The 144,179-nt window shown below is 45.1% G+C and overlaps 21 non-coding genes across 21 annotated transcripts; 11 read left to right on the top strand and 10 right to left on the bottom strand.

The window, feature by feature from the left end:
* Nucleotides 1-446: 446 nt before the first annotated feature.
* Nucleotides 447-529, top strand: TRNAL-CAG (transfer RNA leucine (anticodon CAG)). The gene has a single exon. It is a non-coding gene; the product is annotated as a tRNA-Leu (tRNA).
* A 5,262-nt stretch (nucleotides 530-5,791) lies between these two features.
* Nucleotides 5,792-5,864, bottom strand: TRNAT-UGU (transfer RNA threonine (anticodon UGU)). Its single transcript has one exon. It is a non-coding gene; the product is annotated as a tRNA-Thr (tRNA).
* Nucleotides 5,865-11,524: 5,660 nt separating this feature from the next.
* On the top strand, nucleotides 11,525-11,607 carry TRNAL-CAG (transfer RNA leucine (anticodon CAG)). The gene has a single exon. It is a non-coding gene; the product is annotated as a tRNA-Leu (tRNA).
* A 20,733-nt stretch (nucleotides 11,608-32,340) lies between these two features.
* TRNAT-UGU (transfer RNA threonine (anticodon UGU)) lies at nucleotides 32,341-32,413 on the bottom strand. The gene has a single exon. It is a non-coding gene; the product is annotated as a tRNA-Thr (tRNA).
* A 5,664-nt stretch (nucleotides 32,414-38,077) lies between these two features.
* On the top strand, nucleotides 38,078-38,160 carry TRNAL-CAG (transfer RNA leucine (anticodon CAG)). The gene has a single exon. It is a non-coding gene; the product is annotated as a tRNA-Leu (tRNA).
* A 5,261-nt stretch (nucleotides 38,161-43,421) lies between these two features.
* TRNAT-UGU (transfer RNA threonine (anticodon UGU)) lies at nucleotides 43,422-43,494 on the bottom strand. The gene has a single exon. It is a non-coding gene; the product is annotated as a tRNA-Thr (tRNA).
* A 5,663-nt stretch (nucleotides 43,495-49,157) lies between these two features.
* TRNAL-CAG (transfer RNA leucine (anticodon CAG)) lies at nucleotides 49,158-49,240 on the top strand. The gene has a single exon. It is a non-coding gene; the product is annotated as a tRNA-Leu (tRNA).
* A 5,262-nt stretch (nucleotides 49,241-54,502) lies between these two features.
* Nucleotides 54,503-54,575, bottom strand: TRNAT-UGU (transfer RNA threonine (anticodon UGU)). The gene has a single exon. It is a non-coding gene; the product is annotated as a tRNA-Thr (tRNA).
* Nucleotides 54,576-57,903: 3,328 nt separating this feature from the next.
* On the top strand, nucleotides 57,904-57,986 carry TRNAL-CAG (transfer RNA leucine (anticodon CAG)). The gene has a single exon. It is a non-coding gene; the product is annotated as a tRNA-Leu (tRNA).
* Nucleotides 57,987-63,248: 5,262 nt separating this feature from the next.
* Nucleotides 63,249-63,321, bottom strand: TRNAT-UGU (transfer RNA threonine (anticodon UGU)). The gene has a single exon. It is a non-coding gene; the product is annotated as a tRNA-Thr (tRNA).
* Nucleotides 63,322-68,974: 5,653 nt separating this feature from the next.
* TRNAL-CAG (transfer RNA leucine (anticodon CAG)) lies at nucleotides 68,975-69,057 on the top strand. Its single transcript has one exon. It is a non-coding gene; the product is annotated as a tRNA-Leu (tRNA).
* A 5,263-nt stretch (nucleotides 69,058-74,320) lies between these two features.
* Nucleotides 74,321-74,393, bottom strand: TRNAT-UGU (transfer RNA threonine (anticodon UGU)). The gene has a single exon. It is a non-coding gene; the product is annotated as a tRNA-Thr (tRNA).
* Nucleotides 74,394-80,053: 5,660 nt separating this feature from the next.
* On the top strand, nucleotides 80,054-80,136 carry TRNAL-CAG (transfer RNA leucine (anticodon CAG)). The gene has a single exon. It is a non-coding gene; the product is annotated as a tRNA-Leu (tRNA).
* A 5,261-nt stretch (nucleotides 80,137-85,397) lies between these two features.
* Nucleotides 85,398-85,470, bottom strand: TRNAT-UGU (transfer RNA threonine (anticodon UGU)). The gene has a single exon. It is a non-coding gene; the product is annotated as a tRNA-Thr (tRNA).
* A 5,663-nt stretch (nucleotides 85,471-91,133) lies between these two features.
* On the top strand, nucleotides 91,134-91,216 carry TRNAL-CAG (transfer RNA leucine (anticodon CAG)). Its single transcript has one exon. It is a non-coding gene; the product is annotated as a tRNA-Leu (tRNA).
* A 5,263-nt stretch (nucleotides 91,217-96,479) lies between these two features.
* On the bottom strand, nucleotides 96,480-96,552 carry TRNAT-UGU (transfer RNA threonine (anticodon UGU)). The gene has a single exon. It is a non-coding gene; the product is annotated as a tRNA-Thr (tRNA).
* A 3,061-nt stretch (nucleotides 96,553-99,613) lies between these two features.
* On the top strand, nucleotides 99,614-99,696 carry TRNAL-CAG (transfer RNA leucine (anticodon CAG)). Its single transcript has one exon. It is a non-coding gene; the product is annotated as a tRNA-Leu (tRNA).
* Nucleotides 99,697-105,006: 5,310 nt separating this feature from the next.
* Nucleotides 105,007-105,079, bottom strand: TRNAT-UGU (transfer RNA threonine (anticodon UGU)). The gene has a single exon. It is a non-coding gene; the product is annotated as a tRNA-Thr (tRNA).
* A 5,657-nt stretch (nucleotides 105,080-110,736) lies between these two features.
* Nucleotides 110,737-110,819, top strand: TRNAL-CAG (transfer RNA leucine (anticodon CAG)). Its single transcript has one exon. It is a non-coding gene; the product is annotated as a tRNA-Leu (tRNA).
* A 5,281-nt stretch (nucleotides 110,820-116,100) lies between these two features.
* TRNAT-UGU (transfer RNA threonine (anticodon UGU)) lies at nucleotides 116,101-116,173 on the bottom strand. Its single transcript has one exon. It is a non-coding gene; the product is annotated as a tRNA-Thr (tRNA).
* A 5,659-nt stretch (nucleotides 116,174-121,832) lies between these two features.
* Nucleotides 121,833-121,915, top strand: TRNAL-CAG (transfer RNA leucine (anticodon CAG)). The gene has a single exon. It is a non-coding gene; the product is annotated as a tRNA-Leu (tRNA).
* The last annotated feature ends 22,264 nt before the right edge of the window (nucleotides 121,916-144,179 follow it).

Genomic DNA, 144,179 nt, shown 5'->3' with positions numbered 1-144,179 from the left:
TACGATTCCTTGAGTAATACGAATACAGACAATCCTCAAAAAATATATTAGGGCAACTATTAAGATCACTCTGCGTTCAACAGGCTCCTACTGATTGGTTGTCGCTACCTTTTCTTGTTATGCAATAGAAAGTTACTCATTAGAGAAACTGGATCCTATTCTTTGCTTCTGTACATTACACCTATGTGTATGTGCAATGAAGTGGTGAGAGATGCAAAGAATGGAAAATAACATAAAAAGACGTGTGCAAACTCATCTGCGTGGATCACCATTATAACCATTCGAGGCAAATGATACTGTGCAAATATGTGTTAATTTGTCAGTTATTATGATTCCAAATCCCAAGATTATCAGTAATTTCACCAGTAATTAAAAGAATTGCAAAGGAGTGGCTTGACATTAGTACATGGTGATAACTGCAGACCTTGTCATGTGCTCGTCAGTTTGTCAGGATGGCCGAGCGGTCTAAGGCGCTGCGTTCAGGTCGCAGTCTCCTCTGGAGGCGTGGGTTCGAATCCCACTTCTGACATGAATTATTTTAGTAAATAACTATATAGTCTTAATAGTGTCTGCATCCAGAAACACAATTATGTGCAACATTGTTGTCGGCTCTTCCTAGAATAGTTGTTTTCTAATGCCTCGTGAAATAGATTGTAAATGAACTTCTTTAGGAGAGTGAATAATATTTACTTTCTGTCATTTTGAATCAGGTTGGGAATAGTTGCAGCTTCACTCTAAATGTCTCATGCCACAAGTCATGTGAATTTTGAAACATTATTGTCTTTCTATCCCTGTGGCATATTTTCTGTGTTAGTCTCAACATAAGCAGGCCCTCCATTTACAATTGCACACTTTCATATTCACTCTCCCTTTAGATATCCACACTAACACGTTCAAATGCTATCTTTAAAAACACAATAAGCATACAAACTAAGCAGTGGTTAAAGTGAGGAGAAAAGGTCGGGAGCGGCTACCACTACTTTCATTTTGTACTGTTAACAGTTCTACTACTTTTGTAATCATTTTAATCATTCCGGAACTGTTCTTTGTGAAGTTAAATCACATTTCTCTATTTTACAATCCAATAGCAGTAAAGGCTAAACTGAAGTATGTTTCAACTTGATTGGCTGTCAACCAGTAATGAAAAATGTGTTGTATGTTACTCCTTTCCTGCCTACTCTTTTCCCCGCCAGGGTCACTGTTCCACTACTTTTTTGGATGCACTTCTACCACTGAAACTAAGCCACCTACACATGGCTTTTGTACGCCCCTCACACCTTCTTCTTACACTGATTGCTTAAGGTCTACGATATTCCTGGATGCTGCCCACCCCCACACAAGTTAACCCTTTTTCACAATCAAGGGTGGAACATTGTGCTTTTGAGGGTGCTGATCTGTGCACCCGGGCCATTGATCACTGACAATCCTCCAAGTATTTGGAGGAGGTGAAGGCACTGGTGAGGTCTTAGAAGTAGAAGAGGACAGAGGCAGGGGAGGGAGGTCCTCAAATGGACAACCCCAGAGATACATTGGAGGGGCAGGTAGACATGTCCATCATGTGGTAGGAGGGGACTGCTGCAGCTAGAACCCTGGAGGAGGTGTTTGGAATGGAGGAAGTTCACAAAGCAGGGTGAGGATACTGCTGCAAATGAGGGGGGATGACTGCCTGGAGAAGACTTAAGGGGGGTTGATCAGCCTGCGAAAGTACCACAGCAGAAGGTATACCTACTTGATTGAGAGGATGAGAGGCATACATAAGAAGAGGTGGCGGTAGTATATGTGCCTCTTCTAGCCATAGAGGAGAGGGAAAGCCTGGAGTTGCCTGCGGAGTGGTGACCTGAAACACACCATAACACATTACACAGAATGCTTAATAGTGGTACTATTTTATCCTGCCATGAGGGAAGACCACCCACATGAGAGGATCTTGAGGTCTTCTGCATGGTGTAGGGCTGTGAGAAGAGGCTCAAGTGGGACAACAAGCCAAGCAGCTATCGGGGGCATAGCCTAGGGATTATGCCCATGAGGACTCATGTGCACAGGTGGCACAGAAGGGTGCGCCAAGCACACGTGTCCTCAAAGCCTTGTAACAATGCAGCAACCACTATGTGGCAAACCAACTTCTGGTGCACCAGTAGTCCTGGTATGAATATCACTTTCTAAACCATCAATCAGCCCCACACCTCTAGTACACGAGAAGGGATCCGAACAGATTGGAAGAATAAGCAAATTATAAACCTCCTTGTCCAGTTTTGGTAACGTGGACAGAATGGCAGGCTTATCTCCGAAAGCATTTGGGTCATTGATTAGTTGCAACACAGCAAAAATACAATTATTACCCAATGATAAAAGGGACTGTCCAGTCAAGGTGTATAAAAATATCTACTTTATTATTATTAACAAAAGACAGTTCTAGCAACATTATGAAATACAACTCACCCTGTAAAGGAATGCAGAGGACAGAGAGTTTCAAAGAAGGAAAGGGATTCACTCTGGATATTGACAGGAGGGTGGTCGGTATAGTAAATAATCGCAACAGTTCAAGGACACTTGGCTTGAGCACAAAGGAAGCAATGGGTCTTAAAATGTCTCTAGAGGCCTTTGGAGAAGGACCAGGGGGACAGAACCACAATGTCCCTTGTGCTTGTAGATGTTCTTGGTGCTCGACTGGGTCGAGGCAGTTTTAGGGTGCTTTGCAGCTTCTGTGACAGAGTTGGAGACGGGAGACAGCTGTGGTTATCAGGGGGCAGGCAGTTCAATGAGCGCATCTGGACGGATGGCTGCAGGCTGGCCTACACGGCAGCTCGGGATCAGGAATCATTATCTGGATGGTGCTTCTGAAGCACTGGTCGAGGCATCTCAGAAGGGTTTAAGGGACTGCAGCATTGCAGTCGGTTGCCGCTCGAGGGACTCGACAGGCTCGAAATTTTCCTTTAAGGCAGACTTCAGTAGATGCTTGTCAATGCACTTCTCCTAGCTTCTTCACTGGGCATGTGTCGTCCTTTAAGGCAGACAGCCCAAAGCTGAGGATTGTATTTCAGGCATATGCCTTGTCCTTGGTTTAGAGTTCAGAGAATCTCTGTCATTTCCCACCTAGGAAGGTTGCTGCAGAACCTAGCAGGGCACGCTGTGTGCTGGCTGGGTACTAGTTCTGTAGCTGCTGGAGGGTCCTCTGGATTCAGTATCTCCCACTGTTCCCTGGGAGATGTTTAGGGGAGGGATCTTGCTTCCCTCTTGGAAGTCCGGGCCATCCTTCACTTGCGGAAGATGTAAGGCAGACTGTACCTTCAGCAGATCTATCTGATTACTGTGCCCAAATTACTGGGACCCCCAAATATGTTGACTTTTATTTTTATGTTGACCCACTTTTCACCCAATATATTTGCAGGGGGAAGCCCCTGCAGCACCCCCTACATGTATTAAATACTATACCCATCTCCCCACACACATATATATAGGGTTTAAAGGGGGGTCGACATTTTAAAAAAAGGTCAATATTTTGGGGGACGCAGTAATTGTATAATCCCCCTTCAACTAGGCTCCAATGGTGAGTTCTTCTTTCTTCTTCTGGTGAAGCTGTCAGATGATCTGCCAAAAGAGGGGCTCAGCCCTCTTTTAAAGCCAAATGGACCACATGGATTGGTATAGGGTACGTCTGCCTTAATGATCTAATCCTGGGTCCTCACATGTATGCGTGAGGTCATAACCAGAGTGCTTTGCAACAGAAAAGGTAAAGGGGTAGAAACATGTACTACAAAGTCCCACCCATCATCTCTGTCTGTTTTGGATCAAAGCGTCCATCTGGTTAATGGAGCTCTCCCTTGAAGATGCGGCGAGACCAGACTTTCTGGCTCCAGCAAACCACATTCTTGTATCTTCTTAATGGGGTCACCCTGTGGGGATGAGTACTGTAAACACGCAATCCCAGCCATGACATTTCACTGTCAGTCGATACTGAGGGCTGGAGCTAGCTTTCGGTTGACACAGTGCATATGAAAGGTTTGTAGGGTTTCCTGTCTCCTTTGTTAGCCTCTGCAGTCAGGCCCCATCTGGGCCTGGTTGATTTATTCTCTGATTAGTATGTTGTACCTGTGATATATATCTATCCCCCAGCCCAAAAACCGCACTCCAAATCAGAGTATTTCACCCGTTTTTATTACATACCGTTTGGGTGAATTTACACGGAATTTGAAAGAAAATGCAACTTTTACACGTGTCATTTTGCAGCAACATGTTTTAAACTTTCCACTCAGTTTTCAATTGTATGCTCTTAGTAATCCATTGCTGGGGATTGTTAGTAGCTATGCATTGTTGCTTTAGTGAGAAATTGTATTTACCGTAAAGTTTTAACCGCACATTAATTATTTATTTGTCCATTTCCTAGTGTCATTTCATAACATTACAAGGGGTTTAAAATCTGTTTTCCACTCTTACTTGGTGAAGGAAGGTAGGATTTTGATTCTGTTTTCTGCATCTTATTCCTGATTACCTGCTGTGTCTTGCTATCCATTCGTGAAAAACTGGATAAAAAGTCACACAGTTTGCAATTAGTTTTGTATGGTATCACATGAATAAACCCAATAGATGCAAGTAATCAACAGTGCACAGGACCATTTTCCCACACATTTTCATAATGCCTTTGCCCCATAAAATATGCCGGTATATAATGTTCATGATGGCTGTGCATGTCCACGTAGCCTGCACCAATATATGCCAATATTACCATATAAGGTCTGCCTACAAGTAAACAATTATATGTCACGGAAGGAAAGTCTATCCAGACTGGCTATATCAAGACAGGCCAGTGTACCACCTAACCACACTCATGTTTGCTTTTACCTTTGTTGCAATGTATACATATGCCATGACACACACAGAATATATTGGTCAAACTGGAGCCACCTATGTAAGCCAGTTTAGCCATGTAATGACACTCATTTTTGCTTTACCCCTGATACCAAGTAGAAAGTAACAAATGCCATGCCACAAAAAGAAAGTAAATGCTCACTGACACCATAGGCCAGACTAGCCACATGATAACACGTATCATGCTTGCTTTACCCTTGATGCCAAGTAAAACATGACATGCCACATTATGAAAGTAAATGCTGTGCAAACAAAGCACGTGGGTGGACTGTGCTGCCTGCCACTCAGGCGAGGTATCCGCACCCCTCCACCCATAGTAATGGGGCTCCACTGTCCCTTTTTTCAAAATGTTGTATAGTCTATTAAAGTTCGTCTTGCTGTGACAATAAATGTGGTTTAAACATTATAAAATGTTGCCTGTATATAAAAAATATTGGCAAGTTTGGTAGAGTGCGAAATCTTCCATTCTGGTCATTCACCAAGGTTGTGTTCTTGAACTTCACTGGTATTTTTCCGTTTGTGTTTGATAATGAACTTTGCTGCAAGTTACATAATTATTTCATTTTCAAGTTGTTTTGTTCGTTATAATAAAACGTGTCTGAAATGTGTTTCACGCTTTATTTATTTATGGACTTCATGAATTATCGGCAATATGATATTCTCTTCTGCTGTTCAATTTTTCATACAATAGTAGTATTTATTGCATTGCAGTAACGTAATGGACTATCAGTGGCTCACCATTTCTGGGTGTTCCATCGCTATTGCATACATGGAAGAGTTCAATGCGCTTCGAAAAGCACACCCCAATTATCATGCTGTTTTTGTATTACTGGAATGTTTCCATGTGTGCAATTAGGATACTCTTTGAGTGTTCTATACTGTTTAAAATATCAACCGCCACCTGAAAAAAAGACAAAATTACAACAGGCCCCAGCGAGATTTGAACTCGCGACCCCTGGTTTACAAGACCAGTGCTCTAACCCCTGAGCTATGGAACCAGACATTGGAGTCCTCCATACGAAAAAAACCTGACAACATGAATGTTTTACCTCACAGTACATGTCTTACTGTTTCTTTAAGAATGCGAGAGTTGCTTCAAAAGAGCAACATACTATGTGTGTCAGCCAAACCAAAGACAAGAAAGAGAAGGGAGGAAACGGCCTTTGGCACTCAGTCACACCCTTTGCTGACTTTATGGTGTTCTGTAAATCATTCAGTAGTTATAGCATTCAGATCTGTACTGGCCAGGAGAAATGTACACTCATTTATGTATTACAACTTTCTACTTGCAACCATTTCTGACTGAACAGCCTTTATACTAAAACTTGGAAAAAAGGGAAAGGGAAGTGGTATTTAAAAATGTGAGGAAGGGAGTGAAAATGTGCAACGCCGGGCTGTTAAAGGGTTTTGGATTAAAAGCAGAGTCTGCAAAATAGGACAGTAATGACACATAGACAGCCTGACACTGAAATGATGCAATGGCAGTATTGCTAATAACGAAGTACCATTCACCAGACCGCATAGTGTATCTGTTCAGTGGGCAGTTAGAATCTCTTCTTCTTTCTTACATGTGTGCACAATACTTTCCAGCTTCTCCTTCATCTCACTTCACCGTTCTTTTCTTTCCAGCAGAATAAGATTGGCTTTCCCAGGAAGGGTCATAATATGTCTCAGAAAAGTTTTTTGCACTTTAAAATTACCACAGTAGTGATTTGGCACAGCGCAAAGCATAGTTACAGAACATACCATGTAGCAATCTCTCTTCCCAGTTGTGATTTACAACCTCAAATCTCCATGACAAACACATCTGCTTTAAAGAGTGGCATGGGACCATTTGAAGAATCGCACCAGTTTCAATTTATAATCCTGAAAAAAGATTAACATGGACTACGTGGATGAGATAGATACGCCCTTACTACAGGCATCTGAGTATAGTGGACAGACTGATCTCTTCATCCTTCCAATGCCAGTAAATTCAGAGTTAGCAAAATGGGTAATAACCTGCTAAGAGATAGCGCTTTGAATTACTTGTGCATGTGCTACCATAATTATGATTGTCTCGCTAAAAAAGCAAATGGATCTCTTTGAACTCAGAGCAGTTGCCCTGTGGGGTGTAATCAAAGGCTCCAAACCAACCGAACTGAAGGGGCCACTGAAAAAATGACCTGGCCTTCTTTATAGAAAAACCTTCACACCGAAAATTGGCCTATCATGGCAGACTTTGGGGTTTCAGCAAGTAACACAAGGAAGGGCCATGTGAAAAAGTCCTACCAGTCATTACAAAAAGAAAAGCACCATTCTAATTCACAAGTGGCAGGAGAAATTCAAAGGTCCCGTTCACATGAAAAACAGGAGTTTCAAACATTGTCACCAAAATGGCTTCGCATGTGTCTTTGCAGCTTAAAGCAAGACATGATAAAAATATGCCCCGGCTAACATAGGGAAAAGACATAGTTTGTGTTGACAAGATGTAATGTATATTATGCTTCACATGCAAAATACCGGCAAACATTTCAAAAGAAAAGCCCACTTTGTTTCCATGAAAAGTTCCTGTAGGCGTTGTGGGGCAACTGTCACAAAGGACTCCCCCTCCGAAAGCCTGACTTCCATCCCAGCTGTTTACAACTGCAATAAAGTGGCCACTAAGGGTGTTGAAAACAAAACTTCCCCCGGACTGGGAGTCTCTGAAAGCTCATTTCTGTGCAGGCAGGTGACCTAGCCAGTGCATGACCTGAATTTAGGGGGGAGGTGTGAACACAGGGACTGCAATCAAGGCCGAACCTTGAACAAAATACAGGAAAATAGAAGCTTTCTTGATTGAAATGGTGGTCCCCTACAGATAAGAGGACAGCAGTGGGGATCTCTGTGTTGGCCGGTGCATCCCAGGTATTTACGATCTGCAGTCTATACTTCAAACAACAAAGGGATTAATACAAAAAAAACTCTGGTCACAGGCTGGCCCAGAGTGGCAAATGGCCTGGAGACCAGAGAGCTACAATTTGCATAACAGGAAGATTTGCTTTAATTTAAAAGTACTATTATCATTTAGCCATTTTTCTAAGCAACCATAAATTGTACTGCCTTCATGTTCATGTCATTGTTCAGATAATTTCCAGGCGAATTTGTTGAAATAAAATTCATCCACCTGCAACTTAGGGGATTGTAATGAACGGCTAAAATGTGTACTTGGCTGCTCTGAACATGTTCTGAATTTGAGAGTTGGCAAACTGGCAGAGGGTAAAATTAGGAATGTGCGGAGTAAATTGCATGTTCCTAAGGATTATGCTTTTTGTAAAAATGGCAGAAAATTGAAAAACGATCATGCAAAATGGTGCGGGAGACAAACAGATTGTGTGCGGCAGCAATGGCCTTTACTTTCATTCGGGGCGGGGAGGCACAGCACAAAACTGCCGCATCTCTGCCCACAGAACACTGACAGTTCACCACCACTAGGTCCGGGAACCTTGTTGGGGGTGTGCAGACCGCCGCACGACATCCTGTCTCCTTTTTTTGTATCCCATTCTTTTTCAAGCTCTGAACATGGAGCATTTTCTGTTTCACCGCTGGTTAGACTGGGTTAACTCAGAGGGCTTGAATGGCCAACCACAGGCTAAAACGGCCGATTGCAGGTCGGGAGCCGGACCAGGCACTCGCCTTCCATATTTTCTTATTTTTGATGCTCCGATCACAGAGCGAGCCTCCTTCTCCCCCAGGCAGGCTGCACAGATGCTGCAGTGAAGCAGCAGCCCTGTGCCACCTCAACTGTTTCCAACTTTTATCACAGCGTTTCCGTAGCTCACCGACTTGGCATCCTGGGCATGCATCATAGGGGCACTGACTCTCCATGACCTACCAACAAGGGGGTCTCCCACAGTCGGATTGAGTGCGGCGCCGATGACCGCCAGATGAAAGCTGCATCAGTGGTGGTAGGACGACGGGCAGCCAACACGGCAGGCTCGTGAAACCTTTGTCCCCATTGTTGCGGCTGGACCTGCGGTCATGCAGGCTAGTCGGACCATCGCTGGGGGCACCCATTATATGCATTCACAGAGACAGGTGTGGGCTGGCTCACAGGTACACAGGCCAACCCAAGGGCTGAAGGGGGCACCCAGCATACGCACACACAGTTCCCGCTGCAGGGATCACCCTGTTCTCCGTGGCCACACAGACTTACATGGCAGTCATGGTCACACGACTGCATCGTGGCCTGGGGGCACCCAGCGCATGCACAAGGACCTGGATCCATTCAGATTCAGTGGTGCTGCATGGGCTGTGCTCACACAGCATCATCCTGCAGGGGAGACAGAGTTGACATGCAGGGGCTCTGCCTGGAACACAGGGAGTGGGGACAGAGTTCCCTCACAGGGGCTCTGCCATCATGAAGGGCTTTGCACAGGCAGGCACTCTGCCGGGAAGGCCGCGCTGGCGCAGAGCAGAATAACACGCTGCAGGCAGGAGTCTGGAGGTCTTGACTGACGAACGAGAAACTGCGTGTCCCTTTTATTGGGTTACCAATGAAATGTATGCCTCAAGAAACCTATGGGGCATGTACCTGGTCACTCTACATGAGAAAAAATCTTTTCTTAATTATTCAATATTGATCAGGAAAGTATTACTTCATTTAAATCAAAATTTCAAGAAACAGAAAAAACACTTTGTAAATCTCTTTTACAGACAATTGTATTCTTAGTTCATACAATGTTTTTGACAACCTGAATTACAGCATTCATTAAACAAAATAGTTGTACACACTAAGATTTTCATCAAATAAAAAAGCAACAGTTCTTAGCAGAAAATAATGTCATTCAGAAAGAATTCTGCAAAATGTGCTGAATTTATAGTTTTAAGTGTCAATTCAACAGAAAGGTTTTTTTCCCCACACAATCACAATCACATGTTGTTAATTCACTACGCGTTTCGGGGTTATCTTGACCCCTTCTTCATGTGCTGATGTGATTTGTATTATTTTCACTATTTCGTAAAACAAATTTCAAAGAAAACAAAGATTTGTACTAGGTTTGTCTATGTAGCATAGTGAACACCAATATATCATGAACAAATTTTGAGACACCCTAAGAGTGAATTTCACTGACCTTGGAAGTATCCAGGGTCTATATAGCCATCACTGACTCTCGAGTCACTTCTGATTCTTGCCACTGGTTGATAATTGCTGGTAGTCTGGTATTGTAACCATCCTCAATGGTCCTGTCCCAATGGTCTAGCAAAATGTTGCACCCACTCTATGAAGAAGGAATAATCGCATGCCCAAATTATCAAAACCTGCACTCAATACTGCCTCCCTGCACCCAGCGCTCACTAAATCCAATGGCTAAAATAAATGCCTCAAGGAAAACTTACCCACAGCTCGAGACTTTCCAAAAAGCAACTCGGGAACAGCGAATCAGCTGCAAACACAGCCTCCCGTCCCGCGGTGCGTTTGTATTCGATATTTCAATGTGTCACATGATCGTAACTCGGATCACGTGATCAGGAAACGTACGTTTCTTGAAGGACTATCGCCCCAATTTCTCTGCCCCAACGTGGTATATCTACCTAAAAAACACCACGTTTGGTATATGTAATATTATTGCCACTATTACTCATACAAAAGGGCTCGATGTGTAATGAAGGACACAGTCCCTGTACCGTTGTGCCGCCTCAAGTGATCACAAAGTGATCACGTGATGACGTGTCTGTGATGAGACACGCCATCAAGGGATTTATGTGCCGTCTGTTATTGTTATAGCTGCGCCTCCTGTTAAAGATAAGTGTGAAAGTCTACTGCTGAGATATATTACTGCTGAGATTCAATACAGGTTCTCAGTTTGGGAAGATCACATAATGAACGCCAATTCTCTTATTACGTTCACGGGCAAGCTCTTCCTGCTTTGTATCATGGTAAGTAAAAATTCATATTCTACTGACATATATCCGAAATGATGCTCACTATGGAGCACCATGTCCTAATTAAGGGTAGATCATCTAGTGAATATGAACAGAATCAACTCTAATCTATGAACATATATTGGGTTAATCACATGCTGCACGGACACGTGATACCGCACAAGCATTAAGCAGGGACTTGTCATTTCTTAAAGGGGAGCACACCACAGTGCTGATCAGATTCCCACATACCTCACCAGTCTCCCCCATCCCTTATCAATGCCCTTCAGACAATGAAGGGGCTGTGTCCTGAGACACCTGGCAAGTAATACGATTCCTTGAGTAATACGAATACAGACAATCCTCAAAAAATATATTAGGGCAACTATTAAGATCACTCTGCGTTCAACAGGCTCCTACTGATTGGTTGTCGCTACCTTTTCTTGTTATGCAATAGAAAGTTACTCATTAGAGAAACTGGATCCTATTCTTTGCTTCTGTACATTACACCTATGTGTATGTGCAATGAAGTGGTGAGAGATGCAAAGAATGGAAAATAACATAAAAAGACGTGTGCAAACTCATCTGCGTGGATCACCATTATAACCATGCGAGGCAAATGATACTGTGCAAATATGTGTTAATTTGTCAGTTATTATGATTCCAAATCCCAAGATTATCAGTCATTTCACCAGTAATTAAAAGAATTGCAAAGGAGTGTCTTGACATTAGTACATGGTGATAACTGCAGACCTTGTCACGTGCTCGTCAGTTCGTCAGGATGGCCGAGCGGTCTAAGGCGCTGCGTTCAGGTCGCAGTCTCCTCTGGAGGCGTGGGTTCGAATCCCACTTCTGACATGAATTATTTTAGTAAATAACTATATAGTCTTAATAGTGTCTGCATCCAGAAACACAATTATGTGCAACATTGTTGTCGGCTCTTCCTAGAATAGTTGTTTTCTAATGCCTCGTGAAATAGATTGTAAATGAACTTCTTTAGGAGAGTGAATAATATTTACTTTCTGTCATTTTGAATCAGGTTGGGAATAGTTGCAGCTTCACTCTAAATGTCTCATGCCACAAGTCATGTGAATTTTGAAACATTATTGTCTTTCTATCCCTGTGGCATATTTTCTGTGTTAGTCTCAACATAAGCAGGCCCTCCATTTACAATTGCACACTTTCATATTCACTCTCCCTTTAGATATCCACACTAACACGTTCAAATGCTATCTTTAAAAACACAATAAGCATACAAACTAAGCAGTGGTTGAAGTGAGGAGAAAAGGTCGGGAGCGGCTACCACTACTTTCATTTTGTACTGTTAACAGTTCTACTACTTTTGTAATCATTTTAATCATTCCGGAACTGTTCTTTGTGAAGTTAAATCACATTTCTCTATTTTACAATCCAATAGCAGTAAAGGCTAAACTGAAGTATGTTTCAACTTGATTGGCTGTCAACCAGTAATGAAAAATGTGTTGTATGTTACTCCTTTCCTGCCTACTCTTTTCCCCGCCAGGGTCACTGTTCCACTACTTTTTTGGATGCACTTCTACCACTGAAACTAAGCCACCTACACATGGCTTTTGTACGCCCCTCACACCTTCTTCTTACACTGATTGCTTAAGGTCTACGATATTCCTGGATGCTGCCCACCCCCACACAAGTTAACCCTTTTTCACAATCAAGGGTGGAACATTGTGCTTTTGAGGGTGCTGATCTGTGCACCCGGGCCATTGATCACTGACAATCCTCCAAGTATTTGGAGGAGGTGAAGGCACTGGTGAGGTCTTAGAAGTAGAAGAGGACAGAGGCAGGGGAGGGAGGTCCTCAAATGGACAACCCCAGAGATACATTGGAGGGGCAGGTAGACATGTCCATCATGTGGTAGGAGGGGACTGCTGCAGCTAGAACCCTGGAGGAGGTGTTTGGAATGGAGGAAGTTCACAAAGCAGGGTGAGGATACTGCTGCAAATGAGGGGGGATTACTGCCTGGAGAAGACTTAAGGGGGGTTGATCAGCCTGCGAAAGTACCACAGCAGAAGGTATACCTACTTGATTGAGAGGATGAGAGGCATACATAAGAAGAGGTGGCGGTAGTATATGTGCCTCTTCTAGCCATAGAGGAGAGGGAAAGCCTGGAGTTGCCTGCGGAGTGGTGACCTGAAACACACCATAACACATTACACAGAATGCTTAATAGTGGTACTATTTTATCCTGCCATGAGGGAAGACCACCCACATGAGAGGATCTTGAGGTCTTCTGCATGGTGTAGGGCTGTGAGAAGAGGCTCAAGTGGGACAACAAGCCAAGCAGCTAGGGGGGGCATAGCCTAGGGATTATGCCCATGAGGACTCATGTGCACAGGTGGCACAGAAGGGTGCGCCAAGCACACGTGTCCTCAAAGCCTTGTAACAATGCAGCAACCACTATGTGGCAAACCAACTTCTGGTGCACCAGTAGTCCTGGTATGAATATCACTTTCTAAACCATCAATCAGCCCCACACCTCTAGTACACGATGTGGGATGTATTTACCCATGCATCCGAGCCATACCTCAAAACTGTGCAGTACTGACATGGAAAACATCATGATGGCCAGAGCTTCCCAGAAAATGCACAGGGAAATGCATGAAGAATAGGCTGCCATTCATTTTTGCCGATGTTATGGGCACAGAAGGAAACTGCCTAAAACCACCATTGGACTACCCACACAGTAGTCTGAAACCATTGGGAATGGCAATGCTGATTGCCAAATGCAACCTAGAATTGTTGGGAATTCATTTTCTTAAATCCCAAAAATGGGTGCAGTACCAGTACTCACCACTATCCAAAAGCCGGCAGTTTAAAACCACCCTGTGTTTCTCTGAAGGCAGGCTCAAACTGTCTATTTTAAACATTGCAACACATCTAAAAACTCACTGGACACCAGCAGACATTTGGTAGAATGGAGTGTTGTGTGCCTACAAAATCTGGGAAATGAAGAGCCCAAAACAATGCTTATAACAAAACTGCTATGGAGTCAGCAGTTTAAGTTGCACTGGATTTAAAGACACTAAAATCGAAAATGTTTAGATTAAATGAGTGAGCTATGTTTGGTGTCACATGCCTTTGTAACTGTTTAAATGTCATAGTTTTAAACTTAGAATCAGCCTTCTAGCTGCATATGTAAAAATGTTTAGTTTTATTTGAATGCAGGAACTGGGGAACAAAAAGTGACATTTTATCTGAAACTTGGCTTAAGGAACTGAATTCTGCCTGGCAACTACCCCCATCAGGAGTGAAACTTGAGTCACCACTGTGTTCCCAGGCCAACCTTCCTTTTGCTGCCCACACTAAGGATATGCCATCTATCTGATAATTGAATTACCTGTGCTCTGCAGGAGAGTGAACAAAGCCCTCTTCACTCAGGCAAAGGTTTTTATTACCGCAGTCGTAAAATGTAGCTTCCTCTTGGCAGGAGCTGGGAGGGGCACTGCCAGTGAGAGCAAGCTGGCTTGGCAGAACTGGAAAAAACCAGAAATTCAACCTTGTGCTGAGGGTAAACCACACCCCTTTGGAGCCAGAACATAACTTTAAAAAGATGAATAACTCATAGAGCGGACATGTGAAAATTTTATAAATGATACCATAATTCTTGTGATTTTTCTGCCCACATTTTAAGAGGTTTTTCGACCCGGTGGCATGTTCAGGGGGGTTTTAGCGGAAAAGTGGATATTACTCTAAATGTATGCATGTTAAAAATCTGAAACTTCATCAATTAATGTCCCTACTCCCTGCACACATGTATGTAAAGTTGGGTCAATGTCAGAAAGTGAAAAATCAGTTAAAAAGTCAATTATCTGCCATTTCTGAATGCAAGCTCTTAGAAACAGCAGATTTGGACAGAGACATGGCTAAATTCAGCCACACCATGTATATGTAATTTCAAGCAACTGTGTAACTGTGAAATATGTCTTTTATTATCAAATATAGAATATGGGCAATCTGACAGAGGAGTGTCCTATCTGCAAGCCATAAAATGACATCCCTCTGACTCACAGTTCATTCCCCAATCAAATGATAAATGGAAGTTTGACCAATTAGAAGCTGAGAGAGAGGTAGGGTCAGTGATGCTAGAACACACCCACATTCTAAACACATAAAAGCAGACAGACAGGACAGATAGGGACTTTTCAATTCCATCTGCAGCGGGACGCTCTGCCGGAAAAATCCATGCTTTACCTCCATCAAACCTCCAGAGAGCCAAACTAGAGACTTCAATCTATCCAGAACTAGAGACCCAGACCAGAGAACCAGAGAGAGCTGAACCAGATCACTGTGAAGTGCAGAGACCAGAGGCGAATTTAAAACCCTGACCAGATCCGTGATGAGGCCCATTTCACTCAAGAATATAGTGTGAGTACCTAGAAAACTGTGCAGAACCAATCTCCTAGTTAAAATAATATAATTCAATCCATTTTTAACCTAAGTAGAACTGCAGCTTAGCAATTGTGTTATCCTGCCATCATTTTTAAAGCTGAAAAAGTGTGCGTTTAAAATTTCAAATCTGAAAAACGACCTTTATTCAATCGCTCATATCTCCGCAACCGTTTGTGCTAGAGACTTGCAGTAACTTTTATTTGGAAGCTGAGATCCTAGGCTTTCCTAGGACCCCAAAACGATAGAGATAGTCCTTGTGGTTCCTCTGTAATAGCGCTCGGCGCATCCGCGAATTTTGCCGCGATTTGCAAATTTCTTCACGTGTAAAAAGCTGCTGCTGCTTGCCTTCCATTGCCAGAAATTCGTTTAACCTGCTAACTATCCCTGCATCATTGCTAGTGTGAGCCTGGACTAATATTAACTAGATACCACTCACCCTGAACCTCTGAAAGGGAATTAAAAGTATTTTAGCATACTTTTCAATTCATTGCCAGCACATATCAAAGCAATTTGGGCCTGTGTTTTCAAACTTATGTAGTCTAAGCTTGCTGGATTGAACTGAATCACATTTGATTGCATTTCTGAGAACTGTGTGTTTCCTTCCATTTCCTTGCCTTGCATCAAGGGGGGGAGGGGATTGCCAGAGAAAAGTGATTACATTGTTTTGTTGAAATCATATTGAGTATTTCTATACTGCATTTCATTCATTCAACCTTGCATCCATTTGAACTCTATAAAGCATTCTGTACCACCTTCTTCTTTTGTTCCTATTCACCTGTGTGCTATCTTATCCATTTCATCTCAACTCATTAGTGATTATAAAGAAGCGTGCTAGTGCCAGATTCTCCGTTGTTAATATTTATCATATCAGATTAAGTGTGCTATTCAATTATTAATTTATTATAAAGTGTGATATATATATATTTTAAATTATCAAATAAACCTTTTAAACTTGCAAAACAGAACTACTTCTTGGCTCAGTGGGGTCAGGGGGATTCCAAGAGAGGGGTGTTATATAGGGGTAGTCATCCAGAACGCATGAACTGGACATAAAGATATATCAATAAGGGTTTTCATTCAGTATTCTAGACTAGGCGTTAACTTAGCTGTAGTGCTGAATTGAATCCCCTTACAAATTGGGGGCTCGAGCCGGACGTTTGGGTTAGAATACCACTTGTGCAGCTTAATACAGTGTGCTAACTGACGGGATACATACATCCAGTCGGATCACCACGCTGCATTACGCTGTGAAGCATTCCTCAAAAGGGACACTCCAAGAAAAGTTCTGTTCTGCAAAAATAAAATACAAACTTCTGTAAGTCAGGACAGAGACCAATCTCTAGAATGACGACCTTAGTAGACATGAAAATAGCCAGAGAGCACCTCTTGCATAAGCTATTTGTGAGAGGTGAATGGACCGAACAGGGCCAGGATGTGTGGTTGCAGGCCATCACACAACAGGTCACTGAAACAGGGTCAGATATATATAGAGATCAGGGTCCCTTACATGTGGCCCTGAGTGAACTATATATGGCTCCTAAGGCCAAAGATGAACACGACAAGATTGTTAGGATAGCAGCATACCTGTACCTATATATGGGAGACATGCAGGATAGATGTGCTGAAAGCCAAAATCTGGCAAATAGGCAACAGATGGCGTTAGAGAAGGTCCAATCTGACCTGGTCTCTTCTGAGCAGAGGCTACAGAGGAGCCAGGAGTCAGAAGATGATAGTAGGCAGCACATCATTAAAATAAAGAAGGATATGGATGTGCTGCAACAGGAAAAGGTAGAACAGGATACCAGATTTCTGGCCTTGCAGAAGGAATACCAAGAAGGTTTGGACTCCCTACTGCAAAACCAGAAAAAGCTGGAGCAACAACTGGACTTCAACAGGGTATGTGCTGAGCAGGTAGTCACCCTGCAAGGCCACCTAGATAGAGTGAAGGCAGAGAGCAACAAACTAATTCTGAAAGACCTGGATACCCAGGCAGAGTTTGATCAGGAGCGCCAGAATGCTGGTGCCTTCCAAAGGCAAAGGGACGACCTGGCAGCACAGATGCAGGCTCTCAGTCAGGAAAGGGATACCTTAGGCCAGGAAGTCTGCCATTTAAAAAGAAAAATGGAAGAAAATCACCTGACCCACCAGGCACTGGGTGACCTCCAAAAAGAACACCAGAACTTGCTAGAGCACACCAGGAGGGTGGAGGATGCTCTAGCAAGAAAGGAGCAGGCCAATAGGGACACAGCTCAGGAGGTAACCCTCCTGCAGCAAAGACTGGCCCAGTTCTCCAGGACCAACCAGGAAGCACAGAGGGAAAATGAGGCCCTCTGTCAACACAATGATAGGCTCCAACAACAGGTAGCGATGCAGGAGAAACTGATAGAGTCAAGTAAGGCCTTAACAGAGGAACTGAAAGCACAAATGCAGGCTCTTGCATTGCAACAGGGAGCAGGGGCGGATAGAGATGAGGTCCGCTGGGAAAGAGAGACTCCTGACCATAACCGCAGGAGCCCTAACACCAGGGGCCTTCATCTCCCCCAGTCCCTGGACTCTACCACCCCCATGTCCCCTGGCGCACATGAGCACAGGGCCGCAGGGATGGCAGATTACTATCCAGCTAAGAGTATGGGGCTCATAGGCCAGTACCACTCAGGAATGGAGGGGTGGGCGTCCGGGTATGGGCACCCAAGTACAGTACAGTTCAATGGGGAACCCCAGGAGAGTAGGCCCATTAAGGGCATCCTGAAAACCTCTGCCCAGTTAGGTCAGTGGAGGGGGTACCCATCAAATCCTGGCAGCAAGGAGGAATCTGAAGACTCCTCTGAACTGCGCAGGACACAGGAGACCAGGTCCCCACATTCTGCCAGCCATTCCCAGGCTCGCAGAATCCGGGAAAACCTGGAAGAACAGACGGGAACCTCTGGGAGCAGTGCCTCTGAGTCCGAGGAAGAATGGACAAGGGTTACCCGAACCAAAAAGGCCAATAAGACAAAAAGGGCCTTGCTTAAGGACCCCTTAAAGCAGATTAAGGCGATCAGGAGCGTCATCACGCCTTACCATAAGAACGCTAAGTATTCTGTTTGGGAGCACTTAGAGTTGTTTGAACAAATGATGGAGACTTTCCATTTGAAGGACAGCCAAAGCTGTATTCAATATGTAAAGTGGACCTTCTCCCCGGAATACTCCAGTTTCTTTGCGGGGCTGGAGGACCAAAATCATTCAAGATGGTCCACCTATAAGGCGGCCATCTTGAAACATTTTTCTGTTCACAGAAATCCTCAAGAGGCTCGCAAGGCAGCCTACAATTTGCAATGTGGGGAGGATCAGGCCCCACAAGAATTTGTGCAAGAACTGAAACGTGCTTTTGCGCAAACCACCAGAAGGGTGCGCACAGATAGTAGAGAGTTTATTAATACGTTTTTCCATGCCTTGCCCAAATATATCATGACCCAGCTCGTGAGGGATTTTCACGAGAAAAGATCTTTAGACTGGGTCATTGAACAGGCTACCCGGATCTATGAGGTGCAGAAACCGGTAGATAGCAAAAGTAATGCCCAGAAAAACCCCAAAGCCAACAGCACCCCTGCTGCTGCCAAGGTGGCAGAGGTAAAGGTCACCCCCGTTTTGGATTTGGAGATGGGGGGGCCTAAAAACCTGCCTGCACCTAATAATGCTAGGCCCAGGAGGTCCTCGGGTCAGTCACAGACAGGGAGCCAAGGAGGCAGCCCCACAAATGGGGTCCCTCGCTCTCCTGATTATGTAAGTCCCCGTTACAAGGGAAATCGACCCATCCTGGGTTATGTGTGGACTCCTCCAGCCCAAGGGGGGGGATCCAGACAAGCACCTAACCCAGGGAACTTCCCTCCAAACTTCCCACAGGAGGGCAGAAATTTACCAAACCCTGGGCAGAACTTTTTCCCCAGATATCCACCCGACTTTCAGCCCCAAAACCATCCATCCTTCTTTCCCCAATTCCCTGAGCCCAGACCACTGAATCCGGGAGAGGGGAGGCCAAGGGTGGAGGGGTACCCAAATCTTCCCAATCCGGGGTATTACCAGAGGAGGGACAGCTACCCTTCCCGGGATCAGCCCAGGGGAGAAAACAGGGCCCCGTATCAGCCTGAGCGGGTTTCCCAGTTAGAGCGCCAGGTTCAAAACATGGCGCGGGATCTGGGTCACATACTGAGGGCTCAGCAGAACCCTCAGATGGGCGTGCCGGCGCAGAACGCACCCAACTCTGGACCTGGTGCTCCAGAACAATGACGGGGGCAGCACCCCGATAACTCACCGGTTCCCAGGGAGGAGGCACAAAGGGAAGGGGGGTGTAAAGCCTTGGAGGAAGCTTCCTTCCTCACTTGTAAACAGCCCCTGGAAACCCAGGAACCGGAAACAAAATCTCTTGCCCCTGAAAGTCTGCCTCCTAAGGAGCAGAGGGGGGGTAGGAGAAACAAAAGACCCAAACAGACTCAGTTTGAGGAGGAGGTACAGATCTTCCAATTTGAGGGAGAGGGATCCTCAGAGGATCCTGGGAAAAGGATCTTCTCCTTCAGAGAGGGGGGAACTCCTCCCCAAGAAAAATGGGTCCCTAGGGATGCAAATCCAGACTGGGGAGATGTGGAGACTGAGCTACTGCCGCCCACCATCTCATCCCAGAACCAACCGCAAGAAAATCCCCTGGTTCAAACCCATCCTGGTGACTGCCTCCAAAAAGGGGGGGGCGGCCCAGAACCGGAGCCAGGGGAACCCACAATGGCTCTGATCTCCAGTTGCCAACTTTTTCTTTCAGATTCCCAAGGCTCTCCACAGAATTCTGCCCAAATCTCTTCGCTAGCAATGTCCAAAACCAGAAAGTTAGCCCACCAGTTGTCCAAAAATGTACATTATCTGTGCCCCCTTGAGGAGAAGGAGGGAAGATATTATGCCCCGGTACAAGTACAGGGACAGGGTACAATTTTGGCACGGGTGGACACTGGATCTCAAGCTACCCTTCTGTCCAGAAGGGCCTTTGACGAACTGAATGCAGGAAGGGGAGAGAATTACCAAATTCCTCTCACCTCTCTTCCTGGACAACTCCAGAACTTTGACGGGAAGGAAATTCCCGTCGAGGGGACGGCAGATTTGGACATTAAAATTGGGCGACATAAGTTGAAACACCCGGTCATAGTTGTGACCCCAGAGGGCACCCCTTGTTTACTAGGGAATGACCTCCTGAGAAGGTTGTCACCCCTAATAGATTGTGTAAACAAGGTCCTCTGGACCCAGACTAGCCGACCAATAAAATTAAAACAGAGTGTCAACCATGTTAGTTTAAACGGCACCTGCCACATGGTTGAACAAAAATCTGACCAAGTAGAATTTCACTTCCAGAACAACAAGATTCCAGACGTGACAGTAATAGCAGTAGGACAACAGACTAGTGATGGGGGGTCCTCTCTATTTCTGAAAATCAACCTTCCTTCCAGTTTAAGGTGGTATTCCACGCTGGAAGGAAACACTCTGAAATTCTATACCAATCCACAATCTGAAACTCCCACTCCTATAGTCCAGAAAGATGTGAAATCAGCTCAGAGCCTGGCTGATATTCAGCAAATTGGAGAGCAGTTGTTCATCCCTGTTCAGTTAAATGATGGGAAGGACTCTGTTCTCGCTCGAGTGTGTGTGAACAACGGTAAGAGCTTCATCAGCGAAGCCATGTTTCGCCAACTCCCAAAAGATCCAGCCATTCCCCCCTTCAAACTGATAGACAAATGGGAAATGGACCTGGAAGCACCTAATTCCAAACATCTCCTGCCAAGCAGGTGTATGCTCAAAATCTCCATTGGCAACAAGAGCATAGTCCACAATTGTTGGGTCGTGCGAGACGTCCCTGCCGCCTTTTACTTAGGCAGTGACATTCTCAATCGCTTTGCCATTAGTTTGGACCTAATAAACTTCAAAGCTTGGTCCCGATTAGCGGATAATCCCATGGGCTTTGATGATCCAGAAAAAGCATTTAGGTCAGCTCAATTGCTACCTTATGCAGTTGAAATTCAGATCAAAGAGGAAGTCACCATCCCAGAAAGGACTCGACAATTCTCCCTGGAAGTGAAAGTTAAAAGAGGACAACATTTGAAAAACCCTGATGCTTACATACATCTAAACGCTTCTCTCCAACAGCAAGGGTTGGGGGTAAACCCAACTCCATTAGTCAACATAGAACATGACACCATTCTAATAGAGGTGGATAACAGCGACTTAAAGAGTATTACTCTAGCCGCAGGCACCATTATTGGAATGGCGGTTGATGACCGACATTTCTCCATTGATCTTGTAAATGAACTGTTAGGACCAATCCCCAAGGACTGTTTTGACAGTGACAGTGATGACAATACAACACCAGACAGGATTTTTACCCGGCATGGGGGGAACTTCCTGGTGTACACTTCCTGCCCCTATGGTAAGGAAGATGTGACTTGTGACTTCAGGAGGGATGAGGTGATTTTCCAGGTCCATGAGGGCTGCCTTTCCCACCTGAAGCCTCCAGTCCAAATCAGCACTCTGACCAGGGACTTCTCCACCCAGCTGGAGGAGGCCGCTGAAATAGCCAAACCAGAAGTCTTTCCAGGCTTCAGGCAGATGGTGGAAGAGAGAGTCAACCTAGCTGATGCCTGTGTGACTCTGGAACAAAAGCAAAAGTTGAAACAAGTTTTCTTGGATTTCCAAGATCTCTTTGCGGTAGACTCATATGACTGTGGTCGCACTGACATCCACACAACAACAATCCCCACGGACCCTGGCATGACTCCTGTGTTTGTGAAGCAATATCGTTTGCCTCTCGCATCCATGGAGTCCCTTACCGAAATAATTAAGAACCTTGAGTCCCGGGGAATAATCCGTCCCGTCCACAGCACCTTCAATAATCCGGTGCTGGGAATATTGAAGCCAAACGGCCGGGGAGACTCTGCGCCGACCTTAGGGAGCTCAACAAACGGGTCCATACTTCCCGATGGCCTCTGCCCTACATTGACCAAGGGCTGGCCCAGATTCAGGGGTCACAGGTATTCACTGCAATAGACCTGACCAATGGATACTGGACCGTGCCTGTCAGCAGGGAGGACCAATACAAACTGGCTTTTACCTTTGGGGGCAAGCAGTACACATGGACCCGGACTCCCTTCGGATACCTCAACTCCGGCAATGAATTCAACATTTTTCTACACAAGGCCATGCCCGACTTGGGTGCAAGGGGTAACCTGGCTTATGTAGATGATGTCCTCATCAAAAGCTCAACTGTTGAGGAACACATAGCGGAGATCCGTTATGTTCTGACACAGTTCAGGGCCGCCGGAGCAAAACTTTCCTTTCAGAAAGCACAGTGGTGTAGAACCCGTGTTAATTTCTTGGGGCATGAGATTACTCCTCAGGGTCTCTGTCCCCAGGAAAAGAAAGTGGAAGCACTTCAGAAACTGAAAGACCCCACAACTCTGCGGGAACTAAGGAGCCTCCTTGGACTGACTAATTACAGCAGAAAGTTCATTGAGGGCTACGCAGAGATCACCAGACCCCTGATTCATCTCCTGAAGGGGGGGGTCAAGTGGGAATGGGGTCCAGAACAATCCGAGGCAGTAAAACAACTCAAAAGAAGCCTCTCACAAGCGCCTTGCCTAGCTTACCCGGTCAGAAACAAGGAGTTTTTCCTGGAGACAGGGTTCTCTAATACGTGCTTGACGGCAGTATTATATCAAAAGCATGACAAGGTCAATAAAGTAATCTCCTATGCGAGCAAAACTTTATCCTCTGTGGAGGAAAAATTCAACGATTGTGAGAAGGCACTCCTGGCAACGGTGTGGGCATTGAAGAATTACCGCCCGTTTATCCAGGGGGAACACATCATAGTGGAGACTCCACACCAGCCTCTGCAATATCTCCAAAGTGACAGAATCCGGGCCGGAAATGTGAGTAATTCCCGAATTACTTCCTGGATTCTGTCAATGCAAGGCTTTCCTGTGGAGGTCCGATATGGCCAAAACAAGAAGAGTCCCCTCGCGCAAGGTCTGGCTGACTTGCATGATTGTGCCAGAGAAAACTGTCTCGAGGACGAAAGTCTAAAAATAAAGGACAACACGGAGGCATACCTTAATTCCCCACACAAAGTCTTTGAAGAGGACAAGTGTGAGGGAATGCCCACTGTCTATGTGGATGGATGCTCTTACCATGTTGACAACAACAGGGAGAAAGAACTGGTGGCCGGCGTAGGGAATGCATGGGCGAATGAGTTCCCAGAACCCTCCGCTGGATACAAAATTGGTCCCCGAAGTAGTCAGGTGGCAGAATTGATGGCTGTGCATCAGGCCATCCTCACTGCTGTCCAGCATCAACTCCACGAACTGGTCATAATCACAGATTCGGATTATGTACGGAACGGGTTCGTGGAGCACCTGGTTAATTGGAAAACCAGAGGCATGTTATGTGCTAACAACAAACCCTTGAAACATGGGAAGTTGATCCAAAACATTGATGATCTGGTAACATCGAATGAGATGACCATCTATTGGAAAAAGATCAAGGGTCATTCCAAAGTAGAGGGACCCGACAAAACTGGAAATGACTTAGCTGATCAGCTGGCCAAAACTGGGGCCATCCAAGGGGATCTAATTGAGATTGAGTCCCTGTTGGGGGAAATCCAGGTCACTGCCATCACTAGGTCCCAGACAAATGCTCACAACGACCTTTCAATTGCACAATGGAGTAAGGAGACCCCTGATGCTGATTTGATTACCGCTCAGAAGGGGGATCCAATTATTGGTAAATTTTACCAGCACCTTGAGGACCCTGAGAACTTTCCCCTGACGGATACCGATTACATTGGGAAAGAGGACCTAAGAGTGTTGATGAAATGTCCAAAAATGTTCCGGATCCAAGACGGTTTGCTGGTAAGGAAATCCAAAGCTGGCCACGATCAGTGGGTGGTTCCTACCTCATTCCGAAGCCTGATGTTAAGTCACGGCCATGATGCGGCCACCGCCGGTCATAGGGGATTTCACACAACATTGGAAATCTTAAGAGAGGTTGCATACTGGCCACACATGGGGCAGGACCTCGACCAATATTTGAAGGGGTGTCTTGTGTGTGCACAATTTCAGCCATCATCCCTCACGCACCGCGCGGCTCTCCAAAAGAGGGGGATGACACTGCCATGGTCAGATTTACAAATCGACTTTGTAGGCCCTGTGATTCGCTCGGCTAGGGGGAATAAGTACATGTTGACCGTGACATGCTTGTTTACCAAGTGGGTGGAATGTCTCCCAGCCCCAAATTGCAAGGCAGAAACTGCAGCTGCCTTGATGATTAACCACATCTTTTCCCATTTTGGTCTACCTCAAAGGATTGAGTCAGACAGAGGTAGCCACTTCACCAGTGAAGTAATGACAAAGATGTGGGAGATACTGGGGGTCAAGAGAAAGCTGCATATTGCTTATAGACCAGCTTCTTCTGGGGCAGTAGAGAGATATAACCGGACAATTGTGAGCATATTAAAGAAGTTTGTGGCAGATTCTGGGCCAAGTTGGGATATCCGATTACCTCTGGTCCTAATGGCCATCAGATCTACCCCTTCATCTGCAACCAAAATGTCACCATTTGAGTTGATGACTGGGCGCAAGATGGTGCTTCCTCAGCATTTGCTCTATAGGACCCAAGAGCAGACACTGATAAATGCCTCCACTACTCATGAGTATGTAGAGAATTTAAGGAAACACCTCCAACATGCTTTTGCTTATGCTCAGCGGAATCTAGAAAGATCAGCTGATAGCATGAAGACCCACTATGACCTGAAAACTTCCAGGAAGGAATATCAGGTGGGGGACCGGGTCTATCTATACAACTTCCAAAGGAACCAGGCCAAGCAGCGCAAATTTTTGCCTACATGGAAGGGACCCTTTGAGATCGTCGATAAGATCTCACCTGTGGCCTACAAAATCCACATCCCCAAAGGTCCTTTGGCAGCGGGGGAAGACAAGTGGGTACACATAAACCAGTTGAAGTGTTGCCATCCCAGGCACGCTCTGCAACAACTGGAGGAATCCTCTGGAATCCTAGCGGGTACTGTCTCAGACTAATTCTGTTCCAATCATAAAACATACCACATCTAGTCTCTAAAATATTGTGATTTGCATGAAACTGTCTCTTAGTTATACTGTTTTTTTTTCAAAATAAGAATGTAATGTTTTGTTATGATGAAATGCATATGCTGTCCCACCATCTCAACAGTGGTGGAAAAACGTCTATGAGTAGGTATTGCCGCTCTTCCTTTGTCGTCCTAGGAGAAAGAAGACCTTGAGACTGGCCAAGGAGGACGATCCGGAGACCGGGAACGAAGATCCAATGGGCCCAGTGGACCGCCCAATACTCCCATCAGGACTGGCGAGGAGAACCGATCGATCAGTACCGGATGGAGAAGAAGATGATGAACTGTGCCATCTATTGGAAGAAGATGAGGAAACATCCCAGGTCTTGCGAGTCCCATTCGTGAAATAGAATGGCCATCGCAAGAGGGGGGCTTGTGGGATGTATTTACCCATGCATCCGAGCCATACCTCAAAACTGTGCAGTACTGACATGGAAAACATCATGATGGCCAGAGCTTCCCAGAAAATGCACAGGGAAATGCATGAAGAATAGGCTGCCATTCATTTTTGCCGATGTTATGGGCACAGAAGGAAACTGCCTAAAACCACCATTGGACTACCCACACAGTAGTCTGAAACCATTGGGAATGGCAATGCTGATTGCCAAATGCAACCTAGAATTGTTGGGAATTCATTTTCTTAAATCCCAAAAATGGGTGCAGTACCAGTACTCACCACTATCCAAAAGCCGGCAGTTTAAAACCACCCTGTGTTTCTCTGAAGGCAGGCTCAAACTGTCTATTTTAAACATTGCAACACATCTAAAAACTCACTGGACACCAGCAGACATTTGGTAGAATGGAGTGTTGTGTGCCTACAAAATCTGGGAAATGAAGAGCCCAAAACAATGCTTATAACAAAACTGCTATGGAGTCAGCAGTTTAAGTTGCACTGGATTTAAAGACACTAAAATCGAAAATGTTTAGATTAAATGAGTGAGCTATGTTTGGTGTCACATGCCTTTGTAACTGTTTAAATGTCATAGTTTTAAACTTAGAATCAGCCTTCTAGCTGCATATGTAAAAATGTTTAGTTTTATTTGAATGCAGGAACTGGGGAACAAAAAGTGACATTTTATCTGAAACTTGGCTTAAGGAACTGAATTCTGCCTGGCAACTACCCCCATCAGGAGTGAAACTTGAGTCACCACTGTGTTCCCAGGCCAACCTTCCTTTTGCTGCCCACACTAAGGATATGCCATCTATCTGATAATTGAATTACCTGTGCTCTGCAGGAGAGTGAACAAAGCCCTCTTCACTCAGGCAAAGGTTTTTATTACCGCAGTCGTAAAATGTAGCTTCCTCTTGGCAGGAGCTGGGAGGGGCACTGCCAGTGAGAGCAAGCTGGCTTGGCAGAACTGGAAAAAACCAGAAATTCAACCTTGTGCTGAGGGTAAACCACACCCCTTTGGAGCCAGAACATAACTTTAAAAAGATGAATAACTCATAGAGCGGACATGTGAAAATGATACCATAATTCTTGTGATTTTTCTGCCCACATTTTAAGAGGTTTTTCGACCCGGTGGCATGTTCAGGGGGGTTTTAGCGGAAAAGTGGATATTACTCTAAATGTATGCATGTTAAAAATCTGAAACTTCATCAGTTAATGTCCCTACTCCCTGCACACATGTATGTAAAGTTGGGTCAATGTCAGAAAGTGAAAAATCAGTTAAAAAGTCAATTATCTGCCATTTCTGAATGCAAGCTCTTAGAAACAGCAGATTTGGACAGAGACATGGCTAAATTCAGCCACACCATGTATATGTAATTTCAAGCAACTGTGTAACTGTGAAATATGTCTTTTATTATCAAATATAGAATATGGGCAATCTGACAGAGGAGTGTCCTATCTGCAAGCCATAAAATGACATCCCTCTGACTCACAGTTCATTCCCCAATCAAATGATAAATGGAAGTTTGACCAATTAGAAGCTGAGAGAGAGGTAGGGTCAGTGATGCTAGAACACACCCACATTCTAAACACATAAAAGCAGACAGACAGGACAGATAGGGACTTTTCAATTCCATCTGCAGCGGGACGCTCTGCCGGAAAAATCCATGCTTTACCTCCATCAAACCTCCAGAGAGCCAAACTAGAGACTTCAATCTATCCAGAACTAGAGACCCAGACCAGAGAACCAGAGAGAGCTGAACCAGATCACTGTGAAGTGCAGAGACCAGAGGCGAATTTAAAACCCTGACCAGATCCGTGATGAGGCCCATTTCACTCAAGAATATAGTGTGAGTACCTAGAAAACTGTGCAGAACCAATCTCCTAGTTAAAATAATATAATTCAATCCATTTTTAACCTAAGTAGAACTGCAGCTTAGCAATTGTGTTATCCTGCCATCATTTTTAAAGCTGAAAAAGTGTGCGTTTAAAATTTCAAATCTGAAAAACAACCTTTATTCAATCGCTCATATCTCCGCAACCGTTTGTGCTAGAGACTTGCAGTAACTTTTATTTGGAAGCTGAGATCCTAGGCTTTCCTAGGACCCCAAAACGATAGAGATAGTCTTTGTGGTTCCTCTGTAATAGCGCTCGGCGCATCCGCGAATTTTGCCGCGATTTGCAAATTTCTTCACGTGTAAAAAGCTGCTGCTGCTTGCCTTCCATTGCCAGAAATTCGTTTAACCTGCTAACTATCCCTGCATCATTGCTAGTGTGAGCCTGGACTAATATTAACTAGATACCACTCACCCTGAACCTCTGAAAGGGAATTAAAAGTATTTTAGCATACTTTTCAATTCATTGCCAGCACATATCAAAGCTATTTGGGCCTGTGTTTTCAAACTTATGTAGTCTAAGCTTGCTGGATTGAACTGAATCACATTTGATTGCATTTCTGAGAACTGTGTGTTTCCTTCCATTTCCTTGCCTTGCATCAAGGGGGGGAGGGGATTGCCAGAGAAAAGTGATTACATTGTTTTGTTGAAATCATATTGAGTATTTCTATACTGCATTTCATTCATTCAACCTTGCATCCATTTGAACTCTATAAAGCATTCTGTACCACCTTCTTCTTTTGTTCCTATTCACCTGTGTGCTATCTTATCCATTTCATCTCAACTCATTAGTGATTATAAAGAAGCGTGCTAGTGCCAGATTCTCCGTTGTTAATATTTATCATATCAGATTAAGTGTGCTATTCAATTATTAATTTATTATAAAGTGTGATATATATATATTTTAAATTATCAAATAAACCTTTTAAACTTGCAAAACAGAACTACTTCTTGGCTCAGTGGGGTCAGGGGGATTCCAAGAAAGGGGTGTTATATAGGGGTAGTCATCCAGAACGCATGAACTGGACATAAAGATATATCAATAAGGGTTTTCATTCAGTATTCTAGACTAGGCGTTAACTTAGCTGTAGTGCTGAATTGAATCCCCTTACAACGAGAAGGGATCCGAACAGATTGGAAGAATAAGCAAATTATAAACCTCCTTGTCCAGTTTTGGTAACGTGGACAGAATGGCAGGCTTATCTCCGAAAGCATTTGGGTCATTGATTAGTTGCAACACAGCAAAAATACAATTATTACCCAATGATAAAAGGGACTGTCCAGTCAAGGTGTATAAAAATATCTACTTTATTATTATTAACAAAAGACAGTTCTAGCAACATTATGAAATACAACTCACCCTGTAAAGGAATGCAGAGGACAGAGAGTTTCAAAGAAGGAAAGGGATTCACTCTGGATATTGACAGGAGGGTGGTCGGTATAGTAAATAATCGCAACAGTTCAAGGACACTTGGCTTGAGCACAAAGGAAGCAATGGGTCTTAAAATGTCTCTAGAGGCCTTTGGAGAAGGACCAGGGGGACAGAACCACAATGTCCCTTGTGCTTGTAGATGTTCTTGGTGCTCGACTGGGTCGAGGCAGTTTTAGGGTGCTTTGCAGCTTCTGTGACAGAGTTGGAGACGGGAGACAGCTGTGGTTATCAGGGGGCAGGCAGTTCAATGAGCGCATCTGGACGGATGGCTGCAGGCTGGCCTACACGGCAGTTCGGGATCAGGAATCATTATCTGGATGGTGCTTCTGAAGCACTGGTCGAGGCGTCTCAGAAGGGTTTAAGGGACTGCAGCATTGCAGTCGGTTGCCGCTCGAGGGACTCGACAGGCTCGAAATTTTCCTTTAAGGCAGACTTCAGTAGATGCTTGTCAATGCACTTCTCCTAGCTTCTTCACTGGGCATGTGTCGTCCTTTAAGGCAGACAGCCCAAAGCTGAGGATTGTATTTCAGGCATATGCCTTGTCCTTGGTTTAGAGTTCAGAGAATCTCTGTCATTTCCCACCTAGGAAGGTTGCTGCAGAACCTAGCAGGGCACGCTGTGTGCTGGCTGGGTACTAGTTCTGTAGCTGCTGGAGGGTCCTCTGGATTCAGTATCTCCCACTGTTCCCTGGGAGATGTTTAGGGGAGGGATCTTGCTTCCCTCTTGGAAGTCCGGGCCATCCTTCACTTGCGGAAGATGTAAGGCAGACTGTACCTTCAGCAGATCTATCTGATTACTGTGCCCAAATTACTGGGACCCCCAAATATGTTGACTTTTATTTTTATGTTGACCCACTTTTCACCCAATATATTTGCAGGGGGAAGCCCCTGCAGCACCCCCTACATGTATTAAATACTATACCCATCTCCCCACACACATATATATGGGGTTTAAAGGGGGGTCGACATTTTAAAAAAAGGTCAATATTTTGGGGGACGCAGTAATTGTATAATCCCCCTTCAACTAGGCTCCAATGATGAGTTCTTCTTTCTTCTTCTGGTGAAGCTGTCAGATGATCTGCCAAAAGAGGGGCTCAGCCCTCTTTTAAAGCCAAATGGACCACATGGATTGGTATAGGGTACGTCTGCCTTAATGATCTAATCCTGGGTCCTCACATGTATGCGTGAGGTCATAACCAGAGTGCTTTGCAACAGAAAAGGTAAAGGGGTAGAAACATGTGCTACAAAGTCCCACCCATCATCTCTGTCTGTTTTGGATCAAAGCGTCCATCTGGTTAATGGAGCTCTCCCTTGAAGATGCGGCGAGACCAGACTTTCTGGCTCCAGCAAACCACATTCTTGTATCTTCTTAATGGGGTCACCCTGTGGGGATGAGTACTGTAAACACGCAATCCCAGCCATGACATTTCACTGTCAGTCGATACTGAGGGCTGGAGCTAGCTTTCGGTTGACACAGTGCATATGAAAGGTTTGTAGGGTTTCCTGTCTCCTTTGTTAGCCTCTGCAGTCAGGCCCCATCTGGGCCTGGTTGATTTATTCTCTGATTAGTATGTTGTACCTGTGATATATATCTATCCCCCAGCCCAAAAACCGCACTCCAAATCAGAGTATTTCACCCGTTTTTATTACATACCGTTTGGGTGAATTTACACGGAATTTGAAAGAAAATGCAACTTTTACACGTGTCATTTTGCAGCAACATGTTTTAAACTTTCCACTCAGTTTTCAATTGTATGCTCTTAGTAATCCATTGCTGGGGATTGTTAGTAGCTATGCATTGTTGCTTTAGTGAGAAATTGTATTTACCGTAAAGTTTTAACCGCACATTAATTATTTATTTGTCCATTTCCTAGTGTCATTTCATAACATTACAAGGGGTTTAAAATCTGTTTTCCACTCTTATTTGGTGAAGGAAGGTAGGATTTTGATTCTGTTTTCTGCATCTTATTCCTGATTACCTGCTGTGTCTTGCTATCCATTCGTGAAAAACTGGATAAAAAGTCACACAGTTTGCAATTAGTTTTGTATGGTATCACATGAATAAACCCAATAGATGCAAGTAATCAACAGTGCACAGGACCATTTTCCCACACATTTTCATAATGCCTTTGCCCCATAAAATATGCCGGTATATAATGTTCATGATGGCTGTGCATGTCCACGTAGCCTGCACCAATATATGCCAATATTACCATATAAGGTCTGCCTACAAGTAAACAATTATATGTCACGGAAGGAAAGTCTATCCAGACTGGCTATATCAAGACAGGCCAGTGTACCACCTAACCACACTCATGTTTGCTTTTACCTTTGTTGCAATGTATACATATGCCATGACACACACAGAATATATTGGTCAAACTGGAGCCACCTATGTAAGCCAGTTTAGCCATGTAATGACACTCATTTTTGCTTTACCCCTGATACCAAGTAGAAAGTAACAAATGTCATGCCACAAAAAGAAAGTAAATGCTCACTGACACCATAGGCCAGACTAGCCACATGATAACACGTATCATGCTTGCTTTACCCTTGATGCCAAGTAAAACATGACATGCCACATTATGAAAGTAAATGCTGTGCAAACAAAGCACGTGGGTGGACTGTGCTGCCGGCCACTCAGGCGAGGTATCCGCACCCTTCCACCCATAGTAATGGGGCTCCACTGTCCCTTTTTTCAAAATGTTGTATAGTCTATTAAAGTTCGTCTTGCTGTGACAATAAATGTGGTTTAAACATTATAAAATGTTGCCTGTATATAAAAAATATTGGCAAGTTTGGTAGAGTGCGAAATCTTCCATTCCTGTCATTCACCAAGGTTGTGTTCTTGAACTTCACTGGTATTTTTCCGTTTGTGTTTGATAATGAACTTTGCTGCAAGTTACATAATTATTTCATTTTCAAGTTGTTTTGTTCGTTATAATAAAACGTGTCTGAAATGTGTTTCACGCTTTATTTATTTATGGACTTCATGAATTATCGGCAATATGATATTCTCTTCTGCTGTTCAATTTTTCATACAATAGTAGTATTTATTGCATTGCAGTAACGTAATGGACTATCAGTGGCTCACCATTTCTGGGTGTTCCATCGCTATTGCATACATGGAAGAGTTCAATGCGCTTCGAAAAGCACACCCCAATTATCATGCTGTTTTTGTATTACTGGAATGTTTCCATGTGTGCAATTAGGATACTCTTTGAGTGTTCTATACTGTTTAAAATATCAACCGCCACCTGAAAAAAAGACAAAATTACAACAGGCCCCAGCGAGATTTGAACTCGCGACCCCTGGTTTACAAGACCAGTGCTCTAACCCCTGAGCTATGGAGCCAGCCATTGGAGTCCTCCATACAAAAAAAACCTGACAACATGAATGTTTTACCTCACAGTACATGTCTTACTGTTTCTTTAAGAATGCGAGAGTTGCTTCAAAAGAGCAACATACTATGTGTGTCAGCCAAACCAAAGACAAGAAAGAGAAGGGAGGAAACGGGCTTTGGCACTCAGTCACACCCTTTGCTGACTTTATGGTGTTCTGTAAATCATTCAGTAGTTATAGCATTCAGATCTGTGCTGGCCAGGAGAAATGTACACTCATTTATGTATTACAACTTTCTACTTGCAACCATTTCTGACTGAACAGCCTTTATACTAAAACTTGGAAAAAAGGGAAAGGGAAGTGGTATTTAAAAATGTGAGGAAGGGAGTGAAAATGTGCAACGCCGGGCTGTTAAAGGGTTTTGAATTAAAAGCAGAGTCTGCAAAATAGGACAGTAATGACACATAGACAGCCTGACACTGAAATGATGCAATGGCAGTATTGCTAATAACGAAGTACCATTCACCAGACCGCATAGTGTATCTGTTCAGTGGGCAGTTAGAATCTCTTCTTCTTTCTTACATGTGTGCACAATACTTTCCAGCTTCTCCTTCATCTCACTTCACCGTTCTTTTCTTTCCAGCAGAATAAGATTGGCTTTCCCAGGAAGGGTCATAATATGTCTCAGAAAAGTTTTTTGCACTTTAAAATTACCACAGTAGTGATTTGGCACAGTGCAAAGCATAGTTACAGAACATACCATGTAGCAATCTCTCTTCCCAGTTGTGATTTACAACCTCAAATCTCCATGACAAACACATCTGCTTTAAAGAGTGGCATGGGACCATTTGAAGAATCGCACCAGTTTCAATTTATAATCCTGAAAAAAGATTAACATGGACTACGTGGATGAGATAGATACGCCCTTACTACAGGCATCTGAGTATAGTGGACAGACTGATCTCTTCATCCTTCCAATGCCAGTAAATTCAGAGTTAGCAAGATGGGTAATAACCTGCTAAGAGATAGCGCTTTGAATTACTTGTGCATGTGCTACCATAATTATGATTGTCTCGCTAAAAAAGCAAATGGATCTCTTTGAACTCAGAGCAGTTGCCCTGTGGGGTGTAATCAAAGGCTCCAAACCAACCGAACTGAAGGGGCCACTGAAAAAATGACCTGGCCGTCTTTATAGAAAAACCTTCACACCGAAAATTGGCCTATCATGGCAGACTTTGGGGTTTCAGCAAGTAACACAAGGAAGGGCCATGTGAAAAAGTCCTACCAGTCATTACAAAAAGAAAAGCACCATTCTAATTCACAAGTGGCAGGAGAAATTCAAAGGTCCCGTTCACATGAAAAACAGGAGTTTCAAACATTGTCACCAAAATGGCTTCGCATGTGTCTTTGCAGCTTAAAGCAAGACATGATAAAAATATGCCCCGGCTAACATAGGGAAAAGACATAGTTTGTGTTGACAAGATGTAATGTATATTATGCTTCACATGCAAAATACCGGCAAACATTTCAAAAGAAAAGCCCACTTTGTTTCCATGAAAAGTTCCTGTAGGCGTTGTGGGGCAACTGTCACAAAGGACTCCCCCACCGAAAGCCTGACTTCCATCCCAGCTGTTTACAACTGCAATAAAGTGGCCACTAAGGGTGTTGAAAACAAAACTTCCCCCGGACTGGGAGTCTCTGAAAGCTCATTTCCGTGCAGGCAGGTGACCTAGCCAGTGCATGACCTGAATTTAGGGGGGAGGTGTGAACGCAGGGACTGCAATCAAGGCCGAACCTTGAACAAAATACAGGAAAATAGAAGCTTTCTTGATTGAAATGGTGGTCCCCTACAGATAAGAGGACAGCAGTGGGGATCTCTGTGTTGGCCGGTGCATCCCAGGTATTTACGATCTGCAGTCTATACTTCAAACAACAAAGGGATTAATACAAAAAAAAACTCTGGTCACAGGCTGGCCCAGAGTGGCAAATGGCCTGGAGACCAGAGAGCTACAATTTGCATAACAGGAAGATTTGCTTTAATTTAAAAGTACTATTATCATTTAGCCATTTTTCTAAGCAACCATAAATTGTACTGCCTTCATGTTCATGTCATTGTTCAGATAATTTCCAGGCGAATTTGTTGAAATAAAATTCATCCACCTGCAACTTAGGGGATTGTAATGAACGGCTAAAATGTGTACTTGGCTGCTCTGAACATGTTCTGAATTTGAGAGTTGGCAAACTGGCAGAGGGTAAAATTAGGAATGTGCGGAGTAAATTGCATGTTCCTAAGGATTATGCTTTTTGTAAAAATGGCCGAAAATTGAAAAACGATCATGCAAAATGGTGCGGGAGACAAACAGATTGTGTGCGGCAGCAGCAATGGCCTTTACTTTCATTCGGGGCGGGGAGGCACAGCACAAAACTGCCGCATCTCTGCCCACAGAACACTGACAGTTCACCACCACTAGGTCCGGGAACCTTGTTGGGGGTGTGCAGACCGCCGCACGACATCCTGTCTCCTTTTTTTGTATCCCATTCTTTTTCAAGCTCTGAACATGGAGCATTTTCTGTTCCACCGCTGGTTAGACTGGGTTAACTCAGAGGGCTTGAATGGCCAACCACAGGCTAAAACGGCCGATTGCAGGTCGGGAGCCGGACCAGGCACTCGCCTTCCATATTTTCTTATTTTTGATACTCCGATCACAGAGCGAGCCTCCTTCTCCCCCAGGCAGGCTGCACAGATGCTGCAGTGAAGCAGCAGCCCTGTGCCACCTCAACTGTTTCCAACTTTTATCACAGCGTTTCCGTAGCTCACCGACTTGGCATCCTGGGCATGCATCATAGGGGCACTGACTCTCCATGACCTACCAACAAGGGGGTCTCCCACAGTCGGATTGAGGGCGGCGCCGATGACCGCCAGATGAAAGCTGCATCAGTGGTGGTAGGACGACGGGCAGCCAACACGGCAGGCTCGTGAAACCTTTGTCCCCATTGTTGCGGCTGGACCTGCGGTCATGCAGGCTAGTCGGACCATCGCTGGGGGCACCCATTATATGCATTCACAGAGACAGGTGTGGGCTGGCTCACAGGTACACAGGCCAACCCAAGGGCTGAAGGGGGCACCCAGCATACGCACACACAGTTCCCGCTGCAGGGATCACCCTGTTCTCCGTGGCCACACAGACTTACATGGCAGTCATGGTCACACGACTGCATCGTGGCCTGGGGGCACCCAGCGCATGCACAAGGACCTGGATCCATTCAGATTCAGTGGTGCTGCATGGGCTGTGCTCACACAGCATCATCCTGCAGGGGAGACAGAGTTGACATGCAGGGGCTCTGCCTGGAACACAGGGAGTGGGGACAGAGTTCCCTCACAGGGGCTCTGCCATCATGAAGGGCTTTGCACAGGCAGGCACTCTGCCGGGAAGGCCGCGCTGGCGCAGAGCAGAATAACACGCTGCAGGCAGGAGTCTGGAGGTCTTGACTGACGAACGAGAAACTGCGTGTCCCTTTTATTGGGTTACCAATGAAATGTATGCCTCAAGAAACCTATGGGGCATGTACCTGGTCACTCTACATGAGAAAAAATCTTTTCTTAATTATTCAATATTGATCAGGAAAGTATTACTTCATTTAAATCAAAATTTCAAGAAACAGAAAAAACACTTTGTAAATCTCTTTTACAGACAATTGTATTCTTAGTTCATACAATGTTTTTGACAACCTGAATTACAGCATTCATTAAACAAAATAGTTGTACACACTAAGATTTTCATCAAATAAAAAAGCAACAGTTCTTAGCAGAAAATAATGTAATTCAGAAAGAATTCTGCAAAATGTGCTGAATTTATAGTTTTAAGTGTCAATTCAACAGAAAGGTTTTTTTCCCCACACAATCACAATCACATGTTGTTAATTCACTACGCGTTTCGGGGTTATCTTGACCCCTTCTTCATGTGCTGATGTGATTTGTATTATTTTCACTATTTCGTAAAACAAATTTCAAAGAAAACAAAGATTTGTACTAGGTTTGTCTATGTAGCATAGTGAACACCAATATATCATGAACAAATTTTGAGACACCCTAAGAGTGAATTTCACTGACCTTGGAAGTATCCAGGGTCTATATAGCCATCACTGACTCTCGTGTCACTTCTGATTCTTGCCACTGGTTGATAATTGCTGGTAGTCTGGTATTATAACCATCCTCAATGGTCCTGTCCCAATGGCCTAGCAAAATGTTGCACCCACTCTATGAAGAAGGAATAATCACATGACCAAATTATCAAAACCTGCACTCAATACTGCCTCCCTGCACCCAGCGCTCACTAAAACCAATGGCTAAAATAAATGCCTCAAGGAAAACTTACCCACAGCTCGAGACTTTCCAAAAAGCAACTCGGGAACGGCGAATCAGCTGCAAACACAGCCTCCCGTCCCGCGGTGCGTTTGTATTCGATATTTCAATGTGTCACATGATCGTAACTCGGATCACGTGATCAGGAAACGTACGTTTCTTGAAGGACTATCGCCCCAATTTCTCTGCCCCAACGTGGTATATCTACCTAAAAAACACCACGTTTGGTATATGTAATATTATTGCCACTATTACTCATACAAAAGGGCTCGATGTGTAATGAAGGACACAGTCCCTGTACCGTTGTGCCGCCTCAAGTGATCACAAAGTGATCACGTGATGACGTGTCTGTGATGAGACACGCCATCAAGGGATTTATGTGCCGTCTGTTATTGTTATAGCTGCGCCTCCTGTTAAAGATAAGTGTGAAAGTCTACTGCTGAGATATATTACTGCTGAGATTCAATACAGGTTCTCAGTTTGGGAAGATCACATAATGAACGCCAATTCTCTTATTACGTTCACGGGCAAGCTCTTCCTGCTTTGTATCATGGTAAGTAAAAATTCATATTCTACTGACATATATCCGATATGATGCTCACTATGGAGCACCATGTCCTAATTAAGGGTAGATCATCTAGTGAATATGAACAGAATCAACTCTAAGCTATGAACATATATTGGGTTAATCACATGCTGCACGGACACGTGATACCGCACAAGCATTAAGCAGGGACTTGTCATTTCTTAAAGGGGAGCACACCACAGTGCTGATCAGATTCCCACATACCTCACCAGTCTCCCCCATCCCTTATCAATGCCCTTCAGACAATGAAGGGGCTGTGTCCTGAGACACCTGGCAAGTAATACGATTCCTTGAGTAATACGAATACAGACAATCCTCAAAAAATATATTAGGGCAACTATTAAGATCACTCTGCGTTCAACAGGCTCCTACTGATTGGTTGTCGCTACCTTTTCTTGTTATGCAATAGAAAGTTACTCATTAGAGAAACTGGATCCTATTCTTTGCTTCTGTACATTACACCTATGTGTATGTGCAATGAAGTGGTGAGAGATGCAAAGAATGGAAAATAACATAAAAAGACGTGTGCAAACTCATCTGCGTGGATCACCATTATAACCATGCGAGGCAAATGATACTGTGCAAATATGTGTTAATTTGTCAGTTATTATGATTCCAAATCCCAAGATTATCAGTCATTTCACCAGTAATTAAAAGAATTGCAAAGGAGTGTCTTGACATTAGTACATGGTGATAACTGCAGACCTTGTCATGTGCTCGTCAGTTCCTCAGGATGGCCGAGCGGTCTAAGGCGCTGCGTTCAGGTCGCAGTCTCCTCTGGAGGCGTGGGTTCGAATCCCACTTCTGACATGAATTATTTTAGTAAATAACTATATAGTCTTAATAGTGTCTGCATCCAGAAACACAATTATGTGCAACATTGTTGTCGGCTCTTCCTAGAATAGTTGTTTTCTAATGCCTCGTGAAATAGATTGTAAATGAACTTCTTTAGGAGAGTGAATAATATTTACTTTCTGTCATTTTGAATCAGGTTGGGAATAGTTGCAGCTTCACTCTAAATGTCTCATGCCACAAGTCATGTGAATTTTGAAACATTATTGTCTTTCTATCCCTGTGGCATATTTTCTGTGTTAGTCTCAACATAAGCAGGCCCTCCATTTACAATTGCACACTTTCATATTCACTCTCCCTTTAGATATCCACACTAACACGTTCAAATGCTATCTTTAAAAACACAATAAGCATACAAACTAAGCAGTGGTTAAAGTGAGGAGAAAAGGTCGGGAGCGGCTACCACTACTTTCATTTTGTACTGTTAACAGTTCTACTACTTTTGTAATCATTTTAATCATTCCGGAACTGTTCTTTGTGAAGTTAAATCACATTTCTCTATTTTACAATCCAATAGCAGTAAAGGCTAAACTGAAGTATGTTTCAACTTGATTGGCTGTCAACCAGTAATGAAAAATGTGTTGTATGTTACTCCTTTCCTGCCTACTCTTTTCCCCGCCAGGGTCACTGTTCCACTACTTTTTTGGATGCACTTCTACCACTGAAACTAAGCCACCTACACATGGCTTTTGTACGCCCCTCACACCTTCTTCTTACACTGATTGCTTAAGGTCTACGATATTCCTGGATGCTGCCCACCCCCACACAAGTTAACCCTTTTTCACAATCAAGGGTGGAACATTGTGCTTTTGAGGGTGCTGATCTGTGCACCCGGGCCATTGATCACTGACAATCCTCCAAGTATTTGGAGGAGGTGAAGGCACTGGTGAGGTCTTAGAAGTAGAAGAGGACAGAGGCAGGGGAGGGAGGTCCTCAAATGGACAACCCCAGAGATACATTGGAGGGGCAGGTAGACATGCCCATCATGTGGTAGGAGGGGACTGCTGCAGCTAGAACCCTGGAGGAGGTGTTTGGAATGGAGGAAGTTCACAAAGCAGGGTGAGGATACTGCTGCAAATGAGGGGGATGACTGCCTGGAGAAGACTTAAGGGGGGTTGATCAGCCTGCGAAAGTACCACAGCAGAAGGTATACCTACTTGATTGAGAGGATGAGAGGCATACATAAGAAGAGGTGGCGGTAGTATATGTGCCTCTTCTAGCCATAGAGGAGAGGGAAAGCCTGGAGTTGCCTGCGGAGTGGTGACCTGAAACACACCATAACACATTACACAGAATGCTTAATAGTGGTACTATTTTATCCTGCCATGAGGGAAGACCACCCACATGAGAGGATCTTGAGGTCTTCTGCATGGTGTAGGGCTGTGAGAAGAGGCTCAAGTGGGACAACAAGCCAAGCAGCTAGGGGGGGCATAGCCTAGGGATTATGCCCATGAGGACTCATGTGCACAGGTGGCACAGAAGGGTGCGCCAAGCACACGTGTCCTCAAAGCCTTGTAACAATGCAGCAACCACTATGTGGCAAACCAACTTCTGGTGCACCAGTAGTCCTGGTATGAATATCACTTTCTAAACCATCAATCAGCCCCACACCTCTAGTACACGAGAAGGGATCCGAACAGATTGGAAGAATAAGCAAATTATAAACCTCCTTGTCCAGTTTTGGTAACGTGGACAGAATGGCAGGCTTATCTCCGAAAGCATTTGGGTCATTGATTAGTTGCAACACAGCAAAAATACAATTATTACCCAATGATAAAAGGGACTGTCCAGTCAAGGTGTATAAAAATATCTACTTTATTATTATTAACAAAAGACAGTTCTAGCAACATTATGAAATACAACTCACCCTGTAAAGGAATGCAGAGGACAGAGAGTTTCAAAGAAGGAAAGGGATTCACTCTGGATATTGATAGGAGGGTGGTCGGTATAGTAAATAATCGCAACAGTTCAAGGACACTTGGCTTGAGCACAAAGGAAGCAATGGGTCTTAAAATGTCTCTAGAGGCCTTTGGAGAAGGACCAGGGGGACAGAACCACAATGTCCCTTGTGCTTGTAGATGTTCTTGGTGCTCGACTGGGTCGAGGCAGTTTTAGGGTGCTTTGCAGCTTCTGTGACAGAGTTGAAGACGGGAGACAGCTGTGGTTATCAGGGGGCAGGCAGTTCAATGAGTGCATCTGGACGGATGGCTGCAGGCTGGCCTACACGGCAGCTCGGGATCAGGAATCATTATCTGGATGGTGGTTCTGAAGCACTGGTCGAGGCGTCTCAGAAGGGTTTAAGGGACTGCAGCATTGCAGTCGGTTGCCGCTCGAGGGACTCGACAGGCTCGAAATTTTCCTTTAAGGCAGACTTCAGTAGATGCTTGTCAATGCACTTCTCCTAGCTTCTTCACTGGGCATGTGTCGTCCTTTAAGGCAGACAGCCCAAAGCTGAGGATTGTATTTCAGGCATATGCCTTGTCCTTGGTTTAGAGTTCAGAGAATCTCTGTCATTTCCCACCTAGGAAGGTTGCTGCAGAACCTAGCAGGGCACGCTGTGTGCTGGCTGGGTACTAGTTCTGTAGCTGCTGGAGGGTCCTCTGGATTCAGTATCTCCCACTGTTCCCTGGGAGATGTTTAGGGGAGGGATCTTGCTTCCCTCTTGGAAGTCCGGGCCATCCTTCACTTGCGGAAGATGTAAGGCAGACTGTACCTTCAGCAGATCTATCTGATTACTGTGCCCAAATTACTGGGACCCCCAAATATGTTGACTTTTATTTTTATGTTGACCCACTTTTCACCCAATATATTTGCAGGGGGAAGCCCCTGCAGCACCCCCTACATGTATTAAATACTATACCCATCTCCCCACACACATATATATGGGGTTTAAAGGGGGGTCGACATTTTAAAAAAAGGTCAATATTTTAGGGGACGCAGTAATTGTATAATCCCCCTTCAACTAGGCTCCAATGATGAGTTCTTCTTTCTTCTTCTGGTGAAGCTGTCAGATGATCTGCCAAAAGAGGGGCTCAGCCCTCTTTTAAAGCCAAATGGACCACATGGATTGGTATAGGGTACGTCTGCCTTAATGATCTAATCCTGGGTCCTCACATGTATGCGTGAGGTCATAACCAGAGTGCTTTGCAACAGAAAAGGTAAAGGGGTAGAAACATGTACTACAAAGTCCCACCCATCATCTCTGTCTGTTTTGGATCAAAGCGTCCATCTGGTTAATGAAGCTCTCCCTTGAAGATGCAGCGAGACCAGACTTTCTGGCTCCAGCAAACCACATTCTTGTATCTTCTTAATGGGGTCACCCTGTGGGGATGAGTACTGTAAACACGCAATCCCAGCCATGACATTTCACTGTCAGTCGATACTGAGGGCTGGAGCTAGCTTTCGGTTGACACAGTGCATATGAAAGGTTTGTAGGGTTTCCTGTCTCCTTTGTTAGCCTCTGCAGTCAGGCCCCATCTGGGCCTGGTTGATTTATTCTCTGATTAGTATGTTGTACCTGTGATATATATCTATCCCCCAGCCCAAAAACCGCACTCCAAATCAGAGTATTTCACCCGTTTTTATTACATACCGTTTGGGTGAATTTACACGGAATTTGAAAGAAAATGCAACTTTTACACGTGTCATTTTGCAGCAACATGTTTTAAACTTTCCACTCAGTTTTCAATTGTATGCTCTTAGTAATCCATTGCTGGGGATTGTTAGTAGCTATGCATTGTTGCTTTGGTGAGAAATTGTATTTACCGTAAAGTTTTAACCGCACATTAATTATTTATTTGTCCATTTCCTAGTGTCATTTCATAACATTACAAGGGGTTTAAAATCTGTTTTCCACTCTTATTTGGTGAAGGAAGGTAGGATTTTGATTCTGTTTTCTGCATCTTATTCCTGATTACCTGCTGTGTCTTGCTATCCATTCGTGAAAAACTGGATAAAAAGTCACACAGTTTGCAATTAGTTTTGTTTGGTATCACATGAATAAACCCAATAGATGCAAGTAATCAACAGTGCACAGGACCATTTTCCCACACATTTTCATAATGCCTTTGCCCCATAAAATATGCCGGTATATAATGTTCATGATGGCTGTGCATGTCCACGTAGCCTGCACCAATATATGCCAATATTACCATATAAGGTCTGCCTACAAGTAAACAATTATATGTCACGGAAGGAAAGTCTATCCAGACTGGCTATATCAAGACAGGCCAGTGTACCACCTAACCACACTCATGTTTGCTTTTACCTTTGTTGCAATGTATACATATGCCATGACACACACAGAATATATTGGTCAAACTGGAGCCACCTATGTAAGCCAGTTTAGCCATGTAATGACACTCATTTTTGCTTTACCCCTGATACCAAGTAGAAAGTAACAAATGCCATGCCACAAAAAGAAAGTAAATGCTCACTGACACCATAGGCCAGACTAGCCACATGATAACACGTATCATGCTTGCTTTACCCTTGATGCCAAGTAAAACATGACATGCCACATTATGAAAGTAAATGCTGTGCAAACAAAGCACGTGGGTGGACTGTGCTGCCGGCCACTCAGGCGAGGTATCCGCACCCCTCCACCCATAGTAATGGGGCTCCACTGTCCCTTTTTTCAAAATGTTGTATAGTCTATTAAAGTTCGTCTTGCTGTGACAATAAATGTGGTTTAAACATTATAAAATGTTGCCTGTATATAAAAAATATTGGCAAGTTTGGTAGAGTGCGAAATCTTCCATTCTGGTCATTCACCAAGGTTGTGTTCTTGAACTTCACTGGTATTTTTCCGTTTGTGTTTGATAATGAACTTTGCTGCAAGTTACATAATTATTTCATTTTCAAGTTGTTTTGTTCGTTATAATAAAACGTGTCTGAAATGTGTTTCACGCTTTATTTATTTATGGACTTCATGAATTATCGGCAATATGATATTCTCTTCTGCTGTTCAATTTTTCATACAATAGTAGTATTTATTGCATTGCAGTAACGTAATGGACTATCAGTGGCTCACCATTTCTGGGTGTTCCATCGCTATTGCATACATGGAAGAGTTCAATGCGCTTCGAAAAGCACACCCCAATTATCATGCTGTTTTTGTATTACTGGAATGTTTCCATGTGTGCAATTAGGATACTCTTTGAGTGTTCTATACTGTTTAAAATATCAACCGCCACCTGAAAAAAAGACAAAATTACAACAGGCCCCAGCGAGATTTGAACTCGCGACCCCTGGTTTACAAGACCAGTGCTCTAACCCCTGAGCTATGGAGCCAGACATTGGAGTCCTCCATACAAAAAAAACCTGACAACATGAATGTTTACCTCACAGTACATGTCTTACTGTTTCTTTAAGAATGCGAGAGTTGCTTCAAAAGAGCAACATACTATGTGTGTCAGCCAAACCAAAGACAAGAAAGAGAAGGGAGGAAACGGGCTTTGGCACTCAGTCACACCCTTTGCTGACTTTATGGTGTTCTGTAAATCATTCAGTAGTTATAGCATTCAGATCTGTGCTGGCCAGGAGAAATGTACACTCATTTATGTATTACAACTTTCTACTTGCAACCATTTCTGACTGAACAGCCTTTATACTAAAACTTGGAAAAAAGGGAAAGGGAAGTGGTATTTAAAAATGTGAGGAAGGGAGTGAAAATGTGCAACGCCGGGCTGTTAAAGGGTTTTGAATTAAAAGCAGAGTCTGCAAAATAGGACAGTAATGACACATAGACAGCCTGACACTGAAATGATGCAATGGCAGTATTGCTAATAACGAAGTACCATTCACCAGACCGCATAGTGTATCTGTTCAGTGGGCAGTTAGAATCTCTTCTTCTTTCTTACATGTGTGCACAATACTTTCCAGCTTCTCCTTCATCTCACTTCACCGTTCTTTTCTTTCCAGCAGAATAAGATTGGCTTTCCCAGGAAGGGTCATAATATGTCTCAGAAAAGTTTTTTGCACTTTAAAATTACCACAGTAGTGATTTGGCACAGTGCAAAGCATAGTTACAGAACATACCATGTAGCAATCTCTCTTCCCAGTTGTGATTTACAACCTCAAATCTCCATGACAAACACATCTGCTTTAAAGAGTGGCATGGGACCATTTGAAGAATCGCACCAGTTTCAATTTATAATCCTGAAAAAAGATTAACATGGACTACGTGGATGAGATAGATACGCCCTTACTACAGGCATCTGAGTATAGTGGACAGACTGATCTCTTCATCCTTCCAATGCCAGTAAATTCAGAGTTAGCAAAATGGGTAATAACCTGCTAAGAGATAGCGCTTTGAATTACTTGTGCATGTGCTACCATAATTATGATTGTCTCGCTAAAAAAGCAAATGGATCTCTTTGAACTCAGAGCAGTTGCCCTGTGGGGTGTAATCAAAGGCTCCAAACCAACCGAACTGAAGGGGCCACTGAAAAAATGACCTGGCCGTCTTTATAGAAAAACCTTCACACCGAAAATTGGCCTATCATGGCAGACTTTGGGGTTTCAGCAAGTAACACAAGGAAGGGCCATGTGAAAAAGTCCTACCAGTCATTACAAAAAGAAAAGCACCATTCTAATTCACAAGTGGCAGGAGAAATTCAAAGGTCCCGTTCACATGAAAAACAGGAGTTTCAAACATTGTCACCAAAATGGCTTCGCATGTGTCTTTGCAGCTTAAAGCAAGACATGATAAAAATATGCCCCGGCTAACATAGGGAAAAGACATAGTTTGTGTTGACAAGATGTAATGTATATTATGCTTCACATGCAAAATACCGGCAAACATTTCAAAAGAAAAGCCCACTTTGTTTCCATGAAAAGTTCCTGTAGGCGTTGTGGGGCAACTGTCACAAAGGACTCCCCCACCGAAAGCCTGACTTCCATCCCAGCTGTTTACAACTGCAATAAAGTGGCCACTAAGGGTGTTGAAAACAAAACTTCCCCCGGACTGGGAGTCTCTGAAAGCTCATTTCCGTGCAGGCAGGTGACCTAGCCAGTGCATGACCTGAATTTAGGGGGGAGGTGTGAACGCAGGGACTGCAATCAAGGCCGAACCTTGAACAAAATACAGGAAAATAGAAGCTTTCTTGATTGAAATGGTGGTCCCCTACAGATAAGAGGACAGCAGTGGGGATCTCTGTGTTGGCCGGTGCATCCCAGGTATTTACGATCTGCAGTCTATACTTCAAACAACAAAGGGATTAATACAAAAAAAAACTCTGGTCACAGGCTGGCCCAGAGTGGCAAATGGCCTGGAGACCAGAGAGCTACAATTTGCATAACAGGAAGATTTGCTTTAATTTAAAAGTACTATTATCATTTAGCCATTTTTCTAAGCAACCATAAATTGTACTGCCTTCATGTTCATGTCATTGTTCAGATAATTTCCAGGCGAATTTGTTGAAATAAAATTCATCCACCTGCAACTTAGGGGATTGTAATGAACGGCTAAAATGTGTACTTGGCTGCTCTGAACATGTTCTGAATTTGAGAGTTGGCAAACTGGCAGAGGGTAAAATTAGGAATGTGCGGAGTAAATTGCATGTTCCTAAGGATTATGCTTTTTGTAAAAATGGCCGAAAATTGAAAAACGATCATGCAAAATGGTGCGGGAGACAAACAGATTGTGTGCGGCAGCAGCAATGGCCTTTACTTTCATTCGGGGCGGGGAGGCACAGCACAAAACTGCCGCATCTCTGCCCACAGAACACTGACAGTTCACCACCACTAGGTCCGGGAACCTTGTTGGGGGTGTGCAGACCGCCGCACGACATCCTGTCTCCTTTTTTTGTATCCCATTCTTTTTCAAGCTCTGAACATGGAGCATTTTCTGTTCCACCGCTGGTTAGACTGGGTTAACTCAGAGGGCTTGAATGGCCAACCACAGGCTAAAACGGCCGATTGCAGGTCGGGAGCCGGACCAGGCACTCGCCTTCCATATTTTCTTATTTTTGATGCTCCGATCACAGAGCGAGCCTCCTTCTCCCCCAGGCAGGCTGCACAGATGCTGCAGTGAAGCAGCAGCCCTGTGCCACCTCAACTGTTTCCAACTTTTATCACAGCGTTTCCGTAGCTCACCGACTTGGCATCCTGGGCATGCATCATAGGGGCACTGACTCTCCATGACCTACCAACAAGGGGGTCTCCCACAGTCGGATTGAGGGCGGCGCCGATGACCGCCAGATGAAAGCTGCATCAGTGGTGGTAGGACGACGGGCAGCCAACACGGCAGGCTCGTGAAACCTTTGTCCCCATTGTTGCGGCTGGACCTGCGGTCATGCAGGCTAGTCGGACCATCGCTGGGGGCACCCATTATATGCATTCACAGAGACAGGTGTGGGCTGGCTCACAGGTACACAGGCCAACCCAAGGGCTGAAGGGGGCACCCAGCATACGCACACACAGTTCCCGCTGCAGGGATCACCCTGTTCTCCGTGGCCACACAGACTTACATGGCAGTCATGGTCACACGACTGCATCGTGGCCTGGGGGCACCCAGCGCATGCACAAGGACCTGGATCCATTCAGATTCAGTGGTGCTGCATGGGCTGTGCTCACACAGCATCATCCTGCAGGGGAGACAGAGTTGACATGCAGGGGCTCTGCCTGGAACACAGGGAGTGGGGACAGAGTTCCCTCACAGGGGCTCTGCCATCATGAAGGGCTTTGCACAGGCAGGCACTCTGCCGGGAAGGCCGCGCTGGCGCAGAGCAGAATAACACGCTGCAGGCAGGAGTCTGGAGGTCTTGACTGACGAACGAGAAACTGCGTGTCCCTTTTATTGGGTTACCAATGAAATGTATGCCTCAAGAAACCTATGGGGCATGTACCTGGTCACTCTACATGAGAAAAAATCTTTTCTTAATTATTCAATATTGATCAGGAAAGTATTACTTCATTTAAATCAAAATTTCAAGAAACAGAAAAAACACTTTGTAAATCTCTTTTACAGACAATTGTATTCTTAGTTCATACAATGTTTTTGACAACCTGAATTACAGCATTCATTAAACAAAATAGTTGTACACACTAAGATTTTCATCAAATAAAAAAGCAACAGTTCTTAGCAGAAAATAATGTAATTCAGAAAGAATTCTGCAAAATGTGCTGAATTTATAGTTTTAAGTGTCAATTCAACAGAAAGGTTTTTTTCCCCACACAATCACAATCACATGTTGTTAATTCACTACGCGTTTCGGGGTTATCTTGACCCCTTCTTCATGTGCTGATGTGATTTGTATTATTTTCACTATTTCGTAAAACAAATTTCAAAGAAAACAAAGATTTGTACTAGGTTTGTCTATGTAGCATAGTGAACACCAATATATCATGAACAAATTTTGAGACACCCTAAGAGTGAATTTCACTGACCTTGGAAGTATCCAGGGTCTATATAGCCATCACTGACTCTCGTGTCACTTCTGATTCTTGCCACTGGTTGATAATTGCTGGTAGTCTGGTATTGTAACCATCCTCAATGGTCCTGTCCCAATGGCCTAGCAAAATGTTGCACCCACTCTATGAAGAAGGAATAATCACATGACCAAATTATCAAAACCTGCACTCAATACTGCCTCCCTGCACCCAGCGCTCACTAAAACCAATGGCTAAAATAAATGCCTCAAGGAAAACTTACCCACAGCTCGAGACTTTCCAAAAAGCAACTCGGGAACGGCGAATCAGCTGCAAACACAGCCTCCCGTCCCGCGGTGCGTTTGTATTCGATATTTCAATGTGTCACATGATCGTAACTCGGATCACGTGATCAGGAAACGTACGTTTCTTGAAGGACTATCGCCCCAATTTCTCTGCCCCAACGTGGTATATCTACCTAAAAAACACCACGTTTGGTATATGTAATATTATTGCCACTATTACTCATACAAAAGGGCTCGATGTGTAATGAAGGACACAGTCCCTGTACCGTTGTGCCGCCTCAAGTGATCACAAAGTGATCACGTGATGACGTGTCTGTGATGAGACACGCCATCAAGGGATTTATGTGCCGTCTGTTATTGTTATAGCTGCGCCTCCTGTTAAAGATAAGTGTGAAAGTCTACTGCTGAGATATATTACTGCTGAGATTCAATACAGGTTCTCAGTTTGGGAAGATCACATAATGAACGCCAATTCTCTTATTACGTTCACGGGCAAGCTCTTCCTGCTTTGTATCATGGTAAGTAAAAATTCATATTCTACTGACATATATCCGAAATGATGCTCACTATGGAGCACCATGTCCTAATTAAGGGTAGATCATCTAGTGAATATGAACAGAATCAACTCTAAGCTATGAACATATATTGGGTTAATCACATGCTGCACGGACACGTGGTACCGCACAAGCATTAAGCAGGGACTTGTCATTTCTTAAAGGGGAGCACACCACAGTGCTGATCAGATTCCCACATACCTCACCAGTCTCCCCCATCCCTTATCAATGCCCTTCAGACAATGAAGGGGCTGTGTCCTGAGACACCTGGCAAGTAATACGATTCCTTGAGTAATACGAATACAGACAATCCTCAAAAAATATATTAGGGCAACTATTAAGATCACTCTGCGTTCAACAGGCTCCTACTGATTGGTTGTCGCTACCTTTTCTTGTTATGCAATAGAAAGTTACTCATTAGAGAAACTGGATCCTATTCTTTGCTTCTGTACATTACACCTATGTGTATGTGCAATGAAGTGGTGAGAGATGCAAAGAATGGAAAATAACATAAAAAGACGTGTGCAAACTCATCTGCGTGGATCACCATTATAACCATGCGAGGCAAATGATACTGTGCAAATATGTGTTAATTTGTCAGTTATTATGATTCCAAATCCCAAGATTATCAGTCATTTCACCAGTAATTAAAAGAATTGCAAAGGAGTGTCTTGACATTAGTACATGGTGATAACTGCAGACCTTGTCATGTGCTCGTCAGTTCCTCAGGATGGCCGAGCGGTCTAAGGCGCTGCGTTCAGGTCGCAGTCTCCTCTGGAGGCGTGGGTTCGAATCCCACTTCTGACATGAATTATTTTAGTAAATAACTATATAGTCTTAATAGTGTCTGCATCCAGAAACACAATTATGTGCAACATTGTTGTCGGCTCTTCCTAGAATAGTTGTTTTCTAATGCCTCGTGAAATAGATTGTAAATGAACTTCTTTAGGAGAGTGAATAATATTTACTTTCTGTCATTTTGAATCAGGTTGGGAATAGTTGCAGCTTCACTCTAAATGTCTCATGCCACAAGTCATGTGAATTTTGAAACATTATTGTCTTTCTATCCCTGTGGCATATTTTCTGTGTTAGTCTCAACATAAGCAGGCCCTCCATTTACAATTGCACACTTTCATATTCACTCTCCCTTTAGATATCCACACTAACACGTTCAAATGCTATCTTTAAAAACACAATAAGCATACAAACTAAGCAGTGGTTAAAGTGAGGAGAAAAGGTCGGGAGCGGCTACCACTACTTTCATTTTGTACTGTTAACAGTTCTACTACTTTTGTAATCATTTTAATCATTCCGGAACTGTTCTTTGTGAAGTTAAATCACATTTCTCTATTTTACAATCCAATAGCAGTAAAGGCTAAACTGAAGTATGTTTCAACTTGATTGGCTGTCAACCAGTAATGAAAAATGTGTTGTATGTTACTCCTTTCCTGCCTACTCTTTTCCCCGCCAGGGTCACTGTTCCACTACTTTTTTGGATGCACTTCTACCACTGAAACTAAGCCACCTACACATGGCTTTTGTACGCCCCTCACACCTTCTTCTTACACTGATTGCTTAAGGTCTACGATATTCCTGGATGCTGCCCACCCCCACACAAGTTAACCCTTTTTCACAATCAAGGGTGGAACATTGTGCTTTTGAGGGTGCTGATCTGTGCACCCGGGCCATTGATCACTGACAATCCTCCAAGTATTTGGAGGAGGTGAAGGCACTGGTGAGGTCTTAGAAGTAGAAGAGGACAGAGGCAGGGGAGGGAGGTCCTCAAATGGACAACCCCAGAGATACATTGGAGGGGCAGGTAGACATGCCCATCATGTGGTAGGAGGGGACTGCTGCAGCTAGAACCCTGGAGGAGGTGTTTGGAATGGAGGAAGTTCACAAAGCAGGGTGAGGATACTGCTGCAAATGAGGGGGGATGACTGCCTGGAGAAGACTTAAGGGGGGTTGATCAGCCTGCGAAAGTACCACAGCAGAAGGTATACCTACTTGATTGAGAGGATGAGAGGCATACATAAGAAGAGGTGGCGGTAGTATATGTGCCTCTTCTAGCCATAGAGGAGAGGGAAAGCCTGGAGTTGCCTGCGGAGTGGTGACCTGAAACACACCATAACACATTACACAGAATGCTTAATAGTGGTACTATTTTATCCTGCCATGAGGGAAGACCACCCACATGAGAGGATCTTGAGGTCTTCTGCATGGTGTAGGGCTGTGAGAAGAGGCTCAAGTGGGACAACAAGCCAAGCAGCTAGGGGGGGCATAGCCTAGGGATTATGCCCATGAGGACTCATGTGCACAGGTGGCACAGAAGGGTGCGCCAAGCACACGTGTCCTCAAAGCCTTGTAACAATGCAGCAACCACTATGTGGCAAACCAACTTCTGGTGCACCAGTAGTCCTGGTATGAATATCACTTTCTAAACCATCAATCAGCCCCACACCTCTAGTACACGAGAAGGGATCCGAACAGATTGGAAGAATAAGCAAATTATAAACCTCCTTGTCCAGTTTTGGTAACGTGGACAGAATGGCAGGCTTATCTCCGAAAGCATTTGGGTCATTGATTAGTTGCAACACAGCAAAAATACAATTATTACCCAATGATAAAAGGGACTGTCCAGTCAAGGTGTAAAAAAATATCTACTTTATTATTATTAACAAAAGACAGTTCTAGCAACATTATGAAATACAACTCACCCTGTAAAGGAATGCAGAGGACAGAGAGTTTCAAAGAAGGAAAGGGATTCACTCTGGATATTGATAGGAGGGTGGTCGGTATAGTAAATAATCGCAACAGTTCAAGGACACTTGGCTTGAGCACAAAGGAAGCAATGGGTCTTAAAATGTCTCTAGAGGCCTTTGGAGAAGGACCAGGGGGACAGAACCACAATGTCCCTTGTGCTTGTAGATGTTCTTGGTGCTCGACTGGGTCGAGGCAGTTTTAGGGTGCTTTGCAGCTTCTGTGACAGAGTTGAAGACGGGAGACAGCTGTGGTTATCAGGGGGCAGGCAGTTCAATGAGTGCATCTGGACGGATGGCTGCAGGCTGGCCTACACGGCAGCTCGGGATCAGGAATCATTATCTGGATGGTGGTTCTGAAGCACTGGTCGAGGCGTCTCAGAAGGGTTTGAGGGACTGCAGCATTGCAGTCGGTTGCCGCTCGAGGGACTCGACAGGCTCGAAATTTTCCTTTAAGGCAGACTTCAGTAGATGCTTGTCAATGCACTTCTCCTAGCTTCTTCACTGGGCATGTGTCGTCCTTTAAGGCAGACAGCCCAAAGCTGAGGATTGTATTTCAGGCATATGCCTTGTCCTTGGTTTAGAGTTCAGAGAATCTCTGTCATTTCCCACCTAGGAAGGTTGCTGCAGAACCTAGCAGGGCACGCTGTGTGCTGGCTGGGTACTAGTTCTGTAGCTGCTGGAGGGTCCTCTGGATTCAGTATCTCCCACTGTTCCCTGGGAGATGTTTAGGGGAGGGATCTTGCTTCCCTCTTGGAAGTCCGGGCCATCCTTCACTTGCGGAAGATGTAAGGCAGACTGTACCTTCAGCAGATCTATCTGATTACTGTGCCCAAATTACTGGGACCCCCAAATATGTTGACTTTTATTTTTATGTTGACCCACTTTTCACCCAATATATTTGCAGGGGGAAGCCCCTGCAGCACCCCCTACATGTATTAAATACTATACCCATCTCCCCACACACATATATATGGGGTTTAAAGGGGGGTCGACATTTTAAAAAAAGGTCAATATTTTAGGGGACGCAGTAATTGTATAATCCCCCTTCAACTAGGCTCCAATGATGAGTTCTTCTTTCTTCTTCTGGTGAAGCTGTCAGATGATCTGCCAAAAGAGGGGCTCAGCCCTCTTTTAAAGCCAAATGGACCACATGGATTGGTATAGGGTACGTCTGCCTTAATGATCTAATCCTGGGTCCTCACATGTATGCGTGAGGTCATAACCAGAGTGCTTTGCAACAGAAAAGGTAAAGGGGTAGAAACATGTACTACAAAGTCCCACCCATCATCTCTGTCTGTTTTGGATCAAAGCGTCTATCTGGTTAATGAAGCTCTCCCTTGAAGATGCGGCGAGACCAGACTTTCTGGCTCCAGCAAACCACATTCTTGTATCTTCTTAATGGGGTCACCCTGTGGGGATGAGTACTGTAAACACGCAATCCCAGCCATGACATTTCACTGTCAGTCGATACTGAGGGCTGGAGCTAGCTTTCGGTTGACACAGTGCATATGAAAGGTTTGTAGGGTTTCCTGTCTCCTTTGTTAGCCTCTGCAGTCAGGCCCCATCTGGGCCTGGTTGATTTATTCTCTGATTAGTATGTTGTACCTGTGATATATATCTATCCCCCAGCCCAAAAACCGCACTCCAAATCAGAGTATTTCACCCGTTTTTATTACATACCGTTTGGGTGAATTTACACGGAATTTGAAAGAAAATGCAACTTTTACACGTGTCATTTTGCAGCAACATGTTTTAAACTTTCCACTCAGTTTTCAATTGTATGCTCTTAGTAATCCATTGCTGGGGATTGTTAGTAGCTATGCATTGTTGCTTTGGTGAGAAATTGTATTTACCGTAAAGTTTTAACCGCACATTAATTATTTATTTGTCCATTTCCTAGTGTCATTTCATAACATTACAAGGGGTTTAAAATCTGTTTTCCACTCTTATTTGGTGAAGGAAGGTAGGATTTTGATTCTGTTTTCTGCATCTTATTCCTGATTACCTGCTGTGTCTTGCTATCCATTCGTGAAAAACTGGATAAAAAGTCACACAGTTTGCAATTAGTTTTGTTTGGTATCACATGAATAAACCCAATAGATGCAAGTAATCAACAGTGCACAGGACCATTTTCCCACACATTTTCATAATGCCTTTGCCCCATAAAATATGCCGGTATATAATGTTCATGATGGCTGTGCATGTCCACGTAGCCTGCACCAATATATGCCAATATTACCATATAAGGTCTGCCTACAAGTAAACAATTATATGTCACGGAAGGAAAGTCTATCCAGACTGGCTATATCAAGACAGGCCAGTGTACCACCTAACCACACTCATGTTTGCTTTTACCTTTGTTGCAATGTATACATATGCCATGACACACACAGAATATATTGGTCAAACTGGAGCCACCTATGTAAGCCAGTTTAGCCATGTAATGACACTCATTTTTGCTTTACTCCTGATACCAAGTAGAAAGTAACAAATGCCATGCCACAAAAAGAAAGTAAATGCTCACTGACACCATAGGCCAGACTAGCCACATGATAACACGTATCATGCTTGCTTTACCCTTGATGCCAAGTAAAACATGACATGCCACATTATGAAAGTAAATGCTGTGCAAACAAAGCACGTGGGTGGACTGTGCTGCCGGCCACTCAGGCGAGGTATCCGCACCCCTCCACCCATAGTAATGGGGCTCCACTGTCCCTTTTTTCAAAATGTTGTATAGTCTATTAAAGTTCGTCTTGCTGTGACAATAAATGTGGTTTAAACATTATAAAATGTTGCCTGTATATAAAAAATATTGGCAAGTTTGGTAGAGTGCGAAATCTTCCATTCTGGTCATTCACCAAGGTTGTGTTCTTGAACTTCACTGGTATTTTTCCGTTTGTGTTTGATAATGAACTTTGCTGCAAGTTACATAATTATTTCATTTTCAAGTTGTTTTGTTCGTTATAATAAAACGTGTCTGAAATGTGTTTCACGCTTTATTTATTTATGGACTTCATGAATTATCGGCAATATGATATTCTCTTCTGCTGTTCAATTTTTCATACAATAGTAGTATTTATTGCATTGCAGTAACGTAATGGACTATCAGTGGCTCACCATTTCTGGGTGTTCCATCGCTATTGCATACATGGAAGAGTTCAATGCGCTTCGAAAAGCACACCCCAATTATCATGCTGTTTTTGTATTACTGGAATGTTTCCATGTGTGCAATTAGGATACTCTTTGAGTGTTCTATACTGTTTAAAATATCAACCGCCACCTGAAAAAAAGACAAAATTACAACAGGCCCCAGCGAGATTTGAACTCGCGACCCCTGGTTTACAAGACCAGTGCTCTAACCCCTGAGCTATGGAGCCAGACATTGGAGTCCTCCATACAAAAAAAACCTGACAACATGAATGTTTTACCTCACAGTACATGTCTTACTGTTTCTTTAAGAATGCGAGAGTTGCTTCAAAAGAGCAACATACTATGTGTGTCAGCCAAACCAAAGACAAGAAAGAGAAGGGAGGAAACGGGCTTTGGCACTCAGTCACACCCTTTGCTGACTTTATGGTGTTCTGTAAATCATTCAGTAGTTATAGCATTCAGATCTGTGCTGGCCAGGAGAAATGTACACTCATTTATGTATTACAACTTTCTACTTGCAACCATTTCTGACTGAACAGCCTTTATACTAAAACTTGGAAAAAAGGGAAAGGGAAGTGGTATTTAAAAATATGAGGAAGGGAGTGAAAATGTGCAACGCCGGGCTGTTAAAGGGTTTTGAATTAAAAGCAGAGTCTGCAAAATAGGACAGTAATGACACATAGACAGCCTGACACTGAAATGATGCAATGGCAGTATTGCTAATAACGAAGTACCATTCACCAGACCGCATAGTGTATCTGTTCAGTGGGCAGTTAGAATCTCTTCTTCTTTCTTACATGTGTGCACAGCTGCATCAGTGGTGGTAGGACGACGGGCAGCCAACACGGCAGGCTCGTGAAACCTTTGTCCCCATTGTTGCGGCTGGACCTGCGGTCATGCAGGCTAGTCGGACCATCGCTGGGGGCACCCATTATATGCATTCACAGAGACAGGTGTGGGCTGGCTCACAGGTACACAGGCCAACCCAAGGGCTGAAGGGGGCACCCAGCATACGCACACACAGTTCCCGCTGCAGGGATCACCCTGTTCTCCGTGGCCACACAGACTTACATGGCAGTCATGGTCACACGACTGCATCGTGGCCTGGGGGCACCCAGCGCATGCACAATGATCTGGATCCATTCAGATTCAGTGGTGCTGCATGGGCTGTGCTCACACAGCATCATCCTGCAGGGGAGACAGAGTTGACATGCAGGGGCTCTGCCTGGAACACAGGGAGTGGGGACAGAGTTCCCTCACAGGGGCTCTGCCATCATGAAGGGCTTTGCACAGGCAGGCACTCTGCCGGGAAGGCCGCGCTGGCGCAGAGCAGAATAACACGCTGCAGGCAGGAGTCTGGAGGTCTTGACTGACGAACGAGAAACTGCGTGTCCCTTTTATTGGGTTACCAATGAAATGTATGCCTCAAGAAACCTATGGGGCATGTACCTGGTCACTCTACATGAGAAAAAATCTTTTCTTAATTATTCAATATTGATCAGGAGAGTATTACTTCATTTAAATCAGAATTTCAAGAAACAGAAAAAACACTTTGTAAATCTCTTTTACAGACAATTGTATTCTTAGTTCATACAATGTTTTTGACAACCTGAATTACAGCATTCATTAAACAAAATAGTTGTACACACTAAGATTTTCATCAAATAAAAAAGCAACAGTTCTTAGCAGAAAATAATGTCATTCAGAAAGAATTCTGCAAAATGTGCTGAATTTATAGTTTTAAGTGTCAATTCAACAGAAAGGTTTTTTTCCCCACACAATCACAATCACATGTTGTTAATCCACTACGCGTTTCGGGGTTATCTTGACCCCTTCTTCATGTGCTGATGTGATTTGTATTATTTTCACTATTTCGTAAAACAAATTTCAAAGAAAACAAAGATTTGTACTAGGTTTGTCTCTGTAGCATAGTGAACACCAATATATCATGAACAAATTTTGAGACACCCTAAGAGTGAATTTCACTGACCTTGGAAGTATCCAGGGTCTATATAGCCATCACTGACTCTCGAGTCACTTCTGATTCTTGCCACTGGTTGATAATTGCTGGTAGTCTGGTATTATAACCATCCTCAATGGTCCTGTCCCAATGGTCTAGCAAAATGTTGCACCCACTCTATGAAGAAGGAATAATCACATGACCAAATTATCAAAACCTGCACTCAATACTGCCTCCCTGCACCCAGCGCTCACTAAAACCAATGGCTAAAATAAATGCCTCAAGGAAAACTTACCCACAGCTCGAGACTTTCCAAAAAGCAACTCGGGAACGGCGAATCAGCTGCAAACACAGCCTCCCGTCCCGCGGTGCGTTTGTATTCGATATTTCAATGTGTCACATGATCGTAACTCGGATCACGTGATCAGGAAACGTACGTTTCTTGAAGGACTATCGCCCCAATTTCTCTGCCCCAACGTGGTATATCTACCTAAAAAACACCACGTTTGCTATATGTAATATTATTGCCGCTATTACTCATACAAAAGGGCTTGATGTGTAATGAAGGACACAGTCCCTGTACCGTTGTGCCGCCTCAAGGGATCACAAAGTGATCACGTGATGACGTGTCTGTGATGAGACACGCCATCAAGGGATTTATGTGCCGTCTGTTATTGTTATAGCTGCGCCTCCTGTTAAAGATAAGTGTGAAAGTCTACTGCTGAGATATATTACTGCTGAGATTCAATACAGGTTCTCAGTTTGGGAAGATCACATAATGAACGCCAATTCTCTTATTACGTTCACGGGCAAGCTCTTCCTGCTTTGTATCATGGTAAGTAAAAATTCATATTCTACTGACATATATCCGATATGATGCTCACTATGGAGCACCATGTCCTAATTAAGGGTAGATCATCTAGTGAATATGAACAGAATCAACTCTAAGCTATGAACATATATTGGGTTAATCACATGCTGCACGGACACGTGGTACCGCACAAGCATTAAGCAGGGACTTGTCATTTCTTAAAGGGGAGCACACCACAGTGCTGATCAGATTCCCACATACCTCACCAGTCTCCCCCATCCCTTATCAATGCCCTTCAGACAATGAAGGGGCTGTGTCCTGAGACACCTGGCAAGTAATACGATTCCTTGAGTAATACGAATACAGACAATCCTCAAAAAATATATTAGGGCAACTATTAAGATCACTCTGCGTTCAACAGGCTCCTACTGATTGGTTGTCGCTACCTTTTCTTGTTATGCAATAGAAAGTTACTCATTAGAGAAACTGGATCCTATTCTTTGCTTCTGTACATTACACCTATGTGTATGTGCAATGAAGTGGTGAGAGATGCAAAGAATGGAAAATAACATAAAAAGACGTGTGCAAACTCATCTGCGTGGATCACCATTATAACCATGCGAGGCAAATGATACTGTGCAAATATGTGTTAATTTGTCAGTTATTATGATTCCAAATCCCAAGATTATCAGTCATTTCACCAGTAATTAAAAGAATTGCAAAGGAGTGTCTTGACATTAGTACATGGTGATAACTGCAGACCTTGTCATGTGCTCGTCAGTTCCTCAGGATGGCCGAGCGGTCTAAGGCGCTGCGTTCAGGTCGCAGTCTCCTCTGGAGGCGTGGGTTCGAATCCCACTTCTGACATGAATTATTTTAGTAAATAACTATATAGTCTTAATAGTGTCTGCATCCAGAAACACAATTATGTGCAACATTGTTGTCGGCTCTTCCTAGAATAGTTGTTTTCTAATGCCTCGTGAAATAGATTGTAAATGAACTTCTTTAGGAGAGTGAATAATATTTACTTTCTGTCATTTTGAATCAGGTTGGGAATAGTTGCAGCTTCACTCTAAATGGCTCATGCCACAAGTCATGTGAATTTTGAAACATTATTGTCTTTCTATCCCTGTGGCATATTTTCTGTGTTAGTCTCAACATAAGCAGGCCCTCCATTTACAATTGCACACTTTCATATTCACTCTCCCTTTAGATATCCACACTAACACGTTCAAATGCTATCTTTAAAAACACAATAAGCATACAAACTAAGCAGTGGTTAAAGTGAGGAGAAAAGGTCGGGAGCGGCTACCACTACTTTCATTTTGTACTGTTAACAGTTCTACTACTTTTGTAATCATTTTAATCATTCCGGAACTGTTCTTTGTGAAGTTAAATCACATTTCTCTATTTTACAATCCAATAGCAGTAAAGGCTAAACTGAAGTATGTTTCAACTTGATTGGCTGTCAACCAGTAATGAAAAATGTGTTGTATGTTACTCCTTTCCTGCCTACTCTTTTCCCCGCCAGGGTCACTGTTCCACTACTTTTTTGGATGCACTTCTACCACTGAAACTAAGCCACCTACACATGGCTTTTGTACGCCCCTCACACCTTCTTCTTACACTGATTGCTTAAGGTCTACGATATTCCTGGATGCTGCCCACCCCCACACAAGTTAACCCTTTTTCACAATCAAGGGTGGAACATTGTGCTTTTGAGGGTGCTGATCTGTGCACCCGGGCCATTGATCACTGACAATCCTCCAAGTATTTGGAGGAGGTGAAGGCACTGGTGAGGTCTTAGAAGTAGAAGAGGACAGAGGCAGGGGAGGGAGGTCCTCAAATGGACAACCCCAGAGATACATTGGAGGGGCAGGTAGACATGTCCATCGTGTGGTAGGAGGGGACTGCTGCAGCTAGAACCCTGGAGGAGGTGTTTGGAATGGAGGAAGTTCACAAAGCAGGGTGAGGATACTGCTGCAAATGAGGGGGGATGACTGCCTGGAGAAGACTTAAGGGGGGTTGATCAGCCTGCGAAAGTACCACAGCAGAAGGTATACCTACTTGATTGAGAGGATGAGAGGCATACATAAGAAGAGGTGGCGGTAGTATATGTGCCTCTTCTAGCCATAGAGGAGAGGGAAAGCCTGGAGTTGCCTGCGGAGTGGTGACCTGAAACACACCATAACACATTACACAGAATGCTTAATAGTGGTACTATTTTATCCTGCCATGAGGGAAGACCACCCACATGAGAGGATCTTGAGGTCTTCTGCATGGTGTAGGGCTGTGAGAAGAGGCTCAAGTGGGACAACAAGCCAAGCAGCTAGGGGGGGCATAGCCTAGGGATTATGCCCATGAGGACTCATGTGCACAGGTGGCACAGAAGGGTGCGCCAAGCACACGTGTCCTCAAAGCCTTGTAACAATGCAGCAACCACTATGTGGCAAACCAACTTCTGGTGCACCAGTAGTCCTGGTATGAATATCACTTTCTAAACCATCAATCAGCCCCACACCTCTAGTACACGAGAAGGGATCCGAACAGATTGGAAGAATAAGCAAATTATAAACCTCCTTGTCCAGTTTTGGTAACGTGGACAGAATGGCAGGCTTATCTCCGAAAGCATTTGGGTCATTGATTAGTTGCAACACAGCAAAAATACAATTATTACCCAATGATAAAAGGGACTGTCCAGTCAAGGTGTATAAAAATATCTACTTTATTATTATTAACAAAAGACAGTTCTAGCAACATTATGAAATACAACTCACCCTGTAAAGGAATGCAGAGGACAGAGAGTTTCAAAGAAGGAAAGGGATTCACTCTGGATATTGACAGGAGGGTGGTCGGTATAGTAAATAATCGCAACAGTTCAAGGACACTTGGCTTGAGCACAAAGGAAGCAATGGGTCTTAAAATGTCTCTAGAGGCCTTTGGAGAAGGACCAGGGGGACAGAACCACAATGTCCCTTGTGCTTGTAGATGTTCTTGGTGCTCGACTGGGTCGAGGCAGTTTTAGGGTGCTTTGCAGCTTCTGTGACAGAGTTGGAGACGGGAGACAGCTGTGGTTATCAGGGGGCAGGCAGTTCAATGAGCGCATCTGGACGGATGGCTGCAGGCTGGCCTACACGGCAGCTCGGGATCAGGAATCATTATCTGGATGGTGCTTCTGAAGCACTGGTCGAGGCGTCTCAGAAGGGTTTAAGGGACTGCAGCATTGCAGTCGGTTGCCGCTCGAGGGACTCGACAGGCTCGACATTTTCCTTTAAGGCAGACTTCAGTAGATGCTTGTCAATGCACTTCTCCTAGCTTCTTCACTGGGCATGTGTCGTCCTTTAAGGCAGACAGCCCAAAGATGAGGATTGTATTTCAGGCATATGCCTTGTCCTTGGTTTAGAGTTCAGAGAATCTCTGTCATTTCCCACCTAGGAAGGTTGCTGCAGAACCTAGCAGGGCACGCTGTGTGCTGGCTGGGTACTAGTTCTGTAGCTGCTGGAGGGTCCTCTGGATTCAGTATCTCCCACTGTTCCCTGGGAGATGTTTAGGGGAGGGATCTTGCTTCCCTCTTGGAAGTCCGGGCCATCCTTCACTTGCGGAAGATGTAAGGCAGACTGTACCTTCAGCAGATCTATCTGATTACTGTGCCCAAATTACTGGGACCCCCAAATATGTTGACTTTTATTTTTATGTTGACCCACTTTTCACCCAATATATTTGCAGGGGGAAGCCCCTGCAGCACCCCCTACATGTATTAAATACTATACCCATCTCCCCACACACATATATATGGGGTTTAAAGGGGGGTCGACATTTTAAAAAAAGGTCAATATTTTGGGGGACGCAGTAATTGTATAATCCCCCTTCAACTAGGCTCCAATGATGAGTTCTTCTTTCTTCTTCTGGTGAAGCTGTCAGATGATCTGCCAAAAGAGGGGCTCAGCCCTCTTTTAAAGCCAAATGGACCACATGGATTGGTATAGGGTACGTCTGCCTTAATGATCTAATCCTGGGTCCTCACATGTATGCGTGAGGTCATAACCAGAGTGCTTTGCAACAGAAAAGGTAAAGGGGTAGAAACATATACTACAAAGTCCCACCCATCATCTCTGTCTGTTTTGGATCAAAGCGTCCATCTGGTTAATGGAGCTCTCCCTTGAAGATGCGGCGAGACCAGACTTTCTGGCTCCAGCAAACCACATTCTTGTATCTTCTTAATGGGGTCACCCTGTGGGGATGAGTACTGTAAACACGCAATCCCAGCCATGACATTTCACTGTCAGTCGATACTGAGGGCTGGAGCTAGCTTTCGGTTGACACAGTGCATATGAAAGGTTTGTAGGGTTTCCTGTCTCCTTTGTTAGCCTCTGCAGTCAGGCCCCATCTGGGCCTGGTTGATTTATTCTCTGATTATTATGTTGTACCTGTGATATATATCTATCCCCCAGCCCAAAAACCGCACTCCAAATCAGAGTATTTCACCCGTTTTTATTACATACCGTTTGGGTGAATTTACACGGAATTTGAAAGAAAATGCAACTTTTAAACGTGTCATTTTGCAGCAACATGTTTTAAACTTTCCACTCAGTTTTCAATTGTATGCTCTTAGTAATCCATTGCTGGGGATTGTTAGTAGCTATGCATTGTTGCTTTGGTGAGAAATTGTATTTACCGTAAAGTTTTAACCGCACATTAATTATTTATTTGTCCATTTCCTAGTGTCATTTCATAACATTACAAGGGGTTTAAAATCTGTTTTCCACTCTTATTTGGTGAAGGAAGGTAGGATTTTGATTCTGTTTTCTGCATCTTATTCCTGATTACCTGCTGTGTCTTGCTATCCATTCGTGAAAAACTGGATAAAAAGTCACACAGTTTGCAATTAGTTTTGTTTGGTATCACATGAATAAACCCAATAGATGCAAGTAATCAACAGTGCACAGGACCATTTTCCCACACATTTTCATAATGCCTTTGCCCCATAAAATATGCCGGTATATAATGTTCATGATGGCTGTGCATGTCCACGTAGCCTGCACCAATATATGCCAATATTACCATATAAGGTCTGCCTACAAGTAAACAATTATATGTCACGGAAGGAAAGTCTATCCAGACTGGCTATATCAAGACAGGCCAGTGTACCACCTAACCACACTCATGTTTGCTTTTACCTTTGTTGCAATGTATACATATGCCATGACACACACAGAATATATTGGTCAAACTGGAGCCACCTATGTAAGCCAGTTTAGCCATGTAATGACACTCATTTTTGCTTTACCCCTGATACCAAGTAGAAAGTAACAAATGCCATGCCACAAAAAGAAAGTAAATGCTCACTGACACCATAGGCCAGACTAGCCACATGATAACACGTATCATGCTTGCTTTACCCTTGATGCCAAGTAAAACATGACATGCCACATTATGAAAGTAAATGCTGTGCAAACAAAGCACGTGGGTGGACTGTGCTGCCGGCCACTCAGGCGAGGTATCCGCACCCCTCCACCCATAGTAATGGGGCTCCACTGTCCCTTTTTTCAAAATGTTGTATAGTCTATTAAAGTTCGTCTTGCTGTGACAATAAATGTGGTTTAAACATTATAAAATGTTGCCTGTATATAAAAAATATTGGCAAGTTTGGTAGAGTGCGAAATCTTCCATTCTGGTCATTCACCAAGGTTGTGTTCTTGAACTTCACTGGTATTTTTCCGTTTGTGTTTGATAATGAACTTTGCTGCAAGTTACATAATTATTTCATTTTCAAGTTGTTTTGTTCGTTATAATAAAACGTGTCTGAAATGTGTTTCACGCTTTATTTATTTATGGACTTCATGGATTATCGGCAATATGATACTCTCTTCTGCTGTTCAATTTTTCATACAATAGTAGTATTTATTGCATTGCAGTAACGTAATGGACTATCAGTGGCTCACCATTTCTGGGTGTTCCATCGCTATTGCATACATGGAAGAGTTCAATGCGCTTCGAAAAGCACACCCCAATTATCATGCTGTTTTTGTATTACTGGAATGTTTCCATGTGTGCAATTAGGATACTCTTTGAGTGTTCTATACTGTTTAAAATATCAACCGCCACCTGAAAAAAAGACAAAATTACAACAGGCCCCAGCGAGATTTGAACTCGCGACCCCTGGTTTACAAGACCAGTGCTCTAACCCCTGAGCTATGGAGCCAGACATTGGAGACCTCCATACAAAAAAAACCTGACAACATGAATGTTTTACCTCACAGTACATGTCTAACTGTTTCTTTAAGAATGCGAGAGTTGCTTCAAAAGAGCAACATACTATGTGTGTCAGCCAAACCAAAGACAAGAAAGAGAAGGGAGGAAACGGGCTTTGGCACTCAGTCACACCCTTTGCTGACTTTATGGTGTTCTGTAAATCATTCAGTAGTTATAGCATTCAGATCTGTGCTGGCCAGGAGAAATGTACACTCATTTATGTATTACAACTTTCTACTTGCAACCATTTCTGACTGAACAGCCTTTATACTAAAACTTGGAAAAAAGGGAAAGGGAAGTGGTATTTAAAAATGTGAGGAAGGGAGTGAAAATGTGCAACGCCGGGCTGTTAAAGGGTTTTGAATTAAAAGCAGAGTCTGCAAAATAGGACAGTAATGACACATAGACAGCCTGACACTGAAATGATGCAATGGCAGTATTGCTAATAACGAAGTACCATTCACCAGACCGCATAGTGTATCTGTTCAGTGGGCAGTTAGAATCTCTTCTTCTTTCTTACATGTGTGCACAATACTTTCCAGCTTCTCCTTCATCTCACTTCACCGTTCTTTTCTTTCCAGCAGAATAAGATTGGCTTTCCCAGGAAGGGTCATAATATGTCTCAGAAAAGTTTTTTGCACTTTAAAATTACCACAGTAGTGATTTGGCACAGTGCAAAGCATAGTTACAGAACATACCATGTAGCAATCTCTCTTCCCAGTTGTGATTTACAACCTCAAATCTCCATGACAAACACATCTGCTTTAAAGAGTGGCATGGGACCATTTGAAGAATCGCACCAGTTTCAATTTATAATCCTGAAAAAAGATTAACATGGACTACGTGGATGAGATAGATACGCCCTTACTACAGGCATCTGAGTATAGTGGACAGACTGATCTCTTCATCCTTCCAATGCCAGTAAATTCAGAGTTAGCAAAATGGGTAATAACCTGCTAAGAGATAGCGCTTTGAATTACTTGTGCATGTGCTACCATAATTATGATTGTCTCGCTAAAAAAGCAAATGGATCTCTTTGAACTCAGAGCAGTTGCCCTGTGGGGTGTAATCAAAGGCTCCAAACCAACCGAACTGAAGGGGCCACTGAAAAAATGACCTGGCCGTCTTTATAGAAAAACCTTCACACCGAAAATTGGCCTATCATGGCAGACTTTGGGGTTTCAGCAAGTAACACAAGGAAGGGCCATGTGAAAAAGTCCTACCAGTCATTACAAAAAGAAAAGCACCATTCTAATTCACAAGTGGCAGGAGAAATTCAAAGGTCCCGTTCACATGAAAAACAGGAGTTTCAAACATTGTCACCAAAATGGCTTCGCATGTGTCTTTGCAGCTTAAAGCAAGACATGATAAAAATATGCCCCGGCTAACATAGGGAAAAGACATAGTTTGTGTTGACAAGATGTAATGTATATTATGCTTCACATGCAAAATACCGGCAAACATTTCAAAAGAAAAGCCCACTTTGTTTCCATGAAAAGTTCCTGTAGGCGTTGTGGGGCAACTGTCACAAAGGACTCCCCCACCGAAAGCCTGACTTCCATCCCAGCTGTTTACAACTGCAATAAAGTGGCCACTAAGGGTGTTGAAAACAAAACTTCCCCCGGACTGGGAGTCTCTGAAAGCTCATTTCCGTGCAGGCAGGTGACCTAGCCAGTGCATGACCTGAATTTAGGGGGGAGGTGTGAACGCAGGGACTGCAATCAAGGCCGAACCTTGAACAAAATACAGGAAAATAGAAGCTTTCTTGATTGAAATGGTGGTCCCCTACAGATAAGAGGACAGCAGTGGGGATCTCTGTGTTGGCCGGTGCATCCCAGGTATTTACGATCTGCAGTCTATACTTCAAACAACAAAGGGATTAATACAAAAAAAAACTCTGGTCACAGGCTGGCCCAGAGTGGCAAATGGCCTGGAGACCAGAGAGCTACAATTTGCATAACAGGAAGATTTGCTTTAATTTAAAAGTACTATTATCATTTAGCCATTTTTCTAAGCAACCATAAATTGTACTGCCTTCATGTTCATGTCATTGTTCAGATAATTTCCAGGCGAATTTGTTGAAATAAAATTCATCCACCTGCAATTTAGGGGATTGTAATGAACGGCTAAAATGTGTACTTGGCTGCTCTGAACATGTTCTGAATTTGAGAGTTGGCAAACTGGCAGAGGGTAAAATTAGGAATGTGCGGAGTAAATTGCATGTTCCTAAGGATTATGCTTTTTGTAAAAATGGCCGAAAATTGAAAAACGATCATGCAAAATGGTGCGGGAGACAAACAGATTGTGTGCGGCAGCAATGGCCTTTACTTTCATTCGGGGCGGGGAGGCACAGCACAAAACTGCCGCATCTCTGCCCACAGAACACTGACAGTTCACCACCACTAGGTCCGGGAACCTTGTTGGGGGTGTGCAGACCGCCGCACGACATCCTGTCTCCTTTTTTTGTATCCCATTCTTTTTCAAGCTCTGAACATGGAGCATTTTCTGTTTCACCGCTGGTTAGACTGGGTTAACTCAGAGGGCTTGAATGGCCAACCACAGGCTAAAACGGCCGATTGCAGGTCGGGAGCCGGACCAGGCACTCGCCTTCCATATTTTCTTATTTTTGATGCTCCGATCACAGAGCGAGCCTCCTTCTCCCCCAGGCAGGCTGCACAGATGCTGCAGTGAAGCAGCAGCCCTGTGCCACCTCAACTGTTTCCAACTTTTATCACAGCGTTTCCGTAGCTCACCGACTTGGCATCCTGGGCATGCATCATAGGGGCACTGACTCTCCATGACCTACCAACAAGGGGGTCTCCCACAGTCGGATTGAGTGCGGCGCCGATGACCGCCAGATGAAAGCCGCATCAGTGTTGGTAGGACGACGGGCAGCCAACACGGCAGGCTCGTGAAACCTTTGTCCCCATTGTTGCGGCTGGACCTGCGGTCATGCAGGCTAGTCGGACCATCGCTGGGGGCACCCATTATATGCATTCACAGAGACAGGTGTGGGCTGGCTCACAGGTACACAGGCCAACCCAAGGGCTGAAGGGGGCACCCAGCATACGCACACACAGTTCCCGCTGCAGGGATCACCCTGTTCTCCGTGGCCACACAGACTTACATGGCAGTCATGGTCACACGACTGCATCGTGGCCTGGGGGCACCCAGCGCATGCACAAGGACCTGGATCCATTCAGATTCAGTGGTGCTGCATGGGCTGTGCTCACACAGCATCATCCTGCAGGGGAGACAGAGTTGACATGCAGGGGCTCTGCCTGGAACACAGGGAGTGGGGACAGAGTTCCCTCACAGGGGCTCTGCCATCATGAAGGGCTTTGCACAGGCAGGCACTCTGCCGGGAAGGCCGCGCTGGCGCAGAGCAGAATAACACGCTGCAGGCAGGAGTCTGGAGGTCTTGACTGATGAACGAGAAACTGCGTGTCCCTTTTATTGGGTTACCAATGAAATGTATGCCTCAAGAAACCTATGGGGCATGTACCTGGTCACTCTACATGAGAAAAAATCTTTTCTTAATTATTCAATATTGATCAGGAAAGTATTACTTCATTTAAATCAAAATTTCAAGAAACAGAAAAAACACTTTGTAAATCTCTTTTACAGACAATTGTATTCTTAGTTCATACAATGTTTTTGACAACCTGAATTACAGCATTCATTAAACAAAATAGTTGTACACACTAAGATTTTCATCAAATAAAAAAGCAACAGTTCTTAGCAGAAAATAATGTCATTCAGAAAGAATTCTGCAAAATGTGCTGAATTTATAGTTTTAAGTGTCAATTCAACAGAAAGGTTTTTTTCCCCACACAATCACAATCACATGTTGTTAATTCACTACGCGTTTCGGGGTTATCTTGACCCCTTCTTCATGTGCTGATGTGATTTGTATTATTTTCACTATTTCGTAAAACAAATTTCAAAGAAAACAAAGATTTGTACTAGGTTTGTCTCTGTAGCATAGTGAACACCAATATATCATGAACAAATTTTGAGACACCCTAAGAGTGAATTTCACTGACCTTGGAAGTATCCAGGGTCTATATAGCCATCACTGACTCTCGTGTCACTTCTGATTCTTGCCACTGGTTGATAATTGCTGGTAGTCTGGTATTGTAACCATCCTCAATGGTCCTGTCCCAATGGTCTAGCAAAATGTTGCACCCACTCTATGAAGAAGGAATAATCACATGACCAAATTATCAAAACCTGCACTCAATACTGCCTCCCTGCACCCAGCGCTCACTAAAACCAATGGCTAAAATAAATGCCTCAAGGAAAACTTACCCACAGCTCGAGACTTTCCAAAAAGCAACTCGGGAACGGCGAATCAGCTGCAAACACAGCCTCCCGTCCCGCGGTGCGTTTGTATTCGATATTTCAATGTGTCACATGATCGTAACTCGGATCACGTGATCAGGAAACGTACGTTTCTTGAAGGACTATCGCCCCAATTTCTCTGCCCCAACGTGGTATATCTACCTAAAAAACACCACGTTTGGTATATGTAATATTATTGCCACTATTACTCATACAAAAGGGCTCGATGTGTAATGAAGGACACAGTCCCTGTACCGTTGTGCCGCCTCAAGTGATCACAAAGTGATCACGTGATGACGTGTCTGTGATGAGACACGCCATCAAGGGATTTATGTGCCGTCTGTTATTGTTATAGCTGCGCCTCCTGTTAAAGATAAGTGTGAAAGTCTACTGCTGAGATATATTACTGCTGAGATTCAATACAGGTTCTCAGTTTGGGAAGATCACATAATGAACGCCAATTCTCTTATTACGTTCACGGGCAAGCTCTTCCTGCTTTGTATCATGGTAAGTAAAAATTCATATTCTACTGACATATATCCGAAATGATGCTCACTATGGAGCACCATGTCCTAATTAAGGGTAGATCATCTAGTGAATATGAACAGAATCAACTCTAAGCTATGAACATATATTGGGTTAATCACATGCTGCACGGACACGTGGTACCGCACAAGCATTAAGCAGGGACTTGTCATTTCTTAAAGGGGAGCACACCACAGTGCTGATCAGATTCCCACATACCTCACCAGTCTCCCCCATCCCTTATCAATGCCCTTCAGACAATGAAGGGGCTGTGTCCTGAGACACCTGGCAAGTAATACGATTCCTTGAGTAATACGAATACAGACAATCCTCAAAAAATATATTAGGGCAACTATTAAGATCACTCTGCGTTCAACAGGCTCCTACTGATTGGTTGTCGCTACCTTTTCTTGTTATGCAATAGAAAGTTACTCATTAGAGAAACTGGATCCTATTCTTTGCTTCTGTACATTACACCTATGTGTATGTGCAATGAAGTGGTGAGAGATGCAAAGAATGGAAAATAACATAAAAAGACGTGTGCAAACTCATCTGCGTGGATCACCATTATAACCATGCGAGGCAAATGATACTGTGCAAATATGTGTTAATTTGTCAGTTATTATGATTCCAAATCCCAAGATTATCAGTCATTTCACCAGTAATTAAAAGAATTGCAAAGGAGTGTCTTGACATTAGTACATGGTGATAACTGCAGACCTTGTCATGTGCTCGTCAGGATGGCCGAGCGGTCTAAGGCGCTGCGTTCAGGTCGCAGTCTCCTCTGGAGGCGTGGGTTCGAATCCCACTTCTGACATGAATTATTTTAGTAAATAACTATATAGTCTTAATAGTGTCTGCATCCAGAAACACAATTATGTGCAACATTGTTGTCGGCTCTTCCTAGAATAGTTGTTTTCTAATGCCTCGTGAAATAGATTGTAAATGAACTTCTTTAGGAGAGTGAATAATATTTACTTTCTGTCATTTTGAATCAGGTTGGGAATAGTTGCAGCTTCACTCTAAATGTCTCATGCCACAAGTCATGTGAATTTTGAAACATTATTGTCTTTCTATCCCTGTGGCATATTTTCTGTGTTAGTCTCAACATAAGCAGGCCCTCCATTTACAATTGCACACTTTCATATTCACTCTCCCTTTAGATATCCACACTAACACGTTCAAATGCTATCTTTAAAAACACAATAAGCATACAAACTAAGCAGTGGTTAAAGTGAGGAGAAAAGGTCGGGAGCGGCTACCACTATTTTCATTTTGTACTGTTAACAGTTCTACTACTTTTGTAATCATTTTAATCATTCCGGAACTGTTCTTTGTGAAGTTAAATCACATTTCTCTATTTTACAATCCAATAGCAGTAAAGGCTAAACTGAAGTATGTTTCAACTTGATTGGCTGTCAACCAGTAATGAAAAATGTGTTGTATGTTACTCCTTTCCTGCCTACTCTTTTCCCCGCCAGGGTCACTGTTCCACTACTTTTTTGGATGCACTTCTACCACTGAAACTAAGCCGCCTACACATGGCTTTTGTACGCCCCTCACACCTTCTTCTTACACTGATTGCTTAAGGTCTACGATATTCCTGGATGCTGCCCACCCCCACACAAGTTAACCCTTTTTCACAATCAAGGGTGGAACATTATGCTTTTGAGGGTGCTGATCTGTGCACCCGGGCCATTGATCACTGACAATCCTCCAAGTATTTGGAGGAGGTGAAGGCACTGGTGAGCTCTTAGAAGTAGAAGAGGACAGAGGCAGGGGAGGGAGGTCCTCAAATGGACAACCCCAGAGATACATTGGAGGGGCAGGTAGACATGTCCATCATGTGGTAGGAGGGGACTGCTGCAGCTAGAACCCTGGAGGAGGTGTTTGGAATGGAGGAAGTTCACAAAGCAGGGTGAGGATACTGCTGCAAATGAGGGGGGATGACTGCCTGGAGAAGACTTAAGGGGGGTTGATCAGCCTGCGAAAGTACCACAGCAGAAGGTATACCTACTTGATTGAGAGGATGAGAGGCATACATAAGAAGAGGTGGCGGTAGTATATGTGCCTCTTCTAGCCATAGAGGAGAGGGAAAGCCTGGAGTTGCCTGCGGAGTGGTGACCTGAAACACACCAGAACACATTACACAGAATGCTTAATAGTGGTACTATTTTATCCTGCCATGAGGGAAGACCACCCACATGAGAGGATCTTGAGGTCTTCTGCATGGTGTAGGGCTGTGAGAAGAGGCTCAAGTGGGACAACAAGCCAAGCAGCTAGGGGGGGCATAGCCTAGGGATTATGCCCATGAGGACTCATGTGCACAGGTGGCACAGAAGGGTGCGCCAAGCACACGTGTCCTCAAAGCCTTGTAACAATGCAGCAACCACTATGTGGCAAACCAACTTCTGGTGCACCAGTAGTCCTGGTATGAATATCACTTTCTAAACCATCAATCAGCCCCACACCTCTAGTACACGAGAAGGGATCCGAACAGATTGGAAGAATAAGCAAATTATAAACCTCCTTGTCCAGTTTTGGTAACGTGGACAGAATGGCAGGCTTATCTCCGAAAGCATTTGGGTCATTGATTAGTTGCAACACAGCAAAAATACAATTATTACCCAATGATAAAAGGGACTGTCCAGTCAAGGTGTATAAAAATATCTACTTTATTATTATTAACAAAAGACAGTTCTAGCAACATTATGAAATACAACTCACCCTGTAAAGGAATGCAGAGGACAGAGAGTTTCAAAGAAGGAAAGGGATTCACTCTGGATATTGACAGGAGGGTGGTCGGTATAGTAAATAATCGCAACAGTTCAAGGACACTTGGCTTGAGCACAAAGGAAGCAATGGGTCTTAAAATGTCTCTAGAGGCCTTTGGAGAAGGACCAGGGGGACAGAACCACAATGTCCCTTGTGCTTGTAGATGTTCTTGGTGCTCGACTGGGTCGAGGCAGTTTTAGGGTGCTTTGCAGCTTCTGTGACAGAGTTGGAGACGGGAGACAGCTGTGGTTATCAGGGGGCAGGCAGTTCAATGAGCGCATCTGGACGGATGGCTGCAGGCTGGCCTACACGGCAGCTCGGGATCAGGAATCATTATCTGGATGGTGCTTCTGAAGCACTGGTCGAGGCGTCTCAGAAGGGTTTAAGGGACTGCAGCATTGCAGTCGGTTGCCGCTCGAGGGACTCGACAGGCTCGAAATGTTCCTTTATGGCAGACTTCAGTAGATGCTTGTCAATGCACTTCTCCTAGCTTCTTCACTGGGCATGTGTCGTCCTTTAAGGCAGACAGCCCAAAGCTGAGGATTGTATTTCAGGCATATGCCTTGTCCTTGGTTTAGAGTTCAGAGAATCTCTGTCATTTCCCACCTAGGAAGGTTGCTGCAGAACCTAGCAGGGCACGCTGTGTGCTGGCTGGGTACTAGTTCTGTAGCTGCTGGAGGGTCCTCTGGATTCAGTATCTCCCACTGTTCCCTGGGAGATGTTTAGGGGAGGGATCTTGCTTCCCTCTTGGAAGTCCGGGCCATCCTTCACTTGCGGAAGATGTAAGGCAGACTGTACCTTCAGCAGATCTATCTGATTACTGTGCCCAAATTACTGGGACCCCCAAATATGTTGACTTTTATTTTTATGTTGACCCACTTTTCACCCAATATATTTGCAGGGGGAAGCCCCTGCAGCACCCCCTACATGTATTAAATACTATACCCATCTCCCCACACACATATATATGGGGTTTAAAGGGGGGTCGACATTTTAAAAAAAGGTCAATATTTTGGGGGACGCAGTAATTGTATAATCCCCCTTCAACTAGGCTCCAATGATGAGTTCTTCTTTCTTCTTCTGGTGAAGCTGTCAGATGATCTGCCAAAAGAGGGGCTCAGCCCTCTTTTAAAGCCAAATGGACCACATGGATTGGTATAGGGTACGTCTGCCTTAATGATCTAATCCTGGGTCCTCACATGTATGCGTGAGGTCATAACCAGAGTGCTTTGCAACAGAAAAGGTAAAGGGGTAAAAACATGTACTACAAAGTCCCACCCATCATCTCTGTCTGTTTTGGATCAAAGCGTCCATCTGGTTAATGAAGCTCTCCCTTGAAGATGCGGCGAGACCAGACTTTCTGGCTCCAGCAAACCACATTCTTGTATCTTCTTAATGGGGTCACCCTGTGGGGATGAGTACTGTAAACACGCAATCCCAGCCATGACATTTCACTGTCAGTCGATACTGAGGGCTGGAGCTAGCTTTCGGTTGACACAGTGCATATGAAAGGTTTGTAGGGTTTCCTGTCTCCTTTGTTAGCCTCTGCAGTCAGGCCCCATCTGGGCCTGGTTGATTTATTCTCTGATTAGTATGTTGTACCTGTGATATATATCTATCCCCCAGCCCAAAAACCGCACTCCAAATCAGAGTATTTCACCCGTTTTTATTACATACCGTTTGGGTGAATTTACACGGAATTTGAAAGAAAATGCAACTTTTACACGTGTCATTTTGCAGCAACATGTTTTAAACTTTCCACTCAGTTTTCAATTGTATGCTCTTAGTAATCCATTGCTGGGGATTGTTAGTAGCTATGCATTGTTGCTTTGGTGAGAAATTGTATTTACCGTAAAGTTTTAACCGCACATTAATTATTTATTTGTCCATTTCCTAGTGTCATTTCATAACATTACAAGGGGTTTAAAATCTGTTTTCCACTCTTATTTGGTGAAGGAAGGTAGGATTTTGATTCTGTTTTCTGCATCTTATTCCTGATTACCTGCTGTGTCTTGCTATCCATTCGTGAAAAACTGGATAAAAAGTCACACAGTTTGCAATTAGTTTTGTTTGGTATCACATGAATAAACCCAATAGATGCAAGTAATCAACAGTGCACAGGACCATTTTCCCACACATTTTCATAATGCCTTTGCCCCATAAAATATGCCGGTATATAATGTTCATGATGGCTGTGCATGTCCACGTAGCCTGCACCAATATATGCCAATATTACCATATAAGGTCTGCCTACAAGTAAACAATTATATGTCACGGTAGGAAAGTCTATCCAGACTGGCTATATCAAGAAAGGCCAGTGTACCACCTAACCACACTCATGTTTGCTTTTACCTTTGTTGCAATGTATACATATGCCATGACACACACAGAATATATTGGTCAAACTGGAGCCACCTATGTAAGCCAGTTTAGCCATGTAATGACACTCATTTTTGCTTTACCCCTGATACCAAGTAGAAAGTAACAAATGCCATGCCACAAAAAGAAAGTAAATGCTCACTGACACCATAGGCCAGACTAGCCACATGATAACACGTATCATGCTTGCTTTACCCTTGATGCCAAGTAAAACATGACATGCCACATTATGAAAGTAAATGCTGTGCAAACAAAGCACGTGGGTGGACTGTGCTGCCTGCCACTCAGGCGAGGTATCCGCACCCCTCCACCCATAGTAATGGGGCTCCACTGTCCCTTTTTTCAAAATGTTGTATAGTCTATTAAAGTTCGTCTTGCTGTGACAATAAATGTGGTTTAAACATTATAAAATGTTGCCTGTATATAAAAAAATATTGGCAAGTTTGGTAGAGAGCGAAATCTTCCATTCTGGTCATTCACCAAGGTTGTGTTCTTGAACTTCACTGGTATTTTTCCGTTTGTGTTTGATAATGAACTTTGCTGCAAGTTACATAATTATTTCATTTTCAAGTTGTTTTGTTCGTTATAATAAAACGTGTCTGAAATGTGTTTCACGCTTTATTTATTTATGGACTTCATGAATTATCGGCAATATGATATTCTCTTCTGCTGTTCAATTTTTCATACAATAGTAGTATTTATTGCATTGCAGTAACGTAATGGACTATCAGTGGCTCACCATTTCTGGGTGTTCCATCGCTATTGCATACATGGAAGAGTTCAATGCGCTTCGAAAAGCACACCCCAATTATCATGCTGTTTTTGTATTACTGGAATGTTTCCATGTGTGCAATTAGGATACTCTTTGAGTGTTCTATACTGTTTAAAATATCAACCGCCACCTGAAAAAAAGACAAAATTACAACAGGCCCCAGCGAGATTTGAACTCGCGACCCCTGGTTTACAAGACCAGTGCTCTAACCCCTGAGCTATGGAGCCAGACATTGGAGTCTCCATACAAAATAAACCTGACAACATGAATGTTTTACCTCACAGTACATGTCTTACTGTTTCTTTAAGAATGCGAGAGTTGCTTCAAAAGAGCAACATACTATGTGTGTCAGCCAAACCAAAGACAAGAAAGAGAAGGGAGGAAACGGGCTTTGGCACTCAGTCACACCCTTTGCTGACTTTATGGTGTTCTGTAAATCATTCAGTAGTTATAGCATTCAGATCTGTGCTGGCCAGGAGAAATGTACACTCATTTATGTATTACAACTTTCTACTTGCAACCATTTCTGACTGAACAGCCTTTATACTAAAACTTGGAAAAAAGGGAAAGGGAAGTGGTATTTAAAAATGTGAGGAAGGGAGTGAAAATGTGCAACGCCGGGCTGTTAAAGGGTTTTGAATTAAAAGCAGAGTCTGCAAAATAGGACAGTAATGACACATAGACAGCCTGACACTGAAATGATGCAATGGCAGTATTGCTAATAACGAAGTACCATTCACCAGACCGCATAGTGTATCTGTTCAGTGGGCAGTTAGAATCTCTTCTTCTTTCTTACATGTGTGCACAATACTTTCCAGCTTCTCCTTCATCTCACTTCACCGTTCTTTTCTTTCCAGCAGAATAAGATTGGCTTTCCCAGGAAGGGTCATAATATGTCTCAGAAAAGTTTTTTGCACTTTAAAATTACCACAGTAGTGATTTGGCACAGTGCAAAGCATAGTTACAGAACATACCATGTAGCAATCTCTCTTCCCAGTTGTGATTTACAACCTCAAATCTCCATGACAAACACATCTGCTTTAAAGAGTGGCATGGGACCATTTGAAGAATCGCACCAGTTTCAATTTATAATCCTGTAAAAAGATTAACATGGACTACGTGGATGAGATAGATACGCCCTTACTACAGGCATCTGAGTATAGTGGACAGACTGATCTCTTCATCCTTCCAATGCCAGTAAATTCAGAGTTAGCAAAATGGGTAATAACCTGCTAAGAGATAGCGCTTTGAATTACTTGTGCATGTGCTACCATAATTATGATTGTCTCGCTAAAAAAGCAAATGGATCTCTTTGAACTCAGAGCAGTTGCCCTGTGGGGTGTAATCAAAGGCTCCAAACCAACCGAACTGAAGGGGCCACTGAAAAAATGACCTGGCCGTCTTTATAGAAAAACCTTCACACCGAAAATTGGCCTATCATGGCAGACTTTGGGGTTTCAGCAAGTAACACAAGGAAGGGCCATGTGAAAAAGTTCTACCAGTCATTACAAAAAGAAAAGCACCATTCTAATTCACAAGTGGCAGGAGAAATTCAAAGGTCCCGTTCACATGAAAAACAGGAGTTTCAAACATTGTCACCAAAATGGCTTCGCATGTGTCTTTGCAGCTTAAAGCAAGACATAATAAAAATATGCCCCGGCTAACATAGGGAAAAGACATAGTTTGTGTTGACAAGATGTAATGTATATTATGCTTCACATGCAAAATACCGGCAAACATTTCAAAAGAAAAGCCCACTTTGTTTCCATGAAAAGTTCCTGTAGGCGTTGTGGGGCAACTGTCACAAAGGACTCCCCCACCGAAAGCCTGACTTCCATCCCAGCTGTTTACAACTGCAATAAAGTGGCCACTAAGGGTGTTGAAAACAAAACTTCCCCCGGACTGGGAGTCTCTGAAAGCTCATTTCCGTGCAGGCAGGTGACCTAGCCAGTGCATGACCTGAATTTAGGGGGGAGGTGTGAACGCAGGGACTGCAATCAAGGCCGAACCTTGAACAAAATACAGGAAAATAGAAGCTTTCTTGATTGAAATGGTGGTCCCCTACAGATAAGAGGACAGCAGTGGGGATCTCTGTGTTGGCCGGTGCATCCCAGGTATTTACGATCTGCAGTCTATTCTTCAAACAACAAAGGGATTAATACAAAAAAAAACTCTGGTCACAGGCTGGCCCAGAGTGGCAAATGGCCTGGAGACCAGAGAGCTACAATTTGCATAACAGGAAGATTTGCTTTAATTTAAAAGTACTATTATCATTTAGCCATTTTTCTAAGCAACCATAAATTGTACTGCCTTCATGTTCATGTCATTGTTCAGATAATTTCCAGGCGAATTTGTTGAAATAAAATTCATCCACCTGCAACTTAGGGGATTGTAATGAACGGCTAAAATGTGTACTTGGCTGCTCTGAACATGTTCTGAATTTGAGAGTTGGCAAACTGGCAGAGGGTAAAATTAGGAATGTGCGGAGTAAATTGCATGTTCCTAAGGATTATGCTTTTTGTAAAAATGGCCGAAAATTGAAAAACGATCATGCAAAATGGTGCGGGAGACAAACAGATTGTGTGCGGCAGCAATGGCCTTTACTTTCATTCGGGGCGGGGAGGCACAGCACAAAACTGCCGCATCTCTGCCCACAGAACACTGACAGTTCACCACCACTAGGTCCGGGAACCTTGTTGGGGGTGTGCAGACCGCCGCACGACATCCTGTCTCCTTTTTTTGTATCCCATTCTTTTTCAAGCTCTGAACATGGAGCATTTTCTGTTTCACCGCTGGTTAGACTGGGTTAACTCAGAGGGCTTGAATGGCCAACCACAGGCTAAAACGGCCGATTGCAGGTCGGGAGCCGGACCAGGCACTCGCCTTCCATATTTTCTTATTTTTGATGCTCCGATCACAGAGCGAGCCTCCTTCTCCCCCAGGCAGGCTGCACAGATGCTGCAGTGAAGCAGCAGCCCTGTGCCACCTCAACTGTTTCCAACTTTTATCACAGCGTTTCCGTAGCTCACCGACTTGGCATCCTGGGCATGCATCATAGGGGCACTGACTCTCCATGACCTACCAACAAGGGGGTCTCCCACAGTCGGATTGAGTGCGGCGCCGATGACCGCCAGATGAAAGCCGCATCAGTGGTGGTAGGACGACGGGCAGCCAACACGGCAGGCTCGTGAAACCTTTGTCCCCATTGTTGCGGCTGGACCTGCGGTCATGCAGGCTAGTCGGACCATCGCTGGGGGCACCCATTATATGCATTCACAGAGACAGGTGTGGGCTGGCTCACAGGTACACAGGCCAACCCAAGGGCTGAAGGGGGCACCCAGCATACGCACACACAGTTCCCGCTGCAGGGATCACCCTGTTCTCCGTGGCCACACAGACTTACATGGCAGTCATGGTCACACGACTGCATCGTGGCCTGGGGGCACCCAGCGCATGCACAAGGACCTGGATCCATTCAGATTCAGTGGTGCTGCATGGGCTGTGCTCACACAGCATCATCCTGCAGGGGAGACAGAGTTGACATGCAGGGGCTCTGCCTGGAACACAGGGAGTGGGGACAGAGTTCCCTCACAGGGGCTCTGCCATCATGAAGGGCTTTGCACAGGCAGGCACTCTGCCGGGAAGGCCGCGCTGGCGCAGAGCAGAATAACACGCTGCAGGCAGGAGTCTGGAGGTCTTGACTGACGAACGAGAAACTGCGTGTCCCTTTTATTGGGTTACCAATGAAATGTATGCCTCAAGAAACCTATGGGGCATGTACCTGGTCACTCTACATGAGAAAAAATCTTTTCTTAATTATTCAATATTGATCAGGAAAGTATTACTTCATTTAAATCAAAATTTCAAGAAACAGAAAAAACACTTTGTAAATCTCTTTTACAGACAATTGTATTCTTAGTTCATACAATGTTTTTTACAACCTGAATTACAGCATTCATTAAACAAAATAGTTGTACACACTAAGATTTTCATCAAATAAAAAAGCAACAGTTCTTAGCAGAAAATAATGTCATTCAGAAAGAATTCTGCAAAATGTGCTGAATTTATAGTTTTAAGTGTCAATTCAACAGAAAGGTTTTTTTCCCCACACAATCACAATCACATGTTGTTAATTCACTACGCGTTTCGGGGTTATCTTGACCCCTTCTTCATGTGCTGATGTGATTTGTATTATTTTCACTATTTCGTAAAACAAATTTCAAAGAAAACAAAGATTTGTACTAGGTTTGTCTATGTAGCATAGTGAACACCAATATATCATGAACAAATTTTGAGACACCCTAAGAGTGAATTTCACTGACCTTGGAAGTATCCAGGGTCTATATAGCCATCACTGACTCTCGTGTCACTTCTGATTCTTGCCACTGGTTGATAATTGCTGGTAGTCTGGTATTGTAACCATCCTCAATGGTCCTGTCCCAATGGTCTAGCAAAATGTTGCACCCACTCTATGAAGAAGGAATAATCACATGACCAAATTATCAAAACCTGCACTCAATACTGCCTCCCTGCACCCAGCGCTCACTAAAACCAATGGCTAAAATAAATGCCTCAAGGAAAACTTACCCACAGCTCGAGACTTTCCAAAAAGCAACTCGGGAACGGCGAATCAGCTGCAAACACAGCCTCCCGTCCCGCGGTGCGTTTGTATTTGATATTTCAATGTGTCACATGATCGTAACTCGGATCACGTGATCAGGAAACGTACGTTTCTTGAAGGACTATCGCCCCAATTTCTCTGCCCCAACGTGGTATATCCACCTAAAAAACACCACGTTTGGTATATGTAATATTATTGCCACTATTACTCATACAAAAGGGCTCGATGTGTAATGAAGGACACAGTCCCTGTACCGTTGTGCCGCCTCAAGTGATCACAAAGTGATCACGTGATGACGTGTCTGTGATGAGACACGCCATCAAGGGATTTATGTGCCGTCTGTTATTGTTATAGCTGCGCCTCCTGTTAAAGATAAGTGTGAAAGTCTACTGCTGAGATATATTACTGCTGAGATTCAATACAGGTTCTCAGTTTGGGAAGATCACATAATGAACGCCAATTCTCTTATTACGTTCACGGGCAAGCTCTTCCTGCTTTGTATCATGGTAAGTAAAAATTCATATTCTACTGACATATATCCGAAATGATGCTCACTATGGAGCACCATGTCCTAATTAAGGGTAGATCATCTAGTGAATATGAACAGAATCAACTCTAAGCTATGAACATATATTGGGTTAATCACATGCTGCACGGACACGTGGTACCGCACAAGCATTAAGCAGGGACTTGTCATTTCTTAAAGGGGAGCACACCACAGTGCTGATCAGATTCCCACATACCTCACCAGTCTCCCCCATCCCTTATCAATGCCCTTCAGACAATGAAGGGGCTGTGTCCTGAGACACCTGGCAAGTAATACGATTCCTTGAGTAATACGAATACAGACAATCCTCAAAAAATATATTAGGGCAACTATTAAGATCACTCTGCGTTCAACAGGCTCCTACTGATTGGTTGTCGCTACCTTTTCTTGTTATGCAATAGAAAGTTACTCATTAGAGAAACTGGATCCTATTCTTTGCTTCTGTACATTACACCTATGTGTATGTGCAATGAAGTGGTGAGAGATGCAAAGAATGGAAAATAACATAAAAAGACGTGTGCAAACTCATCTGCGTGGATCACCATTATAACCATGCGAGGCAAATGATACTGTGCAAATATGTGTTAATTTGTCAGTTATTATGATTCCAAATCCCAAGATTATCAGTCATTTCACCAGTAATTAAAAGAATTGCAAAGGAGTGTCTTGACATTAGTACATGGTGATAACTGCAGACCTTGTCATGTGCTCGTCAGTTCCTCAGGATGGCCGAGCGGTCTAAGGCGCTGCGTTCAGGTCGCAGTCTCCTCTGGAGGCGTGGGTTCGAATCCCACTTCTGACATGAATTATTTTAGTAAATAACTATATAGTCTTAATAGTGTCTGCATCCAGAAACACAATTATGTGCAACATTGTTGTCGGCTCTTCCTAGAATAGTTGTTTTCTAATGCCTCGTGAAATAGATTGTAAATGAACTTCTTTAGGAGAGTGAATAATATTTACTTTCTGTCATTTTGAATCAGGTTGGGAATAGTTGCAGCTTCACTCTAAATGTCTCATGCCACAAGTCATGTGAATTTTGAAACATTATTGTCTTTCTATCCCTGTGGCATATTTTCTGTGTTAGTCTCAACATAAGCAGGCCCTCCATTTACAATTGCACACTTTCATATTCACTCTCCCTTTAGATATCCACACTAACACGTTCAAATGCTATCTTTAAAAACACAATAAGCATACAAACTAAGCAGTGGTTAAAGTGAGGAGAAAAGGTCGGGAGCGGCTACCACTACTTTCATTTTGTACTGTTAACAGTTCTACTACTTTTGTAATCATTTTAATCATTCCGGAACTGTTCTTTGTGAAGTTAAATCACATTTCTCTATTTTACAATCCAATAGCAGTAAAGGCTAAACTGAAGTATGTTTCAACTTGATTGGCTGTCAACCAGTAATGAAAAATGTGTTGTATGTTACTCCTTTCCTGCCTACTCTTTTCCCCGCCAGGGTCACTGTTCCACTACTTTTTTGGATGCACTTCTACCACTGAAACTAAGCCACCTACACATGGCTTTTGTACGCCCCTCACACCTTCTTCTTACACTGATTGCTTAAGGTCTACGATATTCCTGGATGCTGCCCACCCCCACACAAGTTAACCCTTTTTCACAATCAAGGGTGGAACATTGTGCTTTTGAGGGTGCTGATCTGTGCACCCGGGCCATTGATCACTGACAATCCTCCAAGTATTTGGAGGAGGTGAAGGCACTGGTGAGGTCTTAGAAGTAGAAGAGGACAGAGGCAGGGGAGGGAGGTCCTCAAATGGACAACCCCAGAGATACATTGGAGGGGCAGGTAGACATGTCCATCATGTGGTAGGAGGGGACTGCTGCAGCTAGAACCCTGGAGGAGGTGTTTGGAATGGAGGAAGTTCACAAAGCAGGGTGAGGATACTGCTGCAAATGAGGGGGGATGACTGCCTGGAGAAGACTTAAGGGGGGTTGATCAGCCTGCGAAAGTACAACAGCAGAAGGTATACCTACTTGATTGAGAGGATGAGAGGCATACATAAGAAGAGGTGGCGGTAGTATATGTGCCTCTTCTAGCCATAGAGGAGAGGGAAAGCCTGGAGTTGCCTGCGGAGTGGTGACCTGAAACACACCATAACACATTACACAGAATGCTTAATAGTGGTACTATTTTATCCTGCCATGAGGGAAGACCACCCACATGAGAGGATCTTGAGGTCTTCTGCATGGTGTAGGGCTGTGAGAAGAGGCTCAAGTGGGATAACAAGCCAAGCAGCTAGGGGGGGCATAGCCTAGGGATTATGCCCATGAGGACTCATGTGCACAGGTGGCACAGAAGGGTGCGCCAAGCACACGTGTCCTCAAAGCCTTGTAACAATGCAGCAACCACTATGTGGCAAACCAACTTCTGGTGCACCAGTAGTCCTGGTATGAATATCACTTTCTAAACCATCAATCAGCCCCACACCTCTAGTACACGAGAAGGGATCCGAACAGATTGGAAGAATAAGCAAATGATAAACCTCCTTGTCCAGTTTTGGTAACGTGGACAGAATGGCAGGCTTATCTCCGAAAGCATTTGGGTCATTGATTAGTTGCAACACAGCAAAAATACAATTATTACCCAATGATAAAAGGGACTGTCCAGTCAAGGTGTATAAAAATATCTACTTTATTATTATTAACAAAAGACAGTTCTAGCAACATTATGAAATACAACTCACCCTGTAAAGGAATGCAGAGGACAGAGAGTTTCAAAGAAGGAAAGGGATTCACTCTGGATATTGATAGGAGGGTGGTCGGTATAGTAAATAATCGCAACAGTTCAAGGACACTTGGCTTGAGCACAAAGGAAGCAATGGGTCTTAAAATGTCTCTAGAGGCCTTTGGAGAAGGACCAGGGGGACAGAACCACAATGTCCCTTGTGCTTGTAGATGTTCTTGGTGCTCGACTGGGTCGAGGCAGTTTTAGGGTGCTTTGCAGCTTCTGTGACAGAGTTGGAGACGGGAGACAGCTGTGGTTATCAGGGGGCAGGCAGTTCAATGAGCGCATCTGGACGGATGGCTGCAGGCTGGCCTACACGGCAGCTCGGGATCAGGAATCATTATCTGGATGGTGGTTCTGAAGCACTGGTCGAGGCGTCTCAGAAGGGTTTAAGGGACTGCAGCATTGCAGTCGGTTGCCGCTCGAGGGACTCGACAGGCTCGAAATTTTCCTTTAAGGCAGACTTCAGTAGATGCTTGTCAATGCACTTCTCCTAGCTTCTTCACTGGGCATGTGTCGTCCTTTAAGGCAGACAGCCCAAAGCTGAGGATTGTATTTCAGGCATATGCCTTGTCCTTGGTTTAGAGTTCAGAGAATCTCTGTCATTTTCCACCTAGGAAGGTTGCTGCAGAACCTAGCAGGGCACGCTGTGTGCTGGCTGGGTACTAGTTCTGTAGCTGCTGGAGGGTCCTCTGGATTCAGTATCTCCCACTGTTCCCTGGGAGATGTTTAGGGGAGGGATCTTGCTTCCCTCTTGGAAGTCCGGGCCATCCTTCACTTGCGGAAGATGTAAGGCAGACTGTACCTTCAGCAGATCTATCTGATTACTGTGCCCAAATTACTGGGACCCCCAAATATGTTGACTTTTATTTTTATGTTGACCCACTTTTCACCCAATATATTTGCAGGGGGAAGCCCCTGCAGCACCCCCTACATGTATTAAATACTATACCCATCTCCCCACACACATATATATGGGGTTTAAAGGGGGGTCGACATTTTAAAAAAAGGTCAATATTTTGGGGGACGCAGTAATTGTATAATCCCCCTTCAACTAGGCTCCAATGATGAGTTCTTCTTTCTTCTTCTGGTGAAGCTGTCAGATGATCTGCCAAAAGAGGGGCTCAGCCCTCTTTTAAAGCCAAATGGACCACATGGATTGGTATAGGGTACGTCTGCCTTAATGATCTAATCCTGGGTCCTCACATGTATGCGTGAGGTCATAACCAGAGTGCTTTGCAACAGAAAAGGTAAAGGGGTAGAAACATGTACTACAAAGTCCCACCCATCATCTCTGTCTGTTTTGGATCAAAGCGTCCATCTGGTTAATGAAGCTCTCCCTTGAAGATGCGGCGAGACCAGACTTTCTGGCTCCAGCAAACCACATTCTTGTATCTTCTTAATGGGGTCACCCTGTGGGGATGAGTACTGTAAACACGCAATCCCAGCCATGACATTTCACTGTCAGTCGATACTGAGGGCTGGAGCTAGCTTTCGGTTGACACAGTGCATATGAAAGGTTTGTAGGGTTTCCTGTCTCCTTTGTTAGCCTCTGCAGTCAGGCCCCATCTGGGCCTGGTTGATTTATTCTCTGATTAGTATGTTGTACCTGTGATATATATCTATCCCCCAGCCCAAAAACCGCACTCCAAATCAGAGTATTTCACCCGTTTTTATTACATACCGTTTGGGTGAATTTACACGGAATTTGAAAGAAAATGCAACTTTTACACGTGTCATTTTGCAGCAACATGTTTTAAACTTTCCACTCAGTTTTCAATTGTATGCTCTTAGTAATCCATTGCTGGGGATTGTTAGTAGCTATGCATTGTTGCTTTGGTGAGAAATTGTATTTACCGTAAAGTTTTAACCGCACATTAATTATTTATTTGTCCATTTCCTAGTGTCATTTCATAACATTACAAGGGGTTTAAAATCTGTTTTCCACTCTTATTTGGTGAAGGAAGGTAGGATTTTGATTCTGTTTTCTGCATCTTATTCCTGATTACCTGCTGTGTCTTGCTATCTATTCGTGAAAAACTGGATAAAAAGTCACACAGTTTGCAATTAGTTTTGTTTGGTATCACATGAATAAACCCAATAGATGCAAGTAATCAACAGTGCACAGGACCATTTTCCCACACATTTTCATAATGCCTTTGCCCCATAAAATATGCCGGTATATAATGTTCATGATGGCTGTGCATGTCCACGTAGCCTGCACCAATATATGCCAATATTACCATATAAGGTCTGCCTACAAGTAAACAATTATATGTCACGGAAGGAAAGTCTATCCAGACTGGCTATATCAAGACAGGCCAGTGTACCACCTAACCACACTCATGTTTGCTTTTACCTTTGTTGCAATGTATACATATGCCATGACACACACAGAATATATTGGTCAAACTGGAGCCACCTATGTAAGCCAGTTTAGCCATGTAATGACACTCATTTTTGCTTTACCCCTGATACCAAGTAGAAAGTAACAAATGCCATGCCACAAAAAGAAAGTAAATGCTCACTGACACCATAGGCCAGACTAGCCACATGATAACACGTATCATGCTTGCTTTACCCTTGATGCCAAGTAAAACATGACATGCCACATTATGAAAGTAAATGCTGTGCAAACAAAGCACGTGGGTGGACTGTGCTGCCTGCCACTCAGGCGAGGTATCCGCACCCCTCCACCCATAGTAATAGGGCTCCACTGTCCCTTTTTTCAAAATGTTGTATAGTCTATTAAAGTTCGTCTTGCTGTGACAATAAATGTGGTTTAAACATTATAAAATGGTGCCTGTATATAAAAAATATTGGCAAGTTTGGTAGAGTGCGAAATCTTCCATTCTGGTCATTCACCAAGGTTGTGTTCTTGAACTTCACTGGTATTTTTCCGTTGGTGTTTGATAATGAACTTTGCTGCAAGTTACATAATTATTTAATTTTCAAGTTGTTTTGTTCGTTATAATAAAACGTGTCTGAAATGTGTTTCACGCTTTATTTATTTATGGACTTCATGAATTATCGGCAATATGATATTCTCTTCTGCTGTTCAATTTTTCATACAATAGTAGTATTTATTGCATTGCAGTAACGTAATGGACTATCAGTGGCTCACCATTTCTGGGTGTTCCATCGCTATTGCATACATGGAAGAGTTCAATGCGCTTCGAAAAGCACACCCCAATTATCATGCTGTTTTTGTATTACTGGAATGTTTCCATGTGTGCAATTAGGATACTCTTTGAGTGTTCTATACTGTTTAAAATATCAACCGCCACCTGAAAAAAGACAAAATTACAACAGGCCCCAGCGAGATTTGAACTCGCGACCCCTGGTTTACAAGACCAGTGCTCTAACCCCTGAGCTATGGAGCCAGACATTGGAGTCCTCCATACAAAAAAAACCTGACAACATGAATGTTTTACCTCACAGTACATGTCTTACTGTTTCTTTAAGAATGCGAGAGTTGCTTCAAAAGAGCAACATACTATGTGTGTCAGCCAAACCAAAGACAAGAAAGAGAAGGGAGGAAACGGGCTTTGGCACTCAGTCACACCCTTTGCTGACTTTATGGTGTTCTGTAAATCATTCAGTAGTTATAGCATTCAGATCTGTGCTGGCCAGGAGAAATGCACACTCATTTATGTATTACAACTTTCTACTTGCAACCATTTCTGACTGAACAGCCTTTATACTAAAACTTGGAAAAAAGGGAAAGGGAAGTGGTATTTAAAAATGTGAGGAAGGGAGTGAAAATGTGCAACGCCGGGCTGTTAAAGGGTTTTGAATTAAAAGCAGAGTCTGCAAAATAGGACAGTAATGACACATAGACAGCCTGACACTGAAATGATGCAATGGCAGTATTGCTAATAACGAAGTACCATTCACCAGACCGCATAGTGTATCTGTTCAGTGGGCAGTTAGAATCTCTTCTTCTTTCTTACATGTGTGCACAATACTTTCCAGCTTCTCCTTCATCTCACTTCACCGTTCTTTTCTTTCCAGCAGAATAAGATTGGCTTTCCCAGGAAGGGTCATAATATGTCTCAGAAAAGTTTTTTGCACTTTAAAATTACCACAGTAGTGATTTGGCACAGTGCAAAGCATAGTTACAGAACATACCATGTAGCAATCTCTCTTCCCAGTTGTGATTTACAACCTCAAATCTCCATGACAAACACATCTGCTTTAAAGAGTGGCATGGGACCATTTGAAGAATCGCACCAGTTTCAATTTATAATCCTGAAAAAAGATTAACATGGACTACGTGGATGAGATAGATACGCCCTTACTACAGGCATCTGAGTATAGTGGACAGACTGATCTCTTCATCCTTCCAATGCCAGTAAATTCAGAGTTAGCAAAATGGGTAATAACCTGCTAAGAGATAGCGCTTTGAATTACTTGTGCATGTGCTACCATAATTATGATTGTCTCGCTAAAAAAGCAAATGGATCTCTTTGAACTCAGAGCAGTTGCCCTGTGGGGTGTAATCAAAGGCTCCAAACCAACCGAACTGAAGGGGCCACTGAAAAAATGACCTGGCCGTCTTTATAGAAAAACCTTCACACCGAAAATTGGCCTATCATGGCAGACTTTGGGGTTTCAGCAAGTAACACAAGGAAGGGCCATGTGAAAAAGTCCTACCAGTCATTACAAAAAGAAAAGCACCATTCTAATTCACAAGTGGCAGGAGAAATTCAAAGGTCCCGTTCACATGAAAAACAGGAGTTTCAAACATTGTCACCAAAATGGCTTCGCATGTGTCTTTGCAGCTTAAAGCAAGACATGATAAAAAGATGCCCCGGCTAACATAGGGAAAAGACATAGTTTGTGTTGACAAGATGTAATGTATATTATGCTTCACATGCAAAATACCGGCAAACATTTCAAAAGAAAAGCCCACTTTGTTTCCATGAAAAGTTCCTGTAGGCGTTGTGGGGCAACTGTCACAAAGGACTCCCCCACCGAAAGCCTGACTTCCATCCCAGCTGTTTACAACTGCAATAAAGTGGCCACTAAGGGTGTTGAAAACAAAACTTCCCCCGGACTGGGAGTCTCTGAAAGCTCATTTCCGTGCAGGCAGGTGACCTAGCCAGTGCATGACCTGAATTTAGGGGGGAGGTGTGAACGCAGGGACTGCAATCAAGGCCGAACCTTGAACAAAATACAGGAAAATAGAAGCTTTCTTGATTGAAATGGTGGTCCCCTACAGATAAGAGGACAGCAGTGGGGATCTCTGTGTTGGCCGGTGCATCCCAGGTATTTACGATCTGCAGTCTATACTTCAAACAACAAAGGGATTAATACAAAAAAAAACTCTGGTCACAGGCTGGCCCAGAGTGGCAAATGGCCTGGAGACCAGAGAGCTACAATTTGCATAACAGGAAGATTTGCTTTAATTTAAAAGTACTATTATCATTTAGCCATTTTTCTAAGCAACCATAAATTGTACTGCCTTCATGTTCATGTCATTGTTCAGATAATTTCCAGGCGAATTTGTTGAAATAAAATTCATCCACCTGCAACTTAGGGGATTGTAATGAACGGCTAAAATGTGTACTTGGCTGCTCTGAACATGTTCTGAATTTGAGAGTTGGCAAACTGGCAGAGGGTAAAATTAGGAATGTGCGGAGTAAATTGCATGTTCCTAAGGATTATGCTTTTTGTAAAAATGGCCGAAAATTGAAAAACGATCATGCAAAATGGTGCGGGAGACAAACAGATTGTGTGCGGCAGCAATGGCCTTTACTTTCATTCGGGGCGGGGAGGCACAGCACAAAACTGCCGCATCTCTGCCCACAGAACACTGACAGTTCACCACCACTAGGTCCGGGAACCTTGTTGGGGGTGTGCAGACCGCCGCACGACATCCTGTCTCCTTTTTTTGTATCCCATTCTTTTTCAAGCTCTGAACATGGAGCATTTTCTGTTTCACCGCTGGTTAGACTGGGTTAACTCAGAGGGCTTGAATGGCCAACCACAGGCTAAAACGGCCGATTGCAGGTCGGGAGCCGGACCAGGCACTCGCCTTCCATATTTTCTTATTTTTGATGCTCCGATCACAGAGCGAGCCTCCTTCTCCCCCAGGCAGGCTGCACAGATGCTGCAGTGAAGCAGCAGCCCTGTGCCACCTCAACTGTTTCCAACTTTTATCATAGCGTTTTCCGTAGCTCACCGACTTGGCATCCTGGGCATGCATCATAGGGGCACTGACTCTCCATGACCTACCAACAAGGGGGTCTCCCACAGTCGGATTGAGTGCGCCGCCGATGACCGCCAGATGAAAGCCGCATCAGTGGTGGTAGGACGACGGGCAGCCAACACGGCAGGCTCGTGAAACCTTTGTCCCCATTGTTGCGGCTGGACCTGCGGTCATGCAGGCTAGTCGGACCATCGCTGGGGGCACCCATTATATGCATTCACAGAGACAGGTGTGGGCTGGCTCACAGGTACACAGGCCAACCCAAGGGCTGAAGGGGGCACCCAGCATACGCACACACAGTTCCCGCTGCAGGGATCACCCTGTTCTCCGTGGCCACACAGACTTACATGGCAGTCATGGTCACACGACTGCATCGTGGCCTGGGGGCACCCAGCGCATGCACAAGGACCTGGATCCATTCAGATTCAGTGGTGCTGCATGGGCTGTGCTCACACAGCATCATCCTGCAGGGGAGACAGAGTTGACATGCAGGGGCTCTGCCTGGAACACAGGGAGTGGGGACAGAGTTCCCTCACAGGGGCTCTGCCATCATGAAGGGCTTTGCACAGGCAGGCACTCTGCCGGGAAGGCCGCGCTGGCGCAGAGCAGAATAACACGCCGCAGGCAGGAGTCTGGAGGTCTTGACTGACGAACGAGAAACTGCGTGTCCCTTTTATTGGGTTACCAATGAAATGTATGCCTCAAGAAACCTATGGGGCATGTACCTGGTCACTCTACATGAGAAAAAATCTTTTCTTAATTATTCAATATTGATCAGGAAAGTATTACTTCATTTAAATCAAAATTTCAAGAAACAGAAAAAACACTTTGTAAATCTCTTTTACAGACAATTGTATTCTTAGTTCATACAATGTTTTTGACAACCTGAATTACAGCATTCATTAAACAAAATAGTTGTACACACTAAGATTTTCATCAAATAAAAAAGCAACAGTTCTTAGCAGAAAATAATGTCATTCAGAAAGAATTCTGCAAAATGTGCTGAATTTATAGTTTTAAGTGTCAATTCAACAGAAAGGTTTTTTTTCCCCACACAATCACAATCACATGTTGTTAATCCACTAGGCGTTTCGGGGTTATCTTGACCCCTTCTTCATGTGCTGATGTGATTTGTATTATTTTCACTATTTCGTAAAACAAATTTCAAAGAAAACAAAGATTTGTACTAGGTTTGTCTATGTAGCATAGTGAACACCAATATATCATGAACAAATTTTGAGACACCCTAAGAGTGAATTTCACTGACCTTGGAAGTATCCAGGGTCTATATAGCCATCACTGACTCTCGTGTCACTTCTGATTCTTGCCACTGGTTGATAATTGCTGGTAGTCTGGTATTGTAACCATCCTCAATGGTCCTGTCCCAATGGCCTAGCAAAATGTTGCACCCACTCTATGAAGAAGGAATAATCGCATGCCCAAATTATCAAAACCTGCACTCAATACTGCCTCCCTGCACCCAGCGCTCACTAAATCCAATGGCTAAAATAAATGCCTCAAGGAAAACTTACCCACAGCTCGAGACTTTCCAAAAAGCAACTCGGGAACAGCGAATCAGCTGCAAACACAGCCTCCCGTCCCGCGGTGCGTTTGTATTCGATATTTCAATGTGTCACATGATCGTAACTCGGATCACGTGATCAGGAAACGTACGTTTCTTGAAGGACTATCGCCCCAATTTCTCTGCCCCAACGTGGTATATCTACCTAAAAAACACCACGTTTGGTATATGTAATATTATTGCCACTATTACTCATACAAAAGGGCTCGATGTGTAATGAAGGACACAGTCCCTGTACCGTTGTGCCGCCTCAAGGGATCACAAAGTGATCACGTGATGACGTGTCTGTGATGAGACACGCCATCAAGGGATTTATGTGCCGTCTGTTATTGTTATAGCTGCGCCTCCTGTTAAAGATAAGTGTGAAAGTCTACTGCTGAGATATATTACTGCTGAGATTCAATACAGGTTCTCAGTTTGGGAAGATCACATAATGAACGCCAATTCTCTTATTACGTTCACGGGCAAGCTCTTCCTGCTTTGTATCATGGTAAGTAAAAATTCATATTCTACTGACATATATCCGAAATGATGCTCACTATGGAGCACCATGTCCTAATTAAGGGTAGATCATCTAGTGAATATGAACAGAATCAGCTCTAATCTATGAACATATATTGGGTTAATCACATGCTGCACGGACACGTGGTACCGCACAAGCATTAAGCAGGGACTTGTCATTTCTTAAAGGGGAGCACACCACAGTGCTGATCAGATTCCCACATACCTCACCAGTCTCCCCCATCCCTTATCAATGCCCTTCAGACAATGAAGGGGCTGTGTCCTGAGACACCTGGCAAGTAATACGATTCCTTGAGTAATACGAATACAGACAATCCTCAAAAAATATATTAGGGCAACTATTAAGATCACTCTGCGTTCAACAGGCTCCTACTGATTGGTTGTCGCTACCTTTTCTTGTTATGCAATAGAAAGTTACTCATTAGAGAAACTGGATCCTATTCTTTGCTTCTGTACATTACATCTATGTGTATGTGCAATGAAGTGGTGAGAGATGCAAAGAATGGAAAATAACATAAAAAGACGTGTGCAAACTCATCTGCGTGGATCACCATTATAACCATGCGAGGCAAATGATACTGTGCAAATATGTGTTAATTTGTCAGTTATTATGATTCCAAATCCCAAGATTATCAGTCATTTCACCAGTAATTAAAAGAATTGCAAAGGAGTGTCCTGACATTAGTACATGGTGATAACTGCAGACCTTGTCACGTGCTCGTCAGTTCGTCAGGATGGCCGAGCGGTCTAAGGCGCTGCGTTCAGGTCGCAGTCTCCTCTGGAGGCGTGGGTTCGAATCCCACTTCTGACATGAATTATTTTAGAAAATAACTATATAGTCTTAATAGTGTCTGCATCCAGAAACACAATTATGTGCAACATTGTTGTCGGCTCTTCCTAGAATAGTTGTTTTCTAATGCCTCGTGAAATAGATTGTAAATGAACTTCTTTAGGAGAGTGAATAATATTTACTTTCTGTCATTTTGAATCAGGTTGGGAATAGTTGCAGCTTCACTCTAAATGTCTCATGCCACAAGTCATGTGAATTTTGAAACATTATTGTCTTTCTATCCCTGTGGCATATTTTCTGTGTTAGTCTCAACATAAGCAGGCCCTCCATTTACAATTGCACACTTTCATATTCACTCTCCCTTTAGATATCCACACTAACACGTTCAAATGCTATCTTTAAAAACACAATAAGCATACAAACTAAGCAGTGGTTAAAGTGAGGAGAAAAGGTCGGGAGCGGCTACCACTACTTTCATTTTGTACTGTTAACAGTTCTACTACTTTTGTAATCATTTTAATCATTCCGGAACTGTTCTTTGTGAAGTTAAATCACATTTCTCTATTTTACAATCCAATAGCAGTAAAGGCTAAACTGAAGTATGTTTCAACTTGATTGGCTGTCAACCAGTAATGAAAAATGTGTTGTATGTTACTCCTTTCCTGCCTACTCTTTTCCCCGCCAGGGTCACTGTTCCACTACTTTTTTGGATGCACTTCTACCACTGAAACTAAGCCACCTACACATGGCTTTTGTACGCCCCTCACACCTTCTTCTTACACTGATTGCTTAAGGTCTACGATATTCCTGGATGCTGCAAACCCCCACACAAGTTAACCCTTTTTCACAATCAAGGGTGGAACATTGTGCTTTTGAGGGTGCTGATCTGTGCACCCGGGCCATTGATCACTGACAATCCTCCAAGTATTTGGAGGAGGTGAAGGCACTGGTGAGGTCTTAGAAGTAGAAGAGGACAGAGGCAGGGGAGGGAGGTCCTCAAATGGACAACCCCAGAGATACATTGGAGGGGCAGGTAGATATGTCCATCATGTGGTAGGAGGGGACTGCTGCAGCTAGAACCCTGGAGGAGGTGTTTGGAATGGAGGAAGTTCACAAAGCAGGGTGAGGATACTGCTGCAAATGAGGGGGGATGACTGCCTGGAGAAGACTTAAGGGGGGTTGATCAGCCTGCGAAAGTACCACAGCAGAAGGTATACCTACTTGATTGAGAGGATGAGAGGCATACATAAGAAGAGGTGGCGGTAGTATATGTGCCTCTTCTAGCCATAGAGGAGAGGGAAAGCCTGGAGTTGCCTGCGGAGTGGTGACCTGAAACACACCATAACACATTACACAGAATGCTTAATAGTGGTACTATTTTATCCTGCCATGAGGGAAGACCACCCACATGAGTGGATCTTGAGGTCTTCTGCATGGTGTAGGGCTGTGAGAAGAGGCTCAAGTGGGAAAACAAGCCAAGCAGCTAGGGGGGGGCATAGCCTAGGGATTATGCCCATGAGGACTCATGTGCACAGGTGGCACAGAAGGGTGCGCCAAGCACACGTGTCCTCAAAGCCTTGTAACAATGCAGCAACCACTATGTGGCAAACCAACTTCTGGTGCACCAGTAGTCCTGGTATGAATATCACTTTCTAAACCATCAATCAGCCCCACACCTCTAGTACACGAGAAGGGATCCGAACAGATTGGAAGAATAAGCAAATTATAAACCTCCTTGTCCAGTTTTGGTAACGTGGACAGAATGGCAGGCTTATCTCCGAAAGCATTTGGGTCATTGATTAGTTGCAACACAGCAAAAATACAATTATTACCCAATGATAAAAGGGACTGTCCAGTCAAGGTGTATAAAAATATCTACTTTATTATTATTAACAAAAGACAGTTCTAGCAACATTATGAAATACAACTCACCCTGTAAAGGAATGCAGAGGACAGAGAGTTTCAAAGAAGGAAAGGGATTCACTCTGGATATTGACAGGAGGGTGGTCGGTATAGTAAATAATCGCAACAGTTCAAGGACACTTGGCTTGAGCACAAAGGAAGCAATGGGTCTTAAAATGTCTCTAGAGGCCTTTGGAGAAGGACCAGGGGGACAGAACCACAATGTCCCTTGTGCTTGTAGATGTTCTTGGTGCTCGACTGGGTGGAGGCAGTTTTAGGGTGCTTTGCAGCTTCTGTGACAGAGTTGGAGACGGGAGACAGCTGTGGTTATCAGGGGGCAGGCAGTTCAATGAGCGCATCTGGACGGATGGCTGCAGGCTGGCCTACACGGCAGCTCGGGATCAGGAATCATTATCTGGATGGTGCTTCTGAAGCACTGGTCGAGGCGTCTCAGAAGGGTTTAAGGGACTGCAGCATTGCAGTCGGTTGCCGCTCGAGGGACTCGACAGGCTCGAAATTTTCCTTTAAGGCAGACTTCAGTAGATGCTTGTCAATGCACTTCTCCTAGCTTCTTCACTGGGCATGTGTCGTCCTTTAAGGCAGACAGCCCAAAGCTGAGGATTGTATTTCAGGCATATGCCTTGTCCTTGGTTTAGAGTTCAGAGAATCTCTGTCATTTCCCACCTAGGAAGGTTGCTGCAGAACCTAGCAGGGCACGCTGTGTGCTGGCTGGGTACTAGTTCTGTAGCTGCTGGAGGGTCCTCTGGATTCAGTATCTCCCACTGTTCCCTGGGAGATGTTTAGGGGAGGGATCTTGCTTCCCTCTTGGAAGTCCGGGCCATCCTTCACTTGCGGAAGATGTAAGGCAGACTGTACCTTCAGCAGATCTATCTGATTACTGTGCCCAAATTACTGGGACCCCCAAATATGTTGACTTTTATTTTTATGTTGACCCACTTTTCACCCAATATATTTGCAGGGGGAAGCCCCTGCAGCACACCCTACATGTATTAAATACTATACCCATCTCCCCACACACATATATACAGGGTTTAAAGGGGGGTCGACATTTTAAAAAAAGGTCAATATTTTGGGGGACGCAGTAATTGTATAATCCCCCTTCAACTAGGCTCCAATGATGAGTTCTTCTTTCTTCTTCTGGTGAAGCTGTCAGATGATCTGCCAAAAGAGGGGCTCAGCCCTCTTTTAAAGCCAAATGGACCACATGGATTGGTATAGGGTACGTCTGCCTTAATGATCTAATCCTGGGTCCTCACATGTATGCGTGAGGTCATAACCAGAGTGCTTTGCAACAGAAAAGGTAAAGGGGTAGAAACATGTACTACAAAGTCCCACCCATCATCTCTGTCTGTTTTGGATCAAAGCGTCCATCTGGTTAATGGAGCTCTCCCTTGAAGATGCGGCGAGACCAGACTTTCTGGCTCCAGCAAACCACATTCTTGTATCTTCTTAATGGGGTCACCCTGTGGGGATGAGTACTGTAAACACGCAATCCCAGCCATGACATTTCACTGTCAGTCGATACTGAGGGCTGGAGCTAGCTTTCGGTTGACACAGTGCATATGAAAGGTTTGTAGGGTTTCCTGTCTCCTTTGTTAGCCTCTGCAGTCAGGCCCCATCTGGGCCTGGTTGATTTATTCTCTGATTAGTATGTTGTACCTGTGATATATATCTATCCCCCAGCCCAAAAACCGCACTCCAAATCAGAGTATTTCACCCGTTTTTATTACATACCGTTTGGGTGAATTTACACGGAATTTGAAAGAAAATGCAACTTTTACACGTGTCATTTTGCAGCAACATGTTTTAAACTTTCCACTCAGTTTTCAATTGTATGCTCTTAGTAATCCATTGCTGGGGATTGTTAGTAGCTATGCATTGTTGCTTTAGTGAGAAATTGTATTTACCGTAAAGTTTTAACCGCACATTAATTATTTATTTGTCCATTTCCTAGTGTCATTTCATAACATTACAAGGGGTTTAAAATCTGTTTTCCACTCTTATTTGGTGAAGGAAGGTAGGATTTTGATTCTGTTTTCTGCATCTTATTCCTGATTACCTGCTGTGTCTTGCTATCCATTCGTGAAAAACTGGATAAAAAGTCACACAGTTTGCAATTAGTTTTGTATGGTATCACATGAATAAACCCAATAGATGCAAGTAATCAACAGTGCACAGGACCATTTTCCCACACATTTTCATAATGCCTTTGCCCCATAAAATATGCCGGTATATAATGTTCATGATGGCTGTGCATGTCCACGTAGCCTGCACCAATATATGCCAATATTACCATATAAGGTCTGCCTACAAGTAAACAATTATGTGTCACGGAAGGAAAGTCTATCCAGACTGGCTATATCAAGACAGGCCAGTGTACCACCTAACCACACTCATGTTTGCTTTTACCTTTGTTGCAATGTATACATATGCCATGACACACACAGAATATATTGGTCAAACTGGAGCCACCTATGTAAGCCAGTTTAGCCATGTAATGACACTCATTTTTGCTTTACCCCTGATACCAAGTAGAAAGTAACAAATGCCATGCCACAAAAAGAAAGTAAATGCTCACTGACACCATAGGCCAGACTAGCCACATGATAACACGTATCATGCTTGCTTTACCCTTGATGCCAAGTAAAACATGACATGCCACATTATGAAAGTAAATGCTGTGCAAACAAAGCACGTGGGTGGACTGTGCTGCCTGCCACTCAGGCGAGGTATCCGCACCCCTCCACCCATAGTAATGGGGCTCCACTGTCCCTTTTTTCAAAATGTTGTATAGTCTATTAAAGTTCGTCTTGCTGTGACAATAAATGTGGTTTAAACATTATAAAATGTTGCCTGTATATAAAAAATATTGGCAAGTTTGGTAGAGTGCGAAATCTTCCATTCTGGTCATTCACCAAGGTTGTGTTCTTGAACTTCACTGGTATTTTTCCGTTTGTGTTTGATAATGAACTTTGCTGCAAGTTACATAATTATTTCATTTTCAAGTTGTTTTGTTCGTTATAATAAAACGTGTCTGAAATGTGTTTCACGCTTTATTTATTTATGGACTTCATGAATTATCGGCAATATGATATTCTCTTCTGCTGTTCAATTTTTCATACAATAGTAGTATTTATTGCATTGCAGTAACGTAATGGACTATCAGTGGCTCACCATTTCTGGGTGTTCCATCGCTATTGCATACATGGAAGAGTTCAATGCGCTTCGAAAAGCACACCCCAATTATCATGCTGTTTTTGTATTACTGGAATGTTTCCATGTGTGCAATTAGGATACTCTTTGAGTGTTCTATACTGTTTAAAATATCAACCGCCACCTGAAAAAAAGACAAAATTACAACAGGCCCCAGCGAGATTTGAACTCGCGACCCCTGGTTTACAAGACCAGTGCTCTAACCCGTGAGCTATGGAGCCAGACATTGCAGTCCTCCATACAAAAAAAAACCTGACAACATGAATGTTTTACCTCACAGTACATGTCTTACTGTTTCTTTAAGAATGCGAGAGTTGCTTCAAAAGAGCAACATACTATGTGTGTCAGCCAAACCAAAGACAAGAAAGAGAAGGGAGGAAACGGGCTTTGGCACTCAGTCACACCCTTTGCTGACTTTATGGTGTTCTGTAAATCATTCAGTAGTTATAGCATTCAGATCTGTGCTGGCCAGGAGAAATGTACACTCATTTATGTATTACAACTTTCTACTTGCAACCATTTCTGACTGAACAGCCTTTATACTAAAACTTGGAAAAAAGGGAAAGGGAAGTGGTATTTAAAAATGTGAGGAAGGGAGTCAAAATGTGCAACGCCGGGCTGTTAAAAGGTTTTGAATTAAAAGCAGAGTCTGCAAAATAGGACAGTAATGGCACGTAGACAGCCTGACACTGAAATGATGCAATGGCAGTATTGCTAATAACAAAGTACCATTCACCAGACTGCATAGTGTATCTGTTCAGTGGGCAGTTAGAATCTCTTCTTCTTTCTTACATGTGTGCACAATACTTTCCAGCTTCTCCTTCATCTCACTTCACCGTTCTTTTCTTTCCAGCAGAATAAGATTGGCTTTCCCAGGCAGGGTCATAATATGTCTCAGAAAAGTTTTTTGCACTTTAAAATTACCACAGTAGTGATTTGGCACAGTGCAAAGCGTAGTTACAGAACATACCATGTAGCAATCTCTCTTCCCAGTTGTGATTTACAACCTCAAATCTCCATGACAAGCACATCTGCTTTAAAGAGTGGCATGGGACCATTTGAAGAATCGCACCAGTTTCAATTTATAATCCTGAAAAAAGATTAACATGGACTACGTGGATGAGATATATACACCCTTACTACAGGCATCTGAGTATAGTGGACAGACTGATCTCTTCATCCTTCCAATGCCAGTAAATTCAGAGTTAGCAAAATGGGTAATAACCTGCTAAGAGCTAGCACTTTGAATTACTTGTGCATGTGCTACCATAATTTTGATTGTCTCGCTAAAAAAGCAAATGGATCTCTTTGAACTCAGAGCAGTTGCCCTGTGGGGTTTAATCAAAGGCTCCAAACCAACGGAACTGAAGGGGCCACTGAAAAAATGACCTGGCCGTCTTTATAGAAAAACCTTCACACAGAAAATTGGCCTATCATGGCAGACTGTGGGGTTTCAGCAAGTAACACAAGGAAGGGCCATGTGAAAAGTCCTACCAGTCATTACAAAAAGAAAAGCACCATTCTAATTCACAAGTGGCATGAGAAATTCAAAGGTCCCGTTCACATGAAAAAACAGGAGTTTCAAACATTGTCTTTGCAGCTTAAAGCAAGACATGATAAAAATATGCCCCAGCTAACAATGGGAAAAGACATAGTTTGTGTTGACAAGATGTAATGTATATTATGCTTCACATGCAAAATACCGGCAAAAATTTCAAAAGAAAAGCCCACTTTGTTTCCATGAAAAGTTCCTGTAGTTGTTGTGGGGCAACTGTCACAAAGGACTCCCCCACCGAAAGCCTGACTTCCATCCCAGCTGTTTACAACTGCAATAAAGTGGCCACTAAGGGTGTTGAAAACAAAACTTCCCCCGGACTGGGAGTCTCTGAAAGCTCATTTCCGTGCAGGCAGGTGACCTAGCCAGTGCATGACCTGAATTTAGGGGGGAGGTGTGAACGCAGGGACTGCAATCAAGGCCGAACCTTGAACAAAATACAGGAAAATAGAAGCTTTCTTGATTGAAATGGTGGTCCCCTACAAATAAGAGGACAGCAGTGGGGATCTCTGTGTTGGCCGGTGCATCCCAGGTATTTACGATCTGCAGTCTATACTTCAAACAACAAAGGGACTAATACAAAAAAACTCTGGTCGCAGGCTGGCCCAGAGTGGCAAATGGCCTGGAGACCAGAGAGCTACAATTTGCATAACAGGTGGTGCTGCAGGGGCTGTGCTCACACAGCATCATCCTGCAGGGGAGACAGAGTTGACATGCAGGGGCTCTGCCTGGAACACAGGGAGTGGGGACAGAGTTCCCTCACAGGTGCTCTGCCATCATGAAGGGCTTTGCACAGGCAGGCACTCTGCCTGGAAGGCCGTGCTGGCGCAGAGCAGAATAACACGCTGTAGGCAGGAGTCTGGAGGTCTTGACTGACGAACGAGAAACTGCGTGTCCCTTTTATTGGGTTACCAATGAAATGTATGCCTCAAGAAACCTATGGGGCATGTACCTGGTCACTCTACACGAGAAAAAATCTCTTCTTAATTATTCAATATTGATCAGGAAAGTATTACTTCATTTAAATCAAAATTTCAAGAAACAGAAAAAACACTTTGTAAATCTCTTTTACAGACAATTGTATTCTTAGTTCATACAATGTTTTTGACAACCTGAATTACAGCATTCATTAAACAAAATAGTTTTACACACTAAGATTTTCATCAAATAAAAAAGCAACAGTTCTTAGCAGAAAATAATGTCATTCAGAAAGAATTCTGCAAAATGTGTTGAATTTATAGTTTTAAGTGTCAATTCAACAGAAAGGTTTTTTTCCCCACACAATCACAATCACATGTTGTTAATCCACTACGCGTTTCGGGGTTATCTTGACCCCTTCTTCATGTGCTGATGTGGTTTGTATTATTTTCACTATTTCGTAAAACAAATTTCAAAGAAAACAAAGATTTGTACTAGATTTGTCTCTGTAGCATAGTGAACACCAATATATCATGAAAAAATTTGAGACACCCTAAGAGTGAATTTCACTGACCTTGGAAGTATCCAGGGTCTATATAGCCATCACTGACTCTCGTGTCACTTCTGATTCTGATTATAACCATGCGAGGCAAATGATACTGTGCAAATATGTGTTAATTTGTGAGTTATTATGATTCCAAATCCCAAGATTATCAGTCATTTCACCAGTAATTAAAAGAATTGCAGAGGAGTGACTTGACATTGGTACGTGGTGATAACTGCAGACCTTGTCATGTGCTCGTCAGTGCATCAGGATGGCCGAGCGGTCTAAGGCGCTGCGTTCAGGTCGCAGTCTCCTCTGGAGGCGTGGGTTCGAATCCCACTTCTGACATGATTTATTTTGGTAAATAACTATATAGTTTTAATAGTGTGCGCATCCAGAAACACAATTATGTGCAACATTGTTGTCGACTCTTCCTAGAATAGTTGTTTTCTAATGCCTCGTGAAATAGATTGTAAATGAACTTCTTTAGGAGAGTGAATAATATTTACTTTCTGTCATTTTGAATCAGGTTGGGAATAGTTGCAGCTTCACTCTAAATGTCTCATGCCACAAGTCATGTGAATTTTGAAACATTATTGTCTTTCTATCCCTGTGGCATATTTTCTGTGTTGGTCTCAACATAAGCAGGCCCTCCATTTACAATTGCACACTTTCATATTCACTCTCCCTTTAGATATCCACACTAACACGTTCAAATGCTATCTTAAAAAACACAATAAGCATACAAACTAAGCAGTGGTTAAAGTGAGCAGAAAAGGTCGGGAGCGGCTACCACTACTTTCATTTTGTACTGTTAACAGTTCTACTACTTTTGTAATCATTTTAATCATTCCGGAACTGTTCTTTGTGAAGTTAAATCACATTTCTCTACAATCCAATAGCAGTAAAGGCTAAACTGAAGTAGGTTTCAACTTGATTGGCTGTCAACCAGTAATGAAAAATGTGTTGTATGTTGCTCCTTTCCTGCCTACTCTTTTCCCCGCAAGGGTCACTGTTCCACTACTTTTTTGGATGCACTTCTACCACTGAAACTAAGCCACCTACACATGGCTATTGTACGCCCCTCACACCGTCTTCTTACACTGATTGCTTAAGGTCTACGATATTCCTGGATGCTGCCCACCCCCACACAAGTTAACCCTTTTTCACAATCAAGGGTGGAACATTGTGCTTTTGAGGGTGCTGATCTGTGCGCCTGGGCCATTGACCACTGACAATCCTCCAAGTTTTTGGAGGAGGTGGAGGCACTGGTGAGGTCTTAGAAGTAGAAGAGGACAGAGGCAGGGGAGGGAGGTCCTGAAATGGACAACCCCAGAGATACATTGGAGAGGCAGGTAGACATGTCCATCATGTGGTAGGAGGGGACTGCTGCAGCTAGAACCCTGAAGGAGGTGTTTGGAATGGAGGAAGTTCACAAAGCAGGGTGAGGATACTGCTGCAAATGAGGGGGGGTGACTGCCTGGAGAAGACTTAAGGGGGGTTGATTAGCCCGCGAAAGTGCCACAGCAGAAGGTAGACCTACTTGATTGAGAGGATGAGAGGCATACATAAGAAGAGGTGGCGGTAGTATATGTGCCTCTTCTAGCCATAGAGGAGAGGGAAAGCCTGGAGTTCCCTGCGGAATGGTGACCTGAAACACACCATAACACATTACACAGAATGCTTAATAGTGGTACTATTTTATCTTGCCATGAGGGAAGACCACCCATGTGAGAGGATCTTGAGGTCTTCTGCATGGTGTAGGGCTGTGAGAAGAGGCCCAAGTGGGAAAACAAGCCAAGCAGCTAAAGGGTGGCATAGCCTAGGGATTATGCCCATGAGGACTCATGTGCACAGGTGGCACAGAAGGGTGCACCAGGCACACGTGTCCTCAAAGGCTTGTAACAATGCAGCAACCACTATGTGGCAAACCAACTTCTGGTGCACCAGTAGTCCAGGTATGAATATCAGTTTCTAAACCATCAATCAGCCCCACACCTCTAGTACACGAGAAGGGATCCGAACATATTGGAAGAATAAGCAAATTATAAACCTCCTTGTCCAATTTTGGTAACGTAGACAGAATGGCAGGCTTATCTCCGAAAGGATGTGGATCATTGATTAGTTGCAACACAGCAAAAATACAATTATTACCCAATGATAAAAGGGACTGTCCAGTCAAGGTGTATAAAAATATCTACTTTATTATTATCAACAACAGACAGTTCTAGCAACATTATGAAATACAACTCACCCTGTAAAGGAATGCAGAGGACAGACAGTTTCAAAGAAGGAAAGGGATTCACTCTGGATATTGACAGGAGGGTGGTCGGTATAGTAAATAATCGCAACAGTTCAAGGACACTTGGCTTGAGCACAAAGGAAGCAATGGGTCTTAAAATGTCTCTAGAGGCCTTTGGAGAAGGACCAGGGGGACAGAACCACAATGTCACTTGTGCTTGTAGATGTTCTTGGTGCTCGACTGGGTCGAGGCAGTTTTAGGGTGCTTTGCAGCTTCTGTGACAGAGTTGGAGACGGGAGACAGCTGTGGTTATCAGGTGGCAAGCAGTTCAATGAGCGCATCTGGACGGATGGCTGCAGGCTGGCCTACACGGCAGCTCGGGATCAGGAATCATTATCTGGATGGTGGTTCTGAAGCACTGGTCGAGGCGTCTCAGAAGGGTTTAAGGGACTGCAGCATTGCAGTCGGTTGCCGCTCAAGGGACTCGACTGGCTCGAAAATTTCCTTTAAGGCAGACTTCAGTAGATGCTTGTCAATACACTTCTCCTAGCTTCTTCACTGGGCATGTGTCGTTCTTTAAGGCAGACAGTCCAAAGATGAGGATTGTATTTCAGGCATATGCCTTGTCCTTGGTTTAGAGTTCAGAGAATCTCTGTAATTTCCCACCTAGGAAGGTTGCTGCAGAACCTAGCAGGGCACGCTGTGTGCTGGCTGGGTACTAGTTCTGTAGCTGCTGGATGGTCCTCTGGATTCAGTATCTCCCACTGTTCCCTGGGAGATGTTTAGGGGAGGGATCTTTGTTCCCTCTTGGAAGTCCGGGCCTTCCTTCACTTGCGGAAGATGTAAGGCAGACTGTACTTTCAGCAGATCTATTTGATTACTATGCCCAAATTACTGGGACCCCCAAATATGTTGACTTTTATTTTTATGTTGACCCACCTTTCACCCCATATATTTGCAGGGGGAAGCCCCTGCAGCACCCCCTGCATGTATTAAATACTATACCCATCTCCCCACACACACATATATATATATATATATATATATATATATATATATATATATATATATATATATATATATATATGGTTTAAAGGGGGGGTCGACATTTTAAAAAAAGGTCAATATTTTGGGGGACGCAGTAATTGTATAATCCCTCTTCAACTAGGCTCCAATGATGAGTTCTTCTTTCTTCGTCTGGTGAAGCTGTCAGATGATCTGCCAAAAGAGGGGCTCAGCGCTCTTTTAAAGCCAAATGGACCACATAGATTGGTATAGGGAACGCCTGCCTTAATGATCTAATCCTGGGTCCTCACATGTATGCGTGAGGTCATAACCAGAGTGCTTTGCAACAGAAAAGGCAAAGGTGTGGAAACATGTACTACAAAGTCCCACCTATCATCTCGGTTTTGGATCAAAGCATCCCTCTGGTTAATGGAGCTCTCCCTTCAAGATGCGGCGAGACCAGACTTTCTGGCTCCAGCAAACCACATACTTGTATCTTCTTAATGGGGTCGCCCTGTGCGGATGAGTACTGTAAACACGCAATCCCAGCCATGACATTTCACTGTCAGTCGATACTGAGGGCTGGAGCTAGCTTACGGTTGACACAGTGCATATGAAAGGTTTGTAGGGTTTCCTGTCTCCTTTGTTAGCCTCTGCAGTCAGGCCCCATCTGGGCCTGGTTGATTTATTCTCTGATTAGTATGTTGTACCTGTTATATATATCTATCCCCCAGCCCAAAAACCGCACTCCAAATCAGAGTATTTCACCCGTTTTTATTACATACAGTTTGGGTGAATTTACAGGGAATTTGAAAGAAAATGCAACTTTTACACGTGTCATTTTGCAGCAACATGTTTTAAACTTTCCACTCAGTTTTCAATTGTATGCTCTTAGTAATCCATTGCTGGGGATTGTTAGTATCTATGCATTGTTGCTTTAGTGAGAAATTGTATTTACCGTAAAGTTTTAACTGCACATTAATTATTTATTTGTCCATTTCCTAGTGTCATTTCATAACATTACAAGGGGTTTAAAATCCGTTTTCCACTCTTATTTGGTGAGGGAAGGTAGGATTTTGATTCTGTTTTCTGCATCTTATTCCTGATTACCTGCTGTGTCTTGCTATCCATTCGTGAAAAACTGGATAAAAAGCCACACAGTTTGCAATTAGTTTTGTATGGTATCACATGAATAAACCCAATAGATGCAAGTAATGAACAGTGCACAGGACCATTTTCCCACACATTTTCATAATGCCTTTGCCCCATAAAATATGCCGGTATATAATGTTCATGATGGCTGTGCATTTCCACGTAGCCTGCACCAATATATGCCAACATTACCATATAAGGTCTGCCTGCAAGTAAACAATTATATGTCATGGAAGGAAAGTCTATCCCGCCTGGCTATATCAAGACAGGCCAGTGTACCACATAACCACACTCATGTTTGCTTTTACCTTTGTTGAAAAGTATACATATGCCATGACACACACAGAATATATTGGTCAAACTGGAGCCACCTATGTAAGCCAGTTTAGCCATGTAATGACACTCATTTTTGCTTTACCCCTGATACCAAGTAGAAAGTAACAAATGCCATGCCACAAAAAGAAAGTAAATGCTCACTGACACCATAGGCCAGACTAGCCACATGATAACACGTATCATGCTTGCTTTACCCTTGATGCCAAGTAAAACATGACATGCCACATTATGAAAGTAAATGCTGTGCAAACAAAGCACGTGGGTGGACTGTGCTGCCTGCCACTCAGGCGTGGTATCCGCACCCTTCCACCCATAATAATGGGGCTCCACTGTTCCTTTTTTCAAAATGTTGTATAGTCTATTAAAGTTCGTCTTGCTGTGACAATAAATGTGGTTTAAACATTATAAAATGTTGCCTGTATATAAAAAATATTGGCAAGTTTGGTAGAGTGCGAAATCTTCATTCTGGTCATTCACCAAGGTTGTGTTCTTGAACTTCACTGGTATTTTTCCGTTGGTGTTTGATAATGAACTTTGCTGCAAGTTACATAATTATTTCATTTTCAAGTTGTTTTGTTCGTTATAATAAAACGTGTCTGAAATGTGTTTCACGCTTTATTTATTTATGGACTTCATGGATGATCGGCAATATGATATTCTCTTCTGCTGTTCAATTTTTCATACAATAGTAGTTTTTATTGCATTGCAGTAACGTAATGGACTATCAGTGGCTCACCATTTCTGGGTGTTCCATAGCTATTGCATACATGGAAGAGTTCAATGCGCTTCGAAAAGCACACCCCAATTATCATGCTGTTTTTGTATTACTGGAATGTTTCCATGTGTGCAATTAGGATACTCTTTGAGTGTTCTATACTGTTTAAAATATCAACCGCCACCTGAAAAAAAGACAAAATTACAACAGGCCCCAGCGAGATTTGAACTCGCGACCCCTGGTTTACAAGACCAGTGCTCTAACCCCTGAGCTATGGAGCCAGACAATGGAGTCCTTCAAACAAAAAAAACCTGACAACATGAATGTTTTACCTCACAGTACATGTCTTACTGTTTCTTTATGAATGTGAGAGCTGCTTCAAAAGAGCAACCTACTATGTGTGTGAGCCAAACCAAAGGCAAGAAAGAGAAGGGAGGAAACGGGCTTTGACACTCAGTCACACCCTTTGCTGACTTTATGGTGTTCTGTAATCATTCAGTAGTTATAGCATTCAGATCTGTGCTGGCCAGGAGAAATGTACACTCATTTATGTATTACAACTTAATACTAGCAACCATTTCTGACTGAACAGCATTTATACTAAAACTTGGAAAAAAGGGAAAGGGAAGTGGTATTTAAAAATGTGAGGAAGGGAGTGAAAATGTGCAACGCCGGGCTGTTAAAAGGTTTTGAATTAAAAGCAGAGTCTGCAAAATAGGACAGTAATGACACGTAGACAGCCTGACACTGAAATGATGCAATGGCAGTATTGCTAATCACGAAGTACCATTCACCAGACCGCATAGTGTATCTGTTCAGTGGGCAGTTAGAATCTCTTCTTCTTTCTTACATGTGTGCACAATACTTTCCAGCTTCTCCTTCATCTCACTTCGCCGTTGTTTTCTTTCCAGCAGAATAAGATTGGCTTTCCCAGGCAGGGTCATAATATGTCTCAGAAAAGTTTTTTTCACTTTAAAATGACCACAGTAGTGATTTGGCACAGTGCAAAGCGTAGTTACAGAACATACCATGTAGCAATCTCTCTTCCCAGTTGTGATTTACAACCTAAAATCTCCATGACAAACACATCTGCTTTAAAGAGTGGCATGGGACCATTTGAAGAATCGCACCAGTTTCAATTTATAATCCTGAAAAAAGATTAACATGGACTACGTGGATGAGATAGATACGCCCTTACTACAGGCATCTGAGTATAGTGGACAGACTGATCTCTTCATCCTTCCAATGCCAGTAAATTCAGAGTTAGCAAAATGGGTAATAACCTGCTAAGAGATAGCGCTTTGAATTACTTGTGCATGTGCTACCATAATTATGATTGTCTCGCTAAAAAAGCAAATGGATCTCTTTGAACTCAGAGCAGTTGCCCTGTGAGGTGTAATCAAAGGCTCCAAACCAACAGAACTGAAGTGGCCACTGAAAAAATGACCTGGCAGCCTTTATAGAAAATCCTTCACACAGAAAATTGGCCTATCATGGCAGACTGTGTTGTTTCAGCAAGTAACACAAGGAAGGGCCATGTGAAAAAGTCCTACCAGTCATTACAAAAAGAAAATCACCATTCTAATTCACAAGTGGCAGGAGAAATTCAAAGGTCCCGTTCACATGAAAAACAGGAGTTTCAAACATTGTCACCAAAATGGCTTCGCATGTGTCTTTGCAGCTTAAAGCAAGACATGATAAAAATATGCCCCAGCTAACATTGGTGAAAAGACATAGTTTTTGTTGACAAGATGTAATGTATATTATGCTTCACATGCAAAATACCGGCAAACATTTCAAAAGAAAAGCCCACTTTGTTTCCATGAAAAGTTCCTGTAGGCGTTGTGGGGCAACTGTCACAAAGGACTCCCCCACCGAAAGCCTGACTTCCATCCCAGCTGTTTACAACTGCAATAAAGTGGCCACTAAGGGTGTTGAAAAAAAACTTCCCCCGGACGGGGAGTCTCTGAAAGCTCATTTCCGTGCAGGCAGGGGACCTAGCCAGTGCATGACCTGAATTTAGGGGGGAGGTGTGAACGCAGGGGCTGCAATCAAGGCCGAACCCTGAACAAAATACAGGAAAATAGAAGCTTTCTTGATTGAAATGGTGGTCCCCTACAGATAAGAGGACAGCAGTGGGGATCTCTGTGTTGGCCGGTGCATCCCAGGTATTTACGATCTGCAGTCTATACTTCAAACAACAAAGGGACTAATACAAAAAAAACTCTGCTCACAGGCTGGCCCAGAGTGGCAAATGGCCTGGAGACCAGAGAGCTACAATTTGCATAACAGGAAGATTTGCTTTAATTTAAAAGTACTATTATCCTTTAGGCATTTTTCTCAGCAACCATAAATTGTACTGCCTTTATGTTCATGTCATTGTTCAGATAATTTCCAGGCGATTTTGTTGAAATAAAATTCATCCACCTGCAACTTAGGGGATTGTAATGAACGGCTAAAATGTGTACTTGGCTGCTCTGAACATGTTCTGAATTTGAGAGTTGGCGAACTGGCAGAGGGTAAAATTAGGAATGTGCGGAGTAAATTGCATGTTCCTAAGGATTATGCTTTTTGTAAAAATGGCCGAAAATTGAAAAACGATCATGCAAAATGGTGCTGGAGACACACAGATTGTGTGTGGCAGCAATGGCCTTTACTTTCATTCGGGGCGGGGAGGCACAGCACAAAACTGCCGCATCTCTGCCCACAGAACACTGACAGTTCACCACCACTAGGTCCGGGAACCTTGTTGGGGGTGTGCGGACCGCCGCATGACATCCTGTCTCCTTTTTTTGTATCCCATTCTTTTTCAAGCTCTGAACATGGAGCATTTTTTGTTTCACCGCTGGTTAGATCGGGTTAACTCAGAGGGCTTGGATGACCAACCACAGGCTAAAACGGCCGATTGCTGGTCGGGAGCCGGACCAGGCACTCGCCTTCCATATTTTCTTATTTTTGATGCTCCGATCACAGAGCGAGCCTCCTTCTCGCCCAGGCAGGCTGCACAGATGCTGCAGTGAAGCAGCAGCCCTGTGCCACCTCAACTGTTTCCAACTTTTATCACAGCGTTTCCGTAGCTCACCGACTTGGCATCCTGGGCATGCATCCTAGGGGCACTGACTCTCCATGGCCTACCAACAAGGGGGTCTCCCACAGTCGGATTGAGTGCGGCACCGATGACCGCCAGATGAAAGCCGCATCAGTGGTGGTAGGACGACGGGCAGCCAACACGGCAGGCTCGTGAAACCTTTGTCCCCATTGTTGCGGCTGGACCTGCGGTCATGCAGGCTAGTCGGACCATCGCTGGGGCACCCATATACGCATTCACAGAGACAGGTGTGGGCTGGCTCACAGGTACACAGGCCAGCCCAAGGGCTACTGGGGGCACCCAGCATACGCACACACAGTTCCCGCTGCAGGGATCACCCTGTTCTCCGTGGCCACACAGACTTACATGGCAGTCATGGTCACACGACTGCATCGTGGCCTGGGGGCACCCAGCGCATGCACAATGATCTGGATCCATTCAGATTCAGTGGTGCTGCAGGGGCTGTGCTCACACAGCATCATCCTGCAGGGGAGACAGAGTTGACATGCAGGGGCTCTGCCTGGAACACAGGGAGTGGGGACAGAGTTCCCTCACAGGGGCTCTGCCATCATGAAGGGCTTTGCACAGGCAGGCACTCTGCCTGGAAGGCCGCGCTGGCGCAGAGCAGAATAACACACTGCAGGCAGGAGTCTGGAGGTCTTGACTGACGAACGAGAAACTGCGTGTCCCTTTTATTGGGTTACCAATGAAATGTATGCCTCAAGAAACCTATGGGGCATGTACCTGGTCACTCTACACGAGAAAAAATCTCTTCTTAATTATTCAATATTGATCAGGAAAGTATTACTTCATTTAAATCAAAATTTCAAGAAACAGAAAAAACACTTTGTAAATCTCTTTTACAGACAATTGTATTCTTAGTTCATACAACGTTTTTGACAACCTGAATTAAAGCATTCATTAAACAAAATAGTTTTACACACTAAGATTTTCATCAAATAAAAAAGCAACAGTTCTTAGCAGAAAATAATGTCATTCAGAAAGAATTCTGCAAAATGTGCTGAATTTATAGTTTTAAGTGTCAATTCAACAGAAAGGTTTTTTTTCCCCACACAATCACAATCACATGTTGTTAATCCACTACGCGTTTCGGGGTTATCTTGACCCCTTCTTCATGTGCTGATGTGATTTGTATTATTTTCACTATTTCGTAAAACAAATTTCAAAGAAAACAAAGATTTGTACTCGGTTTGTCTCTGTAGCATAGTGAACACCTATATATCATGAAAAAATGTGAGACACCCTAAGAGTGAATTTCACTGACCTTGGAAGTATCCAGGGTCTATATAGCCATCACTGACTCTCCTGTCACTTCTGATTCTTGCCACTGGTTGATAATTGCCGGTATTCTGGTATTGTAACCATCCTCAATGGTCCTGTCCCAATGGTCTAGCAAAATGTTGCACCCACTCTATGAAGAAGGAATAATCACATGCCCAAATTATCAAAACCTGCACTCAATACTTCCTCCCTGCACCCAGCGCTCACTAAATCCAATGGCTAAAAAAAATGCCTCAAGGAAAATTTACCCACAGCTCGAGACTTTCCAAAAAGCAACTCGGGAACGGCGAATCAGCTGCAAACACAGCCTCCCGTCCCGCGGTGCGTTTATATTAGATATTTCAATGTGTCACATGATCGTAACTCGGATCACGTGATCAGGAAACGTACGTTTCTTGAAGGACTATCGCCCCAATTTCTCAGCCCCAACGTGGTATATCTACCTAAAAAACACCACGTTTGCTATATGTAATATTATTGCCACTATTACTCATACAAAAGGGCTTGATGTGTAATGAAGGACACAGTCCCTGTACCGTTGTGCCGCCTCAAGTGATCACAAAGTGATCACGTGATGACGTGTCTGTGATGAGGCACGCCATCAAGGGATTTATGTGCCGTCTGTTATTGTTATAGCTGCGCCTCCTGTTAAAGATAAGTGTGAAAGTCTACTGCTGAGATATATTACTGCTGAGATTCAATACAGGTTCTCAGTTTGGGAAGATCACATAATGAACGCCAATTCTCTTATTACGTTCACGGGCAAGCTCTTCCTGCTTTGTATCATGGTAAGTAAAAATTCATATTCTACTGACATATATCCGAAATGATGCTCACTATGGAGCACCATGTCCTAATTAAGGGTAGATCATCTAGTGAATATGAACAGAATCAACTCTAAGCTATGAACATATATTGGGTTAATCACATGCTGCACGGACACGTGATACCGCACAAGCATTAAGCAGGGACTTGTCATTTCTTAAAGGGGAGCACACCACAGTGCTGATCAGATTCCCACATACCTCACCAGTCTCCCCCATCCCTTATCAATGCCCTTCAGACAATGAAGGGGCTGCGTCCTGAGACACCTGGCAAGTAATACGATTCCTTGAGTAATACGAATACAGACAATCCTCAAAAAATATATTAGGGCAACGATTAAGATCACTCTGCTTTCAACAGGTTCCTACTGATTGGTTGTCGCTACCTTTTCTTGATATGCAATAGAAAGTTACTCATTAGAGAAACTGGATCCTATTCTTTGCTTCTGTACATTACACCTATGTGTATGTGCGATGAAGTGGTGAGAGAGGCAAAGAATGGAAAATAACATAAAAAGACGTGTGCAAACTCATCTGCGTGGATCACCATTATAACCATGCGAGGCAAATGATACTGTGCAAATATGTGTTAATTTGTGAGTTATTATGATTCCAAATCCCAAGATTATCAGTCATTTCACCAGTAATTAAAAGAATTGCAGAGGAGTGACTTGACATTGGTACATGGTGATAACTGAAGACCTTGTCAGGCACTCGTCAGTTCGTCAGGATGGCCGAGCGGTCTAAGGCGCTGCGTTCAGGTCCCAGTCTCCTCTGGAGGCGTGGGTTCGAATCCCACTTCTGACATGTATTATTTTAGTAAATAACTATATAGTCATAATAGTGTCTGCATCCAGAAACACAATTATGTGCAACATTGTTGTCGGCTCTTCCTAGAATAGTTGTTTTGTAATGCCTCGTGAAATAGATTGTAAATGAACTTCTTTATGAGAGTGAATAATATTTACTTTCTGTCATTTTGAATCAGGTTGGGAATAGTTGCAGCTTCACTCTAAATGTCTCATGCCACAAGTCATGTGAATTTTGAAACATTATTGTCTTTCTATCCCTGTGGCATATTTTCTGTGTTGGTCTCAACATAAGCAGGCCCTCCATTTACAATTGCACACTTTCATATTCACTCTCCCTTTAGATATCCACACTAACACGTTCAAATGCTATCTTAAAAAACACAATAAGCATACAAACTAAGCAGTGGTTAAAGTGAGCAGAAAAGGTCGGGAGCAGCTACCACTACTTTCATTTTGTACTGTTAACAGTTCTACTACTTTTGTAATCATTTTAATCATTCCGGAACTGTTCTTTGTGAAGTTAAATCACATTTCTCTACAATCCAATAGCAGTAAAGGCTAAACTGAAGTAGGTTTCAACTTGATTGGCTGTCAACCAGTAATGAAAAATGTGTTGTATGTTGCTCCTTTCCTGCCTACTCTTTTCCCCGCAAGGGTCACTGTTCCACTACTTTTTTGGATGCACTTCTACCACTGAAACTAAGCCACCTACACATGGCTATTGTACGCCCCTCACACCTTCTTCTTACACTGATTGCTTAAGGTCTACGATATTCCTGGATGCTGCCCACCCCCACACAAGTTAACCCTTTTTCACAATCAAGGGTGGAACATTGTGCTTTTGAGGGTGCTGATCTGTGCGCCTGGGCCATTGACCACTGACAATCCTCCAAGTTTTTGGAGGAGGTGGAGGCACTGGTGAGGTCTTAGAAGTAGAAGAGGACAGAGGCAGGGGAGGGAGGTCCTCAAATGGACAACCCCAGAGATACATTGGAGAGGCAGGTAGACATGTCCATCATGTGGTAGGAGGGGACTGCTGCAGCTAGAACCCTGAAGGAGGTGTTTGGAATGGAGGAAGTTCACAAAGCAGGGTGAGGATACTGCTGCAAATGAGGGGGGGTGACTGCCTGGAGAAGACTTAAGGGGGGTTGATTAGCCCGCGAAAGTGCCACAGCAGAAGGTAGACCTACTTGATTGAGAGGATGAGAGGCATACATAAGAAGAGGTGGCGGTAGTATATGTGCCTCTTCTAGCCATAGAGGAGAGGGAAAGCCTGGAGTTCCCTGTGGAATGGTGACCTGAAACACACCATAACACATTACACAGAATGCTTAATAGTGGTACTATTTTATCCTGCCATGAGGGAAGACCACCCATGTGAGAGGATCTTGAGGTCTTCTGCATGGTGTAGGGCTGTGAGAAGAGGCCCAAGTGGGAAAACAAGCCAAGCAGCTAAAGGGGGGCATAGCCTAGGGATTATGCCCATGAGGACTCATGTGCACAGGTGGCACAGAAGGGTGCACCAGGCACACGTGTCCTCAAAGGCTTGTAACAATGCAGCAACCACTATGTGGCAAACCAACTTCTGGTGCACCAGTAGTCCAGGTATGAATATCAGTTTCTAAACCATCAATCAGCCCCACACCTCTAGTACACGAGAAGGGATCCGAACATATTGGAAGAATAAGCAAATTATAAACCTCCTTGTCCAATTTTGGTAACGTAGACAGAATGGCAGGCTTATCTCCGAAAGGATGTGGATCATTGATTAGTTGCAACACAGCAAAAATACAATTATTACCCAATGATAAAAGGGACTGTCCAGTCAAGGTGTATAAAAATATCTACTTTATTATTATCAACAACAGACAGTTCTAGCAACATTATGAAATACAACTCACCCTGTAAAGGAATGCAGAGGACAGACAGTTTCAAAGAAGGAAAGGGATTCACTCTGGATATTGACAGGAGGGTGGTCGGTATAGTAAATAATCGCAACAGTTCAAGGACACTTGGCTTGAGCACAAAGGAAGCAATGGGTCTTAAAATGTCTCTAGAGGCCTTTGGAGAAGGACCAGGGGGACAGAACCACAATGTCACTTGTGCTTGTAGATGTTCTTGGTGCTCGACTGGGTCGAGGCAGTTTTAGGGTGCTTTGCAGCTTCTGTGACAGAGTTGGAGACGGGAGACAGCTGTGGTTATCAGGTGGCAAGCAGTTCAATGAGCGCATCTGGACGGATGGCTGCAGGCTGGCCTACACGGCAGCTCGGGATCAGGAATCATTATCTGGATGGTGGTTCTGAAGCACTGGTCGAGGCGTCTCAGAAGGGTTTAAGGGACTGCAGCATTGCAGTCGGTTGCCGCTCAAGGGACTCGACTGGCTCGAAAATTTCCTTTAAGGCAGACTTCAGTAGATGCTTGTCAATACACTTCTCCTAGCTTCTTCACTGGGCATGTGTCGTCCTTTAAGGCAGACAGCCCAAAGATGAGGATTGTATTTCAGGCATATGCCTTGTCCTTGGTTTAGAGTTCAGAGAATCTCTGTCATTTCCCACCTAGGAAGGTTGCTGCAGAACCTAGCAGGGCACGCTGTGTGCTGGCTGGGTACTAGTTCTGTAGCTGCTGGATGGTCCTCTGGATTCAGTATCTCCCACTGTTCCCTGGGAGATGTTTAGGGGAGGGATCTTTGTTCCCTCTTGGAAGTCCGGGCCTTCCTTCACTTGCGGAAGATGTAAGGCAGACTGTACTTTCAGCAGATCTATTTGATTACTATGCCCAAATTACTGGGACCCCCAAATATGTTGACTTTTATTTTTATGTTGACCCACCTTTCACCCCATATATTTGCAGGGGGAAGCCCCTGCAGCACCCCCTACATGTATTAAATACTATACCCATCTCCCCACACACACACATATATATATATATATATATATTTATATATATGGTTTAAAGGGGGGGTCGACATTTTGAAAAAAGGTCAATATTTTGGGGGACGCAGTAATTGTATAATCCCTCTTCAACTAGGCTCCAATGATGAGTTCTTCTTTCTTCGTCTGGTGAAGCTGTCAGATGATCTGCCAAAAGAGGGGCTCAGCGCTCTTTTAAAGCCAAATGGACCACATAGATTGGTATAGGGAACGCCTGCCTTAATGATCTAATCCTGGGTCCTCACATGTATGCGTGAGGTCATAACCAGAGTGCTTTGCAACAGAAAAGGCAAAGGTGTGGAAACATGTACTACAAAGTCCCACCTATCATCTCTGTTTTGGATCAAAGCGTCCCTCTGGTTAATGGAGCTCTCCCTTCAAGATGCGGCGAGACCAGACTTTCTGGCTCCAGCAAACCACATACTTGTATCTTCTTAATGGGGTCGCCCTGTGCGGATGAGTACTGTAAACACGCAATCCCAGCCATGACATTTCTCTGTCAGTCGATACTGAGGGCTGGAGCTAGCTTTCGGTTGACACAGTGCATATGAAAGGTTTGTAGGGTTTCCTGTCTCCTTTGTTAGCCTCTGCAGTCAGGCCCCATCTGGGCCTGGTTGATTTATTCTCTGATTAGTATGTTGTACCTGTTATATATATCTATCCCCTAGCCCAAAAACCGCACTCCAAATCAGAGTATTTCACCCGTTTTTATTACATACAGTTTGGGTGAATTTACAGGGAATTTGAAAGAAAATGCAACTTTTACACGTGTCATTTTGAAGCAACATGTTTTAAACTTTCCACTCAGTTTTCAATTGTATGCTCTTAGTAATCCATTTCTGGGGATTGTTAGTATCTATGCATTGTTGCTTTAGTGAGAAATTGTATTTACCGTAAAGTTTTAACCGCACATTAATTATTTATTTGTCCATTTCCTAGTGTCATTTCATAACATTACAAGGGGTTTAAAATCCGTTTTCCACTCTTATTTGGTGAGGGAAGGTAGGATTTTGATTCTGTTTTCTGCATCTTATTCCTGATTACCTGCTGTGTCTTGCTATCCATTCGTGAAAAACTGGATAAAAATCCACACAGTTTGCAATTAGTTTTGTATGGTATCACATGAATAAACCCAATAGATGCAAGTAATGAACAGTGCACAGGACCATTTTCCCACACATTTTCATAATGCCTTTGCCCCATAAAATATGCCGGTATATAATGTTCATGATGGCTGTGCATGTCCACGTAGCCTGCACCAATATATGCCAATATTACCATATAAGGTCTGCCTGCAAGCAAACAATTATATGTCATGGAAGGAAAGTCTATCCCGACTGGCTATATCAAGACAGGCCAGTGTACCACATAACCACACTCATGTTTGCTTTTACCTTTGTTGCAAAGTATACATATGCCATGACACACACAGAATATATTGGTCAAACTGGAGCCACCTATGTAAGCCAGTTTAGCCATGTAATGACACTCATTTTTGCTTTACCCCTGATACCAAGTAGAAAGTAACAAATGCCATGCCACAAAAAGAAAGTAAATGCTCACTGACACCATAGGCCAGACTAGCCACATGATAACACGTATCATGCTTGCTTTACCCTTGATGCCAAGTAAAACATGACATGCCACATTATGAAAGTAAATGCTGTGCAAACAAAGCACGTGGGTGAACTGTGCTGCCTGCCACTCAGGCGTGGTATCTGCACCCTTCCACCCATAGTAATGGGGCTCCACTGTTCCTTTTTTCAAAATGTTGTATAGTCTATTAAAGTTCGTCTTGCTGTGACAATAAATGTGGTTTAAACATTATAAAATGTTGCCTGTATATAAAAAATATTGGCAAGTTTGGTAGAGTGCGAAATCTTCCATTCTGGTCATTCACCAAGGTTGTGTTCTTGAACTTCACTGGTATTTTTCCGTTGGTGTTTGATAATGAACTTTGCTGCAAGTTACATAATTATTTCATTTTCAAGTTGTTTTGTTCGTTATAATAAAACGTGTCTGAAATGTGTTTCACGCTTTATTTATTTATGGACTTCATGAATTATCGGCAATATGATATTCTCTTCTGCTGTTCAATTTTTCATACAATAGTAGTATTTATTGCATTGCAGTAACGTAATGGACTATCAGTGGCTCACCATTTCTGGGTGTTCCATCGCTATTGCATACATGGAAGAGTTCAATGCGCTTCGAAAAGCACACCCCAATTATCATGCTGTTTTTGTATTACTGGAATGTTTCCATGTGTGCAATTAGGATACTCTTTGAGTGTTCTATACTGTTTAAAATATCAACCGCCACCTGAAAAAAAGACAAAATTACAACAGGCCCCAGCGAGATTTGAACTCGCGACCCCTGGTTTACAAGACCAGTGCTCTAACCCCTGAGCTATGGAGCCAGTCAATGGAGTCCTTCAAACAAAAAAAAACTGACAACATGAATGTTTTACCTCACAGTACATGTCTTACTGTTTCTTTAAGAATGTGAGAGTTGCTTCAAAAGAGCAACCTACTATGTGTGTGAGCCAAACCAAAGGCAAGAAAGAGAAGGGAGGAAACGGGCTTTGACACTCAGTCACACCCTTTGCTGACTTTATGGTGTTCTGTAAATCATTCAGTAGTTATAGCATTCAGATCTGTGCTGGCCAGGAGAAATGTACACTCATTTATGTATTACAACTTTCTACTTGCAACCGTTTCTGACTGAACAGCATTTATACTAAAACTTGGAAAAAAGGGAAAGGGAAGTGGTATTTAAAAATGTGAGGAAGGGAGTGAAAATGTGCAACGCCGGGCTGTTAAAAGGTTTTGAATTAAAAGCAGAGTCTGCAAAATAGGACAGTAATGACACGTAGACAGCCTGACACTGAAATGATGCAATGGCAGTATTGCTAATCACGAAGTACCATTCACCAGACCGCATAGTTTATCTGTTCAGTGGGCAGTTAGAATCTCTTCTTCTTTCTTACATGTGTGCACAATACTTTCCAGCTTCTCCTTCATCTCACTTCGCCGTTGTTTTCTTTCCAGCAGAATAAGATTGGCTTTCCCAGGCAGGGTCATAATATGTCTCAGAAAAGTTTTTTGCACTTTAAAATTACCACAGTAGTGATTTGGCACAGTGCAAAGCGTAGTTACAGAACATACCATGTAGCAATCTCTCTTCCCAGTTGTGATTTACAACCTCAAATCTCCATGACAAACACATCTGCTTTAAAGAGTGGCCTGGGACCATTTGAAGAATCGCACCAGTTTCAATTTATAATCCTTAAAAAAGATTAACATGGACTACGTGGATGAGATAGATACGCCCTTACTACAGGCATCTGAGTATAGTGGACAGACTGATCTCTTCATCCTTCCAATGCCAGTAAATTCAGAGTTAGCAAAGTGGGTAATAACCTGCTAAGAGATAGGGCTATGAATTACTTGTGCATGTGCTACCATAATTATGATTGTCTCGCTAAAAAAGCAAATGGATCTCTTTGAACTCAGAGCAGTTGCCCTGTGGGGTGTAATCAAAGACTCCAAACCAACGGAACTGAAGTGGCCACTGAAAAAATGACCTGGCAGCCTTTATAGAAAAACCTTCACACAGAAAATTGGCCTATCATGGCAGACTGTGGGGTTTCAGCAAGTAACACAAGGAAGGGCCATGTGAAAAAGTCCTACCAGTCATTACAAAAAGAAAATCACCATTCTAATTCACAAGTGGCAGGAGAAATTCAAAGGTCCCGTTCACATGAAAAACAGGAGTTTCAAACATTGTCACCAAAATGGCTTTGCATGTGTCTTTGCAGCTTAAAGCAAGACATGATAAAAATATGCCCCAGCTAACATTGGTGAAAAGACATAGTTTGTGTTGACAAGATGTAATGTATATTATGCTTCACATGCAAAATACCGGCAAACATTTCAAAAGAAAAGCCCACTTTGTTTCCATGAAAGGTTCCTGTAGGCGTTGTGGGGCAACTGTCACAAAGGACTCCCCCACCGAAAGCCTGACTTCCATCCCAGCTGTTTACAACTGCAATAAAGTGGCCACTAAGGGTGTTGAAAAAAAAACTTCCCCCGGACTGGGAGTCTCTGAAAGCTCATTTCCGTGCAGGTAGGTGACCTAGCCAGTGCATGACCTGAATTTAGGGGGGAGGTGTGAACGCAGGGGCTGCAATCAAGGCCAAACCCTGAACAAAATACAGGAAAATAGAAGCTTTCTTGATTGAAATGGTGGTCCCCTACAGATAAGAGGACAGCAGTGGGGATCTCTGTGTTGGCCGGTGCATCCAAGGTATTTACGATCTGCAGTCTATACTTCAAACAACAAAGGGACTAATACAAAAAAAACTCTGGTCACAGGCTGGCCCAGAGTGGCAAATGGCCTGGAGACCAGAGAGCTACAATTTGCATAACAGGACGATTTGCTTTAATTTAAAAGTACTATTATCATTTAGGCATTTTTCTCAGCAACCATAAATTGTACTGCCTTTATGTTCATGTCATTGTTCAGATAATTTCCAGGCGATTTTGTTGAAATAAAATTCATCCACCTGCAACTTAGGGGATTGTAATGAACGGCTAAAATGTGTACTTGGCTGCTCTGAACATGTTCTGAATTTGAGAGTTGGCGAACTGGCAGAGGGTAAAATTAGGAATGTGCGGAGTAAATTGCATGTTCCTAAGGATTATGCTTTTTGTAAAAATGGCCGCAAATTGAAAAACGATAATGCAAAATGGTGCGGGAGACAAACAGATTGTGTGCGGCAGCAATGGCCTTTACTTTCATTCGGGGCGGGGAGGCACAGCACAAAACTGCCGCATCTCTGCCCACAGAACACTGACAGTTCACCACCGCTAGGTCCGGGAACCTTGTCGGGGGTGTGCGGACCGCCGCACGACATCCTGTCTCCTTTTTTTGTATCCCATTCTTTTTCAAGCTCTGAACATGGAGCATTTTTTGTTTCACCGCTGGTTAGACCGGGTTAACTCAGAGGGCTTGGATGACCAACCACAGGCTAAAACGGCCGATTGCTGGTCGGGAGCCGGACCAGGCACTCGCCTTCCATATTTTCTTATTTTTGATGCTCCGATCACAGAGCGAGCCTCCTTCTCGCCCAGGCAGGCTGCACAGATGCTGCAGTGAAGCAGCAGCCCTGTGCCACCTCAACTGTTTCCAACTTTTATCACAGCGTTTCCATAGCTCACCAACTTGGCATCCTGGGCATGCATCATAGGGGCACTGACTCTCCATGGCCTACCAACAAGGGGGTCTCCCACAGTCGGATTGAGTGCGGCGCCGATGACCGCCAGATGAAAGCCGCATCAGTGGTGGTAGGACGACGGGCAGCCAACACGGCAGGCTCGTGAAACCTTTGTCCCCATTGTTGCGACTGGACCTGCGGTAATGCAGGCTAGTCGGACCATCGCTGGGGCACCCATATATGCATTCACAGAGACAGGTGTGGGCTGGCTCACAGGTACACAGGCCAGCCCAAGGGCTACTGGGGGCACCCAGCATACGCACACACAGTTCCCGCTGCAGGGATCACCCTGTTCTCCGTGGCCACACAGACTTACATGGCAGTCATGGTCACACGACTGCATCGTGGCCTGGGGGCACCCAGCGCATGCACAATGATCTGGATCCATTCAGATTCAGTGGTGCTGCAGGGGCTGTGCTCACACAGCATCATCCTGCAGGGGAGACAGAGTTGACATGCAGGGGCTCTGCCTGGAACACAGGGAGTGGGGACAGAGTTCCCTCACAGGGGCTCTGCCATCATGAAGGGCTTTGCACAGGCAGGCACTCTGCCTGGAAGGCCGCGCTGGCGCAGAGCAGAATAACACGCTGCAGGCAGGAGTCTGGAGGTCTTGACTTGAGAACGAGAAACTGCGTGTCCCTTTTATTGGGTTACCAATGAAATGTATGCCTCAAGAAACCTATGGGGGCATGTACCTGGTCACTCTACACGAGAAAAAATCTCTTCTCAATTATTCAATATTGATCAGGAAAGTATTACTTCATTTAAATCAAAATTTCAAGAAACAGAAAAAACACTTTGTAAATCTCTTTTACAGACAATTTTATTCTTAGTTCATACAATGTTTTTGACAACCAGAATTACAGCATTCATTAAACAAAATAGTTGTACACACTAAGATTTTCATCAAATAAAAAAGCAACAGTTCTTAGCAGAAAATAATGTCATTCAGAAAGAATTCTGCAAAATGTGCTGAATTTATAGTTTTAAGTGTCAATTCAACAGAAAGGTTTTTTTTCCCCACACAATCACAATCACATGTTGTTAATCCACTAGGCGTTTCGGGGTTATCTTGACCCCTTCTTCATGTGCTGATGTGATTTGTATTATTTTCACTATTTCGTAAAACAAATTTCAAAGAAAACAAAGATATGTACTAGGTTTGTCTCTGTAGCATAGTGAACACCAATATATCATGAAAAAAATTTGAGACACCCTAAGAGTGAATTTCACTGACCTTGGAAGTATCCAGGGTCTATATAGCCATCACTGACTCTCGTGTCACTTCTGATTCTTGCCACTGGTTGATAATTGCTGGTAGTCTGGTATTGTAACCATCCTCAATGGTCCTGTCCCAATGGTCTAGCAAAATGTTGCACCCACTCTATGAAGAAGGAATAATCACATGCCCAAATTATCAAAACCTGCACTCAATACTGCCTCCCTGCACCCAGCGCTCACTAAATCCAATGGCTAAAATAAATGCCTCAAGGAAAACTTACCCACAGCTCGAGACTTTCCAAAAAGCAACTCGGGAACGGCGAATCAGCTGCAAACACAGCCTCCCGTCCCGCGGTGCGTTTGTATTAGATATTTCAATGTGTCACATGATCGTAACTCGGATCACGTGACCAGGAAACGTATGTTTCTTGAAGGACTATTGCCCCAATTTCTCTGCCCCAACGTGGTATATCTACCTAAAAAACACCACGTTTGGTATATGTAATATTATTGCCGCTATTACTCATACAAAAGGGCTTGATGTGTAATGAAGGACACAGTCCCTGTACCGTTGTGCCGCCTCAAGTGATCCCAAAGTGATCACGTGATGACGTGTCTGTGATGAGACACGCCAGCAAGGGATTTATGTGCCGTCTGTTATTGTTATAGCTGCGCCTCCTGTTAAAGATAAGTGTGAAAGTCTACTGCCGGGATATATTACTGCTGAGATTCAATACAGGTTCAGTTTGGGAAGATCACATAATGAACGCCAATTCTCTTATTACGTTCACGGGCAAGCTCTTCCTGCTTTGTATCATGGTAAGTAAAAATTCATAATCTACTAACATATATCCGATATGATGCTCACTATGGAGCACCATGTCCTAATTAAGGGTAGATCATCTAGTGAATATGAACAGAATCAACTCTAATCTATGAACATATTTTGGGTTAATCACATGCTGCACGGACACGTGATACCGCACAAGCATTAAGCAGGGACTTGTCATTTCTTAAAGGGGAGCACACCACAGTGCTGATCAGATTCCCACATACCTCACCAGTCTCCCCCATCCCTTATCAATGCCCTTCAGACAATGAAGGGGCTGTGTCCTGAGACACCTGGCAAGTAATACGATTCCTTGAGTAATACGAATACAGACAATCCTCAAAAAATATATTAGGGCAACTATTAAGATCACTCTGCGTTCAACAGGCTCCTACTGATTGGTTGTCGCTACCTTTTCTTGTTATGCAATAGAAAGTTACTCATTAGAGAAACTGGATCCTATTCTTTGCTTCTGTACATTACACCTATGTGTATGTGCGATGAAGTGGTGAGAGATGCAAAGAATGGAAAATAACATAAAAAGACGTGTGCAAACTCATCTGCGTGGATCACCATTATAACCATGCGAGGCAAATGATACTGTGCAAATATGTGTTAATTTGTGAGTTATTATGATTCCAAATCCCAAGATTATCAGTCATTTCACCAGTAATTAAAAGAATTGCAAAGGAGTGACTTGACATTGGTACATGGTGATAACTGCAGACCTTGTCATGCGCTGGTCAGTTCCTCAGGATGGCCGAGCGGTCTAAGGCGCTGCGTTCAGGTCGCAGTCTCCTCTGGAGGAGTGGGTTCGAATCCCACTTCTGACATGAAGTATTTTAGTAAATAACTATATAGTCTTAATAGTGTCTGCATCCAGGAACACAATTATGTGCAACATTGTTGTCGGCTCTTCCTAGAATAGTTGTTTTCTAATGCCTCGTGAAATAGATTGTAAATGAACTTCTTTATGAGAGTGAATAATATTTACTTTCTGTCATTTTGAATCAGGTTGGGAATAGTTGCAGCTTCACTCTAAATGTCTCCTGCCACAAGTCATGTGAATTTTGAAACATTATTGTCTTTCTATCCCTGTGGAATATTTTCTGTGTTGGTCTCAACATAAGCAGGCCCTCCATTTACAATTGCACACTTTCATATTCACTCTCCCTTTAGATATCCACCCTAACACGTTCAAATGCTATCTTTAAAAACACAATAAGCATACAAACTAAGCAGTGGTTAAAGTGAGCAGAAAAGGTCGGGAGCGGCTACCACTACTTTCATTTTGTACTGTTAACAGTTCTACTACTTTTGTAATCATTTTAATCATCCCGGAACTGTTCTTTGTGAAGTTAAATCACATTTCTCTACTTTACAATCCAATAGCAGTAAAGGCTAAACTGAAGTATGTTTCAACTTGATTGGCTGTCAACCAGTAATGAAAAATGTGTTGTATGTTGCTCCTTTCCTGCCTACTCTTTTCCCCGCCAGGGTCACTGTTCGACTACTTTTTTGGATGCACTTCTTCCAATGAAACTAAGCCACCTACACATGGCTATTGTACGCCCCTAACACCTTCTTCTTACACTGATTGCTTAAGGTCTACGATATTCCTGGATGCTGCCCACACAAGTTAACCCTTTTTCACAATCAAGGGTGGAACATTGTGCTTTTGAGGGTGCTGATCTGTGCGCCCGGGCCATTGATCACTGACAATCCTCCAAGTTTTTGGAGGAGGTGGAGGCACTGGTGAGGTCTTAGAAGTAGAAGAGGACAGAGGCAGGGGAGGGAGGTCCTCAAACGGACTACCCCAGAGATACATTGGAGAGGCAGGTAGACATGTCCATCATGTGGTAGGAGGGGACTGCTGCAGCTAGAACCCTGAAGGAGGTGTTTGGAATGGAGGAAGTTCACAAAGCAGGGTGAGGATACAGCTGCAAATGAGGGGGGTCGACTGACTGGAGAAGACTTAAGGGGGGGTTGATCAGCCTGCGAAAGTGCCACAGCAGAAGGTAGACCTACTTGATTGAGAGGATGAGAGGCATACATAAGAAGAGGTGGCGGTAGTATATGTGCCTCTTCTAGCCATAGAGGAGAGGGAAAGCCTGGAGTTGCTGTGGAGTGGTGACCTGAAACACACTATAACACATTACACAGAATGCTTAATAGTGGTACTATTTTATCCTGCCATGAGGGAAGACCACCCACGTGAGAGGATCTTGAGGTCTTCTGCATTGTGGAGGGCTGTGAGAAGAGGCTCAAGTGGGACAACAAGCCAAGCAGCTAGGGGGGGGGCATAGCCTAGGGATTATGCCCATGAGGACTCATGTGCAGCGGTGGCACAGAACGGTGCACCAGGCACACTTGTCCTCAAAGGCTTGTAACAATGCAGCAACCACTATGTGGCAAAGGAGAAAGAAAGGGTGTTTAGGGTTTGCCAAACCAACACATTGAGTATATTGTTTAAAGTAACAGACAGTTGCAACGAATGCACATATCAAATCAACCCAATTCAAAGAAAGAAAATGAAAACACAAAAAGTGCGTAATTCGGTGGAAAAAACATAACACATTATAAAACAATGAAAAGAGGGAGGAGAGAGAAAAAAGACAAAAGAACAACAAAATTATTCAGTGAGAGAAGATGCTCATGGTAATCAGCCAGAAATACATGTATAAGGCCACTGACTGTTAAAATTGTACCTTAATCTTGGCTAGTGTGTATTTTGAATACTAGAGAAAAATGCAAAATTAAAAAATGTTTTATCAAGTGGCAACTTAATGAATCGAATACGATAAAAAGAGGGGTTGCAAATATGTTGCGTCATAGAAAATTGTTTTAATATTATATATATAGTTTTATCCCACTTACCAAAGGTAGAAGTTGAGTAATCTGACAAAGTTAGGCGTGGGCTCCCTATAAAGCAAAAGACGGGATGGCTATTTATGTAGGAACCAGTACTTTCACTGCTATGTGGGGAACTGGAGCCAAACGGGAACCCTCTGTGTGCCGAGTATAACTCGGAGATGTGAGGGAAGCAACAGTGAAAACGCCCGTGCACAGGCGAGTCACCACAGAGTTAATGGGAAAACAAGAGCGCCATGATGGACTAGTGTAGATATCATGTAAAGGAAATCATTAAGGCTACTCCATATAGACAAGGATATGTTTGAGGTGTGCGTATGCCGGAAATAAATTGCGCATGGTAAATGCACAAATAGAATTGGAATTACAAAAAAATAGTTTGTAATAAATGGTTTGTTTTGCTATTGAATCATGCTTAACAAATGTTTTCGTTGTACATCATTGTTTTATAATTTTGCACAAGCAGCCTCAGTAGAAGAGCGGGAAGCTCGAAACACGTGTCAGGCTGCACCAATTCTGATTAAAACCACTCATTTAATTTACAATTGCTTATTATTCTATGTGTGTGCGCAGTTTGAGAGCAAACCCTTTCTTTCTCTAATTCCAATTTCCAGTGGGAATTTGGCAGGCTCCTACTCAAGCTCTCAGCCGCAGCCCTATCACAGCCACATAAGTTACCGTTCTATGCGCTGTATCCTGCTGGCCTTTTCTGCCACTTTTTCTTCAAACCACTATGTGGCAAACCAACTTCTGGTGCACCAGTAGTCCAGGTATGAATATCTGTTTCTAAACCATCAATCAGCCCCACACCTCTAGTACACGAGAAGGGATCCAAACAGATTGGAAGAATAATCAAATTATAAACCTCCTTGTCCAATTTTGGTAACGTGGACAGAATGGCAGGCTTATCTCCGAAAGAATGTGGATCATTGATTAGTTGCAACACAGCAAAAATACAATTATTACCCAATGATAAAAGGGACTGTCAGGTCAAGGTGTATAACAATATCTACTTTATTATTATCACAACAGACAGTTTTAGCAACACTACGAAATACAGCTCACCCTGTAAAGGAATGCAGAGGACAGACAGTTTCAAAGAAGGAAATGGATTTACTCTGGATACTGACAGGAGGGTGGTCGGTATAGTAAATAATCGCAACAGTTCAAGTATACTTGGCTTCAGCAGAAAGGAAGCAATGGGTCTTAACATTTCTCTAGAGGCCTTTGGAGAAGGACCAGGGGGACACAGAACCACAATGTCCCTTGTGCTTGTAGATGTTCTTGGTGCTCGACTGGGTCGAGGCAGTTTTAGGGTGCTTTGCAGCTTCTGTGACAGAGTTCGAGACGGGAGACTGCTGTGGGTATCAGTCAGCAGGCAGTTCGATGAGCAAAGCTGGATGGACGGCTGCAGGCTGGCCTACACGGCAGCTCGGGGTCAGGAATCATTGTCTGGATGGTGGTTCTGAAGCACTGGTCGAGGTGTCGCAGACGTCTTTCAAGGACTGCAGCATTGCAGTCGGTTGCCGCTCGAGGGACTCGACTGGCTCGAAAATTTCCTTTAATGCAGACTTCAGTAGATGCTTGTCAATACACTTCACTGGGCATGTGTCGTCCTTTAAGGCAGACAGCCCAAAGCTGAGGATTGTGTTTCAGGTATCTGCCTTGTCCTTGGTTTAGAGTTCAGAGAGTCTCTGGCACTTCCCACCTAGGAAGGTTGCTGCAGAACCTAGCAGGGCACGCTGTGTGCTGGCTGGGTGCTAATTCTGTAGCTGCTGGAGCGTCCTCTGGATTCAGGATCTCCCACTGTTCCCTGGTAGATGTTAAGGGGAGGAATCTTGCTTCCCTCTTGGAAGTCCTGTTCATCCTTCACTTGCGGAAGATGTAAGGCAGACTGTACCTTCAGCGGATTTATGTGATTACTGTGCCCAAGTTACTGGGAGCCCCAAAAAATGTTGACTTTTATTTTTATGTTGACCCTCTTTTCACCCCATATATTTCAAGGGGGAAGCCCCTGCAGCACCCCCTACATGTATTAAATACTATACCCATCCCCTCACATATATATATATATATAAGGTGTTTAAAGGGGGTCGCCATTTTAAAAAAGGTCAACATTTTGGGGGACGCAGTAATTGTACAATCCCACTTCAGGGATTGGTGAAGGGTACGCCTGCCTTAATTATCCAATCCTTGGTCCTCACATGTATGCGTGAGGTCATAACCGGAGTGCTTTGCAACAGATAAGGTAAAGGGGTGGAAACATGTACTACTAAGTCCCACCCATCTTCCTGTCTGTTTTGGATCAAAGCGTCCCTCTGGTTAATGGGGCTCTCCCTTGAAGATGCCGCGAGACCAGACTTTCTGGCTCCAGCAAACCACATATTTGTATCTTCTTAATGAGGTAGCCCTGTGGGGATGAGTACTGTAAACACGCAATCCCAGCCATGGCATTTCACTGTCAGTCGATACTGAGGGCTGGAGCTAGCTTTAGGTTGACACAGTGCATATGAAAGGTTTGTAGGTTTCCTGTCTCCTTTGTTAGCCTCTGCAGTCAGGCCCCACCTGGGCCTTGTTGATTTATTCTCTGATTACTATGTTGTACATGTGATATATATCTATCCCCCAGCCCAAAATCTGCACTCCAAATCAGAGTATTTCACCCATTTTTATTACAAAACGTTTTGGTGAATTTACACGGAATTTGAAAGAAAATGCAACTTTTACACGTGTCATTTTGCAGCAACATGTTTTAAACTTTCCACTACGTTTTCAATTGTATGTTCTTGGTAATCCATTGCTGGGGATTGTTAGTATCTATGTATTGTTGCTATAGTGAGAAATTACATTTACCGTAAAGTTTTAACCGCACATTAATTATTTATTTGTCAATTTCTGAGTGTCATTTCATAACATTTCAAGGGGTTTAAAATCAGTTTTCCATTTGGAGAGGGAAGGTCAGATTTTGATTCCGTTTTCTGCATCTTATTCCTGATTACCTGATGTGTCTTGCTATCCATTCAGAATTCAATTGTTTGTGGGTTGATTTAATATTGCAGGGGGAAATCCTTACTTGGGTGCTATCTTTCCTAAATCAAAAAGTGTTCCTATTCCCTGGTGTTTTGTGTGTATTCCACTAGAAGGTTAAACCAAGTATCTTGCTTACATCCTCATTGTAATTATCACGCCGTTGTTGATAGCTGCCCCATATTAAAAATGGTATGATTTCTTTTGAATTTTAAAATAAATAAATAAATATTGCATTTTACCAACCAGCCTGGTTCATGGTCCATTGTGGCCCAGGATATTTGAAAAGGGTGTGTGATACCTGTTGTGTACCATCTCAAATTGGATCTGCATAAAATAAGGAGAAAAGCATCTCAGTTGTGCGCTACATACTAGGCCAAGACCAAGGTGTGTGTCGCCTGATTGAAATCCTTATCAAATGCAGCACACCTACAAAGTTCATCACCATGGCTGGGCTACACGGTATCTGAGTTCACTCCTGTTCAGGCTCTCGCTCTTTACTCCAGACCTGGAAATGCTAAGTGTACGAAATTCGGTGTGAGAGTGCCGTGAACACAGTGCTGGTGACATACCAAGTTTCGAGTGTCTCCTTGAAACGGCAGTGGTATCAGGGCAAAGGTCCTGCATAAACTGGTCAGCCCACTTTTTGGCCCAGGGACAGTTCCGAGAAGGCTTACTTGCAGGGTTTGATGAAGGTGCAGAGAATAGTTGGCCCCACTGTTCTAATGGGTCAAAGCATCTTCGCAGACCTTCTAGTTCGATCAGATGCAGAGGGGTCCAACAGGAAAACAGCAGGCTCACAGTGCCACACCTTCCAGTGGGTCACCAGCGGTTCCTCAACTCGGCTTCTTAGTTTCAGAATACTTGGATCCTATCCTTCGTTCAGTGAGAACTCCAGAGATCAGTGTGGTATGGGTGTTTGGAGCCTTCTCTTATCCAAAACCTCCTTCTTGCCAAAACGAAGAGGACCCAATGGGAGATCTGCTCACATACAGGCATACCATACATGGACCAATCATGGACCATGGTGGTCCCAGGCATTCACAGCACACCAGACTCCCTGGCAACCAGGATGTGTATTGGAACTTGACAGTCCAGCCCACATCCTGGAAGCACACAAGGCATGCAGAAGCCCGCGAAAGGTTGGCGTTTCGCAGGAGAATGCATGCCCAAATAAGGACTGACCCGGGTCGGCTCGACCTAGGGAAGGTAAAGGGGTAAAATGGCCAAAGGACAGGACAAAGAACTTCGTGGCATGGCAGTTTTGGAGCCAGGACACCTTTTCATGCCAAACGCGGTTAACACGGTTTACCTAACAGGAAAGGGTTAACATTACATGAAAAGATAAGCTGCCACCAGCCCTGTCCAAGGCACATCTGCACTTCTCCTAAAAAGTCCTTTGAGAGTATCTAGGGCCTTTGGAAATGACTATTAGACCCAAGTGCACTGTACTGTAAGGTACATTGTGCACTTGTTACATGTTGCAGAAAAGTTGCAAAAAGGACTAAGGGAAACAAAGTCTCCCAGTACTGACTGTCTGTTAGGAATGTCAGTTTCCCCATAAGAAAGTGAGCGAAAAGCCTTGAGGAATGCAGCAGAAGGCTGTGCTCCTCTGGCAAAGTTAGGCTATTGTGTTTAACACCAGTAAAAAGTTGGGGGTTACACAACTGGAGGGAACATTACTCATGATTGGAAATCATTCCTAAAAAACTGGAATGAGTTAACAACAGATGAGAAAATGTATCCCAGAAACTGAAAAATATGATGATAAAATGTTATTGGTCAGAGAGTCACAAGAATGTCAATTACATAGTCAAAGAAGATGGCACAGAAAAGGGCTTAGTATGACGCGAGGGGTGCATCCAGAGGATGGGGAGAAATGGCATGACAGAGCCTTGCGAGTACTAGAATAACAATTAGAGAAAAAGGAAATGTAGTGCTTAAAAGACATGCATTGTGTTTGTGCTTCCAGTATCAGACTCAACAAACAGCTTTGTGACTGTATCCCAGCTTTGTGGCTCTGTCAAATGGGGACTGTTGAATTTTTGCACTGAAGGCGGTACGTGTATCAGCCTAATATATGGGATCGTCCAAGTTCAGGGGGATTTGGGAGGACATTTTAGTTGATTGGTTAAAAGGATGCATTTTACAGTACTTTCTGTGAAAGACTGGATAAAAAGCCACACAGTTTGCAATTAGTTTTGTATGGTATCACATGAATAAACCCAATAGATGCAAGTAATCAACAGTGCACAGGACCATTTTCCCACACATTTTCATAATGCCTTTGCCCAATAAAATATGCTGGTATATAATGTTCATGATGGCTGTGCATGTCCACGTAGCCTGCACCAATATATGCCAATATTACCATATAAGGTCTGTCTGCAAGTAAACAATTATATGTCACGGAAGGAAAGTCTATCCCGACTGGCTATATCAAGACAGGCCAGTGTACCACATAACCACACTCATGTTTGCTTTTACCTTTGTTGCAAAGTATACATATGCCATGACACACACAGAATATATGGTCAAACTGGAGCATTTATATAGCGCCTTATATACCATTGGTATGGTCTGAAGGCGCTGGTAGGTTGAACGCCCTTGGGAACCGAAGTTCAGGTCAGTATATAGAGAGTAGAGAGAATCCAAAGGTGTGTGTGTGCGCACCAGGTATGTGTGCAGCTGGTGCGGAATTCATGTGGTAGCTGCTTCTTAGCGGTAGGTGTGGTGGTTGAGAGATCAGGAGTATGTGTTCGCTCTGGCAGGATTTATCCAGACCGAGTGTAGCTGCGTTAGGCCTGAGGAGAACGCCTGGCTGGGGGGGGGGGGGAGGGTGAAACCAGCAGTGTTTACTCAGGGTGATGGGGAGTGAGCGGGAGATGTTGATATGAGAACAGTTATACCGAATGGTGACATAGTATCTCTGTGTTCTAGTTGAGTGGTGGTGTAAAGAAGAGAGTAAGCGTGGGGTGTGGAATGGTATATGCTCTTTCAAATGTTCCCTGCATTCCAAAGCATATTACTTCTAGATGCAACTTCAGAGAGAGGCTATTGGGCACACTTCTAAATTCACCGAGAGGCTATTGGGCACACTTCTAAATGCAACTTTCAAAGAGAGGCTATTGGGCATACTTCAAAATGCAACTTTTCTCAGAGAGGCTATTGGTCACAACTTCTAAATGCAATTGGGTACACTTCTAAATGCAACTTTTCAGAGAGACTATTGGGCACAACTTCTACATGCAGCTTTTCTCAGATAGACTATTGGTCACAACTTCTAAATGCAATTGGGTACACTTCTAAATGCAATTGGGCACACTTCTAAATGCAACTTTTCTCAAAGGGACTATTGGGCACAACTTCTAAATGCAATTGGGAACACTCCTAAATGCGGCTTCTCTCAGAGAGGCTATTGGTTGGAGCTTCTAGATGCAATTGGGTACACTTCTAATGCAATTGGGCACATTTCTAAATGCAACTTTTCTCAGAGAGGCTATTGGGTGGAGCTTCTAAGTGCCATTGGGTACACTTCTAAATGCAATTGGGCACATTTCTAAATGCAACTTTCTTCAGAGAGGCTATTGGTCACAACTTCTAAATGCAATTGGGGACACTTCTAAATTCAACTTTCCTCAGAGAGACTATTGGGCACAACTTCTAAATACAATTGGGTACTCTTCTAAATGCAATTGGGTACACTTCTAAATGCAATTTTCTCAGAGAGACTATTGGGCACAACTTCTAAATGCAACTTTTCTCAGAGAGGCTATTGGGCACACTTTTTAAGTGCATCTTTTCTCAGAGAGGCTGTTGGGCACAACTTCTAAATGCAACTTTTCTCAGAGAGACTATTGGGCACACTTCTAACTGCAACTTTTCTCATAGAGGCTATTGGGCACAACTTCTGAATGTGGTTGGGTACACTTCTAAATGCAATTGGGTACACTTCTAAATGCAATTTTCTCAGAGAGACTATTGGGCACAACTTCTAAATGCAACTTTTCTCAGAGAGGCTATTGGGCACAATTTCTAAGTGCAACTTTTCTCAGAGAGGCTGTTGGGCACAACTTCTAAATGCAACTTTTCTCAGAGAGACTATTGGGCACAAACTTCTAAATGCAACTTTTCTCAGAGAGGCTATTGGGCACAACTTCTAAATGCAACTTTCCTCAGAGAGGCTATTGGGCACAACTTCTAAATGCGATTGGGTAATCTTTTAAATGCAACTTTTCTCAGAGAGGCTATTGGGCACAACTTCTAAATGCGATTGAGAAAGTTGCATTTAGAAGTGTGCCCAATTGCATTTAGAAGTGAACCCAATTGCATTTAGAAGTTGTGACCAATAGCCTCTCTGAGAAAGTTGCATTTAGAAGTGTGCCCAATTGCATTTAGAAGTTACCCAGAGAGGCTATTGGTCACAACTTCTAAATGCAATTGGGTTCACTTCTAAATGCAGTTGGGCACACTTCTAAATGCAATTGGGGACACTTCTAGATTCAACTTTTCTCAGAGAGACTATTGGGCACAACTTCTAAATGCAATTGGGCATACTTCTAAATGCAACTTTTCTCAGAGAGGCTATTGGGCACAGCTTCTAAATGCAATTGGGTACATTTCTAAATGCAGTTGGGCACACTTCTAAATGCAATTGGGAACACTTGTTAATGTTAGTGCGCGGTACAAATGTCCTTTAACATTATCACCACCGAAGTCGTCCCCTGGCGCTCTGGCGCTTCTGAAAAAGGGGAGGAGAGGGGGTGGGTTAAGCGAATAAACTGGAAAAGTGCAAGAGAGCAGTGATGTTCTGATGACAGCCTCAACCCGGTGGGTGCGTTGGCTGGGCTCGGGGTGTTTTGTGGTCCGTAGTCGTCGTGTGCTGTTGTGCAAGTCTATGTGTCGCAGGTTTGGTAGAGTGCAAAATCTTCCCTTCTGGTCATTCCCCAAAGAACTTTGCTGCAAGTTACATAATTATTTCATTTTTCAAGTTGTTTTTTTCGTTATAATAAAACGTGTCTGACATGTGTTTTGCGCTTTATTTATTCATGGACTTCATGGATTTTCGGCAATATGATATTCTCTTCTGCTGATCAATTTTTCATACAATAGTAGTATTTATTGCATTGCAATAACGTAAATGGACTATCAGTGGCTCAACTTTTCTGGGTGTCACATCGCTATTGCATACATGGAAGAGTTCAATGCGCTCCGGAAAGCACACCACACTTATCATGGCGTTTTTGTATTGCTGGAATGTTCCATGTGTGCAATTAGGATACTCTTTGAATTCCTATACTGTTTAAAATATCAAACGCCACCTGAAGAGAAGGCAAACCAAGAAGGCAAAAACTACAGCAGGCTTCAGAGAGATTTGAACTCGCGACCCCTGGTTTACAAGACCAGTGCTCTAACCCCTGAGTTATGGATCTAGACGTGCCACTTACGGAAACAAAACAGCTGACAACATGAATGATCTACCTGCAGTAAAGGTTTTACTGTTTCTTTTAGAATGAGGAGAGTTGCTTTGACAGAGCAACAACATACTATGTGTGTGAGCCAAAACAAAGACAAGAAAGAGAAGGGAGGAGACAGGCTTTGTCACTCAGTCACACCCTTTGCTGACTTTATGGTGTTCTGTAAATCATTCAGTAGTTATAGCATTCAGTTCTGTGCTGGCCGGGAGATTTTACACTCATTTAGTTATTACAACTTTCTCCTTGCAACCATTTGTGACTGAACAGCCTTTATACTAAAACTTGGAAAAAAGGGAAAGGGAAGTGGTATTTACAAATGGGAGGAAGGGAGTGAAAATGTGCAACGCCGGGCTGTTAAAAGGTTTCCAATTAAAAGTACAGTCTGCAAAATAGGACACTAATGACAGGAAGACAGCCTGACACTGAAATGATGCAATAGCAGTATTGCTAATCACGAAGTAGCATTTTCCAGACCGCTTAGTGTATCTGTTCAGTGGGCAGTTAGAATCTCGTCTCCTTTCTAACATGTGTGTGCACAATACTTTCCAGCTTCTCCTTCATCTCACTTCACAGTTCACAGGCAGGGTCATGATATGTCTTAGAAATGTTTTTTGCACTTTGAAATTACCACAGTAGTGATTTGGCACAGTGCAAAGCGTAGTTACAGAACATACCATGTAGCAATCTCTCTTCCCAGTTGTGATTTACAACGTCAAATCTCCATGACAAACACATCTGCTTTAAAGTGTGGCATGGGACCATTTGAAGAATTGTGCCAGTTTCAATTTATAATCCTGAAAAAAGATCAATATGGACCACGTGGGTGAGATAGATACGCCCTTACTACAGGCATCTGAGTATAGTGGACAGACTGATCTCTTCATCCTTCCAATGCCAGTAAATTCAGAGTCGGCAAAATGGGTAATAACCTGCTAAGAGATAGCGCTTCGAATTACTTGGGCATGTGCTACCATAATTATGATTGTCTCGCTAAAAAAGCAAACGGATATCTTTGAACTCAGAGCAGTTGTCCTGTGGGGTGTAATCAAAGGCTCCAAACCAACGGAACTGAAGGGGCCACTGAAAAAATGACCTGGCCGTCTTTATAGAAAATCTTTCACACTGAAAGTGGGCATACTGTGGGGTTTCTGCAAGTAACACAAGGAATGACCATGTGAAAAAGTCCTACCAGTCACTACAAAAGGAAAAGCAGCATTTTAATTCACAAGTGGCAGAAGAAATTCAAAGGTCCACTTGAAACAGGAGTTTCAAACATTGTCACCAAAATGGCTTTGCATGTGTGTTTGTGGTTTAAAGCAAAACATGAGAAAATATGCCCCAGCTAACATAGGGAAAAGACATAGGGGTCGATTAATGGAATTAATGTGCGCCGAAAATGCCAAAACGTGCGAATCGCAGGAAAAGTGCGAAAATCGCAGGAAAACCAGCGCACAGCGATTCATGGAAGTCCGTGCGTGAGAAAAACATTGGATGTGCAAAAAAATGTGCGCCGCGCACGCCGGCGCACAGGTCATCCAACAGCGTGCGCCACGGCCACTGCGAAATCGCACATACCGCGGCGCACATCACAAAAGTAGGCGGAACACGGGGCGTAACACTCGGAATGGGGAACAACACGTGAAAATATGGGCGTCACGGGGGAAGTACAGGAGGCAAGTGCGCGGAACGCCCACACGCTCGCCTACAACCCGTATTCATGGAATCGAATAGGGCAAACCAGCGCACGGTCAAAGACGCGCACAGGGCCAAACAAGAAAGCAGGCGGTAGCGCCCCTGCGACTGAAACAAATGTGCGCCAAAATGTGCGCTAACAAAAAGCACCCATATACAGCAATGATGAATGGCCCATACAGTGGCCCTCTAGGACAAATGAGGTGCAAAGGGGCACCGACAAACACGGACACCCGCTGTGTGAAAAATAGCGTGTGCGCGTGTTCCTGGGTGCGCGGGAAGTTCCACACACGATTGGCCTGGGTACGTGTACTACGGGGTGCGTGGGAAGTTCCACACGCAATTGGCCTGGCTAGGTGGGGGTGCGCGGGAAGTTCCACACGCGATTGGCCTTGGTACGTGTATTCCGATGTGCGCGGAAGATTCACACGCGATTTCTGCAGGGTACGTGTATTTCGGTGGTGCCGGGGAATGCTACACTTGATTCGGCCATGTGGGTCCCCCCAGGTGTTCCTTCTACACCCTCCACGGCCCCTGCAGGCAGCCCACACCACAGGGTACCACCCTGCACCCCTGCTCATGTCCCACAGGCAACCCATCCACCATGGCCATGCCCACCAGCCAACCCACATGTCACCTTGCACTACTGATCACCAAAACATGTCTCCCACCACCCCCACCCCCCAGCAGTGCAGGGGCAGCCTCCACCAGGCCCCCACTCATGTCTCCCACCACCCCCACCCCCCAGCAGTGCAGGGGCAGCCTCCACCAGGCCCCCACTAATGTCCCCTATTACCCCCACCCCCCAGGCAGTGCAGGGGCAGCCTCCACCAGGCCCCCACTCATGTCTACCACCACCCGCACCCCCCAGCCACCAGGGGCAGCCTCCACCAGGCCCCCACTCATGTCCCCTATTACCCCCACCCCCCAGCAGTGCAGGGGCAGCCTCCACCAGGCCCCCACACATGTCTCCCACCACCCCCCAGCCACCAGGGGCAGCCTCCACCAGGCCCCCAATCATGTCCCCTATTACCCCCACCCCCCAGCAGTGCAGGGGCAGCCTCCACCAGGCCACACTCATGTCCCCCTGCACCCCCTACCCCCCAGCAGTCAGGGGCAGCCTCCACCAGGCCCCCACTCATGTCTACCACCACCCCGACCCCCCAGCAGTGCAGGGGCAGCCTCCACCAGGCCCCACCCATGTCTACCACCACCCCCACCCCCCAGCCACCAGGGGCACCCTCCACCAGGCCCCCACTCATGTCCAACTCATGTCTCCCACCACCCTCACCCCCCAGCCACCAGGGGCAGCCTCCACCAGGCCCCCACTCATGTCTCCCACCACCCCTATCCCCCAGCCACCAGGGGCACCCTCCATCAGGCCCCCACTCATGTCCCCCTGCACCCCCACCCCCCAGCAGTGCAGGGGCAGCCTCCACCAGGCCCCCACCCATGTCTACCACCACCCCCACCCCCCAGCAGTGCAGGGGCGCCCTCCACCAGGCCCCCACCACCCCCACCCCCCCAGCAGTGCAGGGGCAGCCTCCACCAGGCCCCCACTCATGTCTCCCACCACCCTCACCCCCCAGCCACCAGGGGCACCCTCCAACAGGCCCCCACTCATGTCCCCTATTACCCCCACCCCCCAGCCACCAGGGGCAGCCTCCACCAGGCCCACACTCATGTCCCCTATTACCCCCACCCCCCAGCCACCAGGGGCAGCCTCCACCAGGCCCCCACTCATGTCCCCTATTACCCCCACCCCCCAGCAGTGCAGGGGAAGCCTCCACCAGGCCCCCGCTCATGTCTCCCTCCACCCCCACCCCCCAGCCACCAGGGGCACCCTCCACCAGGCCCCCACTCATGTCTACCACCACCCCCAGCCCAAGCCACCAGGGGCAGCCTCCACCAGGCCCCCACTCATGTCTCCCACCACCCCATCCCCCAGCCACCAGGGGCACCCTCCATCAGGCCCCCACTCATGTCCCCCTGCACCCCCACCCCCCAGCAGTGCAGGGGCAGCCTCCACCAGGCCCCCACCCATGTCTACCACCACCCCCACCCCCCAGCAGTGCAGGGGCGCCCTCCACCAGGCCCCCACCACCCCCACCCCCCCAGCAGTGCAGGGGCAGCCTCCACCAGGCCCCCACTCATGACTCCCACCACCCTCACCCCCCAGCCACCAGGGGCACCCTCCAACAGGCCCCCACTCATGTCCCCTATTACCCCCACCCCCCAGCCACCAGGGGCAGCCTCCACCAGGCCCACACTCATGTCCCCTATTACCCCCACCCCCCAGCCACCAGGGGCAGCCTCCACCAGGCCCCCACTCATGTCCCCTATTACCCCCACCCCCCAGCAGTGCAGGGGCAGCCTCCACCAGGCCCCCACTCATGTCTCCCTCCACCCCCACCCCCCAGCCACCAGGGGCACCCTCCACCAGGCTCCCACTCATGTCTACCACCACCCCCACCCCCAGCCACCAGGGGCAGCCTCCACCAGGCCCCCACTCATGTCCCCTATTACCCCCACCCCGCAGCCACCAGGGGCAGCCTCTGCCAGGCCCCCACTCATGTCCTCTATTACCCCCACCCCCCAGCCACCAGGGGCAGCCTCCACCAGGCCCCCACTCATGTCCCCTATTACCCCCACCAGTGCAGGGGCAGCCTCCACCAGGCCCCCACTCATGTCTCCCACCACCCCCACCCCCCAGCAGTGCAGGGGCAGCCTCCACCAGGCCCCCAATCATGTCTCCCACCACCCCCACCCCCCAGCCACCAGGGGCACCCTCCACCAGGCCCCCACTCATGTCTCCCACCACCCCCACCCCCAGCAGTGCAGGGGCAGCCTCCACCAGGCCCCCACTCATGTCTCCCACCACCCCCACCCCTCAGCCACCAGGGGCACCCTCCACCAGGCCCCCACTCAGGTCTACCACCACCCCCCAGCCACCAGGGGCAGCCTCCACCAGGCCCCCACGCATGTCCCCTATTACCCCCACCACCCCAGCCACCAGGGGCAGCCTCCACCAGGCCCCCACTCATGTCCCCTATTACCCCCACCCCCCAGCCACCAGGGGCAGCCTCCACCAGGCCCCCACTCATGTCCCCTATTACCCCCACCCCCCAGCAGTGTAGGGGCAGCCTCCACCAGGCCCCCACCCCCCAGCCACCAGGGGCACCCTCCACCAGGCCCCCACTCATGTCTACCACCACCCCCACCCCCAGCCAACAGGGGCAGCCTCCACCAGGCCCCCACTCATGTCCCCTATTACCCCCACCCCCCAGCCACCAGGGGCAGCCTCCACCAGGCCCCCAATCATGTCTCCCACCACCCCCAGCCACCAGGGGCACCCTCCACCAGGCCCCCAATCATGTCTACCACCACCCCCACCCCCCAGCAGTGCAGGGGCACCCTTCACCAGGCCCCCACTCATGTATACCACCATCCCCACCCCCCAGCCACCAGGGGCAGCCTCCACCAGGCCCCCACTCATGTCCCCCATTACCCCCACCCCCCAGGGGCAGCCTCCACCAGGCCCCCACTCATGTCCCCTATTACCCCCAGCCACCAGGGGCAGCCTCCACCAGGCCCCCACTCATGTCCCCTATTACCCCCACCCCCCAGCAGTCAGGGGCAGCCTCCACCAGGCCCCCACTCATGTCTACCACCACCCCGACCCCCCAGCAGTGCAGGGGCAGCCTCCACCAGGCCCCACCCATGTCTACCACCACCCCCACCCCCCAGCCACCAGGGGCACCCTCCACCAGGCCCCCACTCATGTCCAATTCATGTCTCCCACCACCCTCACCCCCCAGCCACCAGGGGCAGCCTCCACCAGGCCACCACTCATGTCTCCCACCACCCCCATCCCCCAGCCACCAGGGGCACCCTCCATCAGGCCCCCACTCATGTCCCCCTGCACCCCCACCCCCCAGCAGTGCAGGGGCAGCCTCCACCAGGCCCCCACCCATGTCTACCACCACCCCCACCCCCCAGCAGTGCAGGGGCACCCTCCACCAGGCCCCCACCGCCCCCACCACCCCCACCCCCCCAGCAGTGCAGGGGCAGCCTCCACCAGGCCCCCACTCATGTCTCCCACCACCCTCACCCCCCAGCCACCAGGGGCACCCTCCAACAGGCCCCCACTCATGTCCCCTATTACCCCCACCCCCCAGCAGTGCAGGGGCAGCCTCCACCAGGCCCCCACTCATGTCTCCCTCCACCCCCACCCCCCAGCCACCAGGGGCACCCTCCACCAGGCCCCCACTCATGTCTACCACCACCCCCACCCCCAGCCACCAGGGGCAGCCTCCACCAGGCCCCCACTCATGTCTCCCACCACCCCCATCCCCCAGCCACCAGGGGCACCCTCCATCAGGCCCCCACTCATGTCCCCCTGCACCCCCACCCCCCAGCAGTGCAGGGGCAGCCTCCACCAGGCCCCCACCCATGTCTACCACCACCCCCACCCCCCAGCAGTGCAGGGGCGCCCTCCACCAGGCCCCCACCACCCCCACGCCCCCAGCAGTGCAGGGGCAGCCTCCACCAGGCCCCCACTCATGTCTCCCACCACCCTCACCCCCCAGCCACCAGGGGCACCCTCCAACAGGCCCCCACTCATGTCCCCTATTACCCCCACCCCCCAGCCACCAGGGGCAGCCTCCACCAGGCCCACACTCATGTCCCCTATTACCCCCACCCCCCAGCAGTGCAGGGGCAGCCTCCACCAGGCCCCCACCACCCCCACCCCCCCAGCAGTGCAGGGGCAGCCTCCACCAGGCCCCCACTCATGTCTCCCACCACCCTCACCCCCCAGCCACCAGGGGCACCCTCCAACAGGCCCCCACTCATGTCCCCTATTACCCCCACCCCCCAGCCACCAGGGGCAGCCTCCACCAGGCCCCCACTCATGTCCCCTATTACCCCCACCCCCCAGCAGTGCAGGGGCAGCCTCCACCAGGCCCCCACTCATGTCTCCCTCCACCCCCACCCCCCAGCCACCAGGGGCACCCTCCACCAGGCCCCCACTCATGTCTACCACCACCCCCACCCCCAGCCACCAGGGGCAGCCTCCACCAGGCCCCCACTCATGTCCCCTATTACCCCCACCCCGCAGCCACCAGGGGCAGCCTCTGCCAGGCCCCCACTCATGTCCTCTATTACCCCCACCCCCCAGCCACCAGGGGCAGCCTCCACCAGGCCCCCACTCATGTCCCCTATTACCCCCACCAGTGCAGGGGCAGCCTCCACCAGGCCCCCACTCATGTCTCCCACCACCCCCACCCCCCAGCAGTGCAGGGGCAGCCTCCACCAGGCCCCCAATCATGTCTCCCACCACCCCCACCCCCCAGCCACCAGGGGCACCCTCCACCAGGCCCCCACTCATGTCTCCCACCACCCCCACCCCCAGCAGTGCAGGGGCAGCCTCCACCAGGCCCCCACTCATTTCTCCCACCACCCCCACCCCCCAGCCACCAGGGGCACCCTCCACCAGGCCCCCACTCATGTCTACCACCACCCCCCAGCCACCAGGGGCAGCCTCCACCAGGCCCCCACGCATGTCCCCTATTACCCCCACCACCCCAGCCACCAGGGGCAGCCTCCACCAGGCCCCCACTCATGTCCCCTATTACCCCCACCCCCCAGCAGTGTAGGGGCAGCCTCCACCAGGCCCCCACCCCCCAGCCACCAGGGGCACCCTCCACCAGGCCCCCACTCATGTCTACTACCACCACCCCCACCCCCAGCCAACAGGGGCAGCCTCCACCAGGCCCCCACTCATGTCCCCTATTACCCCCACCCCCCAGCCACCAGGGGCAGCCTCCACCAGGCCCCCAATCATGTCTCCCACCACCCCCAGCCACCAGGGGCACCCTCCACCAGGCCCCAATCATGTCTACCACCACCCCCACCCCCCAGCAGTGCAGGGGCACCCTCCACCAGGCCCCCACTCATGTATACCACCATCCCCACCCCCCAGCCACCAGGGGCAGCCTCCACCAGGCCCCCACTCATGTCCCCCATTACCCCCACCCCCCAGGGGCAGCCTCCACCAGGCCCCCACTCATGTCCCCTATTACCCCCAGCCACCAGGGGCAGCCTCCACCAGGCCCCCACTCATGTCCCCTATTACCCCCACCCCCCAGCCACCAGGGGCAGCCTCCACCAGGCCCCCACTCATGTCCCCTATTACCCCCACCCCCCAGCCACCAGGGGCAGCCTCCACCAGGCCCCCAATCATATCCCCCTGCACCCCCTACCCCCCAGCAGTCAGGGGCAGCCTCCACCAGGCCCCCACTCATGTCTACCACCACCCCCACCCCCCAGCAGTGCAGGGGCAGCCTCCACCAGGCCCTCACCCATGTCTACCACCACCCCCACCCCCCAGCCACCAGGGGCACCCTCCACCAGGCCCCCACTCATGTCCAACTCATGTCTCCCACCACCCTCACCCCCCAGCCAGCAGGGGCAGCCTCCACCAGGCCCACACTCATGTCTCCCACCGCCCCCACCCCCCAGGGGCACCCTCCACCAGGCCCCCACTCATGTCTCCCACCACCCCCACCCCCCAGCAGTGCAGGGGCAGCCTCCACCAGACCCCACTCATGTCTCCCACCAGCCCCACCCCCCAGCCACCAGGGGCACCCTCCACCAGGCCCCCACTCATGTCTACCACCACCCCACCCCCCAGCAGTGCAGGGGCAGCCTCCACCAGGCCCCCACTCATGTCTCCCACAACCCCCACCCCCCAGCCACCAGGGGCATCCTCCACCAGGTCTCCACTCATGTCTCCCACCACCCCCACCCCCCCAGCAGTGCAGGGGCAGCCTCCACCAGGCCCACACTCATGTCTCCCACCACCCCCACCCCCCAGCCACCAGGGGCACCCTCCACCAGGCCCCCACTCATGTCTACCACCACCCCCACCCCCCAGGGGCACCCTCCACCAGGCCCCTACTCATGTCTACCACCGCCCCCACCCCCCAGCAGTCAGGGGCAGCCTCCACCAGGCCCCCACTCATGTCTACCACCACCCCCACCCCCCCGCAGTGCAAGGGCAGCCTCCACCAGGCCCCCACTCATGTCTCCCACCACCCCCACCCCCCAGCCACCAGGGGCAGCCTCCACCAGCCCCCCACTCATGTCCCCTATTACCCCCACCCCCCAGCCACCAGGGGCAGCCTCCACCAGGCCCCCACTCATGTCCCCTATTACCCCCACCCCCCAGGGGCAGCCTCCACCAGGCCCCCACTCATGTACCCCTGCACCCCCTACCCCCAGCAGTCAGGAGCAGCCTCCACCAGGCCCCCACTCATGTCTATCACCACCCCCACCCTCCAGCCACCAGGGGCAGCCTCCACCAGGCCCCCACTCATGTCTACCACCACCCCCACCCCCCAGCCGTGCGATTGGCCTGGGTATGTGCACCTCGGGGTGCGCGGGAAGTTCCACACGCGATTAGCCTGGGTACGTGTACTTCGGGGTGCGCGGGAAGTTCCACATGCGATTAGCCTGGGTACGTTTACTTCGGGGTGCGCGTGAAATTCCAAACGCGATTTGCCTGGGTACGTGTACTACGGGGTGCGCGGGAAGTTCCACACGCGATTGGGCCTGTGAGAGTGGGTTACATGTATTCCTGGGGTGGGCGGGAATATTTACCCGCGACTGTGCCTGTGAGAGCGTGCTACGTGTATTCCTGGGGTGGGCAGGAAGATTCACACGTTTGCCTACGACGTGCCGAAAAATGGTCCAATCCTGAGACACGTACACCAGCATGAAGCAGGTGTACTTCGACCCGCGCAGCATAAAAGTGCGCGCAAACAATAAACAAGCTCATACGCCAGGATGAATATACCATTCCTAGCAGCAGTGGCCGTGGGTTACCAAAGGAGGAGGAGGAGGAGGATAGTGAGGGCCCGAATTTTCACTCCCAGAACCAGCCTTTTTGGGATGCCTGATGACCAGGTGTATGGGAGGTACAGGGTTTCCCCCACACATAATACTTGACCTGGTCAGTGAGTGGGAGTATGACCTCACATCACCCACCCTGTGCTCCCAAGCACTCAGCCCCCTGGAGAAGGTCCTCAATGTACTGCACTTCTTGGCCACAGGATCATTTCAGCGGACAAGTGCCATAGTGGGTGGGGTGTCACAGGCCACGCAGTCAAGCTGCCTACACCAGGTCTTGAACATCATCACTGCACGCCCATCAGTTCGTAGGCACATATACCTACCCAGGACACCTGCAGAACGGCAGGCTGCCACCCTCGATTTCTACGGTGTGGCACAATTCCCAAAAGTGCTAGGTGCCATTGACTGCACCCATGTGGCACTACATCCCCCCAGGGCATCTGAGCACATCTATAGGAACCGCAAGCACTGGCATTCCATCAACGTGCAGGTAATATGTAATGCTAAGGGAATCATCACCTCAGTATATGCCAACTATCCAGGGTCCACCCACGACAGCTTAATTTACCGAATGTCTACCCTAAACCGGGACCTAGAAACTGGGCGGCATGGCGAAACATGGCTGCTTGGTGAGTATGAATGCCACTGCACATGCATGCATGTCAGATGCAGAGTTATGTCACTACCCCACTAATGATACCCATCACCTCCTCACCAGGGGACAGTGCCTACCCTCTGAGCACCCACATGATGACGCCAATTCGGAACCCCATCACGCCTCCAGAGGTAAGATACAACACAGCCCATATTGCAACCCGGGGCATAGTGGAGTGCACATTTGGAGTGCTCAAGTCACGCTTTCGCTCCCTTGTCCGTTCTGGCGGGCAGCTGTTATATGCGCCCCCAGTAGTGTGCAGGATCATAGTGGCAGCATGTGTCCTGCACAATGTTGCAACACGCCGGGGCCTGGCTGTGGACATGGTGGTGCCCCCACATCCCCACCACATGCACGGCCGCTGCGCATGGGAGGGGAGAGGGCACGGGGTGAGGCAGCCCGTACGCAGCTGGTGGCTAATTACTTCACATAGAAATCACACCCCAGTGGAGTGCACACAGGCCTGGCACATACCATCTGATAAGCAATGATGACTCGACCTGACAATTAAGACGAACAAAGGGACTGTCAACTGTCAGAAGCATAGCAGCCTGAGATTGTTCATGTGGAAGTGTCACAATGTGTGCATCCCTACCTACACAAACACCACCAATGCAGTGTCATGAAAAGACACTTCCATGCTGCATAAATGAATACCCACTTGCAAAATACTACATGAAAACAGTGCCATGTCACCCACCCCCTCCCCGGCACGGCGACACAACACACCATGGCATGTCATGCAATGTGAGAGGAAAGAAATTAATCCCCACAACATGCCCCAAGTGTCAGCAGCTACAGTGTCCCTAATGGAAACATGTCCACACATGAAATGCTCACAGTAATGCAGGACCTACGACCCACATTACCAAATACTTACCAAGAATACTAATCACCTACACAACCTCCAACCTACCTTAAACATGACATTACAGACTTAAAAATTAGCTAGCCTCACCACCTGATGATGACAGCCCTCCGAACACTTCCAAGTATACAGTGTTAGCGCCACGCAAGAGTGTAGGTGTACTGCTTACAACATGGACTCCAGTTCCAAGGTGGACCGCATTGTGAAGACATGAGGAATGGACCTGCAAATATGGAGGATGAGATGGATGCAGAGGCACATATCAATACACCACGCAGTGTACAATACAACAACAATATGCACTATGAATGTATACACAGTATTGACTACAGACTGCCCACACAGCTCATGGGAGTCCAATGTCACCACGTACGTCAATGTCACTTGGGCACACCCTTTGCAAGCCCATGGAAACGGGAAGCAGGAGGGGTGTGTGTGACAAAAACCCAAGCATCTGAACCAAATCCATGACAAGCCTGCATGTGCCCAGCCACAATGCAGCGTATGCCCACCGGAGCCACACAAGGCAACACACTGTCCCACAAACAAAAAAAATAAATAAATAAAAAATGGCCATTACTGGGCCCGGGGGG

This window comes from Ambystoma mexicanum, assembly GCF_040938575.1.
Source record: "Ambystoma mexicanum isolate Mex_15411 chromosome 12 unlocalized genomic scaffold, UKY_AmexF1_1 Mex_chr12_unloc.1, whole genome shotgun sequence".
NCBI classification, from domain to species: domain Eukaryota; kingdom Metazoa; phylum Chordata; class Amphibia; order Caudata; family Ambystomatidae; genus Ambystoma; species Ambystoma mexicanum.
Note: the sequence above shows the minus strand (reverse complement) of the source record. Positions and strands in the feature narration are given on the sequence as shown.